The 136,581-nt window shown below is 40.2% G+C and overlaps 7 protein-coding genes across 11 annotated transcripts; 3 read left to right on the forward strand and 4 right to left on the reverse strand.

The window, feature by feature from the left end:
- Positions 1–1,170: 1,170 nt before the first annotated feature.
- On the forward strand, positions 1,171–7,901 carry cfap91 (cilia and flagella associated protein 91). The gene is made up of 17 exons (XM_044365928.1): positions 1,171–1,362; positions 1,470–1,546; positions 2,607–2,764; positions 2,917–2,997; positions 3,186–3,242; positions 3,339–3,517; positions 3,685–3,862; positions 4,663–4,820; positions 4,933–5,115; positions 5,510–5,649; positions 5,729–5,839; positions 5,936–6,007; positions 6,425–6,571; positions 6,658–6,879; positions 7,013–7,161; positions 7,275–7,366; positions 7,590–7,901. Exons 1-17 carry the CDS (start codon positions 1,275–1,277, stop codon positions 7,778–7,780), a joined length of 2,283 nt encoding a protein of 760 aa, XP_044221863.1. The 5' UTR covers positions 1,171–1,274; the 3' UTR covers positions 7,781–7,901.
- A 1,067-nt stretch (positions 7,902–8,968) lies between these two features.
- Positions 8,969–19,445, forward strand: nr1i2 (nuclear receptor subfamily 1, group I, member 2). Its single transcript, XM_044365943.1, has 9 exons — positions 8,969–9,268; positions 10,286–10,464; positions 14,276–14,406; positions 14,839–15,008; positions 15,091–15,413; positions 15,515–15,660; positions 18,358–18,474; positions 18,627–18,732; positions 18,822–19,445. Exons 2-9 carry the CDS (start codon positions 10,292–10,294, stop codon positions 18,967–18,969), a joined length of 1,314 nt encoding a protein of 437 aa, XP_044221878.1. The 5' UTR covers positions 8,969–9,268; positions 10,286–10,291; the 3' UTR covers positions 18,970–19,445.
- A 1,492-nt stretch (positions 19,446–20,937) lies between these two features.
- On the reverse strand, positions 20,938–59,893 carry gsk3ba (glycogen synthase kinase 3 beta, genome duplicate a). 2 transcript variants are annotated; one of them, XM_044365944.1, is made up of 12 exons: positions 58,777–59,893; positions 58,498–58,661; positions 44,521–44,714; positions 35,442–35,525; positions 29,370–29,480; positions 27,615–27,745; positions 27,364–27,470; positions 27,040–27,137; positions 26,795–26,902; positions 24,927–25,113; positions 24,551–24,649; positions 20,938–24,159 (listed from the first exon to the last, which is right to left on the reverse strand). In XM_044365944.1, the coding sequence occupies exons 2-12, from the start codon at positions 58,583–58,585 to the stop codon at positions 24,089–24,091; spliced, it is 1,278 nt and encodes a 425-aa protein (XP_044221879.1). In that variant the 5' UTR covers positions 58,586–58,661; positions 58,777–59,893; the 3' UTR covers positions 20,938–24,088. The 2 variants fall into 2 exon arrangements, with proteins under 2 accessions (XP_044221879.1, XP_044221880.1); XM_044365945.1 differs by having other exon boundaries at positions 26,807–26,902; positions 58,498–59,891.
- A 2,139-nt stretch (positions 59,894–62,032) lies between these two features.
- Positions 62,033–73,620, reverse strand: gpr156 (G protein-coupled receptor 156). Of its 2 annotated transcripts, none has more exons than XM_044365926.1 (10): positions 73,328–73,620; positions 70,714–70,866; positions 67,357–67,484; positions 67,105–67,240; positions 66,910–67,020; positions 66,298–66,423; positions 66,016–66,111; positions 65,226–65,462; positions 64,308–64,466; positions 62,033–63,736 (listed from the first exon to the last, which is right to left on the reverse strand). In XM_044365926.1, the coding sequence occupies exons 2-10, from the start codon at positions 70,828–70,830 to the stop codon at positions 62,399–62,401; spliced, it is 2,448 nt and encodes an 815-aa protein (XP_044221861.1). In that variant the 5' UTR covers positions 70,831–70,866; positions 73,328–73,620; the 3' UTR covers positions 62,033–62,398. The 2 variants fall into 2 exon arrangements, with proteins under 2 accessions (XP_044221861.1, XP_044221862.1); XM_044365927.1 differs by lacking the exons at positions 70,714–70,866; positions 73,328–73,620 and adding exons at positions 68,227–69,454; positions 69,883–70,457 and having other exon boundaries at positions 67,357–67,464.
- A 5,684-nt stretch (positions 73,621–79,304) lies between these two features.
- Positions 79,305–91,035, reverse strand: LOC122992229 (leucine-rich repeat-containing protein 58-like). The gene is made up of 4 exons (XM_044365955.1): positions 90,313–91,035; positions 82,780–82,908; positions 82,348–82,625; positions 79,305–82,094 (listed from the first exon to the last, which is right to left on the reverse strand). The coding sequence occupies exons 1-4, from the start codon at positions 90,768–90,770 to the stop codon at positions 81,901–81,903; spliced, it is 1,059 nt and encodes a 352-aa protein (XP_044221890.1). The 5' UTR covers positions 90,771–91,035; the 3' UTR covers positions 79,305–81,900.
- Positions 91,036–92,567: 1,532 nt separating this feature from the next.
- LOC122992232 (follistatin-related protein 1-like) lies at positions 92,568–115,103 on the reverse strand. Of its 2 annotated transcripts, none has more exons than XM_044365962.1 (11): positions 114,930–115,103; positions 114,768–114,824; positions 101,435–101,536; positions 101,174–101,303; positions 99,986–100,018; positions 99,580–99,710; positions 97,775–97,893; positions 97,172–97,284; positions 96,346–96,456; positions 96,132–96,226; positions 92,568–93,947 (listed from the first exon to the last, which is right to left on the reverse strand). In XM_044365962.1, the coding sequence occupies exons 2-11, from the start codon at positions 114,822–114,824 to the stop codon at positions 93,906–93,908; spliced, it is 933 nt and encodes a 310-aa protein (XP_044221897.1). In that variant the 5' UTR covers positions 114,930–115,103; the 3' UTR covers positions 92,568–93,905. The 2 variants fall into 2 exon arrangements, with proteins under 2 accessions (XP_044221897.1, XP_044221896.1); XM_044365961.1 differs by having other exon boundaries at positions 114,951–115,101.
- An 11,275-nt stretch (positions 115,104–126,378) lies between these two features.
- Positions 126,379–129,513, forward strand: LOC122992239. 2 transcript variants are annotated; one of them, XM_044365972.1, is made up of 5 exons: positions 126,379–126,625; positions 126,718–127,039; positions 127,133–127,223; positions 128,984–129,056; positions 129,154–129,513. In XM_044365972.1, exons 1-5 carry the CDS (start codon positions 126,614–126,616, stop codon positions 129,250–129,252), a joined length of 597 nt encoding a protein of 198 aa, XP_044221907.1. In that variant the 5' UTR covers positions 126,379–126,613; the 3' UTR covers positions 129,253–129,513. The 2 variants fall into 2 exon arrangements, with proteins under 2 accessions (XP_044221907.1, XP_044221906.1); XM_044365971.1 differs by having other exon boundaries at positions 126,383–126,625; positions 126,716–127,039; positions 128,987–129,056.
- Positions 129,514–136,581: the final 7,068 nt, after the last annotated feature.

The following is a 136,581-nucleotide window of genomic DNA, read 5'->3' on the forward strand; positions in this document are numbered from 1 at the left end:
ATATATACAGCGTGCGAACTATGCCATGGCTCAGGGGAGCTCACTTCTTTTTGATTGGGGGGGGGGGGGGGGATTTTGGGTAAATTTGCAAGTAAGCTTCATCGGTTTCCTTTTGACATATCTGTATGCTGACTACAAAACAGGAATGAGTGCAGAGTAATGCGTATACTAAGTGGGACTGAGAAAATTTGTTTTTTTTCCAGTCTTTGAGTTAAAGTGAGTTAAGTTTGTGACATTGCGCCAACATGTTTCAATGGTGATGCCAAGAATAGCATGCATGCTGGTATGTTTAGGAGAGCGAATTAGTGATGAATCACCCTCATGCGTGAATCATACATTAGCAATAGCCCCATTTTATGCATGATCCATGATGATGAAGACACATAAAAATAAAAATGCATGGCTAAAATAGCATGTTGTCAATATTTTGGAAAACCCCCCAAAATTTCTCAAATCATGTTTTCAGAGGAGCTCATGTCTTATTAAGAGGAGCCAAGCCCCCCCTGGCTTCCCTTCTCCTATGTAATACAATAATATTATTTGTTATTATACGTCTGTAATGTTACGATATTTTATGTTCTGACCATTTAGGTTTAATTATCTCGTCTTCGTTTTTGACAAATTCTCTTTATATATTGGTTTTCCATTAGTTTGGTACGGTGAAAGGCTTTAGATACTACGATTCCCATGAGCCTCTGCCACCATTACTGTGGACGTTTCCTCGTTGCAGTTGGGTATAAATTAACGTTAAGTTACCGAAGTGCACTATAGTTGATAAGATTAATATGACTGTGACTATAGGTGTATTAAAGACACTCAGAAGCTCAAAGTGACCTGATTTAAACAGCTGGATTAATGCAGTTTTCACAAATTTTCACTAATTTGTCGTCTCTGCTCGCTGCTACCAGTGCAAGTATCTAAACATGAGGTAGCGGTGTGTGGTGATTGGACGGTTCTTACCGAAATGCTCCTTGGGAATCGTAGTGAACTTCTTTCCTTGCATTTTTAGGCTTATCTCTTTGACTTTTATGAAAGAACCACATATTTTGTAAAGCAGTTGAACATCACTTATGGAGATGGATGTTCCTTCAAGACTAAGGTGCTCCAGCTGCCAGAATATGATGAGAAAAAGAAGGAAGTAGACGCGCGCAATAAGTCCTCCCCCTTCCAAACAGTCTCCATGGTTACGTATATACATACCACACACGTCATCGATATTGCTGTCTGCGAGAGAAATTAGTCGGAAAAACACTTTGTTTAGTTTAATCAAGAAAATGAGTGTATCTGTCACTCGCACAATTCCTAAGAAAAATGATGCTAATAAAGTTGCCAGACGGCAGCGAGTTTATGACTACTTGTATGGTGAGTAAACAAACGCTACGTTAACGTTAGCTGTCCAGAGCTAACTGTTAACATTTTAAAACTGGCAAGCTCAATTGGTTGACATTAATGAAACTGTTTTGCCACAGATCCAATTCACACACTGTCATCGGAGGTAGACCATGCCAAGTCTAGTCTCAAGGCCTATGCGTCTAAGGACCGAGTAGTAAGCTTATTACTTTATTTATGCTTCACCTAAATATTGGTTGTGTTGCTAACGTTTTAAGATCTGTCATCATCACCTAAGGTTAAGCCCTAACTGCTGTAACGGAAATCAAAAGTTACATAACGTTAAGTCGAAGTAAACTTTTACCAGCAACTGTGTAAGTTAACTCTTAAACACTAGATATTATGTTGGGTTAAACTGTATTAAATAGGAAACATGGTTATGTTAGTTACACAGCTGTCTATATCTCTTTGTTAAAACTGTAACAATAAAGTAAAATATAAAAGTAAAAAAAAAAACATTGTTTTCATGTGTTTAAAGTTTAAACTTTTCTTGTTCCTTTAGCTGGATGTTTGAGCTTCACCGTGCAGAATGATGTATGTGCAGAGTTTCACACTAGAAGGCTGTTTTTACTTTCATCTGCTGAAAGTGGAAAGTTTCTCTGCTCACTGAAAATCTGATTTTAAGGCCTACGAGCATGATTTGTGACCTCACAAATAGTTTGGAAGCCAATCCTGGTCCAATACTCAATTTACACAAATGTGATGTGGAAACTTGAAGCCTCCAGTACACAAACACTGAGAATGGACTTTACAGTGAAGTAGGAGACATCTTGTGTCCAGCAGAAAAACTTTATAAATCAAAACTATTTGCATATTTATCTAAATTTAATTAATTCATTTCAAGGATTTTAGAAAGATAATTGAACTTTATCAGACACAAATTATCATTCAAAGTAGTGTATTTTATATACAGTAAATCTTAAAACATGTCTGGAGGGGATCTTTAAGAATCTAAAAACTATTTACCAGCCATTTTATTTCTGAAATAGAGTTGACCCATTATTAAGCTGGCAAATACCTTTTATTAGATAAATCCATAGCAGGTGCAAGTAATTTTGTACCCTGTTAATTAAATCTATTTCACAGGAAATAATTCCATGGCCACATGACCCATAACCAATATTCTTTGTTACTTGCTAATGTTTATACATGAAAACAAAGAAACTGACTCAATGTAAAGTGCACTCGCTGACACTGTTTCTCTCTGCCTTACTCAGAGAAAAGTGCCAGTGTTTGGGTCCATGTTCAGCAACCTGCCCCACCACCCACGGTATACTCTTCAGCTGGACCTTGTAGACCCAGTCCCGGCCTCTATTGATCGTTGCTGGCGAGGCCACATAGAACAGCGCAAAGAGGCACTGCAGCAGCTGGCTGGGTAACACGAACAGAACAGACACACGTTTAATGAACAACAGCAGTTACTGTGTTGTATTAATTCAAGGTTAACACTATTGCTCACTATAAACATAAACTATGTTCCTCGGCATATCAGTTTGCGGCTGTGAGTCTTTATTATCTTCTTGACAGGGTTATTCCAAATACTCAGCCGTGGCTGAAAAGGGAGGAGTGTCATGTGACCGGAGCTGACCGCTGGAAATACTTTAAACGGTTTGATGTCCTAGCCTGCACTCTGAATCTGTGATGTAATACAGACATGCTAATTTCACTGTGGAGCAGTTACTGCACCTCTGTGTGATATGATGAGAGTTTACAAAAGATAACTACTATGCTGCCCAGGTTCCTACATCAAATATTGACATAGTCGCTGACGTGATGTTCCATTCTGTTTCTTTTAGCCCCCTAATTCCATTTGCACAGCAGATTCCCCCGGATGTGATTTTTGCTTTTCCCAAGTAAGTTCAACAGGTTCCTTGTGTTATTTTATTTTTTGCATTATTTTCCACTTTTATTGTGCCTTTTTGCACATCCTATTGTTTTTTTCTCGTCAGGGAAGACTTTGAATCCACTGGTGGAAAGAATGCTGAGCAACTGCCCACCCACTTCACTGTGGGGGTCCAGACAGACTACAGGGAGAGTGAAACACAAACAGACCCGTACAGCCCTGAGTATGTGGTACAGCCTGGGACGACTCCCTCAGAGCTCCTGACACTGGCAGCTTTGACTTGGGGTACAAAATCCACTGTTGAGATTTTCACCAGTTATAGATTATAATGGATGATTACCTTATTAAAACCACAAATCTCAAGTTTTACTACCAGTCCTATCAGCTGAATACTCTACTAGTTCATTTAGTCTTATAATTAGCTTAGCAGTGCCTGTCCTCATTCCCCTCAGGTCGGGGTCTGCCTGCAGGCCTAGCAGAAGTGGAAATGATAGAGCGGGCACGTGCCAAACAGGTTTGGGAGGCCACCCTTCCTCCGCTGGATGACCTGAGTCAGTTGGACAAAAGGAGGCGTATGATGGAGGAGATGGAGGCCAAAGAGTGGGCTTTCAGAGAAGGAGAAATCCAGAAGTGAGTAGTGCTGCACCTTAATTGCTATTATTTAACTTAATAGCTACTTATGTGTCTGCCACAGTGTGTTTTTTAATACTGCCACTGTGGACACCAAAGGAAAGGTTAAAATTCTACACATGCTGGCTTTAAAGCAGCTTTAATCAGTATTTTCATATTTACATTGGATGAAACTGTTTAATGTGAAAGGTGTCAGTTGTAATGAACCAGCTCAGCTCATTGTTTTGGTTTTCCGGCGGCAAATTTACTGTTCACTCACACCACTCTTATCACTGTCATTTATGCTTTAAAAAAAAAGCTCTGATGAACTAGCTGTATGCCACCCGCCCACCACCAAAAGACAGACATAGATAACGACTAGCTGGTGAACATAGTGGAGCATTTAGATATTTTCCTCACACGCTGGTGGAGAACAAAACAGAGCTAAAAGGAGAGTGAATATTGGACTTACATTGGTAGATGTTTAAATAGGCAACAGGCTAACATGTTCACCATATCAACTCAAAAGAATATGTAGGTGTTGTGTTTATAGCTTGGTTCTGCTGCCCCCAACTGGCCAGAAAATATGCTTTGGGAGCTTTAAGCAGAGTAAGTACATACTGACACATGGGTTTGAACAAAGTTCCTCCACTGTAAAGGCAGTTTCTCTAATCAAAATGCCGCAACTGTACTACTTGGGTCTAATATACGTATAGTATAACCAAGGAGGATATGTAGGGCATACCCAGTTCTTGGCTTATTAATGCATAACCTGCTCTTCTGCTATGGCCTGTGCTCTCGTTGCTGTGGGTGGTGGGCAGGTTGCAAGAGACTCGTCTTGCTGTGCTGACAGACCTGCTGAGGCAGAGAGACGAGGCCCAGAAAGAAGTCACAAACAAGAGACTGAACCAGATATATTCTAAGCTCCAAAAAGACAAGGAGACCAAGCTACACAAGATCCACAATGACTACGTGAGGTGTAAGACAACCGCTGCCTCTGCTCTAACATAATGGTCTGTAATAAATGTGTTATTGAAAGCTTTGTTTCACTCCTTCCCATTTTTATTTTCTATTCCATTGTTTTTCTGTAGCACTGAGAAAACTGGAAGCTAAAAGGAGAAATGAGATGGGGAAGATAGAGCGACTTGGCGTTGTCAAAGACTATACATACTACTCTTCTCAGAAATATGCTCCTCGGACCCGCACGGATACTTTCAGCAACAGGAACACACTCAATAATGAGTTAAAAAGCCACTACTTGGACACATACGAAGGTCTGAATCTACATGCTCTTACACAGATTAAGTGGGTGATTTCCATAATAGCACCTCAGAGACAACAATGTCTCCGTCAGCTTTAAGTTTTTATGCTCCCAGCTGATTGAACAGTCTTACGATCTGAGAGCAGTGTTGATATCTACTTATAATGTGAACTTCAAACCCACATCTTTAGCCTGGCTTTTGATTAGAATGTTTTATGGCCATTATTTAGTTTATTTAACCATTTATTTTATTGTATTCATGTTACAACATGTTTTTTATTTCAGTCAGTCATCTGTAAAGCACTTTGAATTGCACTGACCTGTATGAAAGGTGCCATACTAATAAAATTTGATTGTTTAATTAAATTTTTTTTTTTGGTAACCTTTGACTTTTTTGTTAATCACAGGCTTGCTAGAGCTAGAGGCAGGACTCTCTGCCTCAGTCCGCAAGCCATGGGTGAAAAGCAACAAACCCAAAGTCAACACCATCAAGGATGTAGAGAAGCCCGCTGAGAGAAGAGAGATAGAACTGATGAAGAAATACAGGGTAAAGCAGAAAGAATATGTTCATAAAGCATGCCGCTTAAATTCTAGATACACATGGATTACAACTTTTGGCTCCATAGGCCCTGAGAAAGGAGAATGAGCAACTGACAAAGAAGTCCTCGCGTTTCCTTGTCAAGAAGGAGAAGCCTGTTCCTCGTCCTGCTACTCCCAAAGTGGAGGAGCCACCGGAGGTCAGCTAATGTCTCTGCCTAAATGACACAAACCATGTTCATCCTAAATGTTATCAGGGGTGCTATTTGTTAATTAATTTACATGTCCTTCATTAGGGGGATGAGGAGATCGAGCTTGCATCCATCCATTTGCAGAAACTACTGAGAGGAAGAAGTTTTCAATACGAGGTCTGTTCATGTTTGCATGTGTGTGTTTATTTAAAAAAGAAAAAGAAATTTGCATTTGTACCAGGTCAGCTGCTTAAGCGGCAGCTCCACCGCTGTCAGTGTGTGACTGTGTCTATGAATGAGAGGCTAAAATTGTAAAGCACATTGTCCAGTAAGGTAGAAAAGTGCTATATAAGTGCAGTACATTTACCATTTTAGAGTGTTTACCACAACTGTTATGGAGTCACAGTCACCTAATGCTTGATTATCTTGCCTCACTTGTAAGTCGCTTTGGATAAAAGCATCTGTCAAATGACTAAATGTAAATGTCTTTACCTGTATGTCTGTGACTTTTTTATGCCTGGAGTGCTTATAGAAATGTTGTGTTTAAAGTTGTTTGGAGATCTCTATTCTTTTTCTGTTTGTGTTGTAATACAGGTGTTTAACGACAAGGAGAACCATCTGGAGCTCATCCAGGAACTGAGGACCATTCACGCCCTGCAGAGGGAGGAGCAGGAGCTACAGAAAACTAACAAAAATCTTGTAATGACCCTGAAAAAACAGAGAGACAAACATAGACAGAAGGTGAAACACGCACAGACACACATTCACATACAAAATTTTCCTCCAACTCCAAACAGTGTCATTATCCATTATCTCTCCCCTCCCAGACCTCTCAAGAGGAGGCCTCTCAGGCCAGAAAGGTAGATGGAGAGCTTGAGCACCTGTTCGACACCTTGTCCAAGGAGCTGATTCGTCTCCAGGAAGAGCGCAGGATCCACGCCTTTACGCTACTGGCTGAGAGAGGCCGTCGCCTCCGTGAGGCTGAGGAGAGTGGAAGGAGACAGGTGGAGGAGCGCAGACGCAGAGAAGAAGATGATATCTTCAAACAAGTATGTCCATGCGCCACATTTTAACGAAAAGTGTACGAAGGAGATTGTTATAAGAATAGTATTTGTGTCTGCATGTGGTGTACTTGTTTTAATGCCCAGCATGTATGTGTGTGTCCTTAACACTGTGTCACAGGTGGTGCAGGTACACCAGGAAACTGTGGATTTGTATTTGGAGGACATCATCCTGGGGACCTTGGAGAGGACAGCTGACCAGCAGGCCAGAGAGGAGATCCGCAGGATGGCGAAGGAGGTCAATGACATCGCTTACGCCATGGAGGAAAGGTAATGGACACCTCACACCTCAGCATGGCTACTTATGCTTTGTATTCAGAAATTCAAACCCATGGTCAATAAACAAAATTCATTTGTATGCGTATGTGTGTGTGTGTGTGTAGTCGGAACAATCTTCAGTCGGAGGAGATTGTGTCAGAGTTAGTGTACAGTTTCCTCATCCCAGAAGTTGAGAAGATCAGTGTCAGGCAAAGAGGTTTGGGAGATTTTTCTGCTTCCACTGTATTTACACATGATTATCTTATAAAATACAACTGCACTATCTTTACTGTTTACTAATTTCAAGTGTTATAAGAAGACAGTATTTGCAACAACAATAAAAAACATATGAAAAGGCAAAAAATGTCCCTTTCTCAATAAAAACAAAAAAAAGACAGATGAATGTTAAAGTTTAACGTTGTGATTTCTCTTTCTCCCAGTGCACCAGAGGCAGCACAGACACTTGCGGGCAGCTCATAGTATCATTCAGGGGACAGCAGAGCCACCTAGGAACCTTCCTAGTATACCGGGGGCCTCTCAGTCGACCTGTCCCTCTGAAAGAGCCTCCAACAAAATCCTGGAGGAGACGATCAGCCAAGTGGAGCAAGAGCAGGGAAAGGAAGCAGAGTAGCACCAAACTTCTCAAACTTAGAAAAGAGAGGGCTAGAAATATTTCAAACTGTACTGAGGTGCAATTCTGATGTCTGAATTTGTTGTTCACTCGTATTATTAAAGTATAAGTTTCACCATCACTGTGAGTTTTGGGGTGAATTATAGCCCTCTGATCATTATGTTTTATTTAGAATACACTGCATGTTTTCTGTTCACTGTGAAGCACTTCTGCATCTTGATTTGACAGATCTGACTTCATGAATATCTGAGGATGTTTCAGGGAGGCTTTTTATTGAGAGACGGAATGAAAATTGAATGTTAATTGTATTTAAACACCATATCATTGTTTCAGACATCAGACTAAGCCCTTATCCCTGTTAGGAGAAATGTGCATTTGCTGCTGGCTAGAGTACTCCAACATATAGAAACTAGGATAATGTGGCATGTAAACATCTAGTCCAGCTTTCTGACCATTCTATACCATATCAGTAAAACAAGAACGTGATGGTAAATGATGTCATAATGATCAGCACACTGAAATAAAGTAAAGTCTGATTTTGGTAATGCAATATAAATCATAAATTACATTTTTGCTCTTGTTTCCCAATACCAGTGATCAGATGGAGAAGCTAGTGGTAACCAGCAGAGTTCAGGCAGCCAGAAACAAAACTGTGATCTCTCAACTGTTTAGGTTACTCAGTCAGTATAGAAATGAGGGCTGAGATTGAGTGGCAGAATTCAAGACACACCTGCACCCAGACGATGAGAAACCTGGTGTTATGGTCATTTATTATCCTGCCTGATTGAAAGTCCCCCTCTAGTAAAAAAAAAATAAAAAAATGTTTTTCTTGTTTTTTCACTTGGAGCTTCACCTTGCAGAATGATGTATGTGCAGAGTTTGACACTAGAAGGCTGTTTTCACTTTCATCTGCTGAAAGTGAAAAGTTTCTCTGTTCTCACCTTAAATCTGAGTTTAAGTGCTAAATTGTCAATCAAAATGCAATCTGGCCACAAAAATGCAGAAACTACAGTTTACAGTTTGCAGTTGTCGCACATGCAGACAGAAGTGAGTTTAAAACTTCCAGAATGTCTTTTTTTTTCAGGGACAATTCACCTCATTGTGACCTCAGTTTACCCTACGTCACGTTTGAAGTATTGACGTCACAACAGGTGCTAAAGTGACATACTCTAATCGACGTGGGCGGTGCTGGACGTCTAACCCCGCCTTCCCGCGGGCTGCAGCCGGGGAGTACCTGTAACAACAGTAAACGACACGTTCAGCAGGAAGAGCAAGTGCTAAATTCGTCCTCACCTGTTGAATGTTCAAAAAATCCAGTGGGGGAAAAATCCAGTAGGATTAAACGAAATCTACAAACTACAGACAGCTGTTTGGACATCTGGAATCCCCCCAAATCAGTGAGTTGAATGATCTGGATCAGAGTTTGAATAAAACCTGACCTTTCACCAGCAGGCGGAGAGGAAGGAACAGTAGGACACGTGTTCTCAGGTAAATTGACAGTCAGTCAGAAATGTTTTTAATTATTTTAAAAAGGCTGTTACAAAAGTGTTGCTGCCTGCATGTCAAGGCATGACGGCAGAGCATATACATCCATGCGACAGAGGGGTGAACATGTTTTCACCAGGGTGCAAACACTGTCACACTGCACAGTTTAAAGACACACACACACACACACACACACACACACACACACACACACACACACACACACACACACACACACACAACACCTCACATTACATGAAATACACTGTCATGTAAAAACATGTCAACAGTGGCGTGCGGTGTACACGATTAATGATAAAGACCTGATTCATGTATTTATTGACATTGGAAATACACGTTTGTTTTTTTAGAAAAAAAAATCTCAGTTCAGTTTTACTTAACAAGACTTTGTTTGAGACAATATAGACTAATAACTAATTGTTTGATCTATTTATTTGTCATATTTCAATACCTATATCACTAAATCAAAATGTAATTGAAGTAATATTCAGTTTGAACAGTGTTAATGTGTGGATAATACAAACCACTAAAAACAATGCAACAGCGTCAAGCAGCTTCATAATTCAGTGTTGTTGGAAAGAATAACTGTTCCTGTAGTCTTTTGAAAACTATCTAGCATTCACTGTCCTGCAGTGTTGCAATTTCCTGACACTTCAGAGCACCTGATGTTATTCAATACTCAGTACTAGAATTAAAGACTTTTAATAGACTTAAATTACTCCACTCAGCCTTTTTTTCATACATAGTTAGGCGTCACTGCTCTTTTATTCAAAATGCAGGCTAATAGATGAAACTGATTCAGCTGCAGTATTGTTGTTTTATTGCATTTGAATGCAAAAGCATCAGTACTGCAGATCATATGTCTTGTGTAAATTGATTGTGATTTTTTTTTTAAATTAAACAAACAAGACTGGTAGGTTTGATCTCACACTCTTGTTTGTGCTTGTGTGAAATCCATACGAGTGTAAGTGATGCTAGAATTATCGAATAATCCCTCAGGTGAGAATGAGTACTGTCCGAGAGGCGTTTATGAGGCAAAATGAAGAGGACGACGAAGAGGAAGAGGAAGAAAAGGTGACAGAGGATGAAGAGCTCAGAGCCTGCGGTGTGTGTGGAGATCTGGCCAAAGGTTACCACTTTAACGCCTTGACGTGCGAAGGCTGCAAGGGCTTCTTCAGGTGGGGGCATTTCACTCATCCTCCCTCTCACACACACGCTGCAGTTTCTCACTTTCTTTTTTCTGGTTGTTGTGACATAAATGGCCATAACCACTGTGAACATGTGTGATATAGAAGGAAGTTGACAAAATGCTTCTTACTTTACTTAATTACACACTAGCCTCTTAGACTTGAAAACAAGGAACTGAAACACTCATCTTCAAGGCAGATTTACAGTTTTTTCAGTCTTAAGCAGATTTTCGGGAACACAAAAAAGCAGAGTGCATTATCATCACTTTAAATATACAGTATACTGTGCCGCATAGCAATTTGTACTGCAAGAGACCTTCACTTTCTCCAAACACTCAATCATATCATCACACGTTTCTCACTGACTGTATGAACTATTCCAGTATGTCTGCTATTCAATAACTTTGACCTTATAATTCTTACTCGCCTTTTTCTGATTCAACAAACCGTTGACCGCTTGCTGAGTAACAGTAATGTAAAATACATTAAATGAAAGATGCTATAGCATTTGTATGCTAAGGTGTCAATTCCACAAAGTAATGAACAGTTTTGACACTTATCTGCTGCAGTGGCCTCACAAGTGTTGTAACTTACCATGTGACCACATCTTACCAAACCACCACATACAGTATACGTGTTCCCTGCATTGTCCAACTGTTGTGTAACTGTTACGTATTCTTGACCATAACTCAGTTTCCTTCTTATAATATAAACATATTTGAGAAATGATTGCTTATGTGTTGCGAATTGAGAATCAAAAGGCCCATTTTTGAGAATAGTGCTGCGTTCTCAAAGTTTTTCATACCACAGATAAAATCACATCATGGTGTATAAAAAGAAAATGTAATAAAAGTGGAAAAGCTCAAGGAAAATAAAAAGGAAGAATATATTTTCTCCATCAAATCCTGAAGTCCAGGTTCCTGCAGTCCTTTACTGTCGAAGACATTTAAATTAAAATTAATTAATATATTTGTATGTCACTTGCCATTTATAGCAGGACATAGATTTTCATTCACAGCACACCTATTGTGATATTCTCCCTGGTCACACTTTTTGGATAAAAAGCTTTTCGTGAGAAATCCAACCTTGTCATGACCGTTGATATCATCAGACGTCATGTCCATGAGCTTAGTCAGTGTGACCGGACATGAGATTTCTGGATATGACACTATAAAAGTTGTGTAACTATTGCACCGTCAGAGAATTTCCCACTTTCCCACACCTCCTATCTCTCTGCTTCCATTTTTTTGACAAGCACCCAATGTCCCATTATATGCATCTTCATCAATTATGAAGATATCATTGATTATGGAATCAACATTTTGTAACTTTTGCATATTCCAACACAGCTGTAACAGATTCATTGTGATAAATCTTGAGAAAGGTGTGAGCAGAAGAATTTCCGATGAAATCTGTACTCGGAGTTCTGCCAATTATGTCTTTGATAGTTGTGTGAAAAGTAAGGAACTAACTGAGTGAAAAGAACCAGAGATTATTAAAAGTTAAGAAAATGCATTTGACCTTTTGATGATTGCATCACTGCATATCAAATCTGTCTGCATTGTGACAACACTAGATTACTGGAAATATGAAACTTGAAATTTGTTTGAATGATTAAGTCCATGTCAGGGAATAATACGGAAAGCAGCAGATTTCTATTGCCAGGTCTGACTCATTGCATCATTAGCTCAGTGGAAGTGGACTTGTACTTTCACATTTAAATTCTGTGTGAAAGCCACAAGATATGTGGGACAGTTAGGTGTAAATGTGAGAGTTTCCTATAGTCATTTGTGATTAATAGTTCTCATTCAAGAAGTTGTGGCAAAGTATTTGAGAAATCTGTAAGACCCAGAATAGACTCTACATTAACAATGTGAATAAGATCAAAAGTACACAAATAAAAGTCTCATTTGAAGAAATGCTCATCTACTGAAATATGTTGAGTCTTTTAAGCCAACGATAATTTCCCACAATGTGGGAAACAAACTTCCTAACTTACTGAGTCAAAGCTGAATTAATCAATTTTTGGCCACTAGGATGGAGAAAAACATCAAAACAAGCTGCAGACACAGTCTGGATGTAAAAGTTGTTATGATGAACGTGTCTGCAAACAGTTTCATACTTCTCCTACTTCTACTTGTTTTAGCTCAAGTTTGGTCTACATCAACCCATAGTTCAAAAAAATCAGCTAAAAGAAGCCAAAAATCTCACTAGAGCCGTAGAGTTTGGTGTTAATAATAATAATTAGTGATAATATAGTTTATAGTTTATAGTCTTAGTCAACAGCATCGTTGCAAGGGCATGTACAGCTGAGTTGAATCCCTTAATAAAGTCTCTGAAACTATTTATACATACCAAAGTATTGAGCTTCAGCATCTGTTGTGAATTATTCCATGAAGATTAGTAATATATCTGAAATCAGACCTTCCAGTGTCAGTATTGACCATTGGAACCCGTAGCTGAAGGTCTTCTGAATAGCAAATCTCTTTAGACGATCTTTATAAGTAAACAGAAGCAAGTGATTCTCTCTTCTTACATAGAGAGATGGCCAGCCCTCATTCTGATAAGAGTGCTGTGGTGTGGTTTATAGAGTGATAAGTGGTATCTAGAGATGTTGTTTTGGATATTGTTAAAAGAAAGCTGTGTTTTTTTGGATAAAGCTCAGTTTTTGAGCTGCATAGCACCATAAACCTGAGATCTGTTAGGAAGGTCATTATGAAACCATCTGCAAGCTGTAGAGTCAAATCCAATGGTTCAAAGCCTTTTCGGAAGAACAGCATGATCGATTGTGGAGTTTTGTCCTCCAGCGCAGGATAAAACAGAGCTAAAAGAGCCAAACATTTTTTTGAGGAGTTGTTGGAGGACCTCCACCAACCCCTGTCTGGTACTGGGCAGGTAGTAATGTACAATGAGTTTATCAGAGCTTTTTTTTTTTTTACTGAAAACAGCTGCCTGCTGCTGGAAATGAGGTTGATGAGAGTGGTGAGACTAAACTAATACATTTGCTGGCTGTAAAATAATGAATTAAAAGAGGCTAAAAAGCTCTGCAGAACTGAGAACAGAGTTGGGTTTGTCACTAAGAGCAACACTGTCACATTTATTCATTTATATAGCTTTTTGTAATTAGGGATCTATATCACAATGAAACCCAGGGCATTTTTTTACCCATAGGGACAATAAAGTACATTATTTGTTTCAGTAATTGATTATTGCAGCTTTAAAGATTATTCTATAATTGTTGTCATTCTAAAGTAATTATTATACATTATGTACGTATTATTATCTATTGGCATTAAATTAAAAATAAAAAAAGTAATACCCTGAAAGATGCTGGGGATTTGACAACAAACAAACAAACTTGTACCAAATTTGGGCTGAGCTATACTGTATGTTATGTACAAAATGTCACTGTAATTTGAACTGTAAGCTTCAGACACTTGCTCAGTTTCATTGATTATAGTTTTACTTTGGGCCATACATGCACTGGCAAAAGTATGTTTTATCATTCAATTTTTGCCACCAGATTTCTCTTTTACTCACTGGGATACACTGAAGCTACCTCTGACCACATTACACACAGTATTTGAAATTTGAAAATTGATCCCAGTATGATGTCATCATCTGGTTTGTTTCATTCCATATTCTCAGTTTTACATGTATTACTTTGATGAATTATTTCCTGTCTGATACATTTATGGTTCAAAGTAATGCTCTAATTTAATGTGTCTTTTCATGCATGTGATTTCTAACTTCAGATTGATGTTTGTAAGCTGTTACTAAGTGTATTTTTAAATAAATTCAGACGTGCCATAAAGAGGCCGACGCAGCCCCACTGTCCTTTCCTGAATAAATGCATTATAACCAAAAACAACCGCCGCTCATGTCAAGCCTGCCGCTTCCGAAAATGCCAGGCCATTGGCATGCGCAAAGAAAGTAAGTAACATCCAGACACAACAAATGATCCCTCATCTTTTAAAGACAAATCATTGTTTGTGATTTTATAATGTGTATTTTGTTCATTCAACTATTAGATGCTACTTCAGTAACTACACGAAAATTTGTTACATAAGACATTTACAATTGTATTAAAGACGACAATCTTCCTGATCTTGTGCGTTAGGTAAATTAAAAAGTGCAGTTCTAAAACTGAGCATGTACTTCAGATTTTTTTAAGGATTGCCTAAGAAAGAAACACTTATTTATTTTATATTATGACATGTGTTTCAACATGTAATGTAAAGAGCACTGCAGGAGTGATTTAATATATGAGAAGATATGAGTAAAACCTAATTTGGCAGGGTCCATTTCCATATTTCTCTGGTGACATACAGTACATGCAGCAGGTATTTTTTTGTGTCCTTTTAGTGGTCATGTCTGAGAAGGAGGTATTGGAGAGGAGGATCCGAATCAAGAAGAAAAAAATGCATGGTGCACAATTACAGCTTTCGTCCCAACAGGAAGAAACCATTCAGGAGCTGCTCTGTAGCCACCACAGCACATTTGACTCAACATTTTCCCGCTTCAGTGGCTTCAGGGTGTGTAAACAAATGTAAGAATGTTTGAGGGACTGTCATTGCCATTGTCTTGTTGTCTGACTGATATTTTTTTTTTTTTCAGCCTATGGATAGAAATATAATTCCGGTGTGTAAATACAACCAGTCTACAAGCGAGACCTCTAACCCACTGACCAACTGCCCTACAAACACTTGCACTACATTTAATGAATCTGCCACAGACCCCAGAATATCCTCGTATGCTGGCTCCCTCTCCTTCTCTTCCTCCTCCTCCAGTCTCTTTGGTTTCTTTGACAACCACGAGAACCAAGAGGCGGAAGAGGTCAGAAAAAGCAGCGTTTTTACTGCTCTTCCACATTTGACTGACCTCGCCTCTTACATGATCCAGGACATCATCAGTTTCTCCAAAAGCCTTCAGATCTTCAGGTAAATTTGTGCCTCAGTGTATCTTTCAAATAGGTTTTTTATGACTCATGTCTGTTGGGCAGCATGTATTAACTTTAAAGTGTGTGTCATGTCTCTTTCAGGTCTTTAACCATGGCAGACCAAATCGCTCTGTTAAAGGGAGCCACGTTTGAAATCATGCAGATTCGTTTTAACATGGTGTTTAATGTAAAAACAAGCATCTGGGAATGTGGCCATATGACATACTGCATAGACGACGCTGTACGAGGTGAGACCACTTACACAACAAACCGACAAAGCATTCTTTTATATATTTTGAGGGGAAGCTTGGCTGCATCTACTGTACACTGTGAAATGAACAGATGAGTACATACAAACCATAAATTCAAATTTGCACGGATACAAACTTGCACTACACAAGGTTCTGTGCTATTTTTTATCTACTAATCTCTGTGGAAGATGTAACATTTTGTGCTTACGTGAATGTAAGAACTTACTTCATATTGAAACCTGAATTAATTAATTGTGTACAATAAGGTGTAAACACATTGTTGACATATCATCACCTTTATAAAGTTGATATGGTGAACATGGTAGCAAACAGTTGTTATGAGGTGACATTAGCATTCATTTGGAGACATATTTCTGGTCACCTGATGAATTTAAGTCCAATATTAACTCTCCTTCTAGCCCTGTTTTAAAGGAAATACCTGCCTCTTTGGCTGCTAAATGCTCCACTAAGTTCACCAGCCAGTTGCTAACTTTGTCTGTGTGCCATTTGGTGATGTGCATTTTGATGAGCATTGAGATTGAACCAAAAAAGTAAAGCTGTTGGCTGTGAAACCAAAACAATAAGCTGAAAGACACTAAAATCCTCCCAAGGGCTGCGGGTGATTGCAGAGTCAGCTGAACTTTTCTGTGGGTTCGTCACTACGAGCAGCAACTTTTACATTACACATAGTCATTTGATCCAATGTTGATATAAAATATTGATTAATGCAGATTTAAGGAGGTGGAACCATATGGTGCATAATTATAATCACGTCAAATTAGTTAATTAATACAAACTACATTCAATAATGGTTGTAGCTTGGATTGGAAAAATTTAAGCTAGCACAGGTTGTAAAATACACAAGTGTTGTATGGATGGTACAGGTATGATCTGATGCTGATTAAAGAGTCTGCAGCCAAGAAGTATGTACTGTATGCGGGGAATCTAGGTTATGGTTGGACATTGTGTGAAAATATACAAAACCAAAGCAGACTCAGACATGTCACGCACCTCTGATCCCAGAGAAAAAAAGCAACACCTGCCAATTTGAGCTGATATTTAAATTCTAGCTTGATCGTTGCCAAAAAAATGTCTTGACCTGACTGAGGAGTCAATGAGGAGGTGTTAATTAAGTTTATCATTTCACTCATGTTAGTTTCTATTAGCCTTGTACCTGCTGTATATATGAAGCTGCAAAGTACTAACACAGTCTATGAATGTAGGTATAATGCTCTCAGCACGATTAAATAGTAGATACTGTACTTTTTACTCGTGAGCACTCTCGTCTGTAATAACGTGTGTGTGCACCTCTTATCTCACCTGCTCATATGTGTAACATGACTCTCAGAGGAACACTTGCAGAATGTTGTCAAACAGGTGTTTGTCTGCTCCTTTTCTAAAGATTGAACAAAATGCAGCTGACATCCGATCATTGTCTTCTAGCTCTGTGCTCATTGCATTCAGCTGGCAGACAGTTTACAGTAGAATTAGGTGATACTGGGTTAACACAACAGAGATTATTTTTGTGATTGGCCTTGTGAAAGTTTCATATTGAGTCACTGTTAAGATGGTTTCCATCAACACTTTTGCCACAGGTCTAGCTCAGTGTGCAAGGCATATGAAACCGCATGTAACCATAGCAACAATGCTTATTCTTCATGCACTATTGCCAATTATCTCAGTGGTCAAATTAATCTAATCATTGGTTAAACTGACGACAAACAAACTACAAATTAAAAAAAAAAAAAACAGGTGATGATGTAAAGATAGTGTCTCACTTTTTTTTTTTTGGTAAATAGATGGTGTAAAGATGACGAGCATGAGGTGTTCAGGTGTTCCGCCATATACATCAAACACTGGCAGAGGAAATGGCACTCAGCTACACAGCTTACAACTTACCATTTCTTATCCATAAAATCTTATCTTTCTGTGACAAAGCTTTCACACTGAGATGTCATGATTGGATGTCACAGCATGAGAGCTTAAAAAAAGTAAATATATATAATATGTAGATATGTTTTTTTCTTCTTTGAAAAATGAAATACTCATGACCAAAACATTGTGTCTCTAATAAACTCTAAACTCACATTATTAGATAACAATGAATTATCTAATGCATTAGTCTAATGTTTTAGCATGTGATTTTTAATACCTTTTTAAATATTGATATTAAGGAATTATCAATATGTTGTAATAATGATCCTGATCATCTTTTTGTCCATGTTGCCAAGTCCTTATTTACTGTTAATATTTATAAAATCTTTAAAGGATTAAATATCTTAAAAGTCTCAAAGAAAAACCAGAAAAAAGAAAACAAAATTACCTGTAATGGATGTCATGGTAAATTTAGCATAATTTACATTTCCACAGCATTATCTTCTTCACGACCACACAGTCAAGCCAGAAATGCTGTTCTCACTCACAGATTAATTGCAGTGGATTCCACTTTGCGTAAATGAAACATTTCCTCATTTCCTGAAGATGTTTTACTATAACTCCCTAACTCCCTGAAGTGCTGGAAGGCTTTTAGTATAAAGTAAAGTACAAGTATGTTAAAATCGTACCCAAGTACAGCACTTGAGTAAATGTAATAAGTTAATTTCCTTGCATACACTTGTGTCACTGTTTATTATTGTTTTCCTAGTCCTCTCATCTCTGCCCCGTCCTTGACTTCTGCTCTTGTGTGTCTTGTAGCAGGTTTCCAGCCGCTACTGCTGGAGCCTCTTTTGAAATTTCACCATACACTGCGCAAACTGGGCCTGCAGGAGGAAGAATATGTTCTCATGCAAGCCATGTCCCTCTTTTCTCCAGGTAGCATAAGATTTTCATCAGTACGACATTGTGAACCCTGTAAATACTTACACTTGAGAAACAGGATGCATTTGCATGCATATCAAATATGTAAGCATGTATTTTCAAGTTGCTTTGGATTAGTAGAGATTTGTTTTTATTTAACCTATCAGATCGCCCAGGTGTGCAGCAACACAGCATGATTGATGAGGTACATGAAAACCTGGCGCTCACACTAAAAACCTGGATCGACTGCAAGAGAACAGGCTCAGGAAAACAGTGAGTGAAATACCAAGTGCCACTCAATCCATTGAGTCTGAGACCTTTCACCGCCAATCGGCTTGAACCTTCTTTGTTTGTGCCTCCAGCTTGCTCTATCCCAAAGTGATGGCCTGTCTCACAGAGATGAGGACGATGACCGAGGAGTACAGCAAACAGGTTCTGCAGATCCAGGACATCCAGCCTGACGATATCTCTCCTCTCATAATGGAGGTGTTCAGTAAAAACCCTGTGTAATGACTTCTAATACATACATCTACTGCACATGGACACTCTGGGACCACCTCTGTCATTTAATAATGAAGACTCCAAACTGAAACCCAGCTGAATGTATGTCATGCCCTACTCATATGTCAACTAGCATAAGTTCTGTGCACACTATCTATAAATCAAAGAAACCATCAAAGGGGCCGCATTAAGTTTCTTGCTGGTTACAGTAATCAATCATTTGTTATCTGTTTTGGTTACAGTAAGTGTGTATTGTGTTTTCAGAATGAATGTTGACTTAAAGATGGGAGGTTTTAATATTTTAATATTGCACTCAGTATTGTGAGAGGCAGTGAAGTATGTATGGAAACAGCCGTATCTGCGTAGATATTTATATTTGTTACCTCAGTTTGTGTTCAGTTTTATGTGCCAGTGTCATGGTGTACAAAAAAAAATGCTCTACATCTATTGTAAATGAAACTGAAAAAGGTGCTCTTCAGATTGAAGTGTGTGGTGGTGCCATGTGTTATTAACAGCATAATAAGATAAACACTGCCCCACTGTGGTCATACTAACACAAAGGAAACAGTGAATTAAGGGCTGATCAGTTGGTGCCGTTGCAAAGTTCTGGTTTGGTATGTATAAGAATGCTTCTTAACTTTCACTCGTGAGTCACAGAATTTCTTAGTAAAAAGTGGAACTTTTGTGGAAGCTTTGTATAATGGAGCTAAAAGTAACTTTAAGTCTAAGTGTGAATCTTAAGCACATACTGCAGCGACTCCTAAGTGTAAAATAACGACAAATATCTCTACCCACAATACCCTCCCTGAAGATATGAATCAGCCAATAGCTGCATCACAGCTTCATGCACACCCTGTCATGGTTACAACTACCCATCATTCATAGCGTGTTGAAGCATGCAAGAGGAAAGGTTATATGAGATAATATTATAATAATATATATAAAAAAGATAACATATAAATCAGTGGAGGTGCTATAAAATGTTTGTATGTCAGTTAAGACATATTTAAGTAGAATTTGACCTAAAAATTAAACATTTATATAAAATTGTACTTTAGAATCCTTTTAATTGGTAATTTCTATGTTTTGTCATTCAAATTGTCTTACAAATGCACCAGAATTGTGGAATTTCAAAGCTCAGCTAATATAATGACTATTGCACTTTTTAATCATGCTACCCTTGCTTCATGGATGGAAATGTCAGTCTGTTGGTCCACCATCAGTCCAGACTGAAATATCTCAGAAGTTATTGGTTTACCATGAAATTGTGAACAGACATCAGGATGAATCCTAACTTTAGTGAAGCTTTGACTTTCCCCCGTAGTACCATCAGCAAGTTGACATTTTTGGCTTTTATCTCAACAACTTTTGGATGGATTTCCATTAAATTTGGCAAACACATCATGTCTCCCTCAGGATGAATTGTAATAACTTTGGTGAGCCCTTAACTTTTCTTCATCGGGTTTTGGCAAATTTGAATTTGTCCACAACTTTGGATTATGACAAAATAGAATATCATTAGCAAATCTAATTACATTACTTTTCATGTTAAACTATGTTGGTGAACTGTGAACATGATAAACATATCTGCTTAAATCGACGTGTTAGTATGCTAATGTTAGCAGCTCAAAGCACTAATACATCTGTGATAAGCAAAGCATGACTATTCTAACTTGGTCCTGTAATACATATATTAAAAAATCTTCTTCATATTGAAAAAGTAGTGTGACTTTGTAGGTTTCATCAATTTATCATAATTTTCCAAAATATGGGAGTGTGTCACTGCTGCCTCTGCAATTAGGAGCATGAGACCAAGTCTTCACACTTATTCTCAACTCTAAGAGAAAAATTACATCATTCTTAAAATTTTGACAGTTAAAATTTTACTCTCAGGGGCTACATACATACCAACCCCTAACATCAATTTTAAAGAGACAACAGCACACTCATTTAAAGAAGACAAAACAAACAATGAGCTTGATCATTTCCAGGCTATCCTACTCTTTATTTAATGCAAATTACAGTACCAGGGAACTATTCCTCAGAGCACGCAGAGGGAATATTTACAGAGGCGCACATTTAGCATACCTTCACAGAACAAAAGAAAAACAAATGAAATAAAAATTTCAGTCACAAACGGAGGCATTCAAGTAGTAGTACTGTTATACTGGATGTTTTTGTAGTATTTTCTATGATTTTTCTTTTCTTTAACCCCAGTTGGCACATTATACTAGTGTTTATGCAAGTATAATGCACTAGTATAATACACTAGCATGTGTACTTGCTTGTCTTCTTTTTTGGTAACCTTTGTGGTGTTTTTATTGAACTGGAGTTAGGGGGTAGGGTGAAGTGGTCAAACTCTCTAGTGGAGGGTTGCAACACGTTCATGAATGCAAAATTACAGCAAGCAGGAGACAGGAGAAAGGCTACATGACTCGACCCCTTAGGTGCTACTGAATTCCCCCCAAAATATGCAGACAAGGAGGAGAATGAACAAGAGGACAGAGAAGCAACGACATATCCAGAGAAGGGGAGGAGGGGGGGGGGGGGACATGAATACATTATTGCCTCTGAGGATGGCTCATCATAACTACATCATAGTTTGGCTTTGGTAACAGAACCAACACTGTGAGTAATACAGAAACTGTACTGTATTTTATATATACAGTATATTTTAGGCCTTTTTTTAAACCACCGCTGCCACCACCACCATCCACAACAGCCCCCCCCCCCCCCCCCCCCTCCCCACCCCAACCACACTTCATGCCCCGGAGTCCGTGCCAGGACCGTGGTACACATGTTTGTGCGTCTCTATGTGTCCAAGATAAAACCTTTTAACATCTATTAAAATAAACACTTTTCTACTGTATCTTCAGTAAAGGAAAAATATCCTTACAATGAATGTCTGTATATTACATAGAAGTGTGCAATGAAGAAGGGGAAAGAGGTGCAAGCAGAGGGGACTGAAAAGTGTGTATCAGTGTGCATGTGATTGTGTTGTAGGATAGCAGGACATTCAACAGCACCAAAGGGAGAGTCACAATATCAGGGAGGGGAGGGGGGGGGGGGAGTGATGGCGGGGGCCGGGTGAGGGGGGAAACAAGGCGAAGGTGTATGAAAGCAAAGGCACTCCAAACTATAGTTACACTATACATAACTAGTTCTTGTTACAATAATACAGCTGTCATCTACTGTACTGTACAGGTAAGATTGAACATATGGCTGGATAAAGCTGATCATCATCTACAATATCCATAAACAACATCAGTTTTGCCCTGATTCTGTTTTGTTTTTTTTTTTAATATCTTTTTCATTACTTTCCCTACCCTTTGTCATCTTTGTTTTTGCTCATAAACAGTACATGGGTCTGCATATATACATACCTTGAACACAACATGGAAAAAAAATAATCAACATAACAACATAAAAAAACAACATACAAGTCATACAAGTCAGAATTTTGGTGAGGAGCATTTATACTGTATATACAAATTCAGCTTTTTTTTTTTTCCTTCTCTTTTTTTTTTTTTTTTTTTTTTGTTTTCTCATTTTGTAGTGAGTATTCTCTGTAAATAAGACGGTTCGACGGACTGTACCAAATGGCTCTATGTGCGGCAGGTGGAGAAAGAGAGAGAACGCTAGGCTAACACTTCAGTCAGTGGTCACAACACATGAGACAGTCAGCGGCGTGTCAGGAGACCCCCGAGAACCACAGCTGATACTTCTCAAGAAGTGGAGGAGAGGTGAGTGTTAAGAAACATCTTGAATTCTTCACAGAGACAGAGAGAGAGAGAGAGAGGAGGGGGGGGTTGTTTGTCTAGACACTGCACTGTCACAGAAAACACTGTTACAGACAGAGTCGGTACAAAGACGGGGAATAGAGCACTGCCCTAAATCCATCTACAGCTTTAATACAGACAACACAGGAGAGCAGGGAAGTGACTGCTGGAATCTTAACACACTCCAGCTAAACCAGAAAAAAACAAAAACACCACCTTATCTAGATCTATTGTCTTTAGGCAGCAGCAAATATTGCCACTGCTCTGCCAGATATGAGCTCACCATAAATGATTTCTGAACCATTGTAGTTAATATACATATATCTATATATACTTTTTATACATAAGGAAAAGTAATATATAAACTGTGTATGTATGCATGTTTGTTTTGTATTGTATGTATATATTATACAAGCACACAGGACCAGATACATGTCACATCCATCGCACATGGCAATCCAAGAACATCTGCCCGGGAGTACAAAACAAAAATTTAAAATAAGGTCGAGTAAAACAGCTTGCTAACCATTTAAAAACAACCCCAGGCAAAAAAAAAAAAAAAAAAAAAGAACCCGTCCAAACATTACCCCGCACATACATCCAGGATCATCATGCATCCATGTGTCTGAGGATGTGTGTGTGTGTGTTTGTGTGTGCGTGTGTTTGTTTATGAGTGTGTATGTGTGTATACGCGTGCGTGAGCCTCATGCCTTGTCTGCGGAGGTGAGAAGTGAGAGGGCGGGGGTGGGAGTGACCCCCGGGTGATCCTAACCATACTCAGGCCATGCACTACAGGAGGAAACAAAGGGGGGGAGGGGAGGAGGGGGAGTCGGTCAGGTGACACAGGGGTCAGAGGTCAAAGGATGAGGATGCAGAAAAATTGGACAATGTAGGGGAGGACGAGGGAAAGGGGGGGGGGGGGGGGGGGACAGCGTAGGACTTTTTTTCTACAGATTGTCCTCTTACAAACATTAGCAGGCTAGCATTGTGTATACATGTACAGTGTACTTTTATCTTTAGTACAGTCGACAAACACCTCTGGCTCTGCGCTTTGCTTCCCCGTTGAAAGGGCACGGAGAGACGTCTTTGACGGAGGATGGAGTAGAGTTCAAACAGCTGGATGAGGGGCCAGTCGGGGTCAAAGGAAGTGGATTAGGGGTACTTGGTTTGTGGTCGAGGCATGGGGCTGTTGGCTAGCTGTTGAACCCGGACTGCGTCAGCATCGCTCCGCTGTTGTCAGGGAGGAGAGCAGGGCAGAGCAGAGCTGAGCGGAGCTCACCCCCTGGCCGGGGCAATGGAGAGGCCGTGGGCTGGGGCTGAGACCGGGGCGGGGCGGGTGCTCTGCAGGCTCAGGAGGTGGAGTTGGAGGCCGAGGCAGAGGCGGTGGTGGTGCTGGAAACTCGTTCTGTGCTGCTACCATCTATGGACAAGAAGAGGAACTTGTCATTTGCAGTAAAACGATTACCTGAACTTAATAAGGAAAAAGGTAAAGAAAGAAAGACACAGAACAGTGAGAGCTAAATGTAAAAGACTGTGTGTCCTTCTGTAAACTCCCCTTACAGCCACCTCAAAGCTGCTGGGAAAATTCAGGCAGAGAATGTGACCAACAGTTAAAGGTTGCATGTAGCAGCTGGGCAGGTGTGAACATATGACATTGACCCAGTTGCAATCATGTGGGAAAGGTAAGCAGCTGCCTCTAGTCAAAGCAACAGCATGTTTAGGGTCTAGGGGCTAACAGCAGACCACAACCAGTGTTGTAAACCAATAAATATTGAGCTGCAAGTGTCTGGTGGAGGAGGTGTGGTTCTTACCTGTGGTGGCAGAGGCGTTGGTTGGGGTAGAGGCAGAGGCCTGGCTGCGGGCGTGGGCAGGGATGAGTATGGAGACCAAAGATGGATTACTGGATAACTCTGAAAGAGAAAGTTGCCAGGTCATGTTTTTACAAACCTGTAACTTCACACATAGATGATATACTATATGTGCTACTAAGAGGCAGGAATAATTTTGACAGTGAAGGAAATAAATTGGCACCATAATTTTATATAAATGGGTAAACTGAGTCATTATTCAAACTACAGATCACCAATCTTCTAAATGTGTTATTTTAATAAATGTTTTTTGGCAATGCAAAGCGTGTTATTTGCCTCTGACTACATCTGCATGGATCTGTTCTGAGCACGTACGCACCTTGGGTGGTGAAATTGAAGAGTGAGGGCTTCTCCCTCCCGTTGGGCAGTTTGACGTTGGGGTCGCGCAGCTCGTCGAAGAAGGAGTGTGCGCAGGCCTCTAGAGGGGTGAGGCGTGCTGTGGGCGTGTACTCCAGCAGGCGAGAGCACAGGGCGATGGCCTCAGGGGGCGTGCGCGGCCGGAACACCTGAACACCAATTAAGACAGACAGTCAGACTTCAACCGGGATCACATGAGGTCTATTCATGAGTGCCATCAAATACAATTAAACAGTCACTGTTGTTAACACAAACACAAGACAAGCATGTCTGCTAGAAGATGAAGAGATGATTTTTAATGTATCATATGAAACTGGTACTGGGATGTATAAATGAATGCATGATTTACTGAGCAGCTCTGACTGAATGCAGTTACAAAAAGCGACCACAGCAGGGCGCCTGAGAGGCAGCGTGAGGACCTGCTGCTGCCTGCTGATTGGACGACTCTGTTATCCAATGGAAGAGCTGTGGGTGGGACGGCTGAGGGGAAGTCAGGAAGAGAGTTTCCCACTTTTGCTGTATCCCATTTGATTTAAAAAAAAAAACATGCACCAAGATGAGAGCATGAAGCGGAGAACCATGTGACAGTTTGGATGATATGTCAGTGTCACACTGACAGCTGAAGCAGGGCCGAGTAAGAACTGACTGAGCAGGGTGGACACTTTGGTCATATTTGTGGTTCAAGACACTGCTGTGAGATGACACAGATTCATCACAACCAACCCTAAAAACATGTTTTATTAAGAGTCAGTCCAAAACATCTGCCAAATGGGGGCCAGGGCATGTATTCTCATATTCTCCTCTATATTTGTCATTACATATATTTCATTCCCATAGGCCTACATCCAAAACAACATTACTACTTTTGTTTCTTTCCTCAATACAACCTCCGATGAGAAATATTATTAATGTCTCCGCCCAGTTGCAGTATAATCAAACGCACCTGCAGAGCGGTTGCCCCCACGCTAAACTGATACAACAGCCTACATGAGTCTCTAATTTTACCTGTAAGACTCGTGTTGTAATGCTGTTGTTCATTATTTGTGATGTGAGAACGTCAGTTGTGTTATTTAGGTCAATTAGAGACAAGAATCTGTACAAATTTACAGCCTTTAATGCCGTCAGCCTGCGTCACTGTGTGTAATGACGTGGCTAAAAAAAAAAAAAAAGGCAGTGATTCCACTGACAAAATGTGACTCGGGCTTATCGACTGACGCGTTGACTCAGCGACTTTTAGGGCGCAGCCATGATACTGTTGTGGGGTGAACAGCAACAGTGCTACAAATTGTCAAGAACTAAGGAGGGGAAACATGTATTTGCTTGATGGACATTTTCAGTTTAAACAATAGGATGTGAAAAGGTTTTACAGCATTTTGTCAGCCATAAAATCATTAAGTGATGGATTTTTCCACCTAACACCAACAATGTAAATGTGACAGGTGCTGAATTTGTATTCTCAAGGATATTCAAACAGGAACAAGGCGTTGACACCAGTATAAAGCAGCCATACTGCCTTGTTAAATGCTTTACATGCGGTAGAAAAAGGAAAATTACTAAATAGGAGTTATGTGATGAAAGTTCAGCCTATTGCCTGAAAACTGCTTGTGCTTTATTTGTATCAGTCCTTCGTAAAGTCTAAAAAGCTCAGAGTAGGTTTGCAGCTATTAAACTTTCATGCAGCTCTGTTTGGTGATGGGGTTGGTGAGGCTGGATGGGTTGGGGGTTGGGGGATGGGGCTGGATGGCTGTGGAGTGGCATGCAGGCATAATGACAAGCATGGGGAGATGCTGTAGCGGTGGATCTTAAAGAGAAGTAAAAGGGCTCCTGTACCTGTTGACTCACCTTAGTCCAAGGATGTGCCTTGATCTGGGGAAATTTGAACTCGGTGTAGTTGGGGTTCATCTCGCGGATCTGCTCTCGGGTCGGGGTGCCGAGAACCTAGAAGATCATTTAGGTAGAAAGAACAGGACAAAGAGGTCGCAACGTTACATCATCAACTTGGAATTCTACTCACTTCCTGAAAAATAAAACAGACTCCTCTGTACATCTAGTGGGCCACTCCTGTCGGTCGTTACCTTGATAATTTCAACCAACTGATCCACTCCACTGTCACCAGGGAAGATCGGTTGTCCTAGCAACAGCTCTGCTAGCACGCAGCCGGCTGACCACACGTCTAAAAAAGACAAAGAAAGTCAAACATGAGCAAAAGAGGAGCGAAAGCCGACATGACTGTAATCTACTGCTGGTTAACATTTTGTTCCGGTCTACAAATGCAGAAAATAATACAGAACTTCTAATAACAATTTGTCAATGTGAGTCTATCATTTGGTTAATTTAAGTTGTTTTTTTTAAGTGGCTCAATGGTTAAGCGTTGACTGTGACAGATGGAGTCATCCTACCTATGCTTGAGGTGTAGTCAGTGGCACCAAAGATGAGCTCAGGGGCCCGATAGTAGCGAGAGCAGATGTAGGACACATTAGGCTCTCCGCGGACCAGCTGCTTAGCACTGCGCATAAAATCAAAAGCACATAATCAGAATCACCGTTCGACATCAGCACAGTTTGTTGCCAAATGTCGCGACCGAAATAAGGAAAATATGAACTTAAAGAGTAAACGTGTCCCTGCTTTTAGGACCGGGCTCGCATCTCACCTGCCGAAGTCGCAGAGCTTGAGCACAGCGGTCTCTGGATCCAGCAGCAGATTCTGGGGCTTGATGTCCCGATGGCAGATCCCAAACGAATGGATGTAGGCCAGACTCCTGAACAGCTGGTACATGTACAACTACACACAGAAAAAAAAAAAAGAGACAGACACACACACAAGCTCAGTTTTTATTACAGAGTTTAAGTCTGGAAAGATCCACTCGAGAAACCATTTCAGTCTTGTCAAGTAGCAGTATCGGTTTATCAGCGAATGTTTAGAAGGTGGCGTCACACACACACTGCTTCTTCAAACTCTTGAACTTTGTGTTAAGAAGTATGAAAACACGGTGGAGATAAAATGAAACATGTTTCTGCGACTGCGTTGGCTCTTTCTCACTTGAGATATCTTCAGAGGCTGATTTTGGTGGATAACGCACGCATCTACATGTCTAACAAATGTTTACGTTAAGCTATCATTTACATTTTATTATCCTGTGTGATGACAAGAGGAGCTTTATTTGTGATAACAGGGTGTTAAAAAGGTGGGACTGATTTATTGTGGGTGTTTTGAGACAGAAATATAATTTAGACTGAGCAGACACGGCAGCGTGCAATTACTTTCTTCAATGACTCTCACAAAGTTGATAGAACAGTGAAAAGATCAGTCCACCCCTTTGCCTTTTGCATACAGTGATGCCAGAAGGATCAGTAAAGAAACTCAAATTCATAAAAAAAAAAACAGGGTACCCAAAAGTAAATACGCCTCTTGTGTCAGCAGAGGTTAACTGTGTGTCAGGTCTTAAAAAATAAATGATCTCTCTCCTTTACTTTATCCCAAAATATACACGGTACATGCAGGTGTTTTCACTGGTGTTTCCAAGCTATCTGGGAAGATAAACTCACTGAAACTCTTGTATGTAATCTTGGACAAACTAAGAGGGGGAGATCATTTATTTTGTGTCTAAAATGTGAAACCACCCATAAGTGAGCCACATTCCAAACTACGCTGGTGTTTTTTTTTGAATTTGTTTACATCCCACACCTTGAAATTCACTGGGATCCATTAAAGGAAAAAGCACAATCATCACAATACCGGTGATGAATGTTACAGACTAATCCGCCGGCTCATTTATCAGTTGTGCTGTCTGAGGACAGCGCTGTTACTGTGGTGGCAGACTGAGTAAAGCTGAATGTATTTTTTTTTTTACTGACAGTGACGCAGAAATATTTGTGTTAATCATGATAGTTCACCTCTGACGGCAATGTGGAAACTATTCAGTCTCAAACCACTTACGGCAAAGGTTTTGGAAAAAAAAACAAACATTTTTGTTCGACCTTCACAGTCTGGGAGGTTAAAGTACTGTGTAACCTTAGCAGAGCCAACATTATAAATCAACAAAAAAAGAGAAAAACAACAAACAAACTTTCAATCCATTCTTGCAGTGCAATCAAATGAAAGGACTCATCTAATAAAAAATCAGGAAACATTATGCACAGTATTTCCAGCTAAGGTAGCAAAAATCAGCAGCTCAAAGCAACATGTGGATTGTCTGGTGTAAGAATTCAATATGTATTTTTATGTAATTAAATAAAATAAAGAGATATTTCCTATTTTGTAGAACCAAAAACTTTAAAGCTGTTTCATGGAACTCTACTGAGAATAGATGTTATCTGGGAGTTTTGTTAAATATCATGATGGTTCAACTCTGCTGAAACACTAACATGGAGTATGAACGCTGTGACAGACACACAGACTTACATACCTTGACATAAACCATGGGCAGAGTCTGTTTGGCTCGGCTGTAGTGTCTGGCCACTCTGTAGACCGTCTCGGGAACGTAGTCCAGAACCAAATTCAGATACACTTCATCTTTCTGTTAGAGAGAAGCACAAAAGGGGAAAATAGAGGTCACACATGAACACATACGGACAAATTCTCTAACGATAAATATCTTACATTCATTAGCTACAAATGCACACATCTATGTGCGTGTCCGCCGCACATTAGGTCAATTGTTTTAGAGAAACCTCTCTTCCCAACCCTTCCCCTTCCCTCACTTATTCTGTGGTTTCTGCTGTGTGTTTTCCCTGATGAATCAAGCCATTTGGGAGCTGATCTAAATGATGTTTTTTTTCACAGTTGAACTGGGGATTCATTGTGTAGGGTTCTCCCCCTGAGGGCAGGAAACACACAAGAATGTGTCATGACGTCCTGGACTCCAACAGTGGCCGCAGACAGTGATATCACTTCCTCGTTTCCTGGTTGGATGAAGCCAGCACACTGACCCTGAAGGGATGCTGTATCTGAGGCTTCTCCACCCAATTATTCTAGGACTTCCTTTTTCCTTTGATTTCTGACCGGAGGTAGCCAGCGCTGAGTCATTGGGTGTTTCTCGTGAAAATCATAACCGCTAGCTCGTACTTACGTGTTACAGTTTTTAAATGTTTTTTAGATATAAGGCACCTCTATGATTCAGAGAGGAGCCCACTCACATACATGCTTTCACAGTTAGTCTGCCTGTCCCTGATGGTTGTTGGTTGGAACAGGTTTGGGCCGCTTTAGGGTTGGGCGATGCAACACAGTTATCAGCTACAGATTGAATCTGTTTGGCTTTTTTAAACCAGCAGATAACATGCCTATGTATTTTTGCCTCATAAGTATTTAGGGCTGAAAATGTAGTACAAATAATATACCTTCAAAAGAACATAGACAGATAGGTTTATTTCATTAACAAATATTTTAAATATTTTATACACTGTCACAAAATTCATCCATGAAACAGAATAAAATATTGACTTGTCGAGTAGATTGTATCTGACATCAAACACCATCTTGTTTTTTCCAGTTGACTGAACAAATCTTTATCCTTTGATGGGATAACTCGACATTTATTTTACCAGGTAATCCAGAGATGGCCATGAAATCACTTCATTTATTTATTGCAGTTGATGATTATTTAATGTACAACTTCCAACTGTAAAACAAAATGGGGCCCGAGGAGCGGAAGTTCGTCGGCGCTCCAAACTGCCTTTTTTTTCCCCAGTGTCCAAGTAGTGGAGAGTTGTGTAAACCTTCATCTCTGGTGTACACATATCCTTATTAACTCACCCGCCATCAACATATGCTTTACGACGTTCATTATCAGGAGTTTCTCCTAACTCAGGAGCTACTTTCAGCCTTAGGATGTTTTGTGAATACGGCCCCTGGTGTTTTTGCACCAGAGCTGGTTATCTGCAGGTCTGCGTAGCACAATGAGTGAGCCGGGGCCCTTGAGGAACTCCCAGACAGACTGTGTGGTACACTTGTGTCAGCTCAATGCCCTGCTTTGTTCTGACTGCTCTCTCCGTCTCACACTCAGACGAATAGACACATATACGGTGATAGAGTGTAGGAGAAGGACGGCGGTACTGGGGAGTGCAGACGGGTGCAGACGGTGACGATGAGCATCATTTCCTGAACAGCTCTCAGCCACAGGTAGCCTCACTTGAACGCTCATCTGTCACAGCTCTCTTTCTGTGCGTCTCTCTCTCTCCTTCTGGCTCTGTGTGTGTGTGTGTGTGTGTGTGTGTGTGTGTGTGTGTGTGTGTGTGTGTGTGTGTGTGTGTTTGCATGCGCGCATCCCCTTCCTTCTACAACTCCCATTGATAACATTTGTGACGACTACAGAGCTTGCTCTCCGCCTCCTGCTAGCAGCACCATAGCTATATTTAGCCTAGCAACAGCCGTGACTCACTTCCTGCCTCACTACAAAGCCACTTCCTTGGCTTGTTCCAAGATGGTTAGCCAGGCGGGGGATCTGATTGGTTCACTCCCGGCTAAATAATTCAGCCTCTAATTTGATGAGAAAAACGCTTGCACCTGAACAACTGGCTCAGTCATCTTTCACCAACAATCACTGTGCTACATTGTGAAAAAAAAAAGAAGGGGCTTGTACAGTATGTGACATACAGCGTGCAAGACTGTTTACATCACGTTACATACGTCAGCACTTGATATAATGAATATGTAAATCCAAATGATTAGAGAAAAAGAACACAACAGCCAGAGTTAATGAATCTGTGAAATCAAGGACGGAAGACAGGAGACTGTTTAAAGATTATTGAGATACAGCTTAAGTACAAATGCAGCCCCCCCCATTGGCAATTAATCAGATTACCACTTAGTCATTTCCACCTAGAGAATCATGGGTAATCCAGCCTGAATGTGAGAGATCTCTGGATAAAACACACGACTATTAAAAAGTGTCAAATCTGCTCAAAAGCTGACAAACGAGCTTATTCTTTTAAACCAACTAGTGCTTTAACAGACAAAAAACCTTTAATCTTTTCATTACTCAAAGACTATGAAATATTAAAATAGTAAAAAAAAAATGTCCATCACAGTCTCCCAAAGCCCAAGGTAATCACCAACAACCCACAATCCAAAGATATTTAGCTTACAAAGATATAAAACCGAGAAAAGCAGCAAACTCTCTGCAACAGTAAGGAACTATATTAACAATATGACCTTATCGTGTGGCTCTGTGTTGTAGAGGGGTCTTCTGTCAAAATCTAGTCTCAGGGGCTTTATTATTTGACTGTTTTTATATTGTGCTCTCATGTTGCTTGTTCCTTAACAAAGTTGTATTTAATCAGATTACAGAAAGCCTGTGGACAGGTGGTATTATTCCAGCGTAGGGGGATCGGTTGGTTTCTGGGTCTCTGGGAAAAAAAACCAAGCTGCCATCTGTAGTCTGCTGTCGGCTCTGGACTGTGGCCGTAACTAAAGATTATTTTCATTATTGATTAGTTTGATGTATAAAATCGTGTCGATCACTGTTTCCCAAAGCCAAAAGGTGCAACCTAAAATGTCATGTTTTGACCAACAGTCCATGACCCAGAGATGTTCAGTTTACCGTCACAGGAGACGCAAGAAACCAGGAAATATTCACATTTAAGAAGCTCGAACCAGATGGTTTTTGTATTTTTTCTTACAAAATGACTCAAAACAATGAATGGATTGTCAAAATAGTTGGATTAGATTACTTTTCTGTTGATTCGACCGATCAATTTAAATGGATCAAATGTTGCAGCTCTACTCTGGACTATAGCTACAACCAACGATTATTTTCATTATCAATTAATCTGCTGATTATTTTCTCGATTAATCAATTAAATTGTCATTTCTGAGGCCACGGTGACGTCTTCAATGTGCCCGCTTTGTCTGACTAACAGTCTAAAACCAAAGATATTAAATGTTGTGTCATATATGACGAAGCAAAAAAACGAAAATCATCACATTTGAGAAGCTGGAAGCAGACGTCCTTCTTGAAAACTTACTGAAACGATTAACTGATTATCAAAATAGTTGCTGATTAATTTTCTGTCGTTCGACTAATCACTGCAGCTCTACTCTGGATCTAATGGGAACTCGGCGTCATGTAGAGCTCAGCAGGGGCTCACTAATAGGTTCATGCAGCCATGTCGCCGCTAGTTTATACATTTTGCAAGTGAACTGAATTGTTCATTACAGACCTAAGAGAAACTCTTTTTGAGGCCTGTAGCTTCATGACAGTTATTCATGACGTTATATATGTTTGTATGTCAGAGAATCAAGCTGAGTTATTGAAAGCAGCTGTGTGTGTGTGATGTGTGTGTTGTGTATGTGCACAGATGAAATTCTGAGGGAGGGCGACTCCGTGTCAGCTGAACGTCTGACCTGCGTTTTCTTTTCGACAACATATTTTGAAGAAGTAGAAGTCAGACCGCTATTTGCCTACCTGCCTACGCTGTTTTTGACCATCGGCCTTCTGTTTGAACAGCATTATACAAACGGTTAAAGGGCAAAAAAGGCACACAGTGTGTATCGAGCACGCCACATGCCAGCAGTTACATAAGACTACCTGTGCACATGCTGAAGGCTACAGCACCACTAGTTCCTAGCCTGGCTCACAACTGCACCCAGCACGGACCCCCTTAACATCAGGACAACACCTACACGCACCCGACCTCATCTCAACTCTGTCCGTCCGCCACTCCCCCTCTCTTTTAGTACACATCTGTCATCTGTTCATCAATTTTACCCATCCTGTTCACATGACATCACCTTTTACCTACTTCACCAGCCCTCACTCTACGGGTAGTAAATCCCCATACCAGCAACACGGTGCCAGTCTCCATAATTAGACTGGAGTGATACGTTGAAGGGAGGAAGAGGAGGAGGGAGAGGAAATAAGATACATGAGAGGGGACACAGGATGAGGAGGAGGAGGAGGAGGAGGAGGGCGCGGGGGGAGAGGGGAGGGGGAGGGGGGGGGGGGGGGTTTAAAGAGTGTAAATAAAAAAAAAAATTAAAAAGCTGTGAATTAGTCAGATTAAATGTTGCGATTCCAAAAGTCAAAGTTGAAAGGTGTAAGTCATTCATGTGACATGTCAGCGCTGTCGGTGTGTTGGTATACCGAGAATTGGCTGTGATTCCCGGAGGCCAGTGAGCACATGGCATGAGGCGAAGGGTGGGTACCGGGTGGAGCTTACGAGCACGGAGGGGAGGTCCTGAAGTAGTCTATAATTAACAGACACCCTCCGGTCTACCCACCTCTCACTTACCCCCTCCTCTAAAACAGCTTCCCTTGGCTTCGGTAGACGTGCGGCAGAGAAGCATTCCTAACTGCAGTGTCACGGTTATAGTCGCGTGTGCCAGGTCCATGTGTGTCTATATTTGACACATGGATCTCTGCCTGGTTTGTCAGCTAGCTGAATGACATAGTCCAGCCTCGTAGTCTCCGGGGCACCACTGATGGTCGATGGAGACAGACAGCGAGGCTGGGGCCGCGGAGAGGGACTTCCCTGACACGATGTAGCGTGTCGTACTAATGTATTTATTACAGTGGAACGAGCCAGGAGGCAGACATATGATGGGAGATGGAGCAGCTGACGGGCGCAGACTGTCCAGCGTAGGGAGAGTATAAACTAAAAGAGGCAGAGCAGTCATGGCAAAATGCTTACATTCATGACTTTATTAGATAGTCTGATGACCATTAATAATCACCATGACTCTGAACATGAGAGAAAGCAAAACTATTTTATTACACTGATTGAGGCTAACTGGAAGCTTGAGGAGATCTAAAAGATGAAAACTAGATACTAGAAAGAAGTCATCAAGCTTCTTAGAGAATAAGTCATACACCTTTTCCACGAAATCAAGAAGAATTTTGCGTCTATTTGAACATTAGAAACATTAATATGCCGAAAAACAGATTCATTTTTTTTTAGATTTGACAGTATGTAAAATCCACTTTTTTATTTTAAAGGGGGACATATCATGCTTTTTGTTATTTTCTGGTATTTTTATACTGTTATTAAGTCAGATCTTGTTGACGCCACGTTACTGTCGCAAACTCATTGTGCCCCAAATCAGGATTTGAGATAATTGGAAGTGGTGACAGCGAAAGAATGTTGGACATTCATTTCTTCACAAAAACATGACGACACAATTATGTATTGTGTGGCCTGTTTCCTGTTGCCATTTCATCCTGTTGCCATTAAAAGGCACATATAACTCTTATCATCTCTTCAGTGTCACTATAATAAAAGGCATCAAATGCCCCCACCAGGCTTTATCACTTCAAATCATTTTTCAATATTTCCTTGCCTCCTGTTGAGTTGTGAGTAGGGTTTTCACAATAAAATGAGATTGAATTCAGTGGAGCACGAGTCAAAACTAAAATACTTGGCAGATGAAGTGGCTGAGGAACTTGGAAGATGGTAAAACTGCCACTATATGGGGAATTGAACACAATTATGCAGCCTACATGGACACATAGATGATGGATAAGAAGCACATTCAAGCCACTGACCTTGTCTCCACTGGAGTAGAAGAAGTAGCGCAGGCGGACTATGTTGCAATGGTCCAACTTCCTCATGATCTGCAGCTCACGATTCTGTAGAAGACAAAAACATGAAAAACATTGAAGTTACAGACATCTGCCACGCTAATAACACAAATAGTTGGTTTGTGGACCTTCAGGTGACCATGAAATCTTTTCATAGGACAAAACCGCACGACAAGGGACAGTTTCTTTCCGACTAGAAGTTGACAGCGTTACATGTCACATGCCACTCATCGTCTTGCCAAACAATCATCTCGTTGACGCCACGTCACTGTCACAAGCTCAAATGTGGCCAGAATCAGGATTTGAGAGAATTAGAAGTGGTAACAGCGAAGGAATGCTAGAAAAAAAGATTCATTTCTTCACAAAAACATGACGACACGATTCTGTATTGTGTCTCCTGTTGCCATTAAAAAAGTGCCAATAACTAATAAAACTAATAAAAAACAGCCCCTGTAAAGCAAAACACAGACAGACAAGCTGAAACAGTTCTTAGAAAGAGACGTGTGTGTGTGTGTGTGTGATGAACCACAGACCTTCACAGGGCTGCTAAAACAATGTAAGCACTGAATCCTTCCATCTATATTCATATACAGTGTGTCCATGCAGAAAATGGCTGTGCATATGGACTTCAACATTCTCCAGGGTTGGCAGGAAATCAAGCATTACATAAAGCCTCCATTATAGTTCAGATTTTCTCCCTGTTTCCATTTCTCCCTCGCTCGCCCTCTTCATCTTTATTGTGTTGACTTGATCTAAAGTGGTCAGATAACATTTGGAGAATCTGGTGAATGGTCCGAACCAAGGGGACAAAAGTAAAAATCTGAATGTGCCTGATTAGTGGAGTAATTATGTAACAATCAGACTTTTGATGTAGGAGTCACGTGCAGCTTGAAAAGTAGAAATGTGTGAATTTTGTACTATTCATTGATATGAATAAACAGCTGTGAGTAATGATATCATTGAAATACATTTTTATTAATTATTACAGTCAGGTTTCAGTTTCTTCAAAACTCAATGGAGTGCAGAATGGAAAGTATGAATAATAACCAGAATGTAATCAGCTTGTTTCCTACGCTTTTGTTCAGCCGTATATTCCAATTGACAAAGTGACAAACCAGGAGACTAATCAGATTCCTGAGTTAACTGACTGAATACCAAGCTATAGCTGTCATGAGGGTCATGAGGCTCTCGCAGGATGTGAAATGAACTGGCTGACCATGAAGAAGACAATAACTTGGTGCACTGTCTGACCCGCATCTTGAGTAAACACGGGACCTTGTTGCAAAGCTTCACGAGAACAGTACGACTGATTGATAAGCCGACGAGGAGCTGGCTGAATGACCAACTAACCCACTGACTTCAGAGTCACATGATAATTTGTGGAATGTGAGAAAAAAAAAAATGTAATCCTGATGTACAAATGTGTTGCTTGTTGTGTGTGCTTGTGTTTTTTGTAGTAGTTGTAGTTTCTGCTTATGCGGTATTGAATATTTGAAGCTTTTACAATCCTTCCAGTGTCTGAACAAATAAAATAGACTGAAAGTAGAAAATATGAATCCCACTTTTTTTTTCTATTTCAGCAGTTTTGGTATCTGTAATCAAGCTGACTGAGAAGCTACATTACAGCCCATCTGAATGACTGAAATCTATTCACTGTTTGGTCTGTAAAATATCAAGAAATGATGACAAAATGCACTTCACAAGTCTTAGTGAGTCTAACTGATTGTCCCAAATTCACCAAAACCAGCAAATATTCACATTAAAGAAGCTTTTTTTTGCTTGAAAAAATACTTGATACTCCTGATTAAGTCTCTATCCATGCATTTATCAATGAAGCTACTTATTGCTTTAGCTGTATAAGCTGCATAGTGAACTGATTCACTGTTTGAATGTGGTTGACAAAAAAAAAAAAAAACCCTGATAAATGGAGTTTGCTTCATTATGTGGGTCAGGACCAATATCTGGCTGGCAGAGGGAGATATGCTGCTGTCCCTGTATGCTTCTCTGCCTCTTTATGAGGATTTAAATCCCCTTTCATTCATTTTTAACGCAGCAGAGAGAGCTGTCGGTCCACTAAACTCTGCAGCAGCAGAGCATCGTGTAGCTCAATAGCCTGGTATAGACAATCCTCCCAGCCTAATTCACTTATAGGCAGACGCAAATGGTTCCCACAGTCCTCATGCTGCTTTTTCACCCTTTACACTACCACCACACACACACATACACACACACACAACCCCCACCTCATAAAGTGACATCATAGCTTGCGGGTCACAGACCATCGTGCACTACAGGCAACGCCCTCGTCTTCTTGCAGTGCCTTAGTGGGAGTGTTTTAGGGTGTGTCTATGTGTATCTGTGTGTGTTTTATTATGTGTGAGAGAGATGGTACCATATGGAGGAGGAGCAGACGGGCTGTTCAGTACAGCCCTGCCCAGCTCCAGTTATACTGCAGTCATTCCTGCTGACCTGTCATCCTCCAGTGTGTCAGCAGCCCAGCCAGCAGAGACGGAGACGGAGAGAGAGAGCGACAGATGGAGAGGGAGAGGAGGAGAAAGAGAGAGAGAGAGAGAGGAAGAATGCCTCAAATGCAACACCTGAGCGCTTCATGCTGATGTTTATCATCAGACAAAACCACATCCAGTTTCCAAAAAAGATTAAGAGCATAGTGCAGTCGCACATCACCCACACAAACAGACACAAACGTGCACACGCGTACACGCAAACGTATTTGGCGCCGGTGACAAAGCGAGTCTGTCTTACTGTGTTGCTCGAGTAGCAGAAGATAGATGAAACTGAATGTAGCCAAAGGATCAAACTTAAAGCATAAGACTGGTGTTATTCTATATTTTTCTTATTCTCAATGAATCCCACAAAATCACAGAGACTCAGTACTTTCTGACATCCCTACCCTGACTGTGGACAGCAGGGAAGCAACTAACGATTATAATTATTAATGAATCATTTCCAAGAATCAAAGGTGACATCTTCAAATGTCTTGTATTGTCCGACCAACGGTCCAAAACCCCAAAATATTCAGTTTACCATCATTAATGACAAAGAAAAGCATCAATGCGTCACATTTGAGAAGCTGAAATCAGATGATTTCTTGCATTTTCGTTGCTTAAAAAAGTAACAAGAATTTGAGTAGCAAAATAGTTGCTGATGTATATTTTGTTTATCAACTAATCGTTGCAATACCAGTCGCTGCTAGTGAAGATACTAGGAAGGGGCAACAAATACATTGTTTCATTTAGGGCTGCAACTAATTACTATTGATAAATCTGTCAATTATTATCTTGACTGATTAGTTAGTTGTTTGTTTGTTTTGTTTAATTAGTTGTTTGGGCCATAAAATGTCGATCATTGTTTCCCAAAGCTCAAGGTGACGTCCTCAAATGTCTTCTTTTGTCCCAACCAACAGTCCACAACCCAAAGAGTTCAGTTTATTGTCATAGAAGACTAAAGAAACCATAAAATATTCACATCTGAGAAACTGGAATGACACTTCAATCAGATCTCACTTTTTTCCCTATAAAACGATGAATCGATTATCAAAACGGTTGACGATTAATTTAACAGTTGGCAACTTTATCATTTAAACGACTAATTGTTTCAGAACTTTTCTTTATAAAAGGCCAAGTAATTTCTAAAAACAGCTGGGCACTGTAATTTTTTAGCAAGTGTTACTCAAATAAGAGTAAATTGTGGATTTGTTGGGAACTATTTTCAGCTGTGGATTGATACACATTTGGTTTGCTAATGAGCATTTACGCAGCAGGATAGTCTGTGTAGAAAATACTCAAAATAAACCGGAGTGCTCTTGTTCATAAATCATGATAATGGAGGAACATGTCATCCGGTGCAACAGTGAAGCTCATTGATGTGTTTTTAAAAGCTTTTAGACAACAATGGAGCTCTGCGGCTCAGAGGAAGAAGCTAATCAGGCTTTGGCAAAATGGACAATACTTGTTAAAGGGATCTAGGGCTGTGAGATAAAACGATAACATTTATCTTGATGTAATTTTCCTAGATAAAAATATAATAAATGTTCAATAAATGTTCAATATAATTAAACTGCCGGGGGAGAGAGTATGAGCTAAGCTGGTCGGCTCGCACGAGCAACCCGAGAGCTGGCTAACTTCAGCAGCTAACGAGGGTTTCCATGTTGCGAAGCAGATCTTTCTAATTCACTGAGCCTTGTGCCTCCAACACAATAAATAAACTTGTACCATTATCACTAAGGGAGGCAGAGGAATAGCTGAACATAAGACACGCCGAGAAAGAGAGAGCAGGAGAGTGAGAGGGAGAGAGAGAAGCCATCGCTAGCTGCTAAGCTAAAATAACTAGCACGTCTGAATAGTGTGAACAACTGTGGGATTAGCAAGAAAGTTGCTAAAAAAGGAGAGAGCTAAGAGTGCTTGAGCAGAACTAGTGTATGTTTAAATATACAGTGGGTAAATAACCACTTTAATAAAGAATATCTCTTAATTAACTGGGTTGATAGAACAACAAAAAACGCTACCAGTAACACAGAAACTGTAACTTTGCAGTACTGTATCACATTGCAGCACTATATTTTTCTATTAAGATATTTATTTTGTTGAGGAGAGAGGACTGAAAGAGGATTTTACATGATTTTACTCATGCCTATTTTGATGTTGAAAAAAATATTTTATCATAATTAATTTGACTGTTCTACCCCAGATTTGTGAAATGTTTGTGGAAGTGTTTGGTCATGTTCTGATGAGGAAGAGTTTAAAACCACAATTAACCGTCTGGTTTCTTCAACCTTCACTCAGGAGCAAAAAATCAGCCTTTAAACTGGAGAAAAGTACTTGACATTAATCATGATAATTATCAATACTGACTGATATATTTTTATCGTGATAACATTTTTTGGACATATCGCCCACCCTTAGCAGGATCAGTTCATTGTTAGACTTGTAATATGAAAAATATAGAACATCACCTGACGTATCCTCTCACAATGTTGCGTTAGTCCCACTACCACCAGATAGGCTCTCGCTCTGTGTGTTGGTTCTAATGTGAGCATCCATTTTCCAATCGGCTGATATGTGATCCCTCAGATGGGAGTGGAGAAGGACCTATCCCATAATGCACCAGGAGCAGCCTGTAAGCCCACCAGGATTGTCTCACACATTTATCAGCTACACCGTAACACGAAGCCTGCTCACATGATTACCCTGTTGGACTTGTGTGTGTGTGTGTGTGTGTGTGTGTGTGTGTGTGTGTGTGTGGTAGTGAGAGAAAAAAAGCATCCCCACATGTTGAACTAGCATGTTTCTGCTCATTCAGAGGCATAGAGAAACAGCTTTAGTTGAGGAGGAGAAGCAATAAAAAAAAGGAGAAAATAGAAGTCAAGCGTCTGGGTATGTGTTTTGGCGCGTGCTTGGCAGTCATGTGAGGAGACTTAACGCTCATTCGCCTAATTTTTCAGGACAAGCTGTTCACAAGGAAGGGCACGCCAAGCAAGTAGAAGATAGAAAATAGGTAAGAAACGGAGGACGGCTGAGTTGGAGGGCCTGCTTTAAAGAGGAAGCTAAACATCAAAAGAAGAAAACAATGCGTGTTTGTGATGTTCGTCTGGCCGCTGAGCTGTTTACAGATGCAACCTGCGAGTATTGCATCTGTCATGCTAACCACAGGCTAACCACAAAGAGTGTGATATGACTTCATCGTGGCCAGCTCACGTAGTCACAAATACTGTGTGTGTGTGTGTATGTTGTGACAGATGGTCTGGCAAAAAAAAAAAAGAAATTGAAAAACCGCCCGCTGATGTATGCTTCCGCCAACCAGTCAAGTTGCAGTTTACATCCATGTCTGTCCAGACTCATAACATTTGTAATGAAGACTTTGAAGAAATTTAATAAAGGTATTAAGTGTATTTGCTTTGTATGTGTTCACATGTTTGGCCGATAAAGTTGATTCTGATAAAACACAAAGTTGTAGCCATGACAGTAGACAAAGCTTCAGATATGGATGTTGCTGCAAAGAAGCTACAAATACTGAAACGTGGATGCTTCACGCACAGAAGATCTGTACAATCACCACAGTTTCAACCCAAGATTAGTGTCACCAATTCAGTATCTGACCAAATGTGAAATATTTTCACAATCTCTCCTTCTGTTCCTGAGTTACGGCGTTGAATAACAGCCAGAACAGTGTTGCAGAACATTATGATGTCACAGTGAAGTTGACCTTTGACCTTTTGGATATAAAATGTCATCACTTCATCATTTCATCCTATTAGACATTTGTGTGAAACTTTGTCATAATAAGTTTCACAATGAGTTTGACCTTTGACCACCAGATTCTAATCAGTTCATCCTTGAGTCCAAGTGGATGTTTGTGCCAAATTTGAAGAAATTCCCTCAAGAAGTTCCTGAGACATCGCATTTACACGAATGGGATGGACAGACGGATGGACGGACAACCCGAAAACATAATGACTCTGGACACGGCTGTAGTCAGCATGGAAGCGTAATTTAAAAACAAAAAAAAAAAAAACAGCTCCTGCACCATTAAGTGACATCATTTATCTCGTCTTTCTCAGATAGAAGACTAGCACCTGCTGAAAAACGGCTGAACCTCAAACAGGTTAAACCTAGGACATTGACTGCTGAAGTATTTGGCTGAACCGGTTGGCTCAGCACTACAGTCCTGGGGGGAAAACACTGCAGGCAAACATATCTGACTACATTTTTTTCCAAACTTGTGGGAGACAACAGGGGATGCCTACACTAAGACACGCTGACTGTCCTCAGAGAAACAAAGTTGACATAAAATAATGAGCAAGAGACGATGACTATCCTTGTGAAATATGGAATATCTCTGTCGACTGCATTTAAACTAATATAGCCTAATCCATTAATAGATTTAGCACACAGTAGAGCTGCAACAATTAGTCAATTATTCGATTAGTTGCCAAACTATTAAATTAATCGCAAACTATTTTCTTAAATCAATCATTTTGAGTCATTTTTTAAGAAGAAATATCCAAATCCTCTTGTTTCAGCTTCTCAAATGTGAATATTTTCTGGTTTCTGAAGTCCTCCATGATAGCAAACTCATTATCTTTGGGTGTTGGACTGTTTGTCAGGAACAAAACATTTGAGGTTGCACCTTGGGCTGCAGGAAACAATGATACACGTTTTTCACAGTTTTTGGACATTTTATGGACCAAACAATTAAACGAATAATCAAGAAAATAAGCAGCAGATTAATCATTAGAATAATCTTTAGTTGCAGCCCTGGATGGGCCTTTATACAAATACACTAAACTCAACAGAAAAATACATAAAAAACAGCAGTGATGAAGAGATTACTCTCAAAACACAGAGATCTCTTGCACAGTTTCATACTAGCACATTTGTTCTGTGTATACACTAAATATACATTTATACTATATAATGTGTCTCTGTGGTGTTACCATTAACTGTTGTGTCTTTTCTTTTTCTTTCTTTTAATCTTTAACATATTTTGTATTTTTCATGCATGTAAATGAATACATGTCAATTATGTCTCATGTTTGCAAACCAGCTTGCTTTAAAGTGCCTCTTGGGGGACACATTCAGTATTAGAAAATTGAACTGAAATTGATTATCACAGAAAAATAAAGGCTGTGCAGTGAGTGAAATGTGTGCACACATACTAATTTAGACCCTGCTCCAGAAGGCCATTTAAGGGGCGTATTTCCAATTTCTATTCTCCTCCATTATAATTACAAGATGTTTAAATTAAATTAAAATCCAGTATAGAATACAGTCATCGTGTGCAGGGTTTTTTTTTTCAGCTCACATGTGGAAAACATTATAGCCGCACATTGTGTTGCATCATCCGTACAGTGCACTTTATGCTGTGCAGGCACAGGCATGTGGGATACAGACTGAGAACTAAATAGAGTGGATGTATAGAGGGGGATCATTTAACCCCAGGCATAACAGTCACAAAAAAAAAAAAAATCTGTGCTTGCATTTGTTTTCAATAGCAGTTGGATGCCTGAAAGCACCCTTTCACACTGTTAAGCACTGTTAAGTAAAAGCAGATTTGGTAATTATCAAAAGGAAAAATCTACTCCATTCAGTCAGTCTCCATAAAAGTTTTTTATAATTGGATAGAAAGTGAGATATTAACTGAATCCATTAAGAACTGTCTTGTAATATTTGGCCAAGAACAGCCTACGATGGCTAAAATAAATTAAATACATCCACACAAACGTCTAATTAAAAATAAATCTCCCGCATGATATCAATGTCCGAAATATCAGGAATAATTTTGTGACTCGTCCCGACGATTGTTATATTGCGCACCCTTAACTCTGAGCTCTGAAGCCTGTGAGACTTAATGAGAATCTAAACAGCTGTCCTGCAGGCTTGGCAGTCTCAGGTCTTTTATCTGCGAGCTGCAAGCTAGCAGCAGGGACACCGGGCCTCCCCGACCAAGCGAAGGGAGTAACAGACAATGTCACCACAGCCGAGGAACAACAAGCCATCAGTCAAATCTATTCAAAGCACAGGAGGAGGAATCCAGCAGAGCTTTGCTTGGAAGGAAATATGACATTTCCCTGGTGGCAGCTGAACTAAACTTGACAGATGACTGAGTATTAACGGGTTCCAAGTTTGTTTGTGTGAGACAAGATCCTCCCACCAACGCTAGCGCAAACACACTTACAGCAGGAAAACACACACACACACACACACACTGAAGCAGAGATGTGTTGAGCTGCAAAACATGAGTTTTTCCCTTTGTGTTCTGCCTTTTTTTTTGTTTTTTTTGGCAGCTTCTCTGATCTCACTGTGCTTGTGAAAGATAACTCCATTCACGTTTGTCATTCGCAGTTACTCTGTCACATTCATGAACGCAACAAAATCTCTACTTTGGTTACGTTGTTAGAATAAAAGACGACAGGGAGAAGGAGAGTGACAGTGAATGTTTGGTCGTGCAGCTTTTCTATGTCCTTTTGTCTCTTGTTTTTGTTGAGAAAGTTGACTGAAAGATGCTTTGTGTGTGACAGTTTTACCTTAAACCTCTTGTCTTGCAGGACCTTCTTGATGGCCACCAGCTCTCCGGAGTCACACAGCTTGGCCTGGTAGACGACGCCGAACGAGCCGTTGCCGATGACCTTAGTGTCCGTGTAGCTGACCTCCTGTGGCCGGTCGGGGCCTTGGCCTGGAGTGGCCACGACTGTCGTTACCTTGCTGCCATCTTTATCCCCTGAAGAGAGAAACGGACAAAGAGACGCAGATGCTCAGGACAAAAGTACTGATAATGCCAAAATATGAAATATGATACAGTGGATCACAAATGTCAAATAATAGTGAAAAATGCTCATCACAATTTCCAAGGGATTCCAAGGGGACGTTTTCAAATCGCTTGTGGTGTCCAACCAAGAGTACAAAAGCCAAAGTTTACATAAATCAGAGCACAGCTCACATTTTGACTTGTCGCAGTAGGAAAAGCACAGGTGTTACTAATAACTAACTATGGCTCTGTTATATTCAAGTGTCCCAGTAAGCCTGTGTGACAGCGTGCATAATACCAGTACCTGAAACCCAGTGACTGACAGGTTGTAGGTTTGAATCCCTGCTGACAAATATCTTAGGTGACTATAGCCAGTTTAACCCCCGTTTGTTCCAGCAGCTCTTCTTAACAGCGCCATCCAGTTCTCTTCTAATATGGACGACTACTCGGCCTGTGAAAACGGTTGTATAATATTTTCTGCTGCTCTAGAGGAAGCTTCCTAAAGTCTGAGAAAATAACCCTGATTATGTCATCATGTCAAATTTATAACAGAGAGCCTGCGTTACAAACTGGAGGCATGGAGTTCGAGAGAGGAAGGCATTTACCAGGCATAGAGGATCTAATGAAAGTTGGATTACAGGAACGGTAGGATGCAGTGTTTTTGGAGCTCGACCAATACGAAGGACTAAAAGCTTCTGCTGCACAAGTCCCTGAGCTTTATGGAAGAGCGATACTAAATCGCTGGAGTAGCCCTTTAAAACATGAGACATGTCGAATGTTAATTTGAGCTTAAGACCACCTCTACAAAAAAAATAACAAATTCATTTAAATATCAAGAGGGAACGATCCAAATTACATGCAAATAGTCTTCCTCTTTAAAGTGACTTAACTGCTATTGACAGCTAGTGAATAGACACTTAATTTTTTATTTTTCGCATTGTCTGTTTGAAGCTATATATCATTATTCTCATACCAGGCTGTATGAGTGCTTTTATCCAAATCAATGCATCAAATGGATTAACAAAGGCTGAACTTTCTGGGACTGACTGGACAAACTCACCAACCATAATGTGCAGACAGACAAATGCAATACTTAAGATTATCATCAGTGAAAAGTCATAAGCTAATAAGACTGTGTGTCTTTGCGATGCTAATGCACTATAGATCTGAATCTGCTTTCACACGCACCCTCTCCCCTTTATGTCGTCCTCTCCAGTCAGTCAGTCAGTCAGGAGCTGGCTACGCTCCCCTGAGATCACTTCTCTTCCGCCCACACGCACCTGCTATCCTCTTTGTCAAGGGCCAAAGTTCACATCAGCTGGCAGTTCAAAAAAACAACAACGAGGCAATAGTGTGTGTGTGTGTGTGTGTGTCGCGTGCCACGAATGTGCGCCTCCTCCCTTCATATCTCCGATATCTGACCTGCTCTCAAATTAACCCCAAAATGACACACTACCTAACGTGACAAATCCTACCACAGCACCTGCTCCTCCCTTTTAAAATCTTCTTCCATATGAGTTAAAAGACTCACTCAAAATATCTTTGTTAAATTGAACTAATTTCAGTCAAGTTGCTGATACAGTCAGCGGTAAAACACATTTGTCAACAGCTCACAGTGGGTACAAAATAACGCTGATGGGTGGATTAGTGCTGCTTAATAACTGTGGCTGCTCCAGATTATGGTGTTATTTAATAGAAACTTCATGCAGCATGTTGTGGTAGCAGGCCACCTCCACACAGAGGACACCGGCGGGGCCACAGCGTCCTGTTCACAAGAGGTGGAAGTGACCACTTCATGCTGACTTCTGGAAACATGCCACCCTGTGACTGGTTTGCGTGATTAGGTTAATTAACCCCCCATCATGAATCGTTTTGAACACTAAAAAGTCAACGTTTTGACTCAACTGGTTAAAGAGGTTTACTGGTTTTATCCATTTTCATACTAATTGGCTGGCTGGCCTTATTCCCCAGCAGGGTTATTGATTTCGACGCAAATAGTGCCCACACAGAGACACGCACGTTCACACACATGAGCAGAAGAGCAATTACTACCTCTCCAGGGTCCAACCCAGACATGAATTAATCATTTTATCTATGTGTGTGTGTGTGTGTGTGTTCCTGTTCACGTGTATTTTCGCACGGTGGTCTTTGCCACTGTGTGTCCAGTGAGTGGTGCAATTACTGAAGATTTGCTTACAATCAAAGGGTAGGGAACAGAGAGGGTGGGTGGGTCTGATAAAACTCGAAACTGTTGCTTTAAGTCTACAAAGAGAAGCTGAAGATGGATTCCGTAACAACAGAAATAGACTCCAAGCGAGTGTGTGTGTGTGAAAAAAAGAGAGAGAGAGAGAGAGAGAGCGAGAGAGCGCAATATGACTCTGCCTACATATTCCAGCAGGGCCATTTCTATGACGCCTCCGCACTTCCTCAAACCGTGAGAACTGTCTGTGCGCACACACACACAGACAAAAACAGAGTGAGATCTCACACTGGTGGAAATAAGGAATGCCCAGGCAATCAGAATGCAATTGAAATGGCATTTTTTGCACTGCACTACAGTGACTTACTGGAAGCCTATTTGACACATAACCTTGTGCGTACTAATGTGGCATAGCCTAAGAACTATTTTCATCAACCATCGATCATCACAGAGATTATTTCCATTAGATTTACATCTTCTACTGACGGAAAACTGTTGCGATCGCAACCGATGACTCGTGAAGGATTATCTATATACATATACATATTCACTTGTGATATGAGGCTTTTCCCATATAAACAACTATGAGAAATTTTAAAAAATGTTCCTCAGCGTCTCCATGGCTACTCTGTCAAAACACTACAAGCCACAAGAGTATAACTAGCGTGACAAATCACAGTGCATGATTTCATGAATGTTTGCGGTATTATTCAGCAACAAAGTGACACAGAAGTGACCGCTGCTGGAACTGTTAGCCAGAGGCGTCGATAGTCAATTGAGGTCACCAGACTAGTTCAGGCCACAACTGAATATGGTTAACATGTGTAACACAAGGAAACAACACTACTGTCGAGCAGTGACGGGACCCATGCTCAAAGCTCCCAGATCTGTTTCCTGATACCTAGGTGTGTAAGCATGTGTTACTATAAAATCTGTCTAAATAAGAACTAATAAAGATGAACACATCATCTGACTAAATAAAACAAAAAAAACAAAATTGTGATTTAAAGCAGCACTGATTGTTGGACAAGCTGTAAACACAACACGGTCATATGATCACCTTATAGAGCTGATATGCCAAACATGTTAGCAAACTATTGTCTTGTTGTTGTGTCCTTGTATCTTTCTGATCTACATCAACTGTTAAAGGAGGGTTCAGCGGGTTTATCAGATTTTTTTTGCAGAAAGCAGCTGTATGCTATGGCTGGCAAACAAGGTTGCAATTTGTTGCAAGGAAGAAAACCAAAACAATGAGCTGAAAGACACTAAAATGCTCCATATGAGAAAGGGAGACTGCAGTATGTGGTGATAATTCTTTGTGGGTTTGTCACTACAAGTGACCCTTTTCTCATCACACATAGTCAATTGATCTGTTGTTGAAATAAAAATATTGATTAGTGCAGCTTTAAAATCAAGCGATACACAGTATGACAAATCATGAGTAAACAAAACTCAGAATCTGACCAAGGTATTCACTGCCACGCAATTTAGTGTGTGTGTGTGTAAGATATAACAGTGAGTATGGAAACAATAGATGCACCTCCTGCCCCAAAATCTATGACAGACTCCACAGATACCAGACAAGGTGCTGTGTTTTGTTTGACTAACACACCAGCATGTACAGTGTGGTCCAAAAGCCTGAGGCTACTAGTCAAGATTCTGTTTTACATTTGTTGTTTTGAATGTAATACTTTTACATCAGAAATGATAATATCAGCTTAACAATTTGAGTGAAAAGTTGAATCTTTGAAAAATGTGCATGAATTTCAGAATATCTTTGTATTTTGTATGTCCCCCCTTTTGCTTTAAAGATATGAGGCTTTTTCCCCTATCTTTATCAATGATTTATTGACTTCACATTCAGATTTTGTAATTCTGTCCCTCAAACCCTGCCCTCGCACTCAAATAGCCCCCGCTTGCTGTTAGATTTGCTCTGCTCAAACTGTACGCTTGCACTCAGATATATTGTTGCTTCCTGTTCCAGCTTGAGCTCTTCTCCTCGCACTCAAGCTGCTTCTCGTGAAACGTCTGTTCTCAGACTTCTGCCCTGCTCTCAGATATTTTTTGTGCAACAACCCCGTCAAAATCCCCCAACCAACAGAATGCCAGGTGTAGTGTTGACCAATGAAATGATCTCTGCCTCCTTGTGGGCGACTTCACTATACTTAGAGCGTCCCGTATGGCCAGTTACTCTTTAACCGGGTTCATCCACTCCCGCCCTCCAGGGCTTTATTAAATGTATTTTCCTTGCTTTCTTTACGACTTGTGGAATAAAAAGGACAGTTAATATATATACCAGTTCCCATACTTTTTACTGTAATAGCTACATACAATAGTAGCCATATAGCACACCGGCCTTCATGACTCAAGAGCGGGACTCTAGAAGATCACCAGTCAAGGACCTCAGGAAAGTTTATTATTTTAATGGTGCTATTACTTCAAATTGAATTGATAAAGTCATATTTATGGCACAAGAATCCATCCATGATAATATTCTTGGCTTTGAAGCATTGTAAATTACGTGAACACTGTTGCTAGGCAACTAACAACAAAATGGACGCTACTGTTTTGTAGCGTCCATTTTTCCTCTGTATGTTAGTGTTTTATTCCAATTTATTCCAATCTCAATTAATGCTTCAGCGTGATTAGTGGAGACTGAGATACACATTTAGTTATTCATAACTTCTCCTGGTTTGACTGCCCTGCTAGTCAGCAGGTCAGCAGTCAATAATATCTGTGACACAATTTAAGGATTTTCTCAACTTAATCAGTAACAGACCCCTTGTTGTTCAACTGCAAAGCTAGTGCTTAATGTCTGCAATGTAACTCGTAAACATGTCAATGATTTAATTGTAGATAAACAGATGTGATACCTGCAAGTGGGGACGTGTTAACCGTAATTACAATATGTGAAACCTTTCTGATAGGGCAGACCTTGACACAGCATCATTTGAAGAGAAGGATATACATACAATACACAACCTCACCAACTGCGTTTTTAAAATGTAGTAGCTCATTGAAGTTACTTTTGTTTTCTTCTGGCTTAATGTGTTAGCTATTAGTACTTTTCCCATTCCTAAAGAAGGGAATGTAGATAAGAAAAAAGAACGTACAACACTTGAAAGCCAAGCATATAATCATGGATGTATTCTTGTGCCATAAATATGACTTTATCAATTCAATTTGAAGGTAGTAATAGCACAATTAAAATAATTAACCTTGACTTTGGTGATCCGCTAAACTCTTGCTCATGAGTCATGAAGGTTACGTCATTTTCTGTCAATCGTCTGACAGGAGGCTGGTGTGCTGTACGGCTACTATTATATGTAGCTATTATAGTAAAAAGTACAGGCACTGGTATATATATTTTAACTATCCTTTTATTCTAAAAGTTGTAAAGAAAGCAAGAGAAGTTCATTTAACAAAGAAAAAAAATTCAGAGAACATCGGGGGGCATCGGAAGCAATATTTTTGAAAGGGGAGCGTTGAGGTGTTCTTGTGTGTGTCTGTTTTTTAATGCCGGTTTAGTCCTACATTCAAATGCACATTTACATAATTTCATCAGTAGACCTCCTCAGGGGTTTCCTATGTTTTTTCAGAGCGCTGTCAAGTTTTTTTCCTCCATTTTACGCGTGTAACTACATACAAATTTGTGTTTTGGGCTCTGAGTGCTTTGAAAATGTGGGTGACCTATGCTCAACACTGTACCTGAACGCCTCCTGTGTAGACACATGTGGAAACTGCTGAGTCTCTACTGTGGTTTACTGTCATTTATGGTCGCGCTAGCTTCTCTGTCTTTAGTTTAGCTTAGTTTGTAATGTCTTATTAAAATTTGTTAAAATCCTGTAAACTTGAAACAGCCTGTCCTCTCAACCAGCAGCAGAAGGAGGAGGAGGAGGAGGACAGGACGAAGATACTGAATGATGTCTGTGTTATTCATTCTTTCTAAACTTCACTCAGTATTTTAATATCAGGAATATACTCTTATTTCTTTCCTCTGGAGTTTCGTTCATTCCACCAATACAGTCAACAAAGCAACATGACACATCGCTTAAACTACCATCTCTGCTATTATCAGATCATTTTAACACCTGCTGACATAAACATGATGAAAACTGTTGGTTAGGTTACCTTTAGATGCTGAAAATAATGTGAATCAAGCTGATGAGTGAAGGTGAAATGAATCAGCAGCTTCAACCAGGAAACCAACCAGAAGAAGAACAAACATGTAACTCACAGCAGGAGGTTTGTAAGGTCTGTTGATTCACAAACATTCTCAGCTCTCTGTATTCATCTTTAACCTGAAGTGTTCTTAAAGGAAGTCTGATCACATAACAGAAGCTCTGAACTTTAGAACGAAAGTCAAATATTAACAGACAGTATAAACCTTTATCAGCTGGATCGTGTGTGCCTTTTATTCCAACAAGGAAATAAAAAGTGCCGAGATGGCATTAATGCAGTCTGTTGTACGTCTGTGATCTGTGCAAAACGTGACAATTACATTGTGGATAAGATAAGGATAAAATTCCAACCATACCTGTCCCTACAGCTGGCTGGTGGCTACATCCTGACTATGGCAGGATGAGAAAATTGCATTTCAAATCCATCCACTATAAGCCTGTTTTACCAAAGTTTTGTGATTGTTATATTTTATGACACACAGTGCGTTTTTTAATAAATATTGTAATGATAATAGTCCAAAATTGTGTGAAAATGCATAGTTTTTGACCTTTGACCTGGTTGCTTTATTTGACCCTGCAGATAAGATTATTTAATCAACAACAACAATCATATCATATCAGCAAAATAACACAGAACAATGACATGATTTTTTAAATGATATATAACACAGAATAATAATTAATATTAATATTCAGGGGAGACAATTAGCCTACATTTTAATTGATGGGGGGTGGTAAAGGACCTGGATAATGGATAGGGGGGTGCTGGCCCAAAAAAGGTTGAGAACCACTGGTCTAAGAAGTAAAGCAAAAACGCCCACAAGGAGGCAGGGATCATTTCATTGGTCAACACTACACCTAGCATTCTATTGGTAGAGGGATTTTGACAGGATTATTGCACAAAAAAATCTGAGAGCAGAGTAGAGGTCTGAGAGCAGACATTTCACGAGCGCACAGAAGCAGCCTGAGTACGAGGAGAAAGTCTGAAGCTGGAGCAGGAAATCTGTGCAAGGAACAATATATCTGAGTGCAAGCATAAGCAGAGTAGAAGCAGAGCAAATCTAAGAGCAAGCAGGGGCTATTTGAGAGCGAGGGCAGGATTTGGGGGAAAGAATTGCAAAATCTGAATGTGAAATCAATAAATCATGCTCTCTAATTGAAAGACCACACTCTTGAATAAAGACAGGGGGGGAAAAAAAGTCCCATAGAATGACAGCATGCACTCGAGCTGGCATGGACTCCACAAGATGGTGTAAAACCTGATGACCCCTGTTATCCCAGCAGGATTTGACAATGTTCCAAAGAACTTCTTGTGATTTCACAGAATGCTTGGCTTTCTCAGTCTTCAAGTGCCCCCATAAATGTTCAGTGGGGTTGAGGTCAGCTGACTGTGGAGGAAAGTCCATGACAGTCAGGATTCATTGGTCTTCAAGTAGATCTAGCAAAGCTTTGAGGTGTGTTTGGAGCCTTTATCCTGCTGCAGTATGAATCCTTCTCCACAAAGATGCAAACCATGTCTCTCCAGAATGGCGTGGTACTTCTCCTTGGTCAGGGTGGAGTCAATTCAGTGCAGGTGTCCAACTCCAGAGTAGGCAAAACACCCCTAAACTTGAATATTCCCGCCACCATGTTTCACTGTCGGTTTGATACACTGGGGTATCATTGTCTCTCCTGATTGTCTCCTAACATACACTCTTCTGTTACTGCCATAAATCTCTAACTTGGATTCATCAGTAAATAGGACTTTTTTCCAGTCATCCACTGTGAAATGCTGGTATTTCTCAGCCCACCCCAAGCGTTTGGCCGACCATCCATCCACAGGGAACATTTTTTTTTCCCATTTGAAAGTAATGTATATGTACTTGAAAAGTCAGAAATAAGAGTCAAAATAAAGAAATAAATTGCTCAAGTCAAGTGATTACTCAGGCTTTAGAGGTACTGAAGTGGTAAAATTTTGCTGTGATCATCTGTCAGATACTGTCAGGTTGTAGTAGTGACATTATCCATGTTTTTATAACAAGATGAGGGATAATTTTCACTGCAGTCGTATCACTATGAATGAACCTGCCAAAGTGTTCTTTCCGCTCAGAAATTTGGCAAACAAATTCATGCAATCACATTCATACATACAATATAGTGCATTTATTAACTGTTTGACTATTACTGACTATTACTATTTTTATGCTGGGTGTATTAATGGGTCAAAATACAAGGCTTGCAGAATGTAAAACAGGTTTAAGTAGTAGTGATATTTGTGAGGAATGTATTAAGAGAAGTGAAGGTACACACGACTGAAAAGTCTTCCACCAGTGTTGCAAGGCTGATGAGATAATTCACTACATTACTGGAACATCCAGTCACAGGAATGTCACCTCTGACACAGAGACATTTGGCCAAGCTGCCCTTTTGATTGAGACATCAAGGTATCAGTGAGGTTTTGACAGGGATGGAAATTAGCACCGGCCACCGGCCAAATGCTGGTGAATTAGTGAAGTGGCTGGTGAATGTGGCCGGTGGCATTCAATGGAGTTGTTCTACAAATGACCTGTGGAGGGCAGCGATACGACTATGCTGCATCTAGTCTGTCGCAAGTTTCGCTTCTAGCCTAACCTGACAGACTATTTTAACACTGTGGCTTCACATTGTGGGTGTAAAGAGAGCAGCTGATATCAGTTCGCCTTCACAAGAGGTGATTTTTTCAATGAGAAGTGGAGGAGAGCTGACTGTGGGGAGTTACGTGACTGGCTAGTTTTCGATGAGAGTAGTCTGTCGATGTTTTGCTCCCACTGTCGCCACCCGCTTCGGCCAGCAGCAAGACAGACAAAAGCTTTATTGTAGGCACCGAAAATTTGAAATTGGTGGCTATCAAGGACCACAAAGCCTCCAAATGCCACAAGGAGGTGATCTGCACTGTGTGTGAGTGGGAGAGAGAGAATTAAAAATGGATAACCATAAGTGAATAAATATTAATTTAATACTTTTTATTAATACTTTTTATGGGAAAATGTGTATTAGTTTTATTGTATTAGTTTGTTTGTTTTTTTACATGGCAAGACAAGCACATGATCAGTGTGATTACAAAATGGTGGCTGGTAAAATATATGAGTGGTTGGTAGAATTTAAGTTAATCATAATAAGCTAATTTCCAACACTGGGTTTTGACCAGACACAATGGGGGATGCATAGATTTTAGACATCAGAGTGAGAGCAGCCTGCAGAGGCCGGGTGGCTCCTTCCCTCAAACCTCAGCTGAGTTATTCTGATGCTTCTTGTCTTGTCTGCGAGTCCTGTTTAATTCAGAATCAAAGAGTATATTTGGGCAGTTTTGTTCCCATCGTCACTTGCAAAATGTGAGAGAGGGACAGAAAGAAAAGGAGAGGAAAGAGGGAAAGGAGGGAGAGAGAGAAAGCTGCAGCTTTGAAATGCTAAACAAGCCGCTCATTGTTCTTGGCCAGCTGCCTCACCCCCAAAAAACAAAACCTTAAGAGTTCGAACGTGGGTGTGTGAATGTATGTCGTGTATGTACGTGTGTTTCTGTCTGCCTGTGTAGGAGACGTAAAAGGAATCTTCACAGGGTTATACACACCTACAGCTGCTTGAGATCGTCATAGCTGGGGTCAGGGTAATGGTAAGTGACATAGGAAGAGAGGAAGAGAAACTTAGTCTGGGTGGATTCCTTCCAGGTGACATGATGTTACATGAATACAGTACAATCATGACACAGCTGCTGCAAATCACACACTTCTGAATGACAAATCTGATTTGGGATTAAAAAAGAAAGTGAGTGTCTCCTTTTTATATATATATATATATATATATATACACGATTCTGTGGTAACTTGTTGATTGGAAAACCACTAGTTTTAACAAAAATGAGCTGAGTTGAGATGAAACAATTGGTTGGTTAATGATGGTAAGCTGAATATCTTTGGGTTTGGGACGGTTGGTCGGATAAAACAAGTGAACTGACAGTTTCACCTTACACTCTAGGAATTTGTGAGAGGTGTTTTTAACTAAACAATTATATATTAAGAGCAAATGAGTGGCAGATTTATTTCAAAATATTGTTGACCACATACTGAACTAAGGGTGGGAGATATGGTGTCTGAAAAAAAATCTTTAGTAGTATGGATACCATGGACAAGCAGAATGGGTGTAATTCAACTTTTAGGACCAGTGAAGGACAACATTTAAAATACAGTGCATCATAAAGCCATTATCTAGTCTCATATTTCATTACTGATATATGAATGGGTTGCCTCTTCCAGTTCTACATCACAGCTTGTATTCGAGCCATTGTGGACGTTAGCTTTTCCTCAGTGTATCTGTCTACTGTATCCAGAAACTCAGAGGATCTGTTCCAGCCAGCATGGCAGACAATCACAGCAGCTATCAAAGCCAGTTCCTGAAACCTGTTCTTCAGCTGGACACAAGATGAAAGAAGAAGGCGGCTTCTTTCAACAAGCACCTCTATTATCCACATCTTAGTATCAAAATAGTGGTTTGTGTTAAAACATGTTACTTCACCAGTTCACTGAGGAGCTTCAGGAAGTAGCTCCAGTTCACCATATCAATGTATTATGAGAACTGGATAACTTGTTCCACAGTGGTGCCACATTCATTTCAATGAAAGTTGCTCACAAATGCCACAGATTTTTCAGGCTTCTGCATTTGTAAGCCAATGGAGCACCCTTCTCTGGTTGTTATTGAGACACACAGAAAAATGTTATCACTGCTTTAACAGCACATTCTTTTGCAATAACTGTGTATGGGAAAAAGTCCAATGGGCCACAGGGCGTCACGGAGCGTGCAATTCCAACTGTGGCCACTATAACAAGATTGCCTCACAGTCCAGCGCTTTTATTGACGGCTTGGTTCATCTCTGGTGTTGCCCTCCATTGTGCATTCAAAGGCCAAAACCGCCACCAAAAGTATCACCAAAGACAGTTTCCTAGTAACACCCATGATGCAACCGGGTCTGCATTCATCCCATTTCTGCCAACAACCAATTTCAGCAATTGCCTGAAACTAACGTATACTTTGGTATTGGATAAAATATCTGAACTAGTCTGACATTCAGGTCACCTGGGAAGTTTTATATTTTCCAATTGGAAAAAAAGATCTTTGAATCAACCTTATAGTCGGAATTTAAAGTAGGATATGTGGGAATTTTTTGTAAGCTCTCTTATCTCTAACATGACATCAACAAGTGCTCAAGCATATAAAAAAAATGGAAAACACGGAGGAGAATCTGTCAACAGCCCAAGGTATCAACTTAATGAACACAATCAGTTGTCAAGATGGTAAAAAGTGGGACAACAAAGCCGGTTTTAAATGACCAGAATTCTCCTTTAAACTTGAGTTGAACCAACTTTTTGCCTTCTTTTACCTTCTCTCATCTTCTCCAATGTTAGGTGTAGCTTGAGAGATCATTGCAAAAAATACTTGATGTGTTGACAGTTTATCACAGGGGACATCTGAGAAATCAAAGACTCTATGGTGCTGAACACCATCTGCTTGTAGAAATCAAATATTTAACACTCATTTACTTGGACGCCTCCAACTCCAGCTTTCATTGACTTCTAATAATGCGTTGACTTACCAGATGAGTCCCTTGGAGAAAGAAATATTTCTAGGTTGAGAAACCACTGGCGTAAAACTCGTGCAATGTTAAGTCCAAAAGGTCGACCAGGCATTTGTTGCTAATTCAGTAGCTTATGTCTGCACAACAATTAGGCCAAAGTCCTCCAGTTCTTACGTTTAGCCGACTTATTGACACCAGATTTCATAAACCCTGTTTTCCTTTGAACAGCAACATAACAATGAACAATCCACACAGACAGGAACGGACCAACGCTTCGACACCCATATCTAGGACAGGAGAGTTATTGGGTTTGGGATGCATCACTGTGTGCAAGTGTGTGTGTGTGTGTGTGTGTGTGTGTGTGTCCTAGTCCACCCATTGGTTTCCCAGTGCCAAGCCCCGGAGGAGAGGCTCGATCTCAAGCCTCACCCCACTGACACACATCACCATCACGTCACAGTCCTGAAACACCGTCAACATTCCTTGACAGCCGCATTTTTTCTTACACATGACCAAATGTGTGCCTGCAAGCGAGGCAGGAAAGGGTGTAGCTAGGTAGGTGTCTCCAGCCAGGTTATTAGTCATCAATAATGTGGAAATTTAAGTTAAAAAAAGAGAATTTAAGTGAGCTGGAGCAGTCTAATAATCTCAAATGTGTGTCATGCAGCCTTTTAAACTAGGAACACATCAATATAAGCTATATTAGATTATGATAAACTCCCATATAATATATAGTGTCATATTACCACATCATTAACACATGTATTGTTCAGCTCTAATAGGGACATTTGAATACTTGAACAAAGGATATCTGCAGTCTATTACACACGTACACAGTGGTATAATGCTGCCAGTTTGCAACGAGACACTTTGACATAAAGCAGGCAGTGGAAAGGTGAGTGAGTGCAATATGGCTTGAAATCAAAGTAGATGTAATATGAAGCAGGAATTATATAGATTTGGTGGTTGATGTTAAATATGTACTTCACAAGTGTGCTTGGATATCGCCAGCCTCCCTTGTTCAGCAGGTAGGCCCAGTGAGTCGCATATGGCTTCATCTCTGCAGCCAGTCTATAACCAGCCTCCGGCTCGGTGCCACTGTGGCTTCATGTACAGGATACTCTGTGTCACTCTCTCCAGCCGTCGCGACGTCTGATCTCGACATGCCCCATAGACTATAAGATCAGTAATCCCCCCACCCCCCCCCACCTCTCCCGGATCACGTCAGTTTCGCCCCTCAAACTATGGGCGCACCTTCCGTTTTGACAGTTGCGTAATAGACTGGCCCTATCGTTTTAACTCTATTACGCATACGGCTGGGTGCTATGTAGTAATACCGCTGTGAGATCTAATCTACAAATGGACAATAATCGGAACGGATCTGCGGTAAAAGGAGAGGGCTTGGTTTCTGACCTGGGCCGGTGCCAACCCCTACCTTCCTCTGGCCCGGCCCTGCCCGGCGCGGCCTGCTAACCCCGGCCAGGCTGACCGGCCCCGGGGCGGCGCGTCAGAGCGCAGCGGTCTGCGCTCACACACCGAGGCGAGCACTATGTGTGTGTGTGTGTGTGTGTGTGTGCGTGTGTTTGTGCGTGCATGTGTGTGTGTGTGTCAGTCTCAGTCAGTGACACGGTTATATGACAGGGGCTAAGCTAATCGGCAGCTAACGTCATGCACGCCTGACACATTTTCAGCCCTGTTAGTGAGAAGACATGAGCGAGGATGTGCAGCCCTTACCGGGCCTGCTGCATGCAGAGAGGGAAGGCTACTGTAGGATTGCAGGGATGTACTTACTGCTGACTTTCATGCTGCCGAAAGCTGAGGGCTGCGGCACTGGTTTGCAGCTCTCCGCGAAGGATGTGGTCCTGGGCCGACCCGACATGATCCAATCCCTTTGATTCTCGGACTCTCGGAGACTTGTGACTCTCTACACGGCAGGGCTGGTCGGTTCTCCGAACCTTCTCATCCAAAAAGGATGACAGTAAATGAATAACACTATAATTCACAGGGGGGAGGAAGGCAGACAGAAAGCGATCCCTTTATCCCACAATCCTTCACACTAGTTCGTCTCACCTAATAAACTACCCTTTCTTTCCCACCAGCGGTCAATCAGAGCATCATTTCTTCCGTATATTCCTCGTTTTCTTTCAATGGGCCTCTAAAGACACGTCTCCGACTAAAATAGTCATGAATCTGGCCTCTCCCTGTGGGCCCCCCGATTAAAAACCAATTGAGATTTCTTTCTGGATGCGGATTGAATTTCACAAAGATGAAGAAGGGTGAGATCAGGTGTTCAGAGAGCGGATCCGGTGCGGATCACGGGCAAATGCGGCGTTTTCTTGGCGATTCAGGACGCATGCAGTTCCTCTTCATATCCCGATGTGGAGGCTCAGTGATCCGACTGCCATGGCGGCTCCCTCGCTATACGCTAGCCTACAGAGACCGTCCGACGGAAAATCTGCCTTCTTCTGCGACTTCAGCGGCTCTGCGGTGAATCCAAATCTGCCCTTGCCGCCGTCAAATTTCGGTGTCTTGACCGAGGCCCCGGGGCGGCGAGCTCTTCAGAAAATGATGGTCTTAAGGTACAGAGTGCGACGATACTGAATTTCTTTTTTTTTATTCCTTCCCCATAGGTTTCAGGCTCGCTGTCTTTGTCGCTACGCCCGATAGCTACGCCATTTCCGTAAAAGGTTATCGGGATGTGTCTGCTATGAGGGAAGGAGGTGCACGCTGCTGACGTAAACCGAGACGGGGAATATGAAAACTGTGAACGCGCAAAAGGTGAATCTGGGGTGGCCAATTGGACCAATCAGAGAGGGTATCCTTTAGAAATGGGCGTTTACAGTTTTCCTTTAGACCAATCAGAACGTGGCTCTTGAACACCACATGGCACAATTTGCTTGGCACCGCCTACACGACTTCAAAGGCTTTTTTTCCACGCCGCTACGGGAACAATGGGCGGATCTGCTCTCGGGATTGATGACTTTGTCGTCCAATGGAGCTCCGAAATCAGACTGTCAGTACAAACGGACCCAGCTGTCACAGAGCACCGGTGGTCATGCAGCACTGTTGCTATGTCAGTTGCAAAACGCCTGTCCTCTATTTTCCTCTCACACCTATTTATGCACGCGGCTCCGGGCACATCCATTTAATTTGTGTCATAATGCTTAGGAATTATAATAATGTGTGTGCATATGTGCATGGCAGCCTTGTCACTAGAGCTCTTTATCCAGCTTCACCCCATATAAGGCATCTTTTATAACGGGAATGCGAGGCTGTGACTAATTAATAGTAAATAAATACTTCATGTATATGTATTTTTCTGTTCTTTCCCAAATCACCATATCACTCTCTTTGCACTACTCTCATTCCAACAATATATATCTTTAGCCATTTTTCCATCAAATGTAAATGGTCTTATGGTCCAATCAAATCAAACTATTGTTATTCATTACTTTTTACAGATCTGTAAAATATTAGTAAAAGAGTTATTAACCATTAATGAATCCACTGCACACATATCATGTAAATATTCACAAGTGCACTAAATGTGTATTAATCCGCCACTGAAAACAGTCCCCAACAAACACACTGTTTTCTTCTGTTTGAGTAATGTTTGCTTAAAACTAAAGTGTCCAGCTGTTATAGGAAATCACTGAGCCTTTTCTAAAACTGAAACTAAATATATATGTGGTAAGTTTCTAATGATTTACATCTTCAGAAGGGACCATTGGATTTGGGGCTAAGAGCAACAAAAAGGGAAGTCGACTTACTACAAAGTGGTAAAGTTTATGCTCCTCTGGTATTTAAAACCACTTGAGGTGAGGTATCCAAGATCAAATCAAATCAAAAATGTGGTGCATGCAAAGACTTAGAAAGAGATGAGGGGGTGAGAGTGTGTGTGATTGATTCACAGCTATTTTTATTCTACAATTTCTCAACATGTCACATCTTAAACAGAGTGCAGGCCACTCATCTTAGCTTGACAGGAAAGTCTTTCCTCCTGCACAACAAAACTGGTAGTGTGTCTTTTGTGTGGTCTGTATGTCCTCTGTTATGCTCGACATCAAAGGGAATTTCTCCCAGGCTTCTTCAATGGTTCATATGCAGAATGAAGAGCAAAATCAGGCAGCAGAGCAGAAGTAATGCAAGACACTGTATTCCCTTCATGGCAACACTTCCCCCGGCAAACACGCTTTCCCATTAGTGAAAGGAAAAAGTGCAGAGAGACAGACAGGAGATAGTGGAGGGAGTGAGACAGACAAGCTAGACAGGAAAGAGAAATATAAAAATACATATCAATAAATATCATGAAAACTCCTGAAAGACTCTGTAGATTAATTGTTAACTATTTTGGTTGATTAAGTGATTTAGCTTTTACCATGAAAAAGCAAATGAAGGTCAGGTTTAGTATTTAGCACCAATTCAATGCTGGATAACCGAAAAGGCAAAGTGGGCAAGTTATTACTGTCTTATAGAGGGGCCTTCTTAATAGCATTAATATTTCAGTTGATATTATACGTACATGTTGTTAAACTAATTTATATTAAATCAAATTATAACAAATTAACTGACATACAGTCAATAGGGTATTCCAACATAGAAACACTGTCTGGTTTCTGCTCTCTCTTGCATGAAGTCAGTGATTTATACACTTTCTGTTTAAGCTGTTCATGCTGTGAGGCTCCTCTCCAGAAGATGCAGAATGAACATGAAGTGGTGCAGAGGTACTTCTGAAAGTAAACAAATGAGGGCTTGAGGGTCAGCAGGTCTCCCTTTCTCTTATACATGACACACACTCCAGATAACTGTGACTGTTGAACAATAAATACTCTTGATGAGTCAGGACAATAATACTGACATCATATTTAAATGTAGAAATGTGAAAGCAGAGACCTGTCTGCACCATGCTGACAGTGTGGGCGTGGTGTCCCATAAACCAGCTGTACATGGGAAGCAAGTACAGTCTATACATAGTCTGTATAGACTGTGAGGGGTAAATTATAAAGCAACAATCAGCTGGTACAATAAAACAGCATAGCAACATTTTAAGGAATGTATATGACAATGTAAAAAGGAGACAGAAAGTCATTCTGTACATCAAAACATCTACAAATAAATATTAAAATAAATATTTGCAAAATAGCTGTTGTGCACATTTTTACTGTTGAGTGAAAACCTTTTTACTTTGCATTCTGGGTCTTGCATTATAAATTATGCTTCATTAACCTTTAGCCCATGAAACACCTTCGAAATAGATCCGGTAATTTAAAAAAAGAATGCATTAATGCCAGCTGCAAATATACTGCATGTATTTTTCTTAACATCAGACTTATGGAATGTGAGGGTTTTCTTCTGACAGCAAAAATACACATCTAATGCCATAAGTAATATTAAAAACTAAACACTGTGTGCTTTTGAGCTACAAAGGTTTTCACAAATCTAACAGTCTCATGAGTAAAACCACTCCTTCCCACTGTGCACAGCTCAAGAATATCAACCCATTGAAAGTTTAAACTTTCTTTGTATAGAATGCAAAACACATTGAAAGATTCAGTCAAGTCATAGATGCACATTAGCTTTATAGGTGCTGAACTTTGTGCCTCGTCTTATCCTCAAAGCTAATTTTATACAATGTTTCTCGGGGAATGAATTCAAGTGGTGGAAATGGATGAACATGTAAAGTGCAGTGTGTTCATACAAAAGTGGGTTTGATGTCTTCTTTGAACACCACAGGGTGTGGGGAGCGGTAGAGGCTGTAGCCTTCGTACTCGCTGTCCGAGGAATCAGAAGAAGTGTCTGAGGACAGGAGCGAGCCCCGCTGCAGGCAGGAGTCACAATAGGGACGGTGGTAGTAACAGTAGTCTGTTGAGCTGCTAGAGTCTGAGTCCCAGTACCCACAGGAGTCTCTAATGCGTCTACGGTGCTGCTTATTATCATCACTCGCTTCCACGTCAGGTGTGTGACCATGATCTGCACATGGCGAGACTGAACATCTGTGAGACCTACTAACACACCTCCGACATTTTCTTATCACTTCATGCCCTTCTGTCTCCTCATCCTCCTCCCCTTCCTCCACCTCAAGATCGCTGTTGTGAACTTGGCGGAGGGTGCTGTCCACAGTGACTCCCTCAGGATGCTTGTCTTGATTCTGGGCTTCACAGTTTTCCCTCGTCTTCCCACAAACAGCAGCCTCCGAACCTGTGTAGAAGCAAGGCGGGGCCAAACCTCTTCTGGAGGAGTGGAAGGGCGGTCGACGTTTCCTCATCGCATAGGGAGAGATGCTGGGGTAGCTGAAGACTACAGGTGGGCGAGGGGAGCGTGGTGTCCGCGGGGAGAGCGGGGAAAGTGCAGAGGCTTCTATAAATTTTAGCTGAGAAGGCGTCCTGGCTGTCTGACTGGGAGATTTGAGTGCAGTTTCAATGACTGCATCCACACTCAGTTCTTGGAGAATCTCCTGCAACTGCTCGCTGCTGACAAAACCAGTCAGTCTGGCGTTGGGTCCCAGCGGGGATGTTAGGCCGCTGTAATTGCTGAAGGATTGTAGGGAGGTAACAAAATCAACTGTCTCTTTTGCTGTCCTGACTAAACCAGGGGACTGGAGAGACGCAGGCTGTTTGAAATCCTCCACTCTTCTAGATTCAGCTGTGTCTCTGCCTATGGGACCAGCAACGGAGGCAGTCCTCTGATTTTCACCCGCATCAGGGAGAGGAGAGGAGGCAGCAGCGGGGGTGGTGGAGTTCGGAGCAGGGGCAGAAGGCGGTAGAGCATTAGACGACGATGAAACAGCGGCAGCAGTGAGGCGAGGGGAGAGATGAGGGGCTGAGAGTCTGGATTTTGTGCCTATGTGAGGTAGAGGAGAAGAGGGGCCGTCAGACTGTAGCTCTGTGGTCTGAGTGGAGGAGGAGTTGAGGTTTGTGGCGGAAGAGTCCATTTCCTGTTCCCCAGGTGGTTGGCTGGCTGACATGAGACGCAGGAGTTTATCTTTGGCGTTGTTCACCTGCTCCTGCAGACTGTCAATCACTGCGTTCTTCTGAAAGTTGTAACAGGAAACACAAGTTGAAGGGGAAAGTTTTGTTTGGAAAAATCTACCTTTAAACAAATCTCCTGCCTTTGGATGGTTTTTAAATCGACACAGACAGTGTTGCCAAGCTCCACTGCTGTCAAGTTATTTTTAACTCCATCTAAATTACAGTCTTCTCAGTCAATTTCCAATGAAAGCTATTTGCAATTTGATGGTTAACTGCATGTCTCAGCTGTATGTCTCAGTGACTTATTGTCACCATATCCCTCTGTTGACTCCAATTTAAAAAGGCTTATAAAAGAATAATCTTAGGCAACTTTAAGTCTGAAGATGTTGATAATGTGTCTTGTATGAAAATCAGTGTCATCAGAAGAAAGAAAACATGCTGTTATTTTTAACAATGCTTTGTATGTGCAGACAACACCAAGAATAATGTTAAAGAGAAGGGTGACTTCGATCAGTGATGTCAAATTAGAACAAAAAAAGATTTATGTAGCTTGAAATAATGTGACATTCATTGGACAAGCTCATATGAATGATATTTTTTTGATTTTCTTATAGAAAAAGAGTGATTCAGTACCTCATTAATGAGTTTTTTCATGGAGTTGTTCTCCCCCAGCAGGTAGTAGATCTCATCCTGGCTGTACACAGAGGGCTGGCTCTTGCTGGGGCTGCTGAAATACTTGGCCATCTGACTCGGGTTGTTCTGATCTTCTTCAAACTGCCGCCACTGGGTCAGCTGCATGTTGGTCAATGTGAGGAGAAAAAAATGTATAGAACGTTACTGTAACTTTCAGCTATATACAATACACACACCGGTAATAAAGGTTCCCAGGGTGATTTGACATGAGATCTTTTGACCAGGTGTGTTTGAGCTTATTGCTCACCATTAAAATATTTCCTTCCTTTCCTTAAGAGGCATTCCTTTACTGTAACATAAACCCACTGCCAGACACTTAGAGAGTCATAAACCTGTTTGCAACAGCCTACGTAGTTTTGACTCATAAACACTTGCTGCCTGAGTCACACTCCACTGATAGACATGGCAAACTGACACGCATATGGAAAAGGGAGGTGTGGGCACCACAATCACTCATAGAATTGACTTGTTTTGTCAAAACAAAAAGGGAAAGCCATACAAGCATTTGTCATTCATCTGTCTGTCTCACACATATGTCTATGTTTATTTTCTGTCTGTCTGAATGATTGTGGCTGTTTTTCACTGCTGATTTCCAGACATAGTATCCTATGATTAGATGACAGTTCTGCCTAAACAATAATATCCCCCTCCCTGGTGGTTAATGCCTTAGTGATGCTGCTAAAGAACTGTCATCACCAGAAACATTGGAGATGTCAGCTGTGTTTTTCCAAGCATGTAGAAGGGATCCTGCACATTCCCCCCAGAACTTGCAGCAGAAACATTTGAGAGAAAATAGCTAAATATGCTTTTTCATCCTCTTTGTCAGGACTTTCATGCATCTTAAGGTGTTTTAATTACCTGAGGCACAAACAGCATGCAGTTGGTAGCCAGTGTGCAGATGAAAATGGCTCCAGCCACAGTGCTGTAGACCAGGTTGGGCCAAGCCTGCAGGAAAATGGACACAGGGACGGCTACAGACGAGGAGAGGGTGACCAAAGTGACAGCTGTTATGATGGTGGGAGACTGGTTGACTGGAGGGTGGCTGACGTTGCTGGTCAGCCCAGCCAGGTAAGTCCCATAGAGGAGAAGACAACCCTAAAGAGAGGTGCAGAGACAAAGTTAAGACAAAGGGGGGAAATTTAAAGCAACATGTTAGATGTTGAGTTCTCTAATAATCACTGGAGATGATATTTTGTCTTTAAGCAATAAATGATTTCATGAATTAAGAAATAGTGCAACTGCCCGTAGTGATTTTGTGTTTATATATACATTGTCTGGTATAGGGCAGTAAGCAGTACCACATGATGGCTGCATGATGTAGCATCATACATAACATTTGTCAAAACATGTTCACTTCATCTTCTGTCATTGCACAAGTTTGTCATTCAATACTAAATATTTTAGTTCATCTTGGGGATGCAGCAATCCATGTGACTTCACCATCTGAAGGTCCTGTAATAATATATATCAGTTATGTTATATGAAGAAACCTCACTTTCCCCATAGAGACTCTCGAGTTTGTTATCTTATACATTAGAACAAAGTAATTGACTTCCTTCATTGTCAAATTGACTTCCTATTCAACCTGACTTCCTACCTGACTTCCCATTCAAATTAATTGAATTTGAATAGAACAGAGATTACTCACCTTCTGAACAGCTATAATAATAACCCACAGATCCGAGTATACAGACGAGCAGGAGTCCAGCTGAGACAACGAGTAGGAAACATCTTTTTCTACCACCTAGATCAGGGAAAAGCATACACAATCAAACCCAGTTATATTTGTCTATGTCACAATTACATTACAGAATTAATCACATTACATTTTGAAGCTGCAATCTATTCTTATAAAATCAGGGTTTCTGCAATTTAAACATTCAGAACAAAGACTGCTTATCAGCAATGCAAAATCATCATGAAATTATACCTTGATGACAGCGCTGACAGATCGTGAACACCTGATGGGGTCTGTGAGGTTCCAGGCAGTGAGAACCAGCAGGTCCACCGCAATCAACAGAAACACCATGCCCATCAGCTGGATGTCTCGGATGATCTGAGACAGAGAGTAAAGTCGGCAATCACATCCCTGTCATACAGTTACAAAACAAATTTACTCATTTCATCCATACAGCATTTTCAACCATGGAATCCAGTCAGATATTGTCAGATACCAGTAAGTCTCTTTTCAAAGTGACACCTCAAAGAAAGTAGTACTAGTACTAATGAATCATTTTCAACAACAGATCTTATCAGTGCAACACTTGACCTGAAAATGTCCGTCATGCATAATCTTTTGCTGTCTTTATTCAAATTTTTGTCTCCAGTACTTCCTCTTACCACTTTCAACCAATGTCTGTATTGCTTCCACATGCAGAAAACCAATTTAGGACTGTTCATCAAATAAACATATAAAAATGCCTCTTGAAAACCCAGGAAGGGTGCACTTAATGCATCCTGGATCACATAAAATAAACACAATACAAGGTTGTAGCTGCTGGAAACAGCCAGCACAACGAAGAGGGAAGAGGTGCATGCCTACCACTCTCTTGTCAGGAACCCGCTGGGTAAACACTCTGTACAGTCGCCACGTCTTCCCCAAAATAGGGCCAAACACCAGGGTACTGCCGACACAAAGAGTCCACATCCGAGCCTGTAGGGGAGAGCACTGTAATATTATCCAACAATCATTTATCCAACAGTGTAATGGAGTATTGAGGATGACCGATGTGCTTACTTGTAGTACAGCTGTAGATGCTCCACCTTGAGGGTGTGTTCGTTCGTCAAAAGCAAATAGGAAGCCACTGATATAGGTGAGGACGCTCCCAAAGAGAGTCAGGACATTCAGGTTGGGACTGGACATCTTCACTATCCTGATAATACCACACATGCATACGTACACACAATGAATCAATACATTTTTTGTGTTTGTCTCTTTGTGTTTATATATATATATATATATATGTATATATTTCACTTCGCACCCTACCTGTTGTTTTTGAAGCGCAGTGTGAAGAGGAGGAAGCAGAAGGCCAGCAGGATGCCACAGGAGAGCAGTGTCCACACCACAGCACTTAGCACTGGGGAGAGGGAACGCCTTGGAAGCTCCACGGCCATCTGCACACACATGCACATGTAAACCTCTTGAAATCACATCTAAAATATTACAGAAGTAGCTTGTTCACACATACATGATTTGATTATTTGATCGTTCATTATGTGTATTCTAAACCCTGATTTTTGCGATCGATAGATGTAAAATACAAAAGAAGCACACAGTATTCGTCTGAGTAAACAAATCTTTATTAAGGCAAATGGAGCAACAAACATCACGCTTAAGTTTTGCTGACTTTAATCTAAAAAAAAAAAAAAAAACATAAAATAACTGAAAGCATTCAAAATGGGAGATGAAAAAAATGTTCTGAGATTTTAGATGCTGACAGGCGAGATGATCAGAGGGGCTGAGTTGATACCATCATGATTACGTCGGGGGCTAAAGTAGGGAAAAAGTTTTTCACTGAATGAGTATCCAGTGAATGAATATATATGAGAAGCAGAGTCCACGTTGTAAAAAGAAACCTGCCCCGACTCCAGATCCACATACACCCCGACTCTCTGCGGCCTCTCAACCAGTGGCACACAGATAGGAGTGCTGCTGAGGACCCAGTAGCTCTTGTCCTTTCTAAGCCCCAAGCTCCAGTAGCCTCTTTCAGGGTTTAGTATATTCCCTCCTTTTCTGTTGGCAGACTCAAGTCCAACTCCGATGTCCCACTCCGTCTTTCCTTTCACCTGGACCTCATAATAGAACCTACCAGAGGAGAAACCCTCCTTTCCCAAAACACTAACACCGGGGTAAAACCTCTCTGAGTTGTCGGGGAGGCTAAGCGCTACATTGCTGTGATAGACCTGTTTCTTGTTTTCTGATAGCACCAGTTTGGGATGAGCGGTATCAGGGTCCAGCGTCACATCCACAGCACACTGCTGAGCCCTCTGAAATTCTGTCTCACACAGCCTTTTCACTTCAGCCTTTACTGTCTCCTCCAGCTGACATGCTACTCTCCTGACTGCTCTCCTCACTGCGCCCACATAAACAGCACTTTCTACACTGACGTCAGACCAATCTTTGGTGGCTGGCAGCGTGGAGAAAGCTGGAAAACTCTGCAGGAGGTAGAAGTCGTCTTCGGTGTGAGAGAGCTGCTCCAGCTCAGTGCTTTTCCGCTTCAGCTCATCAACCTCCTGTTCCAGTTCCACGATGAGCCCGTTGGCCCTGCTTTCAACTTGCCTCTGCTTTGCACCAATCCCTTCCACCACCTCAGCTTTGCCTCTGTGGATGGACTGGAGCAGTTTGGTGAAGACTTGTAAACTCTCCTCAATCTCTTTTTCTGTGTTCCCTCTGCTGAGCTGCGTGGTTTGTTTGATTTCACTGATTTTCTGCAGTCGGTCATGGATCATTTTTTCCACCACTGCATGTATCCTTCCGATTTGAGCTCTCTTGTTTCTGCTTTCACCCTCAATAGGAACAGTGTGATGAGCCTTGTGGTCTTTCTTAACACAGATCTGGCACACGTACGCCTGGTCAGTGTTACAGAACCGGTCCAGGAGTTTCTCGTGCTTCTGACACATTCTGTCTTGCATGTTCATCATGGGGTTGACCAGGTGGTGTTTCTTGAAGGTGCCTAGAACATGATGGGGCTCCAGGTGAGTCTCACAGAATGAGGCAAGACAGTCCAGACAGGATTTAAGAGCTTTGACCCTTTTCCCAATGCACACATCACATGAAACATCTCCTTTATGGCCAGAGGATTGGCCCTCAGTACTGGTTTCATTTTCCTCTCTCTTTTCCACCGACTTCTTGAAGTGAGAAGCCACCTCTGATATGAAGGTGTTAACTTTGAGCTCAGGCCTCCTGTAGAACTTCTGCTTGCACACGGGGCACTGTGACAGATTAGCGCACTGCCAGTAACTTTGTATGCAATCCCTGCAGAAGTTGTGCCCACAAGGAGTGGAGACCGGTTGGTTGAATAAATCCAGACAGATGGGGCAAAGAAGCTGCTCCTCAGACAGCACACTGCCAGCAGTCGCCATATCTGGGAACACATCCAGAAAGAAAGCAGGTGGGATTTTATGGAATAAGTTGGCACCAGTCCTTGTGTTTTTTTTTTCCAGTATACTAATAGGCTTAGAAACAGTTGTGCCTGGTGAGCTGTCTATGTCCATGAATAGCAACAAATCCATGGTGTTACATTTCATCAAAGGATATTTCATTTGAGTTGAATGGATTTCATATCAGCTGACTGACTTTGACATACGATAACAAGGAAATATTGTTATATTACAATAAAATAAAATAAAACTGAACATTAAAACACGATCTTGTCAGATAAACCATTACAATAACAAAACACACACAGCTCAGCTAACTGTTCCTTTCCCCTTGAGGGAAGATGATATCTATACTATGACAGCATTGCATGCATAAATCAACTCCATGAAGGAAACCAAAGCAACAACTCACCTCGATTCTATGAACAGTTGTGGAGCCAAAAGGAGACTGTCAGAGAGCGTTGGTGTTCCCTCATACACCGTCTCTACTACTTATGTTTCTATTTAGAAAGTCATATTAGACTTTCTTGTGCCCGCCTCATGTTGCTGGGCTGTTCTCACTCTTCTCTTAAAGGGACAGGTGGCGGTGACGATACTAAACATAGCTTCACTAGTCCATTCCCATTACCTTTCCTGATCTGACTTGTCAAGTGGTAAATAACACCTTTCAAGTGTGTTCTCCTTTGATATATTTTGTTTGGGTTGGTGCTTTCAGTCATGTAACACAGGGTTAGGTAAGTGCAGTGGATAGGGAGACAAACACTTTTACCAATAACTTAAAGTAAAAAAGTCATTTTAAAACCTTAATTATATTGTATGTGATGCAGTCTTGTGTCATGTATTTCACATTTCATAATTAATCAATTTGTTACAAGCAGTGTCAAAATAATGGACTACACATTCAACTGAAGTATGGCCATATGTAAGCCTTATAGATATGTTCACCCTTTAACCTTCTGAAGTTGCCAAAAATATTCTGTTGGTCAGTCATGGTGGATGTCATTAAACTGAATCTGCCAACATGTATGAGCCTGTATATATGTCAGCACTGTGTGTGTGTGTGTGTGTGTGTGTGTGTGTGTGTGTATTTATATATACATGTACGAGTGTGTGTGTGTGGGTACGTGTGTGCGAGCAGTAGCAATTGCATACTTAAGAGAGGAACACTATATTTCTGTACATGCTATTTTTGGATTTCAGTATGTTATTGCGTGTCTAGTGCATCATGGGTATGTGTGATTACCGTGCTGAGACTGCATAGTCTCTGCAGAATGTTGAGGCCCTCCTGCCTGTTGACCCCTGAGTGGATGAAGCAGAGTGGGGAATCACACTGTGAGCTGCAGTTCTGCTCAGGCTCCATGATTGGCCCCAGTCTGTCCTCTTTCACATGCACATCCTGAGGAGCAAACAGGTGATATGACAGATATGATGTCATGTCCAATAAAGAAACTAACCTACAACCATTGAGATGACAAACCCATGAATCCCTTATTCTCAGTTTGGTCATAACATTTCTACTCTACTCTACCTTTATACCTTAATAATTAGATCACACACTGAACTCAAAGGGCACTAGAGACCAGGGGAGCATATTTTGTGTGATTTCCTGCATCTTCAGGTCTATAATTCACTAAATAGCTGTAAGACTTGTAGCCACCACAGTGTGGTGCTCTCCTCTGAGAGGACAAGTGATGAGAGCATGGGTGTAATTTTGCCATGCACTGATATAAGACCAACAATTTTTTACACCAGTAGCACAAATAAACACAAAGACTCATGTTATAATTAAAACAAAAATGCACAAATAATAAGTATTTCCCACCATAATCCAAATTGAGAACTTGGCCTGTGTGGTAGGAAGCATGTGTGTTTCTGCTTATCTTTAATAGCCACTAGCATGACATCATTAGAGGTGAACCTGCCAACACAGGATCACACTCTGCACACACATCTGTGCAGAAGGCGAAAGACAGAGTGAGATGAGAGAAAATGTTGCAGTTGCGATATACTAAAGCTATCATTTTCAGTTTCACTGAAGATCGCATTATCTGCAGTCAGCCTGGTTATATTTAAGGCATCCAAGACTGAACACATAAACTTTGGAAAGTATCACCAAACAACAGTTTGTCACTCTTGCCACAGGCATTTTTATGAGACTACCTGTGCTGCACTGACATGTTACAGATGTAATTATGCAGCATGGTATCACTTGATAGTCTGAGCTGTAACTAGTACAGACTGAACGTCTGGTCACGGAAAATGCTGCAGTGACTCAGCTATATGTTGTTGAGACGATGTAAGACCACTTGTATCAATACAAATTTGCAGACAGGTGAGTGTTTATGTGAGCAGCGTATTATTAGGCATTGCATGTCTCGTCATTGTCTGTAGAATGACTAAGATACCTGAAGGGCTCAGGGATAATTGGATTATGGATCCATAAAAAGGAAATCTGTATCCAAAAAGAAACTGGATTGGGTCATTGGAAAGAAAATATACAACAATAACATGAGACATAAAGATAATCTATTTGAAAGGTTTTTTTTAGGTGTAAGTTAAGCCCAAAGTGAACTATTTTCAAAAATTAATGGTGTCAACAGAACAATGAAGGCCTCTGGGCAGCATATCTGGGAAATGTCTGGAGTTCCTGTTCATGTCCTGTCGTCACTTTCCAAGTTTAGATCACAGTTCTGCTGCTTCCCGCAGGAAAAGCCGGCTAGGAGAGAGGCATTTCCGCCAGTTTTTCAAACTCCTGCGTCCATAGGTTTAGGATTAGGTGAGAACCCGCCACCCTGCGGAGGTCAACAAAGGTCAGCCAACATCCAGCAGTGGGGGTCATTTTGTAAGCAGCGAGAACAGGGCCCATCCCCAGCCTGAGTTAAGTTTTATGGACATGTTTTGACAGTTCAGAATAGTCATAAGCACTGTCTTTTGAGGTCCTGAGGCTAAACCACAAGTAATACCTGAGCTACCTGTGGGCTTGGGAGTCTTACTTACAGTAAATGTAGGGCAGGCCTAACCTGTGCAGTTTAGCTTTCCCTTGCTCACTTCCCCATAGGCTTCTCTTTAAACCTAATTTTTATTTCATTTATTGAACCATCAGGAATATTGTAATATTTATGACAGGGCTTTAAGCTCAGATAGAAAGAATTGAGTTTTTATGCTTGCCATTTAGCATTAAACCTCTCTGTTTCGCTTTGGAGATTAGAGTGGTGTAACCATGGGTGCTGCAAGATGTAAAGCCCGGTTCAGAAGCCAATATTGAAACATTCCTCCTCAGCCGGTAATCCGTTTATAAGTTTATTCTTTAAGCTGAGTTAGAATGCAATTACTGGGATCATTTCTGGGCACAATGCGCATTTTACAGGCTGGTGCCATAAATAAGTCACCCAAATGTGGTATAATTAATTTCATCAAAAGATAGTTAAGATCTGCTTTAGGAAACCATTTGGCTATTTGAGGCAAAACTCTTGAGGAGACGCACCTCACTTGTCGGGGTTTTCACATAAAATTTTATGAATTATTAGTCCACTAATGATCAATAAAGGTAATTTAGAATTATTATAAGAAAAAGTAAAATTACATATTATTCATTTTAGAATGAATCACTGATGGAGTATCACATACTGCTGAAAATTTGACATCTTTGTAAGTTTCCATCAGCAGCGGGTTTATCAATAAGCTAGTTGATTTAAGCGATTTCATCCGGTGAAAGAGATGCTTAACATGCGCTCACTCACAGCTGCATCAATGCAGCTGCACGATAAAATATCAAAGTTATGGATTAAACTACTACAACAGTAAAGAAATAAAGAAAATAAACCAAATAAGAAGAGAGGGGGGGAAAAAAAGCAAACCTCGGTGTCCAAAGCGCATGGAGGATCCCGATGCCTCCAGCTCCAGGCTCCATGGCGCAAGACTCAGAAACCTTTTGATGAAACTGGAAAATATATGAATAGATGATATATTATGTAACATTGCTACATAGGTCCCATCGCTGCACACTTGGAATTAATCCACACGACTTGCTCTGTTCGTCAAAGTGTTCACAGGTCCTGTCACTCAGGAAAAGTTCACCAGACTGCCGGAGTTTTCATTTGAACGTGGAGGGAGGGAGACGTGTGTGTCAGAGGAGGGAGGTGAGTGTGTGTATGTGTTTGTGTGTGTGTGTGTGTGTGTGTGTGTGTGTGTGTGTGTGTGTGTGTGTGTGTGTGCTCTTTCTCTCTCTGTCTCTTTCCCTCTTGTAAGCTTTCCAGCTCCAAGTGCCCACCAAACTGGTTTCAGAGTGTGATGTGACCCATGTGGGGCAGCAGCTACAGGGATGTGACAGTGTGGGTGCAGCATGTTTCAGGGGCCTCTGGGGACTGGGTGGCATATGGGACAGGACGGCACATTCTGTGTCCACAGTGCAAATAAATACACTGAATAACAGCACTTGTTTTAATGGAAAGAGAAACACACGCCGTCTCTATTTTGAGATACTGGCAACATAATTCTGTAGCAGGCTGGGAGAAATTAAGGATCAAAAGACAGTTTCTCTCTGCGTGCAGTGAGCCAGCAGAAATATTTCTGCATTTGTTCCGCCAGCCATAAGGAGCATAAAGGTATTATTAAGACGTCACAGAGATTTACAGTGTGAGCCTCCATACAGGGTCATTCCTGATGAGGGAGTGTCACCACAGACTGACAGATGTAAGAGGGGAAACACAGACACACGGAGACATTATTGAAGAATAGAAGAATATGTGGATATTGACTTATCCAGTCATCAACCCCACCCCACACCCCCCATTCATTCACACACTTCTTGCTCCTGAATCAGCGCAGTATATGCTCACTGTTTCTGCTGCAGCTTCTCCCTGGGCTTTAACACAAATAAAAACCACATGGGAATTAAAACAAATCTTATTTTCAAACACAGGAATCTCACAGTAGCTGTCCAGTAATCAACCATGAGTTCCACCTTAACTTTATCGAGCCCTCGAGGAAAAGAGAAGACAGGTGAAATATAGAACACACACAAACTTGAACATAAGATATATAAAGCAATATCAAATATCAGAATGGATTGACTTTATTATGCACAAATTCCTTGGCGTTACAATGAGTGAGAAGGTGCAATAACACTTTTCAAAACTGAATCAACTACAGTTGCTTTATGCAAGATTTTACTATAAGAGATGAGAATTGTTTTATAAAGAATCAGCTGGCAGCTGTAAACGCATAAAAAGGGATTAATGTCATCAGGTCAAGCATCAAGACCAAATAATTACTTGTGTCTATTTGGATCTTTACTGTTGTGTTTCGGAAGGTGGTTTACTTGCACACACATTCAGGTAAAAGTGAGTGACAATAGCTTCTGCCACAATAGCAAAGTGTGGCATTACTCAGCAACATCAAGGCTGGACATGAAATTACTGACAACAACGATCTTCTGTTAACTATCACTCTTACATAACAGGATCTTCTGTTAATGGAAACTCTGACAACTGCTATCCTGTTATGAGATAGCAGTAAAAAACTCTTAGACACAGAAATAGTGAATGATAGCAGAATACAGGAGAACAGCCTGTAAACTCAACATTTTCACTTGTGTGTTCAGATCAAATGACACTACGGCAGCACAACATTGAGGAACTGAAACAGCATCGCCAGATCTGTTACACCCAAAGCGTGGCAGTCACGATCAGGTTTCCCCTCAAGATCAGGTTCAAGATATACAGCAACAGCAGGTGAACTGCACCAGTGCTCAAATTACTGGGAGCGTGAATATTTTATCTGGAGACACTGGACAGTTGCTCAAAAAGCAGGAGTCAAAGAGGAGAAGCTGACTTGGAGGAATGAAATGGGACACATTGTTCTACTGAGGTTACCACGCATCATCTCTCATCGTTAAGATGTTATAGTTACCAAACACAGGTGTCACTGACAGTTGGTATGTTTTTCTGGGGTACTGTATCATCCAAATGTTATCAGCTGGAAGTCCACCAAACAAAATAAATAACAAGCAAAGCTTTTAAGCCAGTGACACACCATTTCCTGTTGAACCACTCCTGACAGGCAGCACCACCGTTTCCTGACATGGAAGCATCTGCAGCTGTGATGCAACACCTGACCACGGTGTCAGCGAGTCCCACCGTTCTACAGTGTTTGAGACTGTGTGGGTGGAAATGCATTGTTCTGTGTGTGAAGCATCATCAACCCTTTCCAGCCCTTCACTGTCGTTGCCAGAGCCTGGACGCTCCCCTATGACATGCCCAGGTTTGCCCACTAACATACCCAGAGACAAAATCCCTCTCTGGAACGCTACGGCTCCTCCTGCCATGTTGCCATGGACCTGGATTAACAGCACTGGATCAAAGCTCCTCAGCAGGTTCCTGTTGTGGTGTTTCTACTGAAGGCCGCAATTACAACGACTGTGGGGGAAAAGCATCAGACCTATTCGCTCAAATTATTTATCAGTGTAGCAACAATTTACATGAATAGGAAGGTGTGTCCAAACTTTTGACTGACACAGTAGAAATAAGCTAATATGCAGTGTAGCATAACATCATATCATAGATAACAATAATTAGTAATGTAAAGTATTTCAATTTCAATTTTTTCAACAAAAAATCTAATCTCATGGTCTTCTCACTATCTTTCTCAAGAGATTTCAACAGTAGCTTGACAATTAAAAAATCTTAACTGAAGGGCCATTACCTTTACACAGAGGTTTCAATAGTAGTTATACAAAAAGTCTAATCTCATGATACTCTTATTATCTTTTTCTGGAGCTTTCAACAGTAGTTTGACGAAAAACAAAACAAAACAAACAAACAAACAAACAAAATGCGCCCCAAGGTCCTCTTACTATCTTTCTCCAGAACTTTGAGCAATAGTTTGACCCAAAAAAAATCTCAACTCAAAGGTAACTTGTTGTCTTTTTCCTTTCAACAGTAGCTTGACAAATTATAAATCCTAACTATATAGTAGAGTAGTACAGTAGTTAAACATTTTAACTAAAACATTTTAACTTAAGGGCCAAAAGCTGTTAAGAAGATGTTAAGACTGTTAAAAAAGCGAGTAGGCTAAATGAACATTAAGGACATTTTTTTTTTTTTTTTAGTCAAACTGTATCAGTTAAAATTCTTACACCCTTTAGTCATACTAAGTCATACTCACACGTTCATGTAATAGAATGATATTATTACACACACACACACACACACACACACACACACACACACACACAACCACATCACCTGGTTTCATTTCATGTTCTGAACAGCTGGAAGGAGATTTTCTTACATTTACATCGTCAGCTGCAGTCGAGGGTTAAGAGTGAATGGAACAGAATAAATAACAAAGAAAAAGGGGAAGTTTAAAGTTATTCACCATAGCAATCAAAGACTGTTAAAAAGCAGTGGATAATTATTCTCAACCACCAAGACCACCACCACCTCTCTCCTGTGGGCTCTAACCAGACTCTCTCCCTGTAGGATTAACTTCGTCTGAGTGTTGTGAGGGTGTGTGCAGTGCGTGGCTGTCATGTGTAAAGGCTCAACTAAGTGTGCGATTGTAAATGTGAAACTTGTCATGTGTGAGGTCTGGCGCGCATGTTAATGCACACTGGCTACAGCACGAGCTGATATGCCTCTGACTGAGGGCGATAAGAGGCTTTAAGAATCAAAACCCACTTATGTCAAAGCATTTTGGGCTTTGATGCACTGATCACCTGCAATACTGTATTGTTCACAGTTACTGTGAGGATCAAGAGAACGGCTCCCCATGAAATTCAGCAACCAAAAAAAGTCACTCAGATGGAATGAATCCTCAAATATAAGTATGAGACCTATGTCTACATAGTAGGGGGGTTGCCCAATTACACATACGTTATTTGGCAAAGCACAAATAGGGGGTTTCTTATGAATATTTTCTTCATACAAATATTTTAGAAATTATTTGTTTTCGGGAAGAAAAAAAAACATGTTAAATACTTGTGCGCAGGTCGGTTACATCGCTATCTCAGTCTCTCTCCTCTGTTCAGCTGTTACATCTATCAGCAGGTCTCAACAAGGGGAGTCACAACCACCTGCTACATGATGCACATTTCCTTATTTGGACATCACTCCTTGAGTTGGGGATGTTCCCCAGAGATAAAGCTGAGCTACTGACACACAAAAAGTGCTCCCAAGGGACTTTTCATAACCTGTTGTTCCCCTTCTCCTTTCCACAAAGTTAGGTTGTAAAATATAGGCAATAAATGAAAAGTGCAGAGCAATAATGGCCTTTGAAGATCTTCTCTACAAGTTAAATGCTGTGCTGTCTCTGTGTTATGGGTGTACAAATAGGTAGAGGTCTGTCTGCAATGAGGTGATGGGTTAAGTTTTAGCTCAGTAGTCAGCGCAGTTGTCTATGATCTGGGAGACTCCAATTCGAGACCCAGTGTGGGGATTTCCTTCGTAAGGTTGTTTATTCATGAACACTTATTGTAACACTTTAATCATCTAAAATTAAAAGCATAATAAGAACAAAAACAGGATTTTTAAGCCTCTTTCCACTTTTATTTGAATACAAATACAAATAATTTTGCTGCCTCAACAAATACAGATACAAATACAAATACTGGGCCCTCTGCACATCCCTACTACATAGACACACACATTTACCTTTCAGAGTTGTAGAAAGAGAAGACAGAGACAGTGACTTCCTTTTTTGAGCCCAAACCTACTATAAGAGGGTTCCAGGTCTCTAAGGCTCAAATTAAAAAGTTATTTTCTGACTTTCTCATGACTTTCAGTGTAATCTCAACTGAGGCCTATTCGACTCCTAACTGGTGGTGACAACTGGTCTCCTTATCTAACAGTTGCAACTCATTGCTTCCAGTTCCTCAGAGTTGTGTCTCAGGTTGCATCCTCTTGTCTTAACATACAAAGCATCTGTGTGTGCGCGCATGTGTTCACAAAACTTACATGTAACATAACTCCAGACGGAGTTCCTTGGGTGCCTGCTGCTGGTCTAAGGGTCTCGTCCACACACGTGCTTGAAAGAGGGTGAAAACGAAGGGAGAAGAAACACACTGCGAAAACACAGGCACCCAGCTGTGACCATTCAAAACAAACAAAATATGTGAAACTCAAAGGTTCGTTCTTGCCAGCTAGGCTGAAAGAAGCAGTAAGGCAAAAAAAAAAAGAAATTGAATGAGACACTGAGGTAGGAATAGAAACTGTGAAAAGAAGAGGGAAAAAAGTATTTAGTGGCTCTTGGCAGGTGATGTTGAAGGATTAGCAGATTGTAAGAGGCAGAATGAACTCGCCCTGGCGTCTTTTGGTTCTGGGTTAGTGAAAAGGTCTCTCAGTATTCAGCCTCCAGAATGAACTCACCTTCATATGCTAATGAAACCTGGACACATTCAAACCCCAAAATGGTTGTTCATGTAAACACACACACGAAAACACACACACTTCAAACTCTCCAATGGTTGTTGTGCATCTTTTCCTTTTTTTCCTTCCACTAAAACAAAACCACATTGTATAACTGTCTTTCTTTTTAGCAACTGCCATCAAAATTTCTAATATGATGGGAGCTTAAAAAAAAAAAAAAAAAAAAAAAAAAAAATCAAGATCACGACTCACACACATTTTCAAGATATTACAATCAGTCTTTATTATTGTTATTATATACTGTACAGTCTACTTACATCTTCTGAATGGGGTCAAAGTACATACAATTAATATATATCAATATATTTTCTGTTTAAGTGCCATCTATTCCGCAAGTCATTTAAATATGTAGTGTTTTACATTTGAAAAAGGATTTGTATAAAAGCAGTTTATTTTTGTTAAAAAAAAGGTTACATTTACTTTTTACTGTGGTTAAGCTGAAAAACGCAAAATCACTTAAAAAAAAAGACTTGATAATTCATGTTAATCTTGTCACATTTCAGGGTGCATATATCACATTTCTTCATACTCTGTTTCACTGTGTTAAAAGTCACCATTAGTAAGGCACTTAGCAAAGGCTCTAGTATAGGTGCTACTGTAACATAGAGGAGCGTTCCTCTGTTTTCTAAACATTAAGATCTAATGTGAAGCCAGGCGGAGTTCCTCCTCCTCCTCACTAATGGACACAAACTGTCTGGGAGACAATAAAATCTCCCAGCTTTCCACACAAGCAGAGAGACTAAGCAGAGATGTAACCAGGAACAGAAACACTATCTATCTTAGTTCAGAAATTAAGTGGAGTTTCTGTTTCAAAAAGACTAAATTCAGAACTATTCTCTGTCTGTGGGCTCTGTTCACACACATCTATATGTTTATGCTCAGAAAAAAAAAAATCTACCTCCCTGAACATAAACATTAAGGCTACCACGGTGTTTTGCTGAATAGCTTTTGTTCCTGTGGTTTTTCCCTGGTCCGCCCACATCCACTTCCTGTGAGTAAGACTGGCATTCTTCCACATACTCACATAACCCATGTTCTGGGTTAATTTGAAACAAATATGCCATCATGGCAAACTTTTGCAAGACTGGTGTGCAAAGACCACAATGCTGACACAAACACTGATAACAGATTGCCACCTTGATCTTATAATGTGTAAGACAACTGCATAAAACCTTTGCCCAGCAGGACCACACACTGTGTAAATAAGGCCATGTCACACAGTCTACTCTATCAGTTTAGAGTACTGTAGAGTAAAAAGTATTGTCATAGTTTCTGCTGACATACTTCAAAAATACCACATTTTCCCCACAGCACAGCAGCTTTGATGCTCACTTGGTCTGAGAAATTTTAATGAAAGCTGGCTGTGTGTTTCCAGCAGAAAAAAAAACACATTGTTCATATCCAAACTTTCAGAAAATGCAGAAAGTTGTGCTGTAGCTACTATAAAGCATAAAGATAAAGTATGTTGTCTGGAAAAGGAAAAGAATCATGCCGCTCCTTCACCCAAACAGACTTTTACTGCCCTCCTATGCTCAACCGTGAGACCAGCACCTTGATGGAGTCATGACTGACACACTGTGGTTTTGAATGGCTACATGGGAAATAAGAGGTTTCCTTCACTTGTGCAGACCTGCCAACCCTGGACTAATTTTTTGAGTACCACTTTGACCTAGATGCCTCAGATACTAGTCACTGCTGTTCACACAATGAACTATTGTACATATATTACATATCGTGTTATTTAATTTGCTACAGGGGTGTTTCCTTTCCTTGAAATTTTCCTAGAGTAGGCTCAGTTTTACAGTGCTAACACACACACACTGCTCTCCCCCCATAGCTCTCTCCTTTAATATCCAATGGTGACTTTTGATTTCTTCCTCTCCTCACTTCAAAGTGTCCTCAGTGAAGAGCTGGCCAGGTTATTTCTCGTGTGTACGTGTAACCAGGGGCGGTGGGTAATGCGTGCTAGAGAAGGCTAAGCCTTCCCAAAATTTACTGCTGGCTATTGTGCACCCTACACTGCAAAATAATGAAAACGTCTGTGTCAGCAGTTCAGCAGTTGAAAAGACAGCAATACGTTATGTAGCCCCAAAGTTGGCGACAACCTGTTAAGCTATGCCGTTAGCTAACATTAGTGCTACTGAATCACAAACATTTGTGGATAGAACGCCTGTTTTTTTCAGTCAAATGTATGTATGTATATATCATATCATGTATGTCAATGTATATAGTGTGCAATAGCTCATTTCATTCTGAAAAATTAGGACTTTCTAATCAATACAATCTCACAAGCAAGTGGACATATCTGAGAGCATGACAGCTGAAATAGAAATATATGGGCTTTACTGCTTTGGGAGGCTTCCTGCAGCAACTTCTAGGTCCACACAGTGAGGCATGACTGACAAAACTACTGTCATTGGTCACTAACCGTCACTAATCGTCATTGGTCTTTTTTTTTTTTTCCTTTCATTTCTTTCTTTCTTTTTTTAAATTGGTAGAGAATTTGTTAGTAGGAGAAGAAACAATCATGCCAGCTTAATGTCTCGATTGGCTCGGCTATATTTACCCCTCACTTAGATGTAAAAAAAAAAAAAAAAAAAGAAAAGACAACTGGCCTCTTTTTGTAAACCTTAAAAGGAACATCTCATACCAGCATACTTTGATGTAAAAATGCGTGTCTGCTATGCAGGTTGGCAGGTCTGCTTGTGTTACATAGTGAGAGAGTGAACGGGAAGTTCCTTCTCAAAAATAAATTCCAGAAAATGGAGTTAACCTTTTTTCAACATTTGGCCAAAGTAGAAAGGACCACAGTTTCACATTCTGTGCATTTAACTGGCTTTATGCAAAAACATACACACACACATCTGTAGAATGTGTGTATGCATGATTGGACATGTATGTGTAGTGAAGTCTGACTGCAATTTCATCTTTATAGAAATATTCAAACAGTGACAGACTGATGATGCTGGGCTTGGCCAGAGGGTTAGAGGCTTCTCCGTGTCATACTATCCCAGAAGCACCCTCTGCAGGCGGTACGCGGGCACGCTGCTCTCGTCCTCCGACTCTGCGTCGCTTTGGGGGTTAGAGCTGCAGGGAGAGGTGCACTCTGGGGAGCACAGGTAGTGCATGAGAGGAAGCCGGTACTTCCCACAGAAGTCCACAAATTTTATCTGCCGCACACATGAATCAAAGTACACGCCTGGAGAAAGAGAGAAGAGAAACAAAGGCAGGTTCATGTGGCCGGTCAGTGACTTGTATTGTTCTGTGCAATTGTAGACATCAACAAGACTTGGCAATCAGGCAGAAAAAAGAAAAGGTTAAAGTAGGTTTTCACATATTGATAATAAAATGTCACAGCTGTATATAAAAAAAATCATAAATCAAAAGACAACTCAATACTAATTTGTGCATTTTCCTCAAACATTGGGAGAAAAAATAAAAAAGTCTCTTACCGGCACACTTGGGGTTGGGGCACTTGCTGGCCAGGTCCAGGTAACGCAGCAGGTTCGAGGGCAGGTCCCGGGGGAAGTACGGAATATTTCTGCTCTTAATGGTACGTCCTGCCAACTCTAGCAGCGAGGGCGGGTCATAGGTCATCTCCTTGACAAAGCGCACCACCAATGGGTTTCCACGCAGACTGAGCTCCTGCAGGTGCACCAGGCTGAGGATCTCCCTCGGCAGGTAAGTGAGCAAGTTGTTGTGAAGACTTAGAGATCGCAGCGAGTGGAGCCTGGAATGAGTCGAAGACACACTTTTAGATGTTTTCATTTACCAAACATGACTAATTGCTCCATGCAGGGCATGTACAATTTTATGTTATCTCTGAGAATATTGTTTACAGCAGTATAAACTGGTTAGATAGTGGCAGTGTGTGCTGCAGTTACCTGGTGAGCTGTGGGGGGACACTTTGGATGCGGTTGTCACATAAGACCAGGTAGCTGAGGTAGGGCAGGTTAGCCACTTCTGGCGGAATGGCTGAGATGAGGTTTCCACCCAAATACAACATCTCCAGACTGATAGAAACAAAGAGAGGAAAAGAGTCCATTCAAAATTAAGTTAGGTGTTTAGAAAGTACATAATAATATCACAGAGTACAGTATAGCAGTGATTTACTCTATACACTATTTTTGGGGTTTGATTTGGTTCAAATTTTTTTTTTTTGACCAGGAATTTCTAACCTTTTTTGTCTGATTCATCTCGCAATCCTTCATCGACACCACTCGTCATGTTGCAAATGTGTTTAGATGGTACAGCTGACTCAGGTTAGTGAGAGCCGTGTCCTGCACAGTCAGCCTTTTGTAGCTGGTAGTTTATTGGTTATTGTGCAAATATATATATACGCTCACACTAAAGATCAGCCTCACACTGATTTTTAATCCAATTTCTATGTTTATTTTCCTCCTAAAACACAAATGTGTGAATATGTGGAGTTCCAAAACATTTCTATGTATTGATTTTTTACTTTACTACAGTGGTTTGGCTGTAAAGCAGCTTATACAGATGCCAAGTAACTGACTGAATTTATCGGCAGTAGAAGTGATTGTAGATAAGCAATTTTAATGTGAGACACTAAACACTTAATGACTGTTGACATCATAGTCGGCATTAGTCATCATTTTGATTACCAATTATATTTCATAATCTCCCATAAACCAAGGAAGAACAGCCCAGACAGAGATAATAGTGCTGTGCAGTAAAAAAGCTTATATTGTCAAAGACAACACGTTTTAGAGGCGCAACTTCAACATCAGCAGTTTACATTTGCTATTTACAGTAAATTTGCTGCAGCGTCAATGTTGTGGGAGCTGGGTTTATATATGTCAGGGGGCCAGGAAGATACATATATAAAAAAAAGGGATTACTCTGGCCAACAAAGCTCAGTGACCCCCAAATTAAAACTTATACCAACCACAAGGGGGAGCTGAAGATACATGTTTTCATGCTTACAGGTGTTGTATTTATGAATTGGCCACCTGACTAATTCATACTCCACACTCCAAACAATTTGGGGGCAGCATATCACTAGAAAGTTGGGGTGTCCACCCCTATCGTAAGACAAGGAAATGCACAGTCCCTCCAATATGTCTTTGTTCTCTCCTGCTGCTGCTCCTCTTCCTACATAGATGTCTTTGATATTATGTCAAAACTGTTATTTCTTCACATTCTGTTGATAATTTTAGATATTTTTTGAATGTTTTAAACTAAAATTCTTACATAAAGCACCTTAAAGAGTTTGTATGCATATGTTACTCCATGTGTCTGTGGGGCCAAAACATGAAAATTCAAAGACAAAGGGGAATTGATACTAAAAGTCAAAAATAATCTCAGCTGATCAAGACTTTTTCTTGCTATACACACATTAATGCAACACCAACTAACAGGAAAAATGTCAGTGAGCAAAGTTATCACATGAAATTAATTTTCTTAACTGACATAAACAAGATATTTCTATGATGACCTCAAAACCACTACTTCCCATTTCAGAAGACAACTCAATTGATATACAAGTGTTTTTTTTATAGTATTAAGACAACAAAGGACCCTGGAAGGTTAATGGATGTATAGAGTACACAGGGGTGTAATTGGGAGTGAAACAGAGAGAGAGAGAGACAGAGAGAGAGAGAGAGACAGAGAGACAGAGAGAGAGAGAGAGAGGGAGAGAGAGAGAGAGAAATGGATGGCTGGTCAGCGAAAGTAAGCTGTCAGGCCATCTGCCTGTTGGAACTGATGACACAGCGACTGCGAGACAGGAAGCCATTATACTGTCCTTGATGGCTGAGCACTGAGCAAGCCCCCTCTGTGACGGAGACATTCAGGGTCTGCTCACTGTCCTCACCGGCACAATGACACAAGTCAGCCAGCAGAGACTTATGATGATTAGTTGTTGGGTGTATCAAGGGGAGTATACAAAGCTCAACATTTTCACAAGTCAGCATTATATTATTGCTTGGACTATATGTTTTACTGTTTTATGATTCAAAGTAAGTATGCATGTTGACACTGGCCAAGACAAAAATGTCAAAGTGAAAACAATCTGTAGAAATGTGTCAAAATGAAAGTTATGCAATGACAGTTTTGACTCGTCATAGTGGAAAAGCACAAGTGTTTAACAGACACTCATGGTTTATTAGCAGGAAGTTAAGATTTTTGGACACTTATTCATCATTATCATTTTGCGGACAGATGTGGAGTCACAGAATGGTAACTTTCCCATCTACACAATTTGCTGCACTGCATTGTGGGCTTGTTAGTAGAAAGTAGAGTGCTTTTTTCATTTCCACTGTGAAAATTTAAAGGAGGGTTAATATATACAAGAAGGGACTCAAAAATTCTTGGAAGTCATCGAAAGCATAGGAGTAGAGTGTATTTATCAGATTTGCCTACAGCTTGGTGAAACTGAAATTGGGACTGAAAGGGAGACGATTCACCGTCATGGAAGAAATCCAGGAAGAATCGCAGGAGGCTCTTTCACGGTGACAGAAGATGACCACAGGAAATGTTTCCAGGAATGGGAGAAGCACTGGGACAAGTGTGTTGCATCTCAAGGAGAGTACGTTGAAGGGGATTAGAAAAGGTACTACTGAAAGATTTAGGACTGCAGCTAATGATTATTTTCATTATCGATTAATCTTGTGATTATTTTTTCGATTAGTTCCAGACACTTGACATATGTCAAGATGTCCTCAAATGAATAGTCATGACTGTGTTTGATTATTAACTGAGTGGCTCTTTACAACTTCCCCCTCTTATTGACTTCATTCCTTACAAACGGCTACACAAGTTGTTTTTGTGTGCATAATAAACTGATGACACTTTTACATGTTTGACCTTTAGACAGGCAGGGGGTCACTATGACCTGCTACTAGGGTTGGGCAATTGTTTGTATTTTCATATTGTCCAGGTGTGTTTACTTGAGATCGTCGATAGGCGATCCGATCGTCAGGGGGCCGCAGGAGTAGGAGGGAGTGGGGGCAGTTATGCCATAGCATACGTCCATGTGTCTGTGCTTGGTGCGACAATATCACAGCACCATATTCCCTTTAACATTAATCACAATCCAAATCATATCCATAACATTAACTACTCTTATGGAGTGCAAAGGTTTTGTTGAGCAGGCATATTTAGAACAGAGATGCAGAGTGTCAGATCCATGGAAAAGAGACAGCAAACAATTGGTTTGTAATAAAGGATTTAAAATACACTCATCACTCATAATGATTAATGGGGCTCAAAGGGAAGACATGCTTCACCAGAAACATCTCTAAATGAACTGTGGGGTGCAGATTTTAGAGATGATATATTTACATTTTTAAATTTTAGTTCTGATAGTAAGTTAGTTAAAATTGGCTTGTTGTTGGCGTGTTGCCACGATACCAAAATTATGACTTCAATACAATACCTGCCTAAATATCTTAATACCTAAAAGATACCACGGCAAAAACCTGAAACATCAGGAAAAGTAATGGAATAATATATTCAGTCTGCATGTGAAACATGAACGTAGCTTCAGTCTGGATGTGAAACATGAACGTAGCTTGAATCAACAACATCTTTCACAGACGGGCTTTGTGGTGTCCGAGGGCTTGCCCTGACTGTCGGCTATGTAAGCGAAATAATGCCATATTTCGCTCTGTGCGTCTGCTTTGTCAACAAGTCGTGGACGGTTGGCAAGAACACTTGTACTAGCAGCCTCTCGTTCTGTCACCATGAAAGCTGCAGCAAGAGTGGAAGCAAAGCGCTGCACACACACGCTGCCCTGCTGTCACACATTGATGCAACTCATAGGATATACAGCTCTAATTAAACACTGTCATTCTTAAAGTATCGGTACTAATAAAAATGGGGTATAGTACTGTTTTTAAACGGCAGGGTATTGCAATACCTTCCTGTGTCAGTATACCGTGCAACACAAGTGACATTTAATGCTCCTTTTTTCAATTCTCTAGTGCTTTTTATTCAGTTTAGACCCCTAAATAATAAATTATCACAGAAACAAACATCAATTTTTGAATCATGTACTTTGTCCGTAATTAGCATTTTCTGTACAGATGTACACATACTAAGAGACCTTTTTTCTCTCCTGTGCGGCCATATAATATTATAGCACTGTTGCTGCAATTTGTTCAGCTGCCATATCTGTTTTACTTTTTAAATAAATGTTACAGTGATAACGTATCTCAAAAGTATTCCATGTCACTTCTACTTTTCTGCTATGAGTAATTGCTATTGGTTTAGCTGTAAAACCAGTCCAGGGTAGTTACTGAAACAACTTAGTACACAATTATCTTGAACACCCTATGAATCATGATGTTTACAGCTTAAAAGTCTGGAAATGAACATGACACATACAGACGGAGGTAACAGCAGCAGTACAGCGGTAAATACAAAAGGAATGTCACATATGGTTTCAGTTATCACCGCTAATCAAACAAAGAAATAGAAATAGAAAAACTGACCTAAATTAAATTATGTTTTCAAAAATGCTACATGTGACTAGTGATAGTGGATGCTGTAAACAGTTTTGAAAAGATTGTTTCCAGGTTAAACAAGTGGGTCAACTCCTCTGACTCATGTGAAACTAAAGTGGTTTACAGTACTTTCTATGACACAACTGATAAAAATTGGGAGCAGATGCAGGATACAGATTGCAAATGCAACACATGAAAGCTAGATTCTCATGAGTTCAACTCAGGAAAGCACGTAACATTTTAAATTCCAGGATGCACTTTTGTCGGTTCAGTGTGTAGAGATACATGACAAACACACTAACAGACAATGGGGTTGGTAGGATGCCGACGAATGTGAACGCTCTGAAAGTGACATTATGCCATTAACCTGTTAACTAACTCTACCTTTTAGTTAATGTATTTAATGTAGGGCTGCAACTTACTAGTTTTCATTGTCGAAAAATAATTTTCTCAATTATTTGATGATCATTTGGTCTATTCACTTTCAGAAATTTGTGAAAGATGCCATCACAGTTTCTTAAAGCCAAAGGGGGAGTCTTCAAATTGCTTGAAGACCAACAGTCGAAAACCCAAAGATATTCAATTTACTATCACATAAGATAAAGAAAAGCAGGAAATCCTCTGACAAGTTGGATCTAGTGAATGTTTGGCATTTTTACTTGACAATACAATCAATTATCATAATAGTTATGGATTCATTTTATGTATATTAACTAATTGCCTTACTATTTCAGCTCTAGATATAAAACTGAAAAGGTGATTGATTGAATATTCAGAAAAAACGTTATTCAAATCATTGTGCCACTGACTTATTACAAAACTCCATCTACATTGTAAACAGACAAATAGAACTTTTATGTAAACTGTAACCATGAAATACACCACAACTGTGGAAAGTATTTTTTTTTTCTGATTGGCTTGCAGTTGTCTGTTTAACTTCTAGTTAACAAGTGAACCAACATTGTAACAGTGCATCAGACATGCAGAAGGGTCCAAAAGTCTTTCTCATTCAAGTGAATGGGAAAGTGATCTCAGACTTTTGGACCCCACTGTATTTAACAGGAGGTAGCCATAGCAACAGCAACTGTGTTTCTCACTATGTTACCAGTTAACTCTCAACAAACCCAATCATGGGCGAAACGGACAATGTGGATAATGGTACTTGACATTTGTATAAGCTCTATAATATACTCCAAGGTGTCCCAGTACGGAAATATAATTTACTCAAAAGGGGATCTGTACCAAACAAAGATGTTTAGAATATGATGTGTAGGCCAGGACATCTCTGCAGCATGACAATATTTAATTTAAAATGGTATTTTGACACATATTTCACATATAAAAAATATTGCACCTCCTGCGATTTGAAAGTTGCAGTGAGCCATATAGCAATTTCGATTAATTGTTCAGCCCTTCTCTACATAGACATTGTGTTGGCTTGTCAGATAACGACGCACTGCCGCTCTTAAAGTGGCGTATGGCATTACTGAGGCACTGGACTGCAAAAACTCTTACTCTTTATCGATTTGTCCAAGGCTTTTGACACAGTTGACCCTGTCACCCTGATTAATAGACTCTGTAGTATTGCTGTAAAGTGTTTTATAAATTACTTGTCAAGTAGAACTCAATGTGTCCAGTTTGCTGGGTTTTCTTCCTTCCTCCCTGTATCAAAGGGCATACCCCAGGGTTCTATGCTTGGACCATTTTTATTTTCCATACAAGTAAATAATCTTCGTGATAACTTCTCAAATGCACTGTGCCATTTTTATGCTGATGATACTGTTATCTATTGTTCTTCCCCATCTGTAGTAAAAATATTTGAATTCCTGGAATCTGGGTTTAATATTGTTCAGAAAAGCTGGGTACTCTCAAAATTTTCTCTGCTTTTTTTCTGTTTCTGTTTCTGTCTATTAGGGAAGTGATCTTCATCAAGACCAGCTAGCTTAACTGTCAGTTATGTTTCATATTCCAGTTCAATCGATTGAAGACCAGGGTGAATGATTTGGCACACAGTGCACTGGAGTAAGAGCCCAAAAAAGCCCCCCCCCCATTCCATTTATCGAATCAAGACTCCCAAAGATTCCCATCCCTAGTTCCTCCTTACCTGTGTACATACATGAAATCAAAACCAATATGGCTGTGTTCTCATGATGTTATACTGATATCAGTTCCCCAAGTTAGGCTGGAGTTGGGCAAAATAGCTTTTAAATACACTGCCCCTTACACCTGGAACAATGTATAGAAGGATGTGAAACAGTCAGAACTGATTATGTTGGTGAGTGTATTTACTTATAAATGTATTGTTCTTACTAGAGCTGCAAGGATTAGTTGATTAATCGATTTGCTGATTGACGGAAAATGAATTGCCAACTACTTTAATAGCTGATTAATCGCTTTAAGTCATTTTTAAAGAAAAAATGCTAAAATTGTTTGGTTCCAACTCCTGAAGTGTGGATATTTTCTCTTTTTTTAAAAGTCTTTTATGACAATAAACTGAATATCTTTGGGTTGTCTACTGTTGGTCCTGACAAAACAAGACATTTGAGGTAATAATCATTAGTTACAGCCCCAGTTCTTACCTTATTTCAGTTAATGAAAATCATACCCATTTGTGCATCTTCACTGGTTTTGGTCTATATTCTTAGTGCATCTAAACTGGATATTTCATACTATTTTAAAGCATATTAACTGGATATTGTGTATACTTATTTGTCTTAGTCTGTTTATGTTGATTTTATGTATTGGTTTGGCAACAATGTTTTTACACTGCCCTCTTTGCCAGGTCTCTCTTGAAAAACAGATTTTGCAATCAACACAGTGTAAATTTGGTCAGTGTACGGTCAGTTTGACCTGTTGGCTTGATACCTGACCTACTTTTATGACTTATGATGATGTTACTATACAATTAACTTGGCCAGCTGTTTCTGGTAAGTATCCTCCATGACCTACCTGGTTAGATTTTCTATCTCTGCAGGTATACTTTTCAGTCTGTTTCCGCCGATTGAAAGCGACTGCAGACGCAGCAGTTTCATGCACTGAAGCGGGATCTCCTCAAATCGGTTCCCACCAAAGTTCAACACTTCCAGCTGCAGAGAGCCGAACTCCTTGGGCAGCGAAAATTCGTCCAGACGGTTGTTCTTGGCTATTAGTGTTTTCAGCTTGGTCAGTCGCGTAATGCCCTCACAGATGGCCGTCAGTCCGTTGTTGCTGATGTCCAAAAACTCGAGGTTGCAGAAAAGGCTGACCGACGAGGGGAGCGAGCCCAGCCGGTTGTGGTTCAGGTAGAGCTGTTTGGTGTCCCTTTTCCTCTCGTCGCTCATGCTGTCAACGCTAAAAGTGTTCAAACTCAAACGGGAGAAATCAAGCACGCCGTCGCCCGCTGCCGCTGCCCCTTCGTGAATCTCCATTTTGACAATTTTAGCGTGAATTTAAACTCTGAACAAAGTCCTTGTGGAAGTTTTTGCTGCAGGCTGAACGCCCCCGTGCACCGCCAGTTAGCTCCAGGACTCGTGGTCTGTTGTTAACGTGGAGAACAGAAATATCTCTTTATTTGCTCCCGCAACATTTAGCCGCATCTCGCTAGTGAAAATCTAGGTCACTGATTTACTGCTGAGGACAGGCGACATGTATCAACAGTAAGCACTGTGTCGCTCTCTCTCACAATGCAGCCGTTCTTTCAGAGAATATTTGCTTCCATGTTTTGTGATTGGCTGAGCCTGACACAAACCCCGCCCACCCACCGTTGATTGGCTAGTCTCCCAATCTGTCATATTACAGTGAATATTATGAGTATTACTTAAGGCATTTGTAACAGCTTTATTGCCCAGTTGAGTGACGTTTTTGCAGCCGTGCAATACCATGTTGATCGATGTTACTGAGGTGATTAAGTTTTTAAGTCTTGCAACAACGGGAGAGGTGACTGATGATCCTGTATGTCAGCTGCCCAGTCCCGTCTGCCATTATGCAACACCCCTCTTCTGTTACATTATGCAAGACTCTGCTGACTAAGACGTGCATAGAATGAGGAATAGATACTGGATAATTGGGTTCCTCCCACTGTATTCACAGTTATTCAAAATTACTTGTCATGCTTTTATTCTGTTTATGTCCATCTATAAGGAGAGCACATTTCAGAAATGGTAAGTGAGATTTACCCAATAAGCCTATTGTGTTTGCAAATCTTAAAGGAATTGGTTCAAATTTAGGTGCAGATTAAGATTTTACCTTCAAATCTGAGAACATCTCAGATTTGATATGATGCACTGCTACAAACTACCAAAGAGAACACAAACTTTGTGCCAATTGGACCTAATAAAGCATAATGACACTTCTAATATTGTAGGACTGAAAAATGCATTATGCAAGTATGTAAAGATTTATGTATTTAGTGCATATCAACACAATGGTTATACAGTGACACAGTAGTCTTGTGTCACTTATGGCCTTAAGTGTCTTTGAGTGCCTTTAAAATCACTGTATGAATAAAGTGTATTAATTAATTAATTCATTATTTAATATATACCACTTCACAGTGAAAGCATTTAGTAAAATAATAAACTGGTAGGATAGTGACAGAGGGACAAAGGAGGAGGATTGTATTGCTGTACAGACTGTAAAACCCCCTGAGGCAAATTTGTGATATTGGACTATAAAAATAAAATTGACCTGACTTAACAAACATAAAAGAAACCAAACTGGGTTAATAAAACAGAAATAGCAACAACAAAACAGAGAAAAAAAACATCAGTTAATATCAATTAATAGCAAGGGGATATAAATCAATCTTGAGAAGTTTTCAAATGTCATTGCAGCTGAGTAAGCTAATAGTGAGTGAGTAAGCAAATGCATGAACTTCATTTTAAGCAGAAACTGGGAACATTCAGTAGATGCTGGTTAGACTTTACTGTATAGTCACAGTAATTCAGAAATGACTGTGTCGAGCCTAAACTAAAATGTTATGTAACTTTCAACTCCACAGGTAGCAAAGGGAGAGGGGCCAACACTGGGGTATGTGGCTTTTCTTTGTTAAAAGACAGGCTGCAGCATTTTGAAACACCACAAAATAATACAAATTGCTTTATATAAGACTTTCTTACTCCCTTTAAGTCAAACAATTATTTCTTATTCTCCCAAGGAACCTTATTTTCTTCTTTTTCAGTAAAAGTTTGAAATGTAATTCACACATGCAAAGTGACAAAACTGTGTTGTGGTGTATGGGATTTATTGGCATACATACATATTCCTTACACTCTCTGCACTTTTAGTGGAATATAAAGATTTAGCTTGAACTAGTAATGCAACTTTCACACAGACATTTATGAAGGATAGAGTCACAAAGCACTAGTTTACTGCTAAACTTCAGCAAAGCACACTCATTCTTGCAATGCCACATGATATAATAGCCTATGTGCAGGCAAAGGTAGAAACCGGTACTGTTTGCAGGTCTAAGGCACTGATTTTTATTGTCAACCCTCCCAATTTAGACACATGATTTTAACAAATAAACACATTTAACAAACCAAACTACTCTCAGCATCACACTCTGATAGCACACGCACACAATCACACACTCACACGCACAATTAATATGCACCCAGTCACTTGAACTACACTACTTTAGCTGACAGTGAGGCTAGTCCTTCTGTTAAAGAGTGATTTTGAAAGCACAGGTATAGTGTTGTTGCTGGGTCCAGAGTAATGTTTTACCTGGAGAATTGTGTACATTATTCAAACACTTTCGTCAAGACTTTGGTTTCAGTTTTCCCCATGCTATATTCAGATCAGGTCTCACCTGGGTGCTGTGGTGCATCTCCACAATTTGAAAGCTGAACTACTGCATCTTTGTCTCAAAAATATAAGACATGCAGAGAGAAATGTTTAATCTAAAAACACCAGAGAGACTTACCTGAGCATAACATGGGAACAAGAGGAGCTCCAACTCGAACCAATAACAAACTGTACATAGAAGCAAACTTTTTTTTTTTGCAGCAAAATTATTACTTTAGCAGTAAGATACAAACTAATTTCTGGCTGGTGATAAACTAAAGCCTAAGTAAGCTAGAGAGAAAGAATAGGAAGTGCATTGGTCAAGTATTGGCCTACTCTGGCAGTTCAACCATTCTGCTAACCATACAACCTATGAGAGTCATTCCAATAGGAGGATTCTCCTCGCTCAACTTTTCTATCTTCTCTAACAGTGACTTTCATATTCCAAAAACAGTGACAACTTGACTGTTTGTTTTTTTTTTCTGTAATAACTGTAAAAATATAAGGATTGTAGTAAAAATAGCCCCAGGGCTAGTGTAGGGGCGCAGTAATACAATCAAACATGACAGTACTGAACACAAGGGAATCCTACAATAATCTTTGATAGCCCCTGAATCTACCAAACATCAACACAAACACTTAAACATCATAAAAAAGTATAATAATTAACATGGCAGAGTAACAAAAGTCAGTTTAATAACAACACACGGCCGCAAGGTAAATCAAGTATGGAGGAAGGGTGATAGTGTGCATCCTCTCCTTCATTGCGTCCTTATTTAGGCCTCCTTTGTGCTGGCCTTCATCTTCTCAACTGTTTCCTGTATTAAAAACAAACAAACAAAAAAAAAAGAGTTGAGGAAAAGTGAGATATGGTGTATCATTTGACACAATGAATAAATAATGAGGAAAGAAGGAATTTCACTGAATACAGTGTATTCCTAATTACACTAAACTTGTACCCAGAGAGCTTCCATTGTTTACAGAGGCATTGTAAGCTACGCTTCTGGAGTACAGAACACATGACCTTGCTGACTCAGCCATGGCCTCAAGCCAGAGCCCTAGTGCTACCTTGTCAGCCTCATGCTCTCATACACACATATAAGCAAGCACACACACACACACACACATACACACAAGAGCAGGCATACCACAAATATAGTAAAAAAAAAACTCTTACAAGTACAAGGACAGTGAGATAATTTATTGGGTTAAAGCTTGTTTCTCACACTCTGAGTGTTTAGGTCCTAGAACAGCACTGTCTTGTCTGGACACAATTTAGAACTAGATTCCAGGACTTAACTCTTGGAATAGAGAGGTTCTAGAACTCCATTCTTAGTCTACAGAGGTTCTAGAATGCTACTGACCATCTAGATTGGCTGCATATCTTTATTGTTTGTCTGGCGAGGTTCTAGAACTTCAGGAAAGGTTGTCATTGTGTTGTTGGAGTTGTTAGACAACTGCTGATGTTTGTCTGGAGAAATTGTGTGTTGTATGTTGTTTTCATAGGAGAGACTGTAGAGCTATGCTGAGAGTCTAGAGAGGTTCTCTGACCGTAATGACTGTATTATCAGGTGCATCACAAGGAAATATTCGCACTACAACAGCTCAAGGAATCATCTCCAGAACCGAGCACCTTTTACATCAAGACAGAGAGTCTCCTATTACATTTGCAGTCTGTTCTATAATTTAAAATAGATTTGTAGTGAGACCTATATAGCTTGACAGCTGTTACAACCAGCTGGCTCGACCGTAAGGCTGACTTTTTAAAAAAAGTATTATAAATTGAATTTAATTCTTAAGCTCTTACTCATTATTATTTATTATTCATAATCTCAGGAACCCCTCTGTACTTTTTTTGTTTCCATGACATTGGCAGCATTAATCCACTATTCTCTGAGTTAACTGACAGTAACATCAAGCCCATTTTAGGCCCTTTTGTAAGTGTTTCCAACATTGCTCTCCCTCTTAATAGGCTCTATAATTTGGAGTGTTGTGCTGCTGTGTACAAAGCCTACCAGATATTCACTCTCAAGAATAACTACTGTATCTCCATGATATAGAATCATTCACATTAAATCTTAGATGAGAATACTCCTACTCTGCTATAATCGTAAAGGAAAATGCTGATGGTCATAACAGTGCTTCTTTCTACAGCTGGCATTTTCATATCCATAGCCATTTCATAGTTTTATCATTCTCATTTAGAAACCAGTTCTTGATTTCACAGCTTTTGATAAAAGGGGTCATAAAGATGCTGACTGAACTTTGTGTGTGTGTGTGTGTGTGTGTGTGTGTGTGTGTGTGGGGGTGTGGGTGTGTGTGTGTCTGTATACACAGTCATACAAACTGAACTGTGAATTGTATTGTGCTGCCTGAGCAGTTTGATTCAAATGCTCTTTGTCCAGAAGCACATTATAAGTAATGAAGGTTATATCCTGAAGGAAAGTAAAAGCAGACGCTTGGGTTATGGCTTCTGTCAGTATTATTTCGCAGACTTTATCACCAGCTAGGGTACTGTGAGTACTGGACAGTGATGCAGCTTTGAAGCACACTTAAAATTGTGTGTAAACAGGCTTCGCTGAGCCTGTCCTGTTTCTCGGGAGAAAATCTGGAAAAGGTCTTCAGGTTGAGGAAAACAAAAGGGGAAGCTTATTTATTTTGAAATAAATATATAAAATAAATATGATTGATACATTACATTTTTACATTTTTTAGTTTCTGCAAATTTTCTGGAGCTATTCTCATTAGGTTAAAATGTCTTAAAGTCCTTTAGAGCATATTTTTTAAAAGGTTGTAATTTTGGTTTTATAATCCAATTTGTTTAGTTGTTTTGTTTATAGTTTGACTTGTTTTTGTATGTATGTATATTATTTAGGTAGAGGTAGTCAGCCTACTAGCCTACTTTTTCCTCTCCCTGCATATTTGTTTTTTGTAGTTTGTGTGTATTTGTTTGATTTTACCCTGTGCAAATAAAGAAACTCAAACTCCAACTCAATACAGACCTGGTGCTTGTTGAGTTCAGCGACACGCAGGTTCCACTCCTCCTCTGTCATCTCTGCGCCAGCATCTACCGACTCATCCAGAGCCGCCGTCTTGTCTGGACAGATAAAAGGTCAAAAGTGGTCACACAGAATTTTTTTTTTTTTTTAAAACATGTCAGTTGATTAAAATAATCAATAAACAGAATGGTGATCAACTTCAAGTATTTCAGCTTACCAGTGCAGGTCATAGCAGTGCAGACCCAGTTGCCACATGCACAAACACAGCGGTTACACTCCACCTGGGTCTCTGCGCCGTCCTCATATGTCTCGTCCTCCAAGGCACATTCTGCAGAGAAAAAAAACATGTGACAGACTATTAAGCAAAGACACAGACCGTAGGCTGTAACATGACACGATGACATTTCTCACAAAATGTGTTAAACAGTCTTTGATTTCCACGATCAAGACATGTCAGCATTTCAAAATGCCACATCATTCATCCAATATCTCATTTTTAAAGCCACATGCCTCGCTTTGGCTAGTTTTGCTTTACTAATGAAAGGTCAGCAAGTCCGCCATCAACCGGACTACTTTAAACTTTTAAGCTTCTGAGAAAAGATTTAAAATGTGTATCATTCTCTTGAAATCTCCTGGCTTGACATAATTATTTCCACTATCAAAATCCTGTATATATGGTAACTGTGGAGTTTCTAAATATCTCCTCAAGGTCAGCCATGTGTGTGTGTGTGTGTGTGTGTGTTTGTGTGTCCTTGAATCTGGTGAAGCACCAGAGTTCAGTGCTCCACATTGAATGTTAGTTTTGTCTGTGATTGAGCAATTGCCTCCACTTCCTGCGAACTTTATCCCAGATATACTGGGCTGAACAGAGTGAAGTGAATACCACACAACTGAGACTGTGTATAAAAGAGAAGAGAAAGAATCTGAGGCTCATTTCCACTGTTTGCTGGGTGTCAGGAGTCAGACTTTACTTATGTCAAAGCATCCATATACTGTATCTACCGCTGTGTAACAGATAATACAAACAATCCCTCTAAGCTCACTCTTCTCTGGTGGATTGAAGCCAGGCTTCAGGCAGTTGAGGAACTCATCAAAGCTCAGCTTCCAGTCTGCATTCTCATCAGAGAGCTCGATGAGGGCATCTACACACAGGCTCCTGGGAAGCACAGGTACATGAAAACACAGAATAAATATTAGATGCTCCATACGGTAGCATCGGAACATTGCAGAAAAAAGAAGCTGTAGAGATGATAATTAGTTTAGAGCGCTTTATTCCACAGAGTGCAGGTGTTTACACCAGTGCAGGCTCCCACAGGATGCCTTCAGTAAAGTTTACACTGGCCCAGATAGAGTTCAATGACTTACAGCATGTACCTGAAAATAGCAACACAGCACATAGATATGGATCTCGAGTCAAGTTAAAATGTATTTGTATAGCGCATTTAAAACAACCGCAGTTGACCAAAGTGCTGAACAGGCTTAAAACAGGATCTGTATGTACAAGCATTACCACAGAAGAAAATGTTCACCAACTGTAGAGGGGAGGAAGGGGAGGTGAAATACTGACAAAACAAAATAAAGAATGCAAACAGTAGCTTTTTTTTCCTCCAGCCATCATGTGAGCTTTCAAACACACAGACACTGACCTGAGCAGCTTGTTGCTCTCCTGGTCTGCGTAGGACTGCAGCTCCACGACCGACTCATTGTGCTGGATGAATTTAAGCAGCTCAGAGGAGTCCAGCTGAGAGTCACCGTTGTCATATGACTGCAGAAACACAGACAGGAACACACCGCTAAGGCTCCTTTTTTTTTTTGTTTCCACATAAAGAAGTAGAATATGAACAGTAAGACCGATATTTCACCATTTTCACCACTGTCTGCTAAAAACTTGCACATCTCTAAGGGATTTTTGGTTAATTTATGTCCTGTCCGTGTGTGTGCTGCAAATATCAGTCTGAATGAAGTCACTGGTGTTTTTCAGTTCAGGCTGCCAGGAAATAAACAGTCACTGCCACAAAAAAATACCAAGAGCACATCGGTTGCCATGACAATCATCCCTTAACTGTGATGCCAAATGATTTCAATCTGGTATGAGCACCTTGTATACCTGCTCTACACACAGCCTGTATTACTTTATTGACATAGCCTATAGGCTCTGTAACAAAGGCCTCTGAGATGGTTTGGGAGTAATGGTGCGAGACCTTTCACATATTTAAAGACCCTGTTGTGTGACCACGTGGTGTGTCTGTGGAAGACAGATGAACTGAAAACATTTATGAGATTCCATATCATGTTTATGGTACAGTATGTTGAGAATACAGAGCATATATTTATAATGGGAAAGGCTCATCAAATAAATACTGAATAAATAAAGAACCATCTGCTCTTCTTCTCTAATGTCATTCATGTCAGCTCACAGGGTGGCAGGGGTCCTCCTCTGCAGGACAGAGATCCTCATTAAACTGAATTATAACCATCAGCTGACATGCTCGAAAGGTCTGTCACGTGAATGATCAGACACAGTCGGAGACAGCTTTAGGGATTTGTGGGGTTGGTGCCCACATCTGTGACATTTTGTAAAAGAAAACAGGACGACTCACGTAGGAGCAGCGCTGAATAGTAATAGAGACCTGGGGCCAGGTGCATAAATGATACGTACGCACAAAAACCATGTATATGTCGTTTCCTGCATATAAACTGGTATTTATAAACACAGAATGTGCGGTGAGAATGTAACCAGCTACACTTTTTTTCTTTTTTTTGTGTTTACACAGGTATTTGTAAAATGCCAATCAAAGGCGCATTTATAAAAATAACATTGATTAATTAATTTTGTGTTTAATTTTATAATTTTTTAAATTTACATAGGAGTCAACATTTTATTTGCTCTTATTATTCTTTTTATTTTATCCTTAGTTGTGGCACACCTTGTAAAGTCGGTTTAGATGTGAGCTACAAACTAATCATTGATTACATATCTGAGATGTCACTGCCGACGATGGTTTACAGGTCCATGTGATGAATTAATGATATGGACGGTATAAAGAGCCACACAGCCGTGTGTAATAGTCGTGCGTAGCTGCTCTGGCTGTTGGAGAACCTCACTGGTGCAACAAAATCTGTGAAACCGCACTTCTTCTTTCCTGTTTCTTTCATTGACAGCTGTACTGGCTGGTGGGGCAGGTGGCGAATTGATATGAAAACGGCTGGTTCAGGGTGTGTCTTCATCCATTTATAGTTAATTGTGGAAATGGAAACAAGGCTCGTGCACGTGCGCCCTGTTCCCCAATAACTGAGATTTATAAAACAGAACCATGCATACACATGGCTTTATAAATCTGATGAAAAGAATGCGTACACACAGTGTTAGTCATGAATCTACACAGTTTTATGCATCTGGCCCCAGGGCTGATTCTATCATTCTGCACCCTAATAGTGACAGGAAGCCCACCTTGAAGTATTTGAGCAGGGTGTCAGAGAAGTTGGATCCCTTGACAAACCAGCCATCTGGGACAACCTCTGTCTGCAGCCACTGGATCACACGGCTCCTCAGCTCATTGCGGTCTGCGGCATAGCATACAACTGCAGGGGGTGGGAACATTTCCATAGGTCAATAACATTAATAAATAATCCACAGGATAAAAATCTATTGCACGTCAGTTTCCTTGTTCACTATGTCCTTAGACCATAAACCACAGTTAATGCACACACACAGTAACTTCATCTAAATAGTAGACATAGCCTTAATACACATGATTAAAGTGAAGACCAACAAAAAGAATTCAATTTGGAGTTTTTTCTTATCTCACTAAAATTGTGAATACTTTTAACACACGTGCAAAAGAGCACACACTCACCTGGGCTGGCAGCTGCCTGCTCTGTTTTCTTCTCTAAAGGTGATTAAAAAAAAAAGAGAAAGAAGATAACGTGTGAGGCAACACATAAAGTATTCATCACTTGACTTGATTCAGATTAATGGAGCTAAACTTGTATGTCATGTAGTACTTGGCCAAAGGTCTGAAAAAAGGACCGTGTGATATAACTATTGTCCTTTTTTGCCACAGCTCTGATCAATGTTCAGGCCAGCAGGGACACAAAGAGTGCGAAACGGCTAAGTGTGAACAGTGAAAGTTCACTTGAGATAAGATGCTAATATTAGATGCATTAATAGATGAGATAAGGAGCGTGAATGAAATGACAGAATGACTATGAACCGGGTCACCCCAGGTATCACTTCTAGTTCAGAGATCATCCGCTAATCAGTCCAATTAACTATATACGTTCTTATCAGCACTTGCACCATTTGTCAGGTGAGTCAAACGTCATCCCACTTACCCTGTAAATCTGGCCTTGTGCTTCTCTGCTCTACTTACCTTTTACAAATCAAAATTTAGTGACAATTTGAGATTATCAATCAAACACTTCATCAAAAAAGTGTATTTAGATGAAAATGTTACAGCTCAGGGCCAGTACAGTGTTGGGGCAAAAAAAACAAATAACCAATCAATAACAAGGTTATAATGGATAACTGGATGCACCAGTCTGATAAATTGGATTGGTACTGGTGTCAATACTGTCAATACTTTTAATGGTCAGTATGAACAGAAGGAATAATTATACTAAGGAAAATCTGTTTCGATATTCATACGGGGACCTCATCACTATTTTAAGATAGACTTGAAAAAATTGTGAACCTATCCTTTAACCACAGTAGAAGCAGAGATAAAGTGGGTGAGTTTTTAAAAATTCTTGAAATTAAAAGTTCATTCTCGACCTTTGAAACAGCAGCTGACAATACTGTTTCCAAGGTCAAGAATGAAACTTCAATCTCAACTTTTAAACAAACCTTAAACCCTAAAGTGCTCAAAAAATAAAAAAAATATGAGTATTGCAAGTCCACAACAACTGGGCAAACGTCATCTGCTGAAGAAGAACATGTGATCCAAGTGAAAGCTCAAGAACAGCTACTGAATAGACCTTGCGTTGGGAATTGTTTTGTCAACATTTTCATCTCGTGCCGCATCACTGTGTGCTTCAGCTCGTACCCTGGCAGTGTCCATCGTGGGCCACCTGGATCTTCAAGCCAGTCAGACATGCGTCTCTGTGGAGCTCACAGTGGTTCCTGTAGGTCTTCCCGTTACTGCCACACACTGACCTCTTGTGGGGCTTACAGCTCTGGAGAGAGTTAGAGATAGAGAGAGACAATGGGGTAAATGTGTAAACAAGGGGAAACTGTTATCTTCATTCTTTTTCCTTTTTTCTATGGCATTTAAGTTGAGCTGCAGGACTACACACCCGTCACTCACCTCTATACACAGACAGCTGGGCTCTCCCTTCTCGTTGACAGCACACTCTCTGCCGGCCCCACAGAACACATTGGCGCACACTTTGCTCTTGCTCTGCAGCTCCTGAGAGAAAAGAAAATACCTTGTTGGCACTTGAAATACCATTGGTTCCTACAGGTTACACACACAGGGCGGCGCTATTGCACTATTAACAGGCCCGTTTGAAAGCACTGTGAAGATGTTACCCGTGCTCTAACAGACATATAAAACACAAATTATCATACATATTGTAAATATTTTCACAAACTTGACCCTCAGGCATAGACCCAGAGAGACTATTGCCTCTTTGTGGCATTGACAGTATTACCTGATAACATCCAAAGTAAACTAACACCCCATTTCTTTATTTAACTCCACAGAGACGATTACCTTTTTAGCTATATTTGTTTGTCTGTTTGTCTTTTTGTTTGTTTACAGGATATCTGACAAGATAGTTGACAGATATCACTAAAATTTAGTAGGAAATTTAAAAAAAAAAAAGGTCAAACTGTATAACTAAGCTTTTTGGTTGCCACTTGTAAAGAACTTTATGTTTTTGCTGTTTTTTTCTGGATCATCCATCACTGTAACTTTCCATAAATATTCTCCCTAAACAAATACAGTTTAGATTTTCATCCATTTCAACACTTCTCCTACAAATTTAATCTAATCCTCACCGAGCTTTAGTACATAATTTAACATATTTCTACCATCATATATCTGGCTGTAGATTTGGTATATTTGAAATAAACCACCTCTTAAGCACATTGTTTTACTGCAGTCAAATTTAGGGGACACATGCACATATCAGCTCTGAGCGGTCCTGCAAAGTTTGATAGCATTTCCCCTCTAGGTGGCAATACATCACAAACATGACACATTTAAATAGTCTTATATCAGTGATCATGACTCTGACTGAAATTTGCACATTTCATCACTCTATAAAGCCCCAGTATTCCTGAGCAATATTTCTCCAAAATCATGGCTGTAGTCACTCAACGAGAAGGATTGTCTGTCACTACTATGTGTATTTTTTATTCAAACCTGGTTAACACACATTTCATGTTCCAGTGTCTGCACTTTTATTAACTCATGTTTGCCAGTAGTTGCCATGTCAACAACAGACAGACTTGGCTCAAGAGGTGACAACTGACCATACCCGACTTAGAAAAAAACAGAAACAGTGAAGCTTTTTGCCTTCTGTGTAAACTACAACCAAACCTTCAGCTCCTAAATCCTCCTTTCTTTCCCTCAAACTTCTCTAGTCTTTCTGTATCAGTCAAACTTTCTTTTCTTGTCCAGTCAGATGTTGTAGTTTTCTCTTGTTGTCACACTGGTGCCTTTGTTTCCTTATCTTTTGTTTGTCTGTTGTTAAACATGGACGCCGGACTTGCCAAAAAATGTGTTCACTGGAGCTATAGCCAACCAATCACGAGACGCCAAGCGGAGCTCCAAGAGCTGCTTTATGACCCTCATTACCTCCTCCTTTCCCTATCTGTGTATCTTTGTATGTGTGTTTATGTGTGTGTGTGTGTGTACAGGGTGTTTCAACATCTGGAGTCTGAGCTGAGCTGTGTTTTCCTTTGGGCCCATTCCCATGCTCTGTGAAATCTGTTCTCCTCCCCGTTTCTCTAGACTACCCTCCTCCTCCATAAGCCGCTGTTTCCTGTAAGAGCGAGGCAGAAAGTTGGCCTTCTGTACGCGAGTGCACGTGAGCTGGCTTCCAAACTGCTGTGTGTGTGTGTGTGTTTGTAAGTCTAGCGTCTGGTATGTAGGTTAAAAAAGAGGCTGGATTCTTGTGACTGAAACTCTTATAAGCTCTCTAATGATTGAATGTAACAGGATGGATGGATAGAAGGGGGGTGGTGGTGGAGGGGGGAGTCACATGCAAACATCGCAGTGTAGCAGCTTTAACCCCAAAGTGGTGAGAGGAGAGAGTCAGATAGAGAGAGAGAGAGAGGAGAGGAGGGATTGAAGGGTCTCGGTTCATTTCTACACATGATTTAAAGACACACACACACACACACACACACACTTGCACTCCAAAGTTGAGGTCATGGAAAAATCTTCAAAGCGATCCTTGTGGCCTTGAGCGTGTTGGACAATCCAGTTTGTTAGACACAGATGTGCTAGAAGCCTGTTGAAACCTGTAGAAACCTACAATGAGCACATGAATAATGGATGAGCTCCTCAGATGAATCTAAACGCAGAGCCCTGTCCGTCTGTCTGTCTCCGAATAGAACCAGCAGATATCCCTGACATTTAGCTAATGAATACACACAAGACACAAGGTCTTTTTTTCAGTTGATTCAAGTGGGTTGTTGCTATGGTGAGAGCATGTACCAGCTCCTGTTGTGGCTAGATCACAGAAGTGTCAATCAAATGAGGTAAATGGAAGCAAACCCCGTAATGAGATCGCAGCCGAGCCTGTTGTTCAGATTGTATGATTGACACAGATGTACATCAAAAGACTGTAGAAAACAATGGATTATAATGTCACCAACCAACCTTCAACAAAGCAGGGAAATGAGTCTGAATATTGGAGCCGCTGCTCATTATGCCTTGGTGATACATCATGCCTGCATGTGGCCTGGAGCCTTCACTGTTGCCATGAAGACACACACAGCTACACGCATCACCATCACCATATGTTTACAAGGAAACCTAGTCCTGATTTTAAATATTAGCCTGGTTTTTATCATATTTTGATGTTTTCATGGAACATAGAGAAAGCTGGTTACTCATTTGCATGCATACATGAATCTACCATTATCCTAGGTTTCTGCATCTATGCGTATGTGTCTATGGCTCCTCCACATCTTGGTGTCATTTCTGCAGTTGAGTGTGTTTTCTGACTGTGTGGACTCGCTGCATTTATTACGCTCATTTGCTGGGTTTTTCATCTCCATAGAATCACCAAGGGAAGATGAGGGTGACAAGGGATGAAATAGATTTGATACAATAATTTTCAAATGCTTAAAGAAATTGAGTGCTGGTAAATATGCTTATTCCCTTTGGTGCCAAGAGTTAGATGAGACTAAATATGAAGCTAGGAAGCAGCTAAACTGGCTCTTCTTTAATCTGTACAAAAAGCATACAAATGTGGTTTTGTGGGAGTTTATGTGCTGGAATAGTCCCTTGTAATCTCACGGTGATAAAACATTTACAAGATTTAACTTAATTTGTTAATAGGGAGCTTTAGAAATGCTGGTGGGTGGATTTTTTTGCCTTTGGATAGAGCCAGGCTAGCTGTTTCCCCCTGATTCCAGTCTTTATGCTAAGCTAAGCTAATTGTCTCCTGGCTCCCACTTTGTGCTTCATGCACAGAGATGAGAGTGGTATTGATCCTCTCATCTCACCATTCCTGTAAGATTACCACTTTTAGAACGTAAATTTGATTGTAGTGTGTAGATTGTTATATCTTTCTGTTCTACAGAATAATTGCAGCGTAATTGGAGTTGAAATTGACCAGCACAAATGGCAGACAGCAATCAGAAGCCTGGATAAGGTGTTTACACACCACAGTATCTCAGTCTGTATCAGAACACTCTAGCTAGCTTTAAGGTATCCTTAAAACTGTGTATAACTACTATACTAACTATATGGTGTTCACACACACAAAAATATAACCGGTATAACTCCAAAAACTTGATCATAACTGGGATACTAGTATGCACGTAAACACACTCATTAACCCGATCACTATAACAGCATACATTCTTAAAAAATGTACAAACTCAGCACAAACAAAAACAAACATACCCACTGTGGGTGTCCTACTTATGACTAATAACATCAATTTTTTATTGCATCCAAAAAACGCTGCCTTATTTTCCCTCTCTCCCATTCAAAACTAATCACAGGATAAGTGAGTAGTGAATCATAACAGATTAAGCTGAGACCCATCCTATAAAAGCTGCCTAAAGCATATTACTTAATTGTATATACACACATTTCACATCTCATTTTCCTCGACTCCTGCGCCCTTTTCTTCCATTTTTCCTGTTTCAATCTTTTCGTCACAAGGTTAAATTTATTTAAAGGTTTTAAGAGGATTAACAGATTTAAGTGATTTTTCTCAAAACCCTCAGTGCATCATTTTCATCCTCCTCTCACTGTGTGGAGCCTCCCAGTTCAAGTCTGGTGTAATTTCTCTTCTGCTGTAACTCTCTGTGTTTTGTCATCTTTATTCCCACTGCCATACCCTTTTAGGGCTGCGAGAGACGTGCCAGTGAGCTGAGACCAGCCTTGCACAGGTTGATGGAAGTCTGGGGAGGAAAAATAAGTGAGCGGAGAGAGGAAAAGTACGAGGAGGGAACAGCAAAGAGATTCTGACTATTAAGAAACAGGTAGATGGTGAAGATAAAAGGAGAGGCGGGGTTGTGTGCTCACTCAGTCAATTTCTTCCCTGCCACATGTTGAATAGCTCCATGCTGAGGCTGACTGGATTTAAAGGGCAATGTTTTTGCTTCAGTTAAAAAAAAAGCCTCTTTCTTTTTCCTCTGCTGATAAGGATGCAGGCAGTAACACATAAAAAAAAACAAATTAGAACATCTGTATGTCTTTGTGCATCTCCCTGTCCATCCATTCACATACATTCACACAACAGAGCCTATCTGCCTGTATGAGCAGGTTTGCTTGTGCATTTGTGTATATCTCAGTGATGCTCCATTGATCTAGCAGGCCAATCAATGCTTCCCCTCTGAGGATGTCACTTTACAGCCACTGTAAATTCATTCCCACAATGCACCCTGCCCCTCATCAGCATAGAAAACATTGATTTATGGATTGTAAACAGCCTGCCCTGGATATACCTAGTGACAAGCAGCATAATGGATGTTAAATGAAAAACAAATTGCATTAAATACGGAATTTAATTTTCTGTTTATGAATTAAACAGCAATGTGACTTTCTGTTTCTATCAGGATCACTCTAATCAGCTTGATCAGTTTATCAGGCACACTGAGTTTCAACGCAATCCAATACAACAAGCCTATTGAGCTTTTCTTGAGATTGTGCTCCACGAGGTGTTGAGTCAGCGCTAAGTTCATTGTGGAGGCTTTACTATCCGGTGCTATTAAAGTTCACCACATTACAAAAAGGTGAAAGGTGGTTCAGCTTTATTTGCATCAACACCTCTCCTCAGTAATAATTTAATACGAGAAGCTTCATAAAGGTCAGATTTGTTGCAAGGCTGTTGTGTTGGATGTAGCTACATTGATCTTACTGTCATCTCAGTGTAAAGATAGAAATATTTTTTGACAAAACTTGTTTCTTTTCCCCCTAGGGTACACAAAGTCTGCTGTGTGTTTTCATGAATAAAATATTGTGCTATGTGACAACTTGAAATATTAAAACAAATCAACCCAGGAGAGTGCAAGAAGATGGACAAGTAAAGAAGTATTACATTAAATTACAGTTTGAATGCCATTCGAAAAAGGCTCTGGATTCGAGTCTAGGTTTCCCTGTGGCAATAACAGTGACAAACAGAAATAAATAGAAAAAATTAAATTGAATGTGTATGGAGGCAGTAATTCAATCTTAAAATTTTGCAATGCCGGGAAAACACTAATGACTACGGAATTGAGATAAATAAAAGGGTAAATTATTACAAGATTTGAAAAAGAGCTGTTTGGAAACTTAACAAAACACAGTTCTTCATCAAAGAAATGATATTTGAGAACTCATTAGAGAGTTTTAACAATGATGTTGACATGAACAGATGAGGCAGTCAAGCCTTGGCAGGCATTAATGCACCCAACTGTGGCCTAAAGGCATCAATCTGTCTCCGTTTAGAGGTTTTAGCTGGTATTTATACTTTGCAAAACTTAAAACAGAATGGTAATACTGCACATCATATTGCATATGGTTGTCTTTACAGCTACTGGGATACTATTTATATATGAAAGCACAAAAGGAATAGTTCAACATTTTGGGAAATATACTCATTTGCTTTTTTGTCCAGATTCACTCTGACATACATACAGTATATGAAGCTAGCTAGCAGCAGCTTTGCTTAGCATAAAGGCTGGAAACAAGGGAAACTGCTAGCATGGCTCTGTACCAAGGGTCTGCATACCAAAGTGACCAAAGTGCAAAGATGATGATGGTTTTATGGTTTGTCACGGGAGTTATGTGCCAGAATATTTCTTGGCTGTAAGCAGTTGCCAGGCAACCAATGGCGACTGCAGAAGGTCACTGTGCCAGGCTAAGACGTAGGCTGGTACATAACCCCCAGTAAAACCACTTTTTGCTTTTTTCTAGGTGCTGGTTGGAAAACAGACTGGCTGTTTCCCCCTGCCTCCTGGTTTTATGCTAAGCTAAGCTAAGCAGCTGCTGGGTGTAGCTTCATATTTACCATGCATTTATAATGTTAATATAATGTTATGTGTTTATGTTTAAAAAATTACTACTGGCCAATATATCATTATCAGATTTACCTCTACTCCTAAATATCAATATCAGTATTGGGCTCAAAATTCCAGTATCGGTCAGGCTATAGTCTGTATAGTAAATATGAAGCTACAGCCAGGAGCTGGTTAGCTTAGCTTAGCATAAAACCTGGAGGCAAGAAATTGTCACAAAATGTGTACTAAGCGAGACATTTTACAGTTTAGAATTCAACTTGTCAGTGCTCTCTGGTGGAAAAACTATGCAATGGTAACAGTTTGGCATTTCTTTACTGCAATTTCTTGTTGCCATACATTGGTTGATACATCTGCCTGGCCCATTTATGTGTTGAGCTCTAGTACAAACACTACAGTGGAAACCATCTTCTAAACTAACTCTGCAAGAGTGAATAAACAAATTTCCCAAAATGTCAAACTATTCCTTTAAGTTGTGTACAGTAAAGAGCATATATATCTGTACATCTTTTTATTTTTAAGGGGTTATGTGTGTGAAACATCTTGTAACTGATGGCAGATCACTAATATTGTTTGTTTCTTACCTACAATGACACCATTCCCTGCGTCATGTACTTGTCACGACCGCAACAGAGACACTTAGGCTGACAGATGGCCAGAAAAATGTACGCACAGCAAGACAACTTCACCCTCACAACCTTAAAAATTAGTTTTACAAGCATGTTATTAATTACAATGAGGTGAAATAATGGAGGTAAAAAAGGGTGAAGGATGTAGACAAGAGAAAGATTGAAGAGAATGAGAGGGTAGGTGGGGGTACATTCCTGAGCTATGTTGTGCCTCAGCTGGGGTCCAACAGGGTTCGTCTTGAGCCAAAAATCTCCTCAGTATCTAGGTCAGAGAGGTGCCCTTGCTCTCCCCCTCTCCAGCGCTTCCTGCTTTTCCCCTGTGTTGTCTTTCCAGCTCTAGATTGTCCAACATGCTTCAGCCTCATGAGATGTGGGGCTCATGCCAGGAGGGAGAAGGACAGGGAGGGCTCAAACTAAACCGCCCATCTCCCTCTGCCCGTAAAGACCTCCCTCTCACTTCTGTCTCCCTCGAACCGGGCCTTGCCAAAAGAGAAGTGGAGCACACCCAAAGAAGAATGAGAACCATTCTTATTCCACATACTGTACGCTAACTATGAACCAGTTTCCCCCTTTTAAGGAATTTATGCGAGCTTGTGGCTAAATCCAACGCACAGGGGAGAAACATCACAGAGAACGACTATCATCAGCTCTGGTTTAGAGTCATTACAGAAAGCTGTAGCATTTGCCCTCAATAATTCAAACGCCTCCATTCTCAAACCTCTAGCCTTTACTTCCTTATGAATCTTTTCAACTGTATCTTCATACATATCAAATTAGCTTCAGCCTCATTTCTTCTGTGCATGACAGACTCTTGAGATTAGACATACAGCAAATTTAAGCCTCCGCTGAGAAACACACATTCATATCCCAAAATGACAGAATCTAATGACATGCTTCCTTCGAGCTGAAAAGCCTGCTCAGTATTTTATGGATTTATATGACAATGAGTTGATAATGGAATTGGCAGGGTGTGTCCTTGGAATAATGAGGCCAAAGTAAGACTAATTTGAGTCTGTTATAAAGATATGAGCTGTTTGTGAGAGCTCTACGGGTGGTCTCAAACTCTCTCCGGGGGGCCAGGTCTGAGATTAAACCTGCGGAAACAAAAGGACCCCGGGTAACGACCAGTTTACACAGATCTGTCTGCTATTCTTCTCTGTTTCTTATTCAGTGTGAAAGGAATGCGCCAACGGATAGGATGAGGTCACTCCAGTCTGCAGCCTCTTATTTTACACCCCCCCCCCTCCTCCCCTCCACCCTTGTTCCAGAGCTGAAATCTAACAACTACACCCTGAAAGAAACAAGAAGAGAGAAGAAGAAACAGAGGAAAGAGAGGAGATAAAAAAGAATGAAGGAAGAGAGACAACGAAAGAAAAGGAGCAAAACTCAGAAAAAGTAAGACAGAAAGAAAGAGAGAGAGTAAAGAAAAGCAGGAAATAAGTCACGGTCTGGGCAGAGCCACATCTGCTAGCAGTTAAAACGTCACCAGAGAGCATAAAATGCTATGAACACAGCACCACCCCCGGCCTTCCCCTCCCCTGTGCACCCTGTTGTCACACTGCTGGGACAACAGTGTCCCCAGTGTCCCCACCACCTGACCCACATCAATCCCAGAGAGGCGCTGTCTCACCTCTGTCCATGCAGTCCCCTACTCCATAACCTTTTCTGTATGAAGTACAACTTTTGTCATCTGTTTCAACTGTGAAGTCTGCCTCTCTCTCTCTCATTCTCGACCTAACAACATCGCCTAATTTTCCCCCAAAACCTTTGCTCTTTCTCTCCCCTCTGTCCCACCCTGCTCTGTTCTGGGCATTCTTCCACTGCCAGAGAGGGAGGAAGGAAAAGAGGGAGGGGGCCCTGGCTGAAGCACAGGCTCGGGCCAGGGGAATGAGTAGATTCCCTGCCCTCTCCTCTGCTCCCTTGTTGAGGCCAGTATTGGGGCCGGCTGTTGGAACATGTTTGCAGCAGGAAAAGTCCCGATTACAGACTGCAGGATGTGTTAAGTTTGTGCAGCCATTTGAGATCTGCTGAACTGTGAGCAGACATGCAGAGCACAAGGCAGTGTCAGTAAATGTCTTGTTTTGTCCAATAAACTCAAAAAATCAAAAAAAGGATTCAATTTACAATCATGAAAGATCAAAAGAGTAGCATTTTTTTTTACATTTAAGAACCTGAAGCCATCAAATCTTTGGCATTTTTGCTTTAAAAAATTACCTAAATGATTAATCGATTATCAAAATAGTTGCAGATTAATTATCTTTCGATTGAATAATCATTGCAGCACTAGTCTTCTTTGAATTTGGGCCTGTGATTATTAGATACTTAGTCACACAGGATGTTATACTTTGAATAAATTAAACAGATATTTGTACCCCAGAGAGCCTGTTCCTGTTCCTTCAACATGCTTTTCCAACATGAAGCTGACCTCTGTTTAACCCTTATACACGAAACCTAATGACATGCAATATCCCCAACTGTGTCAAACCCTTTACACATGACACAAGTACATAGTTCAACCAGTGCCTCACATAAGTGGGTATAATGTACACCTACAACTGCTGTATATCTGGTGACATTTGAATTATTATTATATTTTCCAGGGAATATGATGTAGAGGATGTAGTCCTGGTCCAAACTATAACAGTGCATCAAATGTAGCAGTTAGTTATTTTGTTTCTGCAGCCTATTGCTGGTTAGATAATACAATTCACAGGACAAACAGTACAAGCTTTTGCAGAGATCTGGCTGTTTACTAATGGTGAATATAGTTAAACTTGTCTTGCAAGTGTATTGCATTATATCTTGGATCACACACTTAACGAGAAAACAAAATTTGTCACATAAACACTGTAAATGAGACACTTTAAAGCTGTATTTGTTGTAAAGGCATTCTGGTTAAAACGGTGGAAGAAATTTATAATGAACATCGGAGAGAACAACGCCAGCCAGTTAATCGCTCATTCCACAGTGACCACAGGCGAACTGCATTTCAGATTCAAGGTGCATCCTCTACACACGCCGCTGGACAAAGAACGATCTCTGGTGGAAGTCGGTGGGCAGTTTTTGAAAATCATTTCTTATCAGAAAGACTCTGTGGCATGTTTGGGTGACTTTGAACTGGAGTAAAGTATCCTTGGAATTCAGACACACTAATGATGTTGATTTATTGCCTCTGACTGTGAGCACAAAGGAAGAAAATAATGGGGAACTGTACCCTTTATAACACGCGTTCAGGAGGCATCCCTGAGTCCTGTTTTCACAAAAAGGAGTGAACTCCTTTAAGCCTATATTTTTAACTCTATAACTTCTAGCGCACGTTAGTATGTTATATATTCATTATCTCTTACTCACAAACCATTTGAGTAAACTTTAGAGCTGCTCTTTGTCATGTGTATGTGTATATGTGTGTGTGTGTGTGTTCATTTATATGTACGGAGTCTTTGAGTGTGGAGTGCTGGTAATGATAAGACACCAGTACAGCTGGTAAGCTAAATGAGGACTCCTTTTATGTGAAGCCAAGAGTGAAGAGAACACACTGCAGGGACATGAAACACAGCCCAACCCCTCTTTCTTTCTTTCTTTCTCCCCCCTCACTACACAGCCAAGCCTTACCTCACCCCCCAATCTCCCCTGCTATAATTGCATGAATGTGGCTCCATCTCCTTTCTGTTTTACATCACTCTCTATCTCACCGCCCTCCGCAGTCCCTGCACAGGATCCATGACTGGATGTTGAGCTACAGTAATTAGAGCAGGCTGATACCGACAGAGGACACAGCGTCCCCTCATGCTCATGTTCTCTCCACCTGGGCAGATATTTTTAGCCCACCTTGAATGAGGGAGAACAGGCATCAACATGGTGCCTGAAATGCTGTGGCTCAATCAGAGTCTGCTACAGATCTCAAGAAGGGCGCCAACTTCTACTTCTTTTCTTCACCCCTCTTCTTCTTCTTAATCCTCTTAACTCCCTGGCTGTCTAAGAGGAGAGGAGAGCTTGTCTGGCTGCCTGGTTGGGCCGACTTCCTCTTGACATCTGTGTTTTTCAAGATCCAGTGCCGGTGCCGATAACTTAATTAACCACTGTGTCATTCCACCCTGTCGCCGCGGATGATGCAGGATAATACAATCACACTGCATGCCATGAAAACAGAAATATAAACAGTCCTCTCTTTCTCTCTCTCTGTTTATATGTGAGTGTGTGTGTGTGTGTGCTCAAGTCCCCCAAGGCTGCAAACTCTTATGACTTTCACTATGTCTGCATCTCGACCTCCTTTGCATATCAAGCTCCCGGTGTGTTTGAGTAAAACATCAACATTTCATTCAAGAGATGCATATCTCATTCCAGCCTGCACACACGCAGTTATACCCGAGTTTCTGACCCAGGCCGCCCTGCCACTACGCATCTCTGAGCCGCTTATCTCGGGCGCTGCAATTTTTCACCTCTGGAAGGCATTCTCCTTCATCATAAATCAAGAGTTACTGTCCAGATTTTAATGGCCTACACTCACGCCAAAAATACATCAATTCACACACAGAGAATCCTGTTTTCATCAATCACTCCAGCTCTTCTATGCAATCTATGTGTGCTCATATAAAGTAATTCTGACGCGCATCCGGACACCTAAACATAACCCAAATACACACCCTGTAGGCTCATCAGATCCACTCTTGTGAGGGCTTTGCTCCAACTTGTTGACCTCCTTTAGACAGCTCACTGGTATGCCAGTTCAAGCCCTTCCCACGGCCAGTCAACAGGCCATATATTATCAGAGTAATTACCTTCGGAGAATAGATGCCTCTCTAATGCCTCCCCATTAACTTCATGGATACACTCAACAGGCTCTGCTGTGTGCTCTGTCTCCACCGAGATCATGAGTCCAATAAAGAAGCAAACAATGGCACATTTTCCAGCAGGCAAAGGTGGGGACAGCAATGGAAGGTAGAGGGCTAACATATCTGACTATATGAGTAATGTTGTGTGCAGTTGAGACAAATTAATGGGCAACTGCGTGAAGCTATAAAGACTAAACAGGAGACAATTTGTTTATCTTGTGTTTCACATTTGCTGTAGCTGTAAATGTTTAAAAAAAATCTATCCTGTAATTAGGAAGTCAATTCCTTGTTTATTCCCTCAGCCTGTAACTGTTGTGCAGGTCAACAAAAGAGTCAACACAAAGCCAGGTGTTCAACAGCTGTGTCCAGTGAGGTTAAGGCCAACAAACACCACCTGGTGTGTGTGTGTGTTTCTATTTCTTAAGTGGAAAACACCACATACATAACACTGACGTCTCTCCAGCATTATACAAGTGCTGGAATTGTTGTTTTGTTGGTCATCCCTTTGTGCCATCACACCAGCTACTCTTACAGCACATTAACTCTTGTTTACTCAGAGGTTAGACTACTTAGTGCTGCAGTGTGACACCCTTAAGGTGAGTATTCTCACAACTCTTGAGCACGCTCACCACTCCCGAGTACACAGACAAACACACATGCTCCCTAAAGGAGCACCCAAACACAGTGTTCGTATGCCATTAGAGCAGCTGCCAGTTGGCGGAGCTTTTTGCACCGAAGCACCCTACAATATTGATGACGGGGGCCATCAAACCCAAGGGTGAGAGGAGCAGGGCTTGTGAGATATACACAAACACCGCCCTCCCTTTTTTTCTTTTCACAGCTGCCTGTCACTGGTGTGACACTCTTGTCCTCTTACAGCAGCTTTTGCTTTGCTCCTAAATCCCCAACTTCACAAAAAAACTGAGAATAGGAGGTGTGTTTAAGTGTGTGTGTGGTCCAACTGGATGCAAAATGCGAAGGTTTGCTTCAGCTCACAGACAAAAAACCCCCCCACACACACATACCTATCAAAGCGCCTCATAGGTGCAGTCATTTTTAGAAATGAGAATTGTGTCCCTCTTGAAAAAAGCTGCACCAGTGGCAATTTAGTTAAACTGCGCTTCTGACTGTCTCCATAATGAAGCTCATAATTGCGCAGTGCCAACAATAATGGCATAATTGGTTCCCTTTAAGAATAAAAACACCATAACGAGCTATTGACCCAGCACAGTCTTGAAAACCCAGCTGCAAAATGCTCATTTCACTACAACATGGTGGATAACAGCCTTCCAGATGTGTTCTAGCTCGTTTAGCTTTGTGAACAAAAAAAAACTGCTGTGTGTTACTTCAGGCGGGCAGTTTCGTGCCGAACAATTACAAACCGTTTCGTACAGATGTCAGACAGGATTTGTTACCCGTTTGAAACAATACAAAGGAAATTATTTTAGTTTCAGGGTTGAAAAAATAAAGCCGTCTGAACCAAACTTACCTCAGCGTCACAGAGAGCTGCGGCCAGCAGAAGCAGCACAGCGACACTTCGCAACATCTGGACATGGAAAAAGAGAAAGTAAGGTTAAGGTAGAAAAAAGAAAGGAGATAGGAGTTTCTTAGTAGGTTATTTAATAAAAAAAAAACTTGAGGAAAATCATACTTTCGCTTTACTTAACGTTACCGTTTCGTTAAAGCTGCTCCGCTCGGGGGTCTGGTCGGAGGAGGAGGAGAGCGGCTTTGGATGTTGGAACAGGAGGTCCGTGATTTCAAGAAATATGAGGAGGAGCACTGAGGAATTGGTGCCAGTCCGTCAGTCTCCCCTCCCTCCTCTCTCACCGACGTGGCCAATGAAAATGTCTGTAGGTATTCCTCCGAGGACGTTTTCAGAAGAAATGGAGGAGGGGGAGGGACCGGGGTATGAGGGTATGAGTATAGTGTGTGCAACCCCCCCCCCTTCGAAAGAAATACGTTTACTGCTAAATGCTTTTGCCAAACATGTTTCAGAGAGAACGCAGTTGCTGTGTGGATTATGTTCACTGGCACTGTGTGTTTGTGTGTTTGAGAGGGGGTGGGGGGGTCACTTTCAGGGACGCACACCAGAGCTAAGACCAGTTAATTGGGGACGGCTTGTGCCATTGTGCAAACCGTGTCCACATTTGAGAAAAAAGCTGATTTTTTGTTTATTTGTTAAGGTTAGGGTTAGGGTAAGTTTCCAAGAAAAGAATATAAGTCTATGTAAATACCCCAAAAGTGATTTAAGCAAACCTGTGGAGCCATTTTTAAAAGTTTGGGTAGCTATCACTTTCTGATAAGTCACAGTTTAATGGCTTCATAAATGGTTGACAAATCATTTACTGATGCTTTATAGATCATTTAACAGCCATTAATAAGAAAAACTTTTGGGTTGCCAGGATGTGGGAAATCCTTCACCAGCATCAAAAAAACATAAACAGACGTCATTCCTCTTCTTTTGTAATGAAACTCAACCATATAATTACAAATCTCTCGCTGTCCAAAGTGAATTCTTTTCATATGTTTTTGTTTCATCAGTTGGAAGAAATTTTGACAGAAATTTTTTGTTTGTAATCTTTTAAAGGTGCAGTGTGTAGAATTTAGTGGCATCTAGTGTAACAGACTTGGCAGAAATAGAATATAATATTCATAAGTATGTTTTAATTAGTGTATAATAAGAAAATAAAGAATCGTTGTGTTCTTGTTACCTTAGAATGAGCTCTTTATATCTACATAGGAAGCAGGTTCCCTTTATGCACCACCATGTTTCTACAGTAGCTCAGAATGGACAAACCAAACACTGGCTCTTGAGAGGGCCTTTTGCGCTTTTTTTTTTCGCAGCCACCGTAGCTTCTCCTACACGCTTGGAAGGGAAGAGGGTGAGGGAAAGTGTATTCTGTTTGGTTGCAAGCTGCAACCTTGCCACTAGATGCCACTACATCCTTTATACTGGTCCTTTAAATGACATTTGGGCTGGCTATGTGTTTACGGTTGTGCCTGCAGTTTAGAGATGACAGGAAATGAGTGGGAGAGACAGGTTGAGAGTGACATGCAATACAAATCAGAAACAGGTTTATTGTAAAATAAAGTACAAAATACTACATCCCCAAACTGCAGTGAACTCTTCAGTATACCGTGCTGCCTTAACAAAAATTTTTTAAGATAGGAAGTGTCATAAGGAAATGGACTTTACTTTCAAGATCCCCACAAATTCTCACTTCTTAATATGACTTTGAATGCTGGTAAAAATAGAAACAGCTTGATCAGACTACTTCCTAAAGCTTTGACAAATCTTTGAGTGGTTCTATGGCAATGTTTAATTGAGTTTATCATTTGTAAAGTTTCTGTATTGCTGACAAAAAAAAATCCGAACCAGAAAAGTAAATTATAGCCAGAAAATAATCAAGAAATATCCCTGCTGTGACACTTTTATGGCTTCCATTGATAATAGAGTCAATTGGACACAAAACGGGGTCATAAAATGTGTTTTTTTAGCTTTAACTTTTCTATTCGTCTTTGATTTTATTTTCCCAAGATCCATTTAGTATGCATATATAAATAATGTTAACAAGAGCATCAGATTTGTATGTGATTTTTAGTTGGAGGCCTTTCATGTTTCTAATTCATACTGTATAATTTCTGTGTCATACATCATACTGTAAGTCCCTCTCTCTTCAATCAGATCCTTCCTCCATGTAAACCCTGAAGACCTTTTTTACTCCATTTATGAAAGATTAATGCTCAAAGGTTCTTATGATTTAAGTATTTCAGGATCACAAACCACCATTGCATGCGCCAGCGAAGAGTAATTAAAGAGTGATTAAGAAGGACAGTGTGAGGCATCGAACACCACAGCTCACTGAATATTGAATAGAAAGGAGATGATGAATGAATTTCTCCCACTGCAAGCCATCAATTATATATAACTTCATTCCCTGTGAGGAAACCCACCTGTTTAAATAGATGCTGTGATTACTCTACACCCCAGGGCTTTTTGTATGAGTGTGTGCTTGTGTGTGTTGTGGTGTTTCTCATTCTGCCTGCACTGATACTGAATAACAAGCATTAAGAAACATGAAAAAATTGCAACTTTTTGTTTGCCGACTTTAGTTTTATGCTCTTAGATTGCCTAATGCGTGTCATTGTTGTCACCTACTTTGTCTATTTTTCTATATTGCCTCAGCGGTCTTTGTTTGCCGCCTGCATTTGCTGGTGAGCAGGAAGCTGTGTGAGAGGAGAAAAAAAGATTTTTTTTGTGCATCCCATTGGGAGTTGCAAAACAAAACTCTAACTCTTAAATGAGGCAACAATGGAACAGAAAGACACTTAATTTAGTATGTTGGTGAGATGAACTTTAGCCACATGTTAAATCTTTTCCCCTGCTGGCAACCAGCCCTGTCTCATAAGACATGACAATTATATAATACTAATTTGCAACAGCAAACACATTTTGGGAGGCACATAATACCACCCGATTTACATTTTTGTTTTTAATGAACGTATTTGCCAATTCACAAAATGTTAACACCTAATGCGTTTGCAAAGCGTTCACTGACAATGTATTTCATTTGTTTTCTCTACAATACCTACTCTTGCATTACAGTATCCACTCACAGCGTCTCAAGCATGATTAATGTTGTTATGGGTATGTTCAGGCACTCACAACACTTCATTAAGCTTCCTATTGTCTTCCTGTCGACTGTGCATTGTCCTCCTGGGTCAAAATTGACTTGGTCTGGTTTGGCTGTTTATAAAGCATAAAGTATAAATTATCACCCAATTCTGTGTTACATCTTTTTCGCCAACTTCATTCCAACTCAATACCACACGTTTTACACTGCTTTACTTTTTGGAATTTATGTTCAATAGACCTCATTTACATGAAATTAAACCTCTATTTTCATGAAATCAGGTCTGTTGCCGTGAAGTTGTGTGTATCTATGTGTGTTAGGGGTGTGCCATATCATATTGTTCATGATAATATTGGTATAACTTTTAATATAATAAAAAAATTCATATGGTGGTAATGGCAATATTACAACTTGTTGACATGATGACATCATACCATTATGCACAGCAAGTATGGCTGAAAGCTAAAGTAACATTGCTCCATGGTGAAGAAGTTAGTGTGGAGGTGGTTTGGTTACAAAATATCAGATGTACAAGAAACCACGGTAATATGTAAGAAGTGGAAGAACACCCTTACAACAAAAGGGGCCGATACAACAAACTTATTTCACCACCTCAAGCAGAAGCACCCGGTTAAGTACAAGGAAAGCCAAAAATCCCACTAGGAGTATTAGGTCATATTGTCAAGAATATCATTATCGCTAACCTGACGTGCCAGATGCTTTGTTACACAGAATCATTTGAGAACTCATTGTTGGAAAATGTTTGGAAAAGGGCAGGCACTTTCAAAAAAATCACTGTCTTACCTTACGAGGCAGCTGGATTCGCAAGATCATAATATCCTCATAAGAAAGTTCTGTCTGCAGTCTTGCAGACTTACACGACACACCCACTTTACTACACAACACGCCCACTTTACGACAGTAAGGCCCTAACCCTAAACCTAACCATCCCCCTCCTCATGCCTAAACTTAACCAAGTGGGTGTGTCATGTAGTAAAGTGGGTGTGTTGTGTAGATACTGCGAGTCTGCAGATAGACCTACTTGAGTGGTTCGGACACAAGCGCACAACTTGAGGCCTGACAAGATGGATTCTCGTGATCTTGCAAATCCAGCTGCCTCGCAAGGTAGAAGACAGTGATAGACAGATGGTATTGCAGAAATACCCTGAATATCATGATATTATTTTAGGGCTACCCACCTCTAGCTTGCGTATGCATGTGCATGTGTGTGTTCATCTGCTGGAAAGCACAATAGTGTGACCAACTGCCCAATTGCACCATCTAGTTGTGGGTCTCAGCTGCTCTGTGTGTGTGTATGTGTGCGTGTGTGTGTGTGTGTGTGTGTGTGTGTGTGTGTGTGTGTGTGTGTGCGTGTGTGTGTGTGTGTGTGAGCGCGCACGTGTGTGTTCATCTGCTGGAAAACACAATAATGTGACCCATTTCCCCATTGCACCACCTATTGGTGGCAGGGTCAAATTTGAATTTGAATTTGAATAAAACACATTCAATTCAATGAAAGTAGTGATCATTAATTTTGCTTGCAAAGAGAGTAGTATGGAACCATCAAAGTGATTTTCAGGCAATTAGATGAAAGTAATCCATATAACAACATTTGAAAACGGGTCAAATTTGACCCGAGGACAACAGAAGGTTTAAAGTTAGGGAAAGATTGTGGTCTTAGTTAAATATTAAAAATGTCAGAAGTGACTTGAAGCATGTGAACCAACATGTTTACTTTATTAACATCTAACCAAAATCAATAACTTCTTCTAACCACACACCAGACTGTGACAAAGTTCTGCTTTTTGTACACTCACCTTTCACCCCAAACATCTCATGTGTGGGGTACATTTTAATTGTAGTGCTCCACTAATCGGGAAAAATATATCCACATTCTGCAAATATTTTTTTAAAATATATGAGTGTAAACACAGTGGTTCTAAGAGCAGCTTGATGTGATGCAAAAGCTAATAGGCTGTTGATCTTGTCATCCGCTCTCTCAAATGCTAGTTACAGAGACTGACCTCTTGCCACCTGTTTAGCTTTCTTCCTATACTTTGCCTGTGCACATATGCACACACTCACAGACTAACACAAACAGACACGCGCATTCACACATATACAGATATGTGTGAAATAACACTGACTCAGGAAAGGACATGCATTTACGTCAGATTTGCTTTCACTATTTTCTGCAAGCAGCTGGGAGGAGATGAATACTTAATCAGACAAACTCTTTAATCTCTTCTCTTGCTGCAATGTCCAACAAACAATACAGATTCCCCCTCCGAGCAATCAGCGTAAAAAAAAAAAAAAAACAGCGTTCTGCTACCACTGATTTAAATTCATGCACTGAGTACGTACACCAGTGAATAATGCAGTATTCACGACAGAACAGAACAGAACTGAAGTATTAGCTCCTCTGATGTCCCTTTGTGTTCTGCCAGGGGCTTTCTGAGAGGCATCTCAAATATTCACAAACATCCATCAATGCCTGAAAGGGTCAATGACTGGCCACGGTATGCAAACGCAATCATTTAGTTTCTTTTTTGGTCCGGGAGTTTTCTGTAATCACGGTTTTTCTATCATCTTCTTTTCTCCCGCCTGCAGAATGAGTTTGAATGTGATTTAGATTTGTGATTTATGTGTTTTTGCATGCATGTTTATGTTTATGTGTGTGTGTGTGTGTGTGTGTGTGTGTGTGTGTGTGTGTGTGTACACTTCAAGGGCTCTTGGTAACTTGACAAGAAATGTGTTATTGATTCTGTATGTACATGTGAGATGATTACATATATATGTGTGTGTGTGTGCATGGGTGTGAAAGTATGGGGCTAGGGGTTGTGAGTTGAGGCTTCCTGTGTTAGGTACACTTAGGTTGTGTTGTGTTAGGTTATTTGTCGAGGGGCCTTGCAGAATTCGATAATATCATGCTTGAGGACTATTTCACTCTAATGCTCGTAACATTGCTTTGCCCTCATAATTCCCTACAGTAGTAGGGAAGAGAGAGGGAAGGAGGAATCAAAACAGTGAATCTATGCTAATGACATGTTTTTTTAAAGACAGGGTTTTCACTTCCTTAATGGAAACAAATGAAATGATGCTGAAGAGATTCATGTGTTGTTGGGTGGGTGTGAACCTTTAAGGATCGGTGAGAAGCAACGTCCTCTTTTCTTGCTTGGTATTTGGCCCTCTTCTCACTCAGTCTCTGGTGAATGTGGTCGAGGGTGCCTGCTGACTGCCATTTGACTGAAGAGAAAAAAATCCTCTCATGCACACACAAACACATGCAGTAACATCATGCACTCAACAAAGCAGAGAGAGTGGAAGGTGTCATGTGTGTTTCATTAGGCATCTATAAATCACTGATGCCCCTTCATACAAGCACAATAAACACACCAAGACACACTGAACAGTGTGTCTACCACTGTCAAATAAATTGAAGTAGCTTGCTTTTTTTTCTCCTTTGAACTGCATGGCCTCTGCAGGCCTCTTGTCAAACTTTAAATAGATCTTCAACATATAATCAAATTCTGCTCCATCAGCCCTGCTATGAGAGAGAAAGAGAGAGAGAGAGAGAAAGGAAGGAGGAAGAAAGGCAAAGAAGCTATCTGCAGGGTGCATACTGTACACTGGCCTGTGGTAACTGACTTTATTGCCCGCTTGACATAACTCTATGCTTCTTTAGCAATGCTAATATCATTATAACTGCAGTTGGCAAAATGCCATCACACACAGACAGTGGCACATACTCTCCTTTCATATGCTGACCTACTACTTTTATGTTGTGAGAAGTAGTAGGAAGGAGGGAAAAGGTGCAGGCAGCCCCTGCTGAGTACAATTAACTTCCTCACCGTTCAACATGTAGTCTTTTACCAGCATCAGCTGCCTCCCTCTTTCTATACACAATCAACTCCACTTTGAAAAGCATGTAAAACACATAGCCTGGCCTTTATGATGTTATATAGAGCACTTCCTGGGTGAACACAGTGAGAGACACTGTAATTCCTAATCAATCTGAATAGAAGACCAAACCTGATAAAAGCCGAAGAGTGATGTCATCATCTCTTATATATACTGTATGCTATTTAAGTGTATTATCACACACATGTCAACTGTTGGCCTTCGACACCCTTGTAAAATGTGGGTTTCCTGTTCCTGTTCTTTTTTTTTTGATCGTCACTTTTGTGGGCCTCTTGAAAAGGTGTGGGCAGAAATAAAGGAAATGAGATTCATTTACTGTCACCTTTGTGTGTTTCAGTGGTGGGTTAACTGACTAGCATGGACATTATTGTTTGTCCATTGAGCTGCAGGCTGTCTCTTACTACTTGCAACAGCTGAGGCATCGGTAAAAAAATATGCAGAACCTTCTCCCTGCTCTTAGTTTACATGATTATGCTCAAAGCCCATTTCTGCAATAAGATGTTTTGATAAATGTTCTGTTTTAGACTGAAATGGAGCGTCTCGTGTCTACTTTTGAGCCATAAATGTACTGACATGCAGTCATTTTAAAGTTTGGTTCAATATTAAGATTTACTGCACTGATCTGTAAATAGTCAAAAAACAAAGTAATAGCCTGCACACTGCAGGGCTCAAATGTCCACTAGACTTTATTGCACCAAGGTGATGTTTCAAGCACCCCAGCTCTTCATCAGACTCAAGTGATAATAGCACAATGCCATCTTAGATATATACATGCATACAAGTCATATGATGTGGTCACATGACCATACACGCTGATACTCTGATACATCCCATGGGTAACAATGTATACATACAAAAATACACACAAGAATATACAGCAAAATATATACAATCTATATGTATATGATAGTACACATAATGATGGTAGTGTACATAGTGCTGTATACAAAAAGTTCAGGATTCAATGGTGTTGATAACACTTAATAAATCTCAAGGAAAAGCCTTGTCTGTGCAACATATATAATAAATATACACAGATATAAATAAATATAAGAATCCACTGGTGTAAGGTTACATTAAATATACCATTACCAGGGAAAACACTATGTGTAAAAGTCAACAATACACTATGTCCAAATATATCCAAAAATATGTGTACAAAGGAAAACCTAAAGTAGGATATCTTAGACTACCATTGAGCTTGCAAGCTGTCATCAAATAAGGAAACTACTAAAGAGGCGCCTCTTTTTGTCCTGTGACCGGTGCAATATGGTTAACCAGAGAGTAACAGTGTCAAGAACAAGAAAGAGGAAAGGGAACCAATAAAGACAAAAAAATAAGACGGAACTGAGATATGTGGATATACAAGGATATAATATGACACAATGAAAGGCTACAGGAATCACATTTCCTCATTGAGGCCCTTGGGTGACACAGTGTCAAGAGTGTAAATCCAAAATAATTCACATTGTAGAAGAAGGGTGTTAATATCCCACCCCCCTCTGTGGGAGATTGACATGTTCAATTCCAAAAAAGCCAGACTGGACTTTGCCAAAATGCATGTTGACAAGCCACAGTCCTTCTGAATGTGCTTTGGACAGATGAAACAAAATTAGAGCTTTTTGATAAATCACACCAACCCTGTGTTTACAGAGGAAAAAATGAAGCCTTCAAAGAAAAGAACACCATGCCTACTGTGAAACATGGAAGAGCCTCAGGGATTTATGGAGTTGCTTTGCTGCCTCAGGCACTGGGTGCCTTGAATCTGTGCAGGGCACAATGAAATCAAAAGACTATTAAGGCATTTTGGAGCGAAACATACAGCCCATTGTCAGAAAGCTGTGTCTTAGTCGCAGGTCATGGGTCTTCCAGCAGCCAAGAGTGGATGAGAAGAAAATGTTGGACCATTCTGAAGTGGCCTACTATGAGTCCTGATCTGAACTCCATTGAACATCCGTGGAAAGGGCAGAAACTTGCAGTTGGGAGACGGCGCCCATCAAACCTGAGAGAACTGGAGCAGTTTGCTCAAGAAAAATGGGCCGAACTACCAGTGGAGAAGTGGAGAAACCTTTTTCAGAGTTACAGAAAGTGCTTGACTGCAATTATTGCCCCCACAGGCTGTGCTACGAAATATTAAGTTAAGGGTACCAATGTTTTTGACCATTTTCATTTCTTTTATTGTATTAAATTATATGTTAAGTTGTAAATCAAAACCAAAGTTTCAGTTATATTCAATGTGAAATAAAGAATGATGGATACCATACACTTCTGTCAGTTTCAACTTAATACAGAGAAAATTTATTTATTTATTTATCTTAAAAAAAGGTGGTAGTATACCAATATTTTTGGTCACATTTGTTTCTAAAACTTTTCACTGGTAGTGTATATAATAGTACTATATATGGTGAAAAGTTTTAGAACACCCCACACCAGTTTTTATTTAGATTTAAGCAGTTCCAACCCAGCAAGTCCAGTGAATAACCTTAAATGGTACAAAGCGGTAAACTTACAGGGGTAAAAAACTTAAACAACTTACAGCTTTTCTGCAGCAATGAACATAAATTAAGCATTTAAAGTTGATGCAAACAATTCCCAAATTTTGTTTGTTACTTCCAAATCCTCTGTCTGTATAAAACCATGGAGGAGGAAGCATGATGGTCTGGGGCTCTTTTTCTGAAACTAGAGTTGGCGACTTGCATATAGTGACTGACAGCCTGGACCAAAAGGGCTACCACAGCATTTTGCAGAGCCATGCAATATCCTCTGGTCTAGTTGGTCAGGGATTCCTCCTACAGCAAGATAATGACCCAGAACATACATCCACACTGTCAGAACTATCTTAGAAGAAAAGAACAAGATGGTAGGCCTCATGAAACCAGCACAGTCATTGAACTGGTTTGGGATGAACTGGAGAGACGGATGAAAGCAAAGCAACCTGCAACACCTTTGTGGGAACAACTGCAACAGTCCTGGAAGAACTTTCCAAACAAAATTTGAGTCCTATTGTAGAACAAATGTCACAAGTGTGTTAGACTATCTGCAGAAGGTGTTTTTGCAGATACATTTTAGGGGGTCTTTTGAATCAAAGTAATTTGTTCACTATGAAGATGGTTGTTTAACTTGGATCACTTATATTGTATGACAGGTTCTCAGCACCAAGCCTCCAGATGTAGAACTGAAATGTAGGACATGAACTATGTAACTAAGTCTCCAGTATTTGCACTATATGCAACCTGGGGATCAATGTTGTAAAAAGAAGTTGTAAGATAACAGATTTGATTCTTGTAAAAGTGGAAAAAAAATGTTATGATCAAGACAGTGAACTATTCCTAAGTAGGATCAGTCAATTCATCTGGGTAAATGTACAGTATGCTATGTAATTCAGAGGGAAGTGAGTAAACAAACTGTTAATGACTGATTGAAATTCTTTGAATGTTGGAATTTTAAATAGGACCTTAAAGCTGCTGCTTGCATTCAGCTTCTTACTGATAATTACTCCTCCACCAAAATGTTCATATCATAGACGAAAGAGCCAAGAGAGTTCAAGTGGATGCACATGTTTCTTTTTTACTTTACTGACATAAATCTTTTGTAAAGGGAAGCCATTATTCAGGACCACTATCTGCACATTTAATGGATGAGCACTTCATATTATTGCTTAGGATGGAGGGTTTAACAGTTACGGTGCAGAAGAAATACAATATTTCTTGTTGCAACAGATGAATATTGTCAAAACCTGGTTGTTATGCCACCATAAGCATCATAAAGCATGAAATGAGTTCAACACAATGCAGAGGTGGTTTTCACTGAACATGCATATTTTGTGCATTCTATATGTAAGGGACAATCAACGAGTAGGTGTGTGTTAAACGGTTCACGTCGAAGCGGAGGGTGGTACTTTGCCTCCACATCTTGCCTTAAAACCGTTTAACACACACCTACTTGTTGGTTATCCCTTATTTATTACAAGACTAACTGAAGTGAAAAATGAGTAATGTAATCATTTTCACAGTTTATTTTCAAAAAGGACCAAGCTTGAACTCAATTTGAATTAGACTGTTGTATAAATAATGATAATACATTTAATTTGTACCACACTGTTCATTCATAGTGAAACTCAAAGTGCTACAGTATTATAACATGTGACTTAACCCTCACATACTGAGCTCTATAACACATTGCTGAACCACAAATCATCCATGAATACTTCATCAGTCATTAATAAATGTGTCATTAATCCTTAATGAAGCTTTCACAGAGCAGACAGAGATCTTTTTCTTCAGGTTTTTATACTTTTTGTTTATGCAGAAAAAACATTTACAATCACACTATATAACAGTCCGATATCACATAAAACAGGAGAGTGATGAATTATATGAAATGTGAAGAATGCAACATGTGTATCAGATAATGTGTGTCAGCTCTACAAAAATGTTTTTAAAAAGTTGAAATATTAACATATTACACTTTTCGATATTCTGGGTCATATTAGGAGAAGTCATTAAATTTCAGGCTGTAAGAAAAAAGTGTTTAGTGTGTTTTTACTCATCTCACATGTAAAAATATATCACATTTGACTCTGAACAGAATGTAACTTTATGTTCCACCAACATTAAGTCATACACTTTGAGCTTAGCTGAATAGCAACTAACCACTTCCTTTTCTCTGAGCCACCTCAACAGTGATGTTTAAGTTCCAGTCTTTCATTTCATTCTGAAGGTTATTATGTTCAGTCAAGACCAAGCAGCTCTGCTCTCCATTCAGCTATTAATTATGTGCCATGTCTTTGCAGGTAAAGTGGAGATTTATGTGTGTGATTCATGCTTTTCTCTTGATTTCACTACAGATTTCATTTTATAATGATTGTTTCCTTTAATGTTAGAGGTTCATCAAGATGACGTCGTGGACATACTGGTGTCTGAGGGAGACGCCACCGTTTTGACTTGCAACATGACAAATGCAAAGCAAATCAGCTGGACCAAAGGAAGAACACTTTTTACTTTTAATGTCTTAAACAATCAGTCATTTTCAAATGTCACCTCTCAAAGAATGAGCATAGACTCAAACTTTCTTTCAAAGCTGAATATTCTTGATGTTCAGCATGAAGATGCAGGACTTTATAGGTGTGAAGTAACTGATGAAAAAGGTGTATGGATTACTAAGTGGAATTTAACCGTTGGAGACGGGGTGTTGGAGATCTCTAAAGGTAGGTAGAGCATGAAGCAGGTTAAATCATGTCTACACATTCCAAAGCTCAAACTGCATGCTACTTCAATAATTCACATCTGATTTTATGCAGAAGTCAGTTCATGGAGCTATTGTCTATACATACTTACACCTGTAATTGGATTGCTTCTTTGTGGCTTGGCTGCAGCAGTTTGCCTCTGCAGGTGAGTAATAGCTTTTAGATTTCAGATTTGAAATTTATTTCATTCTCATTTGTTCTGGTGCAGAAACGTTGTCAGCAATGGGAACTAAGGCTGATTTGAGTATAAAACTCAACCACATCACATCTGTCCGAATTTAAACAGTCAGGTTATCTAAATTACAAACAAATCAGGTTCTGATTTTCTGCCTCTATCGAGCCATGCAGATAGACTTTTGGTTTTGAAATTCTGTGAGATTTCCGCCTCCATCCCTTCAGGGGAGGTAAGAGGAATCACATTTCCATGTTGGGTGTTTCCAATACTCTGAATAATCCATAAATCTATCAACTAGAACTCAACTGTTTTCATAGTGACTTTTTCTTCAATTTCATTGTAGTTCCATTCAAATCTGTTCACAGTGAGACCTGTGGATTGTCTGTAGTAACAAGGACATTGCATTGTGATGCCACCTGGGGGAAGTTTACATCCTGCAATTACAAACATACACATGGTTGTATTACAGGCTCGTTCCAGTATGTTTAGACTTGATATACTTAATTCTGATCACTTATAGGCAAAAAAATTACAAAATAAAAAAAACAAGGGCTGAGCATCGATATCGGTCCTTATACAATACTGTAGGAGATATAAACATGTTTTGAACCTTTTCTTTTAATCTATCAAAATATATCAAACTGCTCAATGTGTCAATGTTAAATAAAATGTTTTGCCTACATAAAATATACTCTAAAGTTTAAATGTTTCCTGGAAGAATCTGACAAAGCATCCAATTCTGACTTTTGATACTTGACACTTTTTTATACTTTGTGATACATTTTGATTGAAAGTATTGAGGTGCAGCCCTACAATCATCAGTATTTCTCCAGCGTGATATTTGAAACAGCAGTTGTACCTTAATACCAGGAAATACACACAATATAATTCAACATAAAATATGAATGCAATGTAAATTTAAAAAAAAAAATCAAAATATTTTAGAGATGTTTTTTGATGTTGGTGGGCACTCATGATCTCAGTATTTCTAAAGTCCTTGTTATGGCCCTGGTTGCTATGGAGATTAGGAATGTACTTGTAGCTATATGCCTAAGCTCCAATGCATGTATCCATGGTGTATATGCAGAGAATGCATGGATGCTTGTATGTCACTGAATAGTAATGCAAACAGAATAACTATAAAGAATTGACAATAATGCAACTGAGCGTCAACAAACTATTGCTTCATTCACAGTTCTGCCAGAAATAGGATTTCCTCAACAAGTTATCCAAATGTTGATAAATGTAACCATATTGCTGTTAATCACAACAGTAATAAAAACATGATAACAGTCACTAATGGCACAAAATGATACTTGTGAGTATCAATGTATAACAAAATAAAAAGACCAGAATATTTTGAAGAATCCACGTTGATGACTTCAAACATTTAGTTTTTCCAGACAAACAGTCCAAAACCCAAAGATGTTCAATGTACAATAATATAAAATAAAGAAAAGCAGCAAATCCTCACATTGGAGAAGCTGCAACCAGAGAATGTTTGATATCTTCACTTGACAAATGATTAGAATGATTCATCAAATATCAAAATAGTTGCTGATTCATTTTTGAGTAATCAATTAATCAATTTCTTTTTCACTTCTACTTTTAAATCATTTATTTGTATTCCACTGTCCCATGTGTGAACTCAGTCTCTTAGAATAATGTGTCTGAAACACCTGGAAATAGTCTGGAGCAAAGTGTCATTATCGATCACAATTCTATCTCAGCAGAAAACTCAGGACCACGACATCAAACCAGGACCCAGTCCCAGACCAGTTTCCTCTTCAGTCGGGGGGAGAGGTAAGAAGAACTTCACACAGTCATGTTTTTCTGCTTTGCTTTGCTTTTCATTTTTCCTTTCTGCATTGAACTTTATTTTTACTTTCTGTCTCTATAGGTGGTCCCTCCTCAACTGCAGGGTGATGTGGACCGTAGGACGAATAATAAGCAGAGGAGTCAGTACTTGGAGAGGCTCAATTCAATCTATGATCTATAATGAAGTAGTTGTTTAAACTGTCCAGCAGATGGTGATAAAGGCTCAGCCAAAGTTGTGTGAGAAAAGATAAAGGATGTTACTGTGAAGACAAGTGCATTAAATTAAAGCCCCAATCCATTATTGGTGCACATCACTAATTTTGTCCAGGTGCAAAGGCAAAAGCTATGAGACTTTTTGTGTGTGTGTGACTTTTGTATATGTGCTTCTAAAATACTTGCTTATTTGTTTACATGGTTTAAATTTAATAAAGAATCATCTGAAGTACTATTTCTACCTTTTTAAATATTGTACATATGTTACTGTAAAAATGTTCTAATATTTGTAACAGAGACTTTTTAATTGAAAGATATTGAAAATAAGTTTTAACATTGACTACAATCATTTAAGAGTACAGGATGCTCTTAGAAATTACATCATCTGAAGTAGACTGTACTGGATGTTTAAACCAGGGTGAACAGCAAGCTGGGAATTCCTCTCTTTTTCCTGTTTACAATTATTCTAGACGTTGCTATCCACTGGTCTATAAACCAGTCTTGAAAAGTAACTGTAGATTTGTCCCACTTAAGTACAATTTTGAGGCATTTGTACTTTACTTCATATTTTCATGTTACATTGAATCTAACAGTTCAGAAGGAAATTTACTATCCCACCACATTTATTTGGCAGCTATGGTTACTCTTACCTTTTTATGTTAAGTTTTCATCCAAAACATATGATCAGTTTATTTAACATGATGCATTTTAGAGAAAATTACCTAACAGTGAATTAAATAGTTAAAATTGGCTCCATTATAAATACTGAGGTAATCTCTCTAGATAAAGCAAGGAATCTCTGTCTGTATGTACAGTGGGGGAAATAAGTATTCAACACATCAACTTGTTTTTGATTTAACATATTTCCAGTGCAGATATTCATATGAAATGAAGACCAGACATTGACATTAACTCAATAAAGCAACACAGCTAAAGAAATCATAACATTCCAATCAATAAAAAAGGTTCTGTGCATTAAATTGGACTGACACAAAAAAAAGAATTGAACACGCAGTAAGAAAAAGCACTGCACCAGGTGATTCCACTAATTAGTCCTCTTACCTGTGCTAATTAGAATCAGCTGGGTTAGTGCATGTGGCTATTAGCACTTCAACTGTTTTAAAAAGGGTTAGCCTTCTGTGAATGTATCATTTGCAACCAAGCTGTCACGCAACAACTATCTCATGATGGGTAGAGGCAACAAGCTCTCTCAAGACCTTTGCAACAAGATTGTTGAACAACATAGGAATGGTATAGCGTTACCCGCAAGTGGAAGCATCATCACTCCACCATCAACTGGCTACGAACCAGGGATGTGCCCGAATACAAATACATTATTCAGCAAAGCACAAATAGTGGGTTTTATATCAATATTTGTTTCATAAAAATATTTAAAAAATTATTTGTTGGGAGTGTTCCCCAGAGATAAAGCTGAGCTACTGACACAAGCAAAGTGCTCCCAAGGGACTCTCCATAACCTGTGTTTCCCCTTCTCCTTTCCACAAAGTTAGGCTGTAAATAATAGACAATAAATAAAAAGTGCAAAGCAATAATTGCCTTTGAAGTTCCTCCTTACACATTACATGGTGTGCTGTCTCTGTGTTATGGGTGTATAACATGTGGGAACCTCCATCATAAGGTAGTTTATTCATGAACACTTACTTATTGTAACACTTTAATTTTCTAAAATTGAAAGTGTCATAAAAACAAAAACAGGATTTTTAAGCCTCTTTCCACTTTTATTCGAATACAAATACAGATACAAATAATTTTGCTGCCTCAACAAATGCAGATACAAATACAAATACTGGGATCTTTGCACATCCCTAATACGCACAGGAGCTCCTCGCAAGATTGCTGGCCAGGCGGTAAGAAAATTAGTCAGAAGAGTAGCCCAAGATCCAAGGACCACTCAAAAAGAGCTCCAGAAAGACATGGAAGAAGCAGGTACATTTGTCACAGAGAAAACAATAGGCAATGTACTCCACCACCACAGTCACCATGCATGATCACCCTGTAAGACTCTATTACTGAGGAAAAGACATGTTGAAGCTTGTTTGAAGTTTGCTACTCAACATTTAGAGAAGCCTGTAGATTACTGGAAGAATGTGGTGTGATCAGACGTGACAAAATTTAAATTTTTGGCAACAACACTACACGCCATGTTTGGAGGAGAAATAGCTCTGCATATGACCCTAAAAATACCACACCTACAATGAAGTTTGGAGGTGGAAGCATTATGGTATGGGGCTATTTCTCTTCTCATGGTACCAGCAGAATCCACATTGTTGAAGGAAAAATGAATGGAGCCATGTATGGGGATATTCTTGAGAAGAATGGTAAATGGACTGTACTTGTATAGCGCCTTTCTTCTGACCACTCACAGAGCTTTTACACTATGAATCACATTCACCCATATTCATACGCTGAGTGGGTACAGGGGCTACCATGGAAGGTCCCAACCTGCCCATCAGAGGAAAGCTAATCATTCACACACTGATGGCACAACCATCAGGAGCAATATCTTGCCCAAGGACACATCGACATGCAGACTCGAGGAGTGCATGTGCATGTGGCCGGGAATCGAACCGCCAATAATCCTATTAGTGAACGACCCGCTCTACTTCCTGAGCCACAGCTGCCCCAATCTGTTGCCATCCACCAGGACAGTGAGGATGAGATGCGGGTGGACCTTCCAACAGGACAATGATCCAAAACATACTGCAAAGGAGACTCTCAACTGATTCCAGAGAAAGAAAATAAAGATGTTGGAATGGCCCAGTCAATCACCCGACTTGAACCCAACAGAACATTTGTGGAAGGAACTGAAGATAAAGATTCACCAGCGGGCCCCCCAGAACCTTCAACATTTGAAGACTGCTTAGAAGAATGGGCCAAAATCCTCCTCTGAACAATGTGAGAGATTAGTTTCTTTGTACTGGAAGCGTCTTGAAGCTATCATTGCAAACAAAGGTTTCTCCATCAAGTATTAACTACATTTCAGTTAGCGTGTTCAATACTTTTTTTCTGTGTCACTCCAATTTAATACACATAACTTATTTTAACTTATTGAGTTAATACCAATGTCTGGTCTTAATTGCATGTGAATAGCTGCACTGGAAATATGTTTACTGACAAAAATGTCAACATGTAGAATACTTATTTCCCCCACTGTATGTATGTATGTTTGTCTTTTGCATAATCATTCATCTGACCTACTTTATACCTGGCAGGTGGATTGCTGGGGAATCAAGGAAGTGCAATGTTGATGTATGAAGTTGTTAGGATGAGCAGTTCTCGAGAAATATATAAAGAATACCTCATAAATGATGTTGATTTGCTTCTTCCTACACCTGTGGCATCAACAAGCGGAAATAAGGACGTGTGGAACCCACATTGTGGTTGGAGGTGGGACTATATATGTAGTGTTAATGAGTTAACTTGGGAGCAGCCATACATTACTTCGTTCTCTGTTTAGTGTCATCAGGTTAGGTTAGATTGTTGCTAATTTGGGGCTAACCCCCTTCACTTTTCCAGCAGTTGAAGGAAACACACCTAGGAGACATTTCTTTGTCTTGAGAAGCTGGAGAATAAGTATGATATTGATTTGTGTGTTTGTGCATGCATGCATGTGTCTGAGTACACGTCAAGGGCTCTTGGTGACTTGACAAGAAATGTATTATTGATTCTGTATGTATGTGTGAGATGACAACATATGTGTGTGTGTGTGTGTGTGTGTGTGTGTGTGTGTGTGTGTGTGTGTGTGTGTGTGTGTGTGTGTGTGCGTATGTGGGTGTGTGCGTATGTGGCTAGGGGTTGAGGCTTCCTGTGGTAGGTGCATTTATTTATGGAAGGGCCTTGCTGACTTCAATATCATGCTTGAGGACTGTTTCACTCTAATGCTCACAATATTGCTCTACTCTCATTATTCTCTACAGTAGTTGCAAATATCGAAGAGAGGGAAGGAGGAATCAAAACAGTGAATCTATGCTAATGAAATGATAATGATGATAATAATAATGTTTTTTAAAGACAGGGTTTTCACTTCCTTAATGGAATGGATGTGTGCAAACAACCATGTGTGTTTCATCAAGCATCTATAAAGCACTGATGCCCTTTCACACAAGCACAATAAACACACTAAGACACACTGAACGATGTTTCTATCACTGTCAAATCAATTAAAGTAGCTTGTTTTTTTTACCCTTTGAACACCACGGCCTCTGCAGGCCTCTTGTCAAGCTTTAAATAGATCTTCAATCAGCTTCTTTAGCAATGCTAATATCATTATAACAGCAGTCAATGCCATCACACACACACAGTGGCACATACTCTCCTTTTATATGCTGACCTACTACTTTTATGTTGTGGGAAGTAGTAGGAAGAAGGGAAAAAGTGATTCCAGCAGCCCCTGCTGGTGCAGGGTACAATTAACTTCCTCACCATTCAACATGTAGTCTTTTACCAGCATCAGCTGCCTCCCTCTTCCTATACACAATCACCTCTGCTTTGAAAAGCTTGTAAAACGCACGGCCTGGCCTTTATGATGTTATATAGAGCACTTCCTGGGTGAACACAGTGACAGACACTGTAATTCCTAATCAATCTGAATAGAAGACCAAATCTGATAAAAGTCTAAGAGGAGAGTGATGTCATCATTTGTGATATATTTGTTATTTAGCTAGTGGCTATAATGAGTAATATTTTTTAAATGCATCATTAAATGTGTCAACTGTAACTGACTAGCATGGACATCTGTATAATTGTTTGTCTCTAGTTTTTCAAACAGAAGAATCCTGCTAGAATCTACAGGTTAACAGATCATGACGTGTCAGTGAATTGAGTTATTTGTTAGAGCATGTGTTGCTTGAATGAGTAGATGTTTGTCAGTATTACACAGATAGTATCAGTTTTCTTCAACCTTTTGACTAAATGTTTCTATTTATGGCCTTCAAGGTGATGCAAAGCTACAAAGTCTCATGTTCCACAGCAGGATTGTGAAACAACAGACTGAAAAATGAGTGATACTCATAAGAGGCTGGTCATCATCTTCTCCGTCATCTTTATTTCATGCTACTTGAGTTATGCAGAACCTTCTCCCTGCTCTTAGTTAACATGATGATGTTCAAATCTGAAATAAGAAGATGTCAGTTCAGGTAAATGTTCTGTTTTAGACTGAAACAGAGCGTCTCACGTCTCCTTTTGAGCCATAAACGTACTGACACACAGTTGGTTTAAAGTTTGGTTCAATATTTAGATTTATTGCACTGATCTGTAAATACCCTCTGAAATTATCCATTTTCATCAAAGAGTTCAAAATTATATTAAAAAAAAAAACAACAAGGTGAAATGGTACAAAATTATGATAAACAGACAAACAATGATAACGTCAAGTTAAACTGTTCACTACAGACTATAACTTTTCTCTGGTAGTATATATATAATAGTAATAAATACAGTGAAAACACCCTCATTTTTCCAGTTTTTATTTAGATTTAAGCAGTTCCAACCCAGGAAGTCCAGTGAATAACCTTAAATGGTAGAAATGTACAAATGTAAACAGTTAACTGCCAGAGGTAAAAAAAAAAAAAAAAAAATTTAAAAAAAGGGTTTAGGTTACCCTATAGGTGTCCCAGATTTTGTTGATTACTTCCAAATCCTCTGGCACCCTGGACCAAAAGGGCTACCACTGCATTTAACAGAGCCATGCAATACTCACTGGTCTAGTTGGTCAGGGGTTCCTCCTACAGCAAGATAATGACCCAGAACATACATCCAGGCTGTCAGAACTACCTTAGAAGAAAAGAACAAGATGGTAGGCCTCATGAAACCAGCACAGTCATCATACTGGTTTGGGATGAACTGGAGAGACAGATGAAAGCAAAGCAACCTGCAACACCTTTGTGGGAACAACTGCAACAGTCCTGGGAGAACTTTCCAAACAATATTTGAGTCCTATTGTAGAACAAATGTCAAGTGTGTTAGACTGTAATATCTGTAGAAGGTGTTTTTGCAGATACATTTTAGGGGGTCTTTTCAATCTAAATAATTGATTTCCAAGTTCACTATGAATATGGTTGTTTAACTTGGATCACTTATATTGTAAGGTGAAATGGTACAAAATTATGATAAACAGACAAACAATGATAACGTCAAGTTAAACTGTTCACTACAGACTATAACTATTCTCCGGTAGTATATATATAATAGTAATAAATACAGTGAAAACACCCTCATTTTTCCAGTTTTTAGTGAATAACCTTAAATGGTAGAAATGTACAAATGTAAGCAGTTAACTGCCAGAGGTAAAAAAAAAAAAAAAAGGTTTAGGTTACCCTATAGGTGTCCCAAATTTTGTATGACAGGTTCTCAGCACCAAGCCTCCAGACGTAGAACTGAAATGTAGGACATGAACTATGTAACTAAGTCTCCAGTATTTGCACTATATGCAACCTGGGGATCAATGTTGTAAAAAGAAGTTGTAAGATAACAGATTTGATTCTTGTAAAAGTGGAAAAAAAATATCGTGATCAAGACAGTGAACTCTTCCTAAGTAGGATCAATCAATTCATCTGGGTTAATATACAGTATGCTATGTAATTCAGAGGGAAGGACCTTAAAGCTGCTGCTTGCATTCAGCTTCTTACTGATTATTACTCCTCCACCAAAATGTTCATGTCATAGACGAAAGAGCCAAGAGAGTTCAAGTGGATGCACATGTTTCTTTTTTACTTTACTGACATAAATCTTTTGTAAAGGGAAGCCATTATTCAGGACCACTATCTGTACATTTCATGGATGAGCAATTCATATTATTGCTTAGGATGGAGGGTTTAACAGTAACGGTGCAGAAGAAATACAATATTTCTTGTTGCAACAGATGAATATTGTCAAAACCTGGTTGTTATGCCACCATAAGCATCATAAAGCATGAAATGAGTTCAACACAATGCAGAGGTGGTTTTCACTGAACATGCATATTTTGTGCATTCTATATGTAAGGGATAATCAACGAGTAGGTGTGTGTCAAAGGGTTCACATCGAAGCGGAGGGTGGTACTTTGCCTCCACGTCATGTCTTAAAACCGTTTAACACACACCTACTTGTTGGTTATCCCTTACTTATTACAAGACTAACTGAAGTGAAAAATGAGTAATGTAATCATTTTCACAGTTTATTTTCAAAAAGGACCAGGCTTGAACTCAATTTGAATTAGACTGTTGTATAATAATGATAATACATTTAATTTGTACCACACTGTTCATTCAATGTGTGTCAGCTCTACAAAAATGTTTTT

The sequence above is a fragment of the Thunnus albacares genome, chromosome 11 (assembly GCF_914725855.1).
Source record: "Thunnus albacares chromosome 11, fThuAlb1.1, whole genome shotgun sequence".
In the NCBI taxonomy this organism is placed as follows: Eukaryota; Metazoa; Chordata; class Actinopteri; order Scombriformes; family Scombridae; genus Thunnus; species Thunnus albacares.

Excerpts from the sequence above, each read along its gene's own strand:
- nr1i2 (XM_044365943.1), top strand. The coding sequence starts at position 10,292 with ATGAGTACTGTCCGAGAGGCGTTTATGAGGCAAAATGAAGAGGACGAC. Across the intron at positions 15,009-15,090 it reads CCCGCTTCAGTGGCTTCAGG|CCTATGGATAGAAATATAAT; the intron begins GTGTGTAAACAA and ends TTTTTTTTTCAG. Across the intron at positions 15,414-15,514 it reads AAAAGCCTTCAGATCTTCAG|GTCTTTAACCATGGCAGACC; the intron begins GTAAATTTGTGC and ends TGTCTCTTTCAG.
- LOC122992229 (XM_044365955.1), bottom strand. The coding sequence starts at position 90,770 with ATGGAGATTCACGAAGGGGCAGCGGCAGCGGGCGACGGCGTGCTTGAT. Across the intron at positions 82,626-82,779 it reads GTCCCCCCACAGCTCACCAG|GCTCCACTCGCTGCGATCTC; the intron begins GTAACTGCAGCA and ends GACTCATTCCAG. Across the intron at positions 82,095-82,347 it reads CCCCAACCCCAAGTGTGCCG|GCGTGTACTTTGATTCATGT; the intron begins GTAAGAGACTTT and ends CTCTTTCTCCAG.
- LOC122992232 (XM_044365962.1), bottom strand. The coding sequence starts at position 114,824 with ATGTTGCGAAGTGTCGCTGTGCTGCTTCTGCTGGCCGCAGCTCTCTGT. Across the intron at positions 101,304-101,434 it reads CCAGCTGTCTGTGTATAGAG|AGCTGTAAGCCCCACAAGAG; the intron begins GTGAGTGACGGG and ends AACTCTCTCCAG. Across the intron at positions 99,711-99,985 it reads GCAGGCAGCTGCCAGCCCAG|TTGTATGCTATGCCGCAGAC; the intron begins GTGAGTGTGTGC and ends CACCCCCTGCAG.
- gsk3ba (XM_044365944.1), bottom strand. The coding sequence starts at position 58,585 with ATGTCGGGTCGGCCCAGGACCACATCCTTCGCGGAGAGCTGCAAACCA. Across the intron at positions 44,715-58,497 it reads CGGCAGCATGAAAGTCAGCA|GGGATAAAGATGGCAGCAAG; the intron begins GTAAGTACATCC and ends TTCTCTCTTCAG. Across the intron at positions 35,526-44,520 it reads TGCAAGACAAGAGGTTTAAG|AATCGTGAGCTGCAGATCAT; the intron begins GTAAAACTGTCA and ends TGTCTTCTACAG.
- cfap91 (XM_044365928.1), top strand. The coding sequence starts at position 1,275 with ATGAGTGTATCTGTCACTCGCACAATTCCTAAGAAAAATGATGCTAAT. Across the intron at positions 1,363-1,469 it reads AGTTTATGACTACTTGTATG|ATCCAATTCACACACTGTCA; the intron begins GTGAGTAAACAA and ends GTTTTGCCACAG. Across the intron at positions 5,116-5,509 it reads CTACTTGGACACATACGAAG|GCTTGCTAGAGCTAGAGGCA; the intron begins GTCTGAATCTAC and ends TGTTAATCACAG.
- LOC122992239 (XM_044365971.1), top strand. The coding sequence starts at position 126,559 with ATGTTCAGTCAAGACCAAGCAGCTCTGCTCTCCATTCAGCTATTAATT. Across the intron at positions 127,224-128,986 it reads GCAGCAGTTTGCCTCTGCAG|AAAACTCAGGACCACGACAT; the intron begins GTGAGTAATAGC and ends CTATCTCAGCAG. Across the intron at positions 129,057-129,153 it reads CTCTTCAGTCGGGGGGAGAG|GTGGTCCCTCCTCAACTGCA; the intron begins GTAAGAAGAACT and ends CTGTCTCTATAG.
- gpr156 (XM_044365927.1), bottom strand. The coding sequence starts at position 69,452 with ATGGCGACTGCTGGCAGTGTGCTGTCTGAGGAGCAGCTTCTTTGCCCC. Across the intron at positions 66,112-66,297 it reads CTGTCAGCGCTGTCATCAAG|GTGGTAGAAAAAGATGTTTC; the intron begins GTATAATTTCAT and ends TCCCTGATCTAG. Across the intron at positions 65,463-66,015 it reads TTATTATAGCTGTTCAGAAG|GGTTGTCTTCTCCTCTATGG; the intron begins GTGAGTAATCTC and ends ACCTCTCTTTAG.